Consider the following 138643-nt stretch of genomic DNA (forward strand, 5'->3'; position numbering starts at 1 on the left):
TAAAATTAGCTGGGGATTTTTCAAGATTCACTCATCATGACCCAATTTTAAAGATATTTTAAATGTAACATTGAAAAAGAATTATTAGCAAGTCTGCACTCATATTTTTTGGGGCTAAAGTATTTCAAAGTTATATAAAACACTAATTGCTAGCCAAAGGTATGCCTTTTTCACTGTGTGAAAATATATTGTCAACTCAATTGTCTGTATGGGGAACAGCAGAGGTTGAGTAATCAAAAGGTAATTCTTGTTTGCCTTTGTCTTTGGGATACTTTTGCCCTTGGATTTAAATATAGGGGAGTCCAATGTCTAGAGATATCATGTCAAAATAATGAAGTTATGGTATAGAGATCTCAAATCAGAAAACTGATGAATTCAATATTCTCTAATTTTTGTAAAATTGCTCTTCCAGGTTAACTGAAGCAAGTTAAGCTGAGCCCCCCCTTTTTTTTTCTTTGATAGATGAGAGTATTGAAACATGAATGTTAATCATTGGCCTGGGAAGATTTCAGTCGCAGATTAGGAAACTGTTAAAATAAGGGTTTTTAGATGGCTTAGTAGGTTATATGATTAGGTTTCATATTTTAAAAAGAAGAAATTAAGGGAAAAAAGAGTCTGTCATAGAAGAAATAACATTTAGAAAGATGTCAAAGGAATTATGAAAAGAGCAGGGGTAAGGAAATTGGCCAAGTACATGCTAGCTAAGAATACACTTCTCTGTATTCTGAATATTACAACCTCAGTATGTTGCATGTTCTGAGTAGAGGCAAAATGGAAAATAAAAAACTTAAAAGTAAATGCAATAAAATCTAGTGTTTGTTTGCAAACCAGGGCATCTCTTGTGTCCTTGTACATAAAAATGCTTATATGATATAATATTTTAAAACATACTTTTTTCATCATTTTAATAATATTTTATCATGTGCATCTTGTAGCTATTAAATCAACAGTAAAACAACAGATACCTGGAATTTGGAAAGAAATAGAATTTGACAACATCAGTAATGTTTCATACACTGATAAGTACCTAACACTCTATTAGGCTAATAATCTACTTTAATTTTCCATAAATTTTCTGAAAATATAGGATTCTAGAGTGCTGTGCTCATCTCTTCCAACTAGACCTTACACACTTGAAAGGAATTCCCTGTCATAGCTTTTTAGAAGAAGTGCTGATGGCAGTGGGTGGTTAAACACAAGGTCAGCAGTTAGAAACCACAGATGTGGTCAATTTGATTCCTGCGTAGTCCATCTGGTGAAGTCCATGTGTAAAGTTGCTGTTTATGTTATTGAGAGAAGACGTGCACAATGAAGAAGTCCTCGGTCTTGCAAAATTCCATCATGGGATCTCCAGCTTCATTTCTAACACCAAAGCCATAATCCCCAACGGGCCTGAGAACAGCAAGGTTAGCATTTCGAAAGCACCTGCTACACCTTGGGAGAAAAATGGGGCTTTTCACTTCTGCAAAAAATCGTAGCCTCAGAAAACCACAGGTTGCAAGTTCTACTTTGCACCATGGGTCACTTTGAGTCGGAATTGCCTTCATGGCAGTGAGCGATAGCTCTTTCTACTGTCACAAGCTCTGCATATACACTTTGCACATAGTAGTTACATTATTCTTAGTAGTGACATATTATTTTGATGAACGAAGAAACAAATGCTAAATGAGTAGATATCTCTGGTTGGGTCTTAATGCCTCCAATAAGAAGAGCACGTCCACCTGAAATTTACGGCCATTTTGATGATTCACTCTTCTCATATTTTGTCTCAACTTTTATTCTCTACTGTGACTTCTGATGAGTCTACATCTGTTCTCCAATTTTGGATTCCCCATTCTTTACACAGCTCCTCTCCACATACCAACCATCTGGCCAACTGTTTCCAATCTCCCTCACTGGAAAACTCCAGGCAGTCTAAGGGTATAAATATTGTCATACCCTGGTAAGAAAAATACTTCAGCGATGTCGTCTGTATTTTGACTAATGGGAATGAAGTCAGCCAACATCTATTAAATGCATCCTGTATTCTATCTACCAAAACTCCACTGCCAAAGAGTTGATTTTGACTCAGAGTGGCCCTGCAGAGGCCTTCAGAATCTGAATATCCTCTAAGGGGCAGAGAGCCTCTTCTGTCTCCAGTCGAGCAGTTGGTGGGTTTGAATTGCAGAATTAGACCATGGTCTAATCCAGAGCATATACACAGCCTAATCTACAGCAGCTATATTTTTAAGTTACTTTATTGTGGTATAATTCATGTACCACAAAATTTACACTTTTAAAATATACAACCATTATTAGGTTTGAGCCCATTGTTGCATGCGCTAGACAGGATTGATCAGAGAAACAAATCCAGGGACACTTATATATGTATAAAAAAGAGCTTTATACTGAGAGGAATTACTGAGAACAGAATGAAGGTCAAACATGCTAGCAGGACAGGAGAAAAGTAAAAGGAAATAAGAGGGAAAACTAGAAAGAAAAAATACATGTATAGAAGTATAAACATAGGCAAGTACATATGAAATATATTAATATATAACATAGGGAAATAGGTCTATGCACATATATTTATATGTTAAATATCATGGTAGCAGACAGGCAGTGGGTCTCTACTCAAGTCCTCCCTCAACACAAGAACACTTTGATCTAATAACCTGGCATTCTGTGATGCTTAACTTCCCAACACAATCACTGAACACAAAAGGAGTGCATAAGCAAATGTGGTGAAGAAAGCTGATGGCGCCAGCTATGAAAAGATATAGTATCTGGGGTCTTAAAGGTTTGAAGTTAAATAGGGAAGCAGCAAAGCCCACATGGAAGAAGCACACCAGCCTGTGTGATCACAGGTGTTGACAGAATCAGGTATCGGGCATCAGAAGACCCAAAACAAACAATCACATCGATGAGGTTGGTCAGAGTGAAGACCCAATGCCCATCTGTAGACAATTGAATATTTCCTCACAGAAGGGTCACATGGAAGAGATGAATCAACCAGGGTGCAATAAAGCACCAACAAAACCCACAACATTCCTCTAGTTCTTTAATGCTTCCTCTCCCGCTACTATCATGACCCCAGTTCTACGTTACAAATCTGGCTAGACCAGAGGAGGTACATTAGTACAGATAAGAGCTCTTGACACACAGAATCCAGCACAGATAAATCCCTTAGGAACAGTAATGGGAGTAGTGATACCATGAGGGTAGGGGGAAAGTGGGGGAATAAGGTGGAGAAACGGGGAACTGATCGCAATGATGGACATAAGACCTCCTTCCCTCAGGGGTATGAACAACAGAGACGTGGGTAAAGGGAGACAGCGAATGGTATAAGATATGAAAATAATAATAATTTATCAAAGGTTCACAAGGGTGGAAGAATGGGAGAGGGAGGGAAAAAAAAGAGAAGCTGATACCAATGGCTCAAGTAGAAAGAAAATGTTTTGAAAATGATGATGGCAATATATATACAAATGCGCTTGATACAAGTGATGTACAGAATGTTATGAGTTGTAAGAGCCCCCAATAAAATGATTAATATTTTTAAAAAAGAAAAAAGCTTTAGATCAAAGAGTGATTGTATATTAAGAAAACATCCCAGCCCAGTCCAGATAAAGTCCATAAGTCTGATATTAGCCCATATGTCTGATATTAGTCTATAAATTCCTCTTCAGACTTACACAATACATGCAATGAAGCCGAATGCAGGAGGATCACAGGCTGGTGGGTGAAAAGTCTTATGGATCCAGTGGCAGTGGAAGTATCTCCAGGGCTCTGGCTGCTATCAGCGTGGCTCCATTTTGCTTATCCACTGGAATGTGAAGCAGAGAGAAAGACCTGCTTCTTCTGATGGCAGAATCAAGAGAGAGGAAGTGCCCAGAATCCTCATGAGAAGGCCATGCCCACAAGGGGGGATCAACAAGCTGTCACCTGATTGACAGGCTAGACTTCACCCTTTCATTCTTTTATCGAGTTGACATGAAATTATGTACTATCACATGCAATTACTATGTTACTCTTTATGGTTTTTCTCTTTTTCCCTGACCTTCCACTGACCTTCCCACCAAGTATGATGCCATTTTCCAGGCACTGATCTCTCCTGATGTCATCTCCGAAGTATGTGCGATGAAGCCTTGCCATCTTCACTCCCAACGAGCATTCTAGCTATGCTTCTTCCAAGACAGATAGGTTTGCTCTTTCGATGGTCCGTGGGACTTGCAATGTTCGTCATCATAACCATAGTTCAAATGCATCCATTCTTTTTCTGTCTTCTTTATTCGTTGACCTATTTTCACATACATGCAAAGCTACTAAAAATACCATGGCTTGGGTCAGGAGCACTTTAGTTCTCAAAGTGAGATCCCTTCTCTTTAACAATGTACAGAGGTCTCATAGAGCAGATTTGCCTAATTTGATTTATTTGATTCCGTGACTGCTGCTCCCACGAACATTGCTTGGGGATCCAAACAAAAGGGAATCCTTGACAACTTCAGGCTTTTTTTGGTTTATCATGGTCATCGGTCCAGTTGTGAGGATCTGGGTTTTCTTTACATTGAGTTGTATCCGTACTGAAGACTGTAGCCCTTGATCTCGATCAGTAAATATTTCCAGACCGCCTCAATTTCAGCAAGCAATACTGTGTCACCTACAAATTGAAGGGTTGTTAGCAAGTTTCCACCAATCCTATTTCTGAGCTCTTCATTATATAGTCCAGCTTCTCAGAGTGCTTGTTCAACATACAGGTTGAATACGTATGGGAAAAGGATACAACGCTGATTGACACCTCTCCTGGTTTTAAACTACACAATATTCCTTCATTCTGTTTGAATGACTGCCTCTTGATTCCTGCAGAGGTTCCACATAAGTACAATGAAGTGTTCTTCTATTCTTCTCAATGGTATGCCTAGTTTGGTGTGATCCGCCTTTGCATAGTCAATAAAGCACAAGTAAATATCATTCTGGCATTCTCTGCTTTCAGCCAAGATGCACCTGACATCAGCAATGATATGCCTCATGCATATTCTTTTCTGCATCCAGCTTGAATTTCTGGTAACTCCCTGTGGATGTACTGCTGTAATCCTTCTTGGATGATCTTCAGCAAAATTTTACTTGTATGGAATATTAGTGCTAGTGTTCAAAAGTTGCACATCCTGTTGGGTCATATTTTTTAAGAATGTGCACAAATACAGATCTCTTTCAATTAGTTGACCAGGTACTTGTCTTCCAAATTTCTTGGCATAAACAAGTGAGTCATTCCAGAGCTTCATCAGCTCATTGGGACATTTCCATTTGGTATTCTATCAGTTCCTGGAGCCTTGTTCTTCAATATCTTCAGTGCAGCTTGAACTTCTTCCTTCAGTATCATTGGTTCTTTACCATATGCTACCTCTTGAAATGGTGGGATGTCAACCATTTCTTTTTGGCATAGTTATGCTGTGTATTCCTTCCACCACCGTTTGACATTTCCTGTATCATTCAATATTTTGCCCATAGAATCCTTCAATATTTCAACTCAACTTGAATTTTTCTTTGGTTCTTTCAACATGAAATATACTGAGTGTATTCTTCCTTTTAGGCTTTCTAACTTCAGGTTTTTGCATATTTCATTATACTACTTTGATTTACATACCTAAATAATATTCTATTGCATAAATATGGTACATTGTATTTATCCTTTCTTCAGCTGATGGGCAAGGAGTCCCAAAGACACAGTGAGTTAAGCACTGGGCTTCTAACCACAGGTCGGTGGTTCAAACCACTAGCCACTCTTGTGGAAAAACATGAAGCAGTCCACTTCCATAAAAAAAAATTACTGTCTTAGTAACCCTTAGAAAACTGTACTACAGGGTCACGAAGTCAGAATTAGACTCATGTGTTAGGCAGGGTTCTCTAGAGAAGCAAAACCAGGACACTTATGATTACATATGTGTGTGTCTATATAAACTCATAGACGTGGATAAGTTTATATAGTAAAAAGGAATACATCACAGCAAATTAGTCCACACAGCAATACAGAGACCTCAGTCCAACTCACTTTCGTGGGACAGTTAATATATTGACGGTCCTTCCAACTCATGGGTCAAGGAAGCAGACAGTAGGAAGATGGAGTGGTGAGGCGTAGGAAGCAGGTCGTGGTGGAGCCTCATGGTATAGAGATGGGAAGCGGTCGACAGGAAGCGGTCGACAGCAGCTTTTGTGGTGTTACCATTGTAAATACTGTCTGTCTTTTTCCCCTCATGCTAATCATCAGTCATAAACCTGAAATTTCCCTAAGGAAAGTTTGGTAAATCTTGGTTTATTGTTAGGCAATGTTTTCCAATAGCTTACCTAAAAAATGCATTTTCACCAAAGGAATCTGTTACTCAAAGTTGTTTGGTATTAGACAGAAAGCAGGATATTTGATAAAGGTACAGTCTCCCCCAAACTTCATTATTGCCTATCCCCGTGGGATTGTGCTTTCTGAAATCTGAATTTGTCCTATTTTTCAATCTTTACTAATCTCCTTTCTGGTATCTTAGCAAGCCTGCTGATCCTTCAATACCTGACATCACCTCCATCCAAGGTTCTGCATTTATCTCCAGTGCGACCAGACAGCTATTTGCCCTTCTAGACTCCCTTGGGGTCTTGAGCACTAAGTGCTATCTAATATTTGGAGCCATGGTGGTGACACCATTCTGAGATGCTTGTGGTACCTTTTTGCTCAAGACAAAGCCCTTCCAGGCCTCAGCCATCCGGAATGCATGTCCTCAGCAGTGACACTTTGTTATGCTCACAGCAGAGAGTTTCTCTCCTCTGGCTTTCATATTTGGGAACTGATCCTCCAACAGCATCCTATTGAATGATCATTGCTCCCTCCCCTCCTCACCCAACACAGGGTCTCCTCTCTGAGCTTTGAACCAGCTTCCTATTGAATTGTGCCTGTGCTCTTCCTCTTTCGGGGTGCAGCCACTCCTGTGTTGTTTTCATTTTCCCTAGAGGGCCTCTTGCTGATTGTAACTGCTTATGTGAGACAGGCAGGCATCTTCTCTTGGCAGGACCAGCCAATTAATTTCTTCCTAGTTCTGTTTTCACCTCAATGTGTAGAATTTTTTTAAATGAATATAGGGGTTTGCTTTTTTTGAACTCTTTATTGTGAAGTGGGTGAAGGTTAACAGATCACCTTTCTATTCAACACTTCATATACATTTTGTTTCATCTCATTGATTGAAACCATTTGAAACCAAAAGAGCAGCATTTACCAAAGGACAAAGAGCTAGGAAAGGAGGTATGGAAATAGGAAACACAGGGAAGAAATGTGACAAATGATGCTAATTGAAGGGGATGCACTAAATGAGATCTGCACATGTTTTCTTCAGGATATACCTAAGAGTGGGACTAATGAGTCATGTTTAACATTGTGAGGAAATGACTATATCACTTTACAACCAGACCAGCAGTGTATGAAGGTTTCGATTTCTCCATCTCATTGTAACTACTTATTATTGACCATCTTTTTAAATTTCACTATAGTCTTCCTGGGTTTGAAACAGCATGTGAAGATTTTCATTTGCATTTTCCTGACAGCTGTTATTGTTGAGCATCATTGTATGTGCTCACTGGGCACTTGTTGGTCTTCGTTGGAAACATGCTATTCAAATCTTTAGCCCATTTGCAAACCGAACTATTTGACTTTTTATTGGTCAGTTGTAAGCAATCTTTCTATTTTCTGGATAGCAGATGTATGACTTGCAATAATTTTCTCCCATTTTTGTGCAATGTCTTTTTCTTGCTTGATGATGTCCGTTGATCCCCCAATTTTTAATTTTGATGATATCCAGTCTATCTAATTTTTTCTTTTTGCATTTTTGGTTTTGGTGTCATATCCAAGATCACAAAATATGAGGTAAGGAGGTAACTTAATTCTTTTTCATGTGGATTTCAAGTTTTGCCAGCATCATTTGGTGAAACAATTACCCCTTTTATATTCAATGGTCTGGGTACCTGGTTCAAAATCACTCAACTATATAAGGGATTATTTTTGTATTTTCAACTTTATTCCATTAATTTACTTGTCTAGGTTATGTCAGTACCATGCTCTCTTGATTGCTATAGGTGTGTATTAAGTTTTGACATTGACAAATGTGGTAATTTCCTGTTTTATATATGTATATATTTATCACACACATTCACACAAAGCCAAACAAATACAGCAGAAATTTGAAAGTACGAGCTCTGTAACTTTGTTCTTTTTCAAAACTGTTTGGTTATTTTAGGTTTCTTGCATTCCCATAAGAATCAGCTTATCAATTTCTGTAAAAATACTAGCAGAGATTTTGATAGGAATTACATTGTAATGGAAATCAACTTGAGGAACTGAGGTGGGACCAGGGAAAGAAGGTACAGAAGCTTTAACACAGGGATTGGTCGGTGCTGACATTCCGCTGGTATAAGACAACCATCTCTGAAAAAAAGGAGAAGAGATCTCTTGATCACCAAGAACGAAGAGCCACAAACTAAGCATGCATAAGGTCTCTCTCTGCCTGACTGGGCTACGCCCACCTCCCCGATAGGATTGCTGAAGACAAACTGGGTGCATAAGCGAATGTGGTGAAGAAAGCAGATGGTGCCAGCTATGAAAACCTATAGTGTCTGGGGTCATAAATGCTGGAAGTCAAACAAGCAGCCATCTAGCAGGGAATCAACAAAGAACACATGGAAGAAGCACACCAACCTGTGTGGTCATGAGGTGTCGACAGGAACAGGCATCAGAAGTTCAAAAATAAACAATCTCAATGAGGTGAACGAGATGGGCGAAAGTAGAGACCCAGAGCCCACCCAGCTATAATTGGACATTCCTGAGCAGAGGGGATGCATGAAAGAGAAGATACATCTGGGGGACAGTTTAGCACCAACGAAAGTCACAACACTCCTCTAGTTCTTTAATTCTTCCTTCCTCCACTATTATGATCTCAGTCCTACCTCACAAATTTTGTTAGGCTGCTGTACATACACCAGTACAGACAAGAGCTTTCAATAAACGGATTTCAGGATAGACAAACCCCCTTTAGAAATAGTAATTGGAGTAACAATTCCAAAAGGGAAGGGGGGCATGGGAACAGATAACAATGATGGCACAATAGCCCCCCCGTAGGAAGAAAAGTACCAGGATAGTAGGTGAAGGGAGAGAATGGGCAGTGTAAGATATGTATAAATAATAATAACAATACATAATATATAAAAGGTTCGCGGGGGAGGGATGGAATAAAGAGGAGCTGTTATCAAAGGGCTCAAGATAAAAGATAATGCTTTGAAATGGTTGATGCCAACACTTGTATATGTCCACTTGATATAACGGATGAACAGATTATTATATATAAGATCCTCCAATAAAATGATTTATTAAAAAAAAATCTCTGCCTGAAGTAGTGGAGGCAGAAGAGATGCTGTTCCACTGAGACCAGGATGGAGTGAGAGAGTAGCAGGTTGGCTTCCTAGCTCAATGAGGCAGAGGCCAAGGAACCCAGTACTGAGAGGCTAAGAACCAGGGAGAGACTTGGCTTCTGGCTCCAAAGATGCACTCCTGTAAATCAATGACTATATCCTTAGTGTCTTATAATTCCAGCTTGTAGTAACCTATGCACGTCTCTAAAAAAAACCCTCGTAATCATGAATATTGGCTGAGAGTTATGTATCCACTGCAATAGAGAACAACAGAGAAGCAGAGTACTGCTTTGAGAGGAATGGTTGGTATCAGAATAGTGTGAAAGAAAGATGGAGAGTGGAGGCATGTCTGATCTCTGCCTTGTGGTAATCAGCATTGGGATGGTGTGGGCCTGGTTCTCTTAATGGAAGCTGGAGGTGGCCAAACATGCATTTTTTTTCCTCATGAGCTTTCTATAACAATATTAAACCTTCCAATCTATGAATATAGTATTTCTCTTCATTTTTTCAGGTCTTCTTTAAGTCCTTTCAATGATTATTGTAGTTTTCCATGTAAAAGTCTTACACTTTGTTAGTGAACTTATTCCTAAGGACTAAGGTGCACCTGACCCAAAAACCATGGTATTTTCAATTGCCTCATTAGCGAGTGAACGTTGGACGCTGAATATGGAAGATCAAAGAAGAATCAATACATTTGAATTGTGATACTGGAGAAGAACATTGAAAGTACCAAAGACCGCTAAAAGGACAAACTAATCTGTCTTGGAAGAAGTCCGCCAGAGTGCTCCTTAAAGGTAAGGACGGGGAGACTTCTTCTTATGTTGTCAGGAGACAGACATCATGCTCAATAAAGTAACGGAGCAGCCCTCAAGGAGATGGATTGACACAATGGATTGAGCCATTGACCAATGGGCTCAGGCATGGGAAAATTGTGAGGATGGTGCAGACCAGGTAGCGTTTCTTTCTGTTGTGCACAGGGTCAGTGGGAGTCTGAACTGACTCACGAACACTGAACAACAACAAGTGTTTAATTCTTACTGATGGAAATGTTTTATTTCGTTTTAGGGTTGTTCTTTGCTGATGTACAGAAAGACAATGGTTTTATTCTTTTAATCTTGCAATCCTGATGAACTCTATTAGTAGTTCTAGTCGTGGGGTTTTGTTTATTTCTTTTTCTTTAATTATGGTAACAAAACACTTGCCATTTCAACAATCTTCACATATAGAGTTCAGCAACATTAAATATCGTCATCATGTTGTTCAGCCATGACTAGTGGTTTTTATGGGAAACATGATGTCATCTGTAATAGATGGTTTTATTTCTTTCTTCCCACTTTTCAATCTGGATGACTTTTATTTTTTTCCTAATTTCCTGGACTAGAGCTAGTAGATGCAATGTTTAAGTGAAAGTGAAATGGCAAGAACAGATATTACCATCTGATTTCCTGTGTTTAAGGGGAAAACACTCGGACTTTCACCATTAGGTATAATATTAAATGTGGATATTTCAAAGATGGTCTTCATCAAATTCAGGAAAGGCTTTTATACTTTTGATATGGTATATGTTTTTGTCATGAAAAGATGTTGGATTTTGTCAACTACTTTCTTTTGGATCTACTGAGATGATCATGATGTTTTTGTTTTATATTATAATGATACAGTGTAGTATATTAATTGGTTTGTAGATGTTAAGCCAATTCTGAATTCCTGGGGAAAATCTGTTGATCAGGTGTGGATTTTTTCATTTGATTTGCTAACATTTTGTTGAGGATTGAAATGTCCATATTCATAAGAGAAATTGAATTTGTACATTCTTTCCTTGTGTTTTTTTTTGGTCTGAGTTGGTATAAAGGAAATTCTGGCCTCAAGAATGGGTTATACATTGGAGATATGTGCTACAGTAAGGAGTGGTGAAGAAACTAAATGGTGCCCAGCTATCAGAGAGAATAGCATCTGGGATCTTTCTTAAAGGTTTGTTTTCAAATAAGCAGCCATCTAAGTGAGACATCAGCAAAGCCCACATGGAAGAAGTATACCAACATGCGTGATCCAATGATTGTACATTATCTAATCTAAATCCAAAGGAGGGAATAGTAGCAGGGCTTAAATTGTGAGATTCTGGCATGCAGAAGGTATGGATGGCAGTGGAAACCCAAAATACATTTGCAGGATCTACACAGGAAATAAGCGTCTGATGATTTCCCTCTAACCATAATTGCGGGATGGGAATAGCCTGGATATCAGACAGAGAGTATTGTAGAGATGATTAAAATAGACTGAAATGAAACATTTGACTCAAATGGTTAAAACCTTATCATTTGATCTCCTTTTGACATACTTTGAGCCTGCTCTGGGTTTTTATATTTTCTGGGTTTCTTTTCAAACTCGGTTGTATTTTGTTATTGTTGGTAGGCTTCTTTAACTCTGTTATGGTTTTTTTCCTATATATTTTTGGTGTATGAAACCCAGGATGGGTGCACCTGTAAACACAATAACTAGATTAAGGGTTCCTGAAGTTTACGGCAGGGGAGGTGACGGAGGAGAGTAATGGGGTGTTAATATCAAGAAGTATAACAAGAAGAAAATGCTTTGAAATGTATGTGGTAACGATTATACAGCACTTCTTGATGATGCTCAAACTATTGAATAGTATTATATGTGGATTATGTCCTAATAAAATGATTGGGGATGGGGAGGGCAGATTATCAAGTATTCTTCCCCACCTTACACCTCACTTCTATTTTTTTTGAAAATTTATGATGAATTGGTATTAGATCTTATTGATTTCTTTAACTAAAGCTTTAACAGTTGGACAGCATTCACAGTGAAGCCATCTGGGCCTGGGCTCTTGTTTGTGAGAAGTTTTTGATGACTAGTTCAGTATTTTTTATTGACAAGGGTTTCTCCCCAACCCCAAGATTTTCTACTTCTTCTTGAGTCAATTTTGGTAATTTATTTTTATAGAATTGAATTTTTTCATAAATTTATTGGCCTTAGTTGTTCAATCCCTTATACTTAAAAAAATTTCTTTCCTCCCTTCCCTCAATTTTAGCTAGGGGGAGTTCTCTGGAGTATAGAAGATCAAAGGGATACATCTGACCTGAACAGTGAAACTTTTGTCAGTAAATTCCCACTATGATGCGGGCTGGACCTGCTCTGGTCTCCAATTTTTTTCTGCATTTTTTGTTTGTATTGGTTTCTCTGGGTTGTGTTTGTTCATATTGGAGTGTATTCCAAGTGTATGTCAATGGAAGTGACCCTCTTGAAGTTGTGTACTATGTTTTCTGTTTTTCAGTATATGAAACCTAGGATTGATGAACCTAGAGAGACAGCAAGTCGAATAGGAGTTTGAGGGGTAGAGGGTGGAGGTGGGTAAAAGGGAGACAATGTCAAGGAGTCCATGTGGGAAATGAATGATTGTAAACCGATTATTGTAGCACTTGAACATTCTACTTGACATGATTGAAATTTGGAATGCTATGATATATGATTAAATCCCAACTAATAATAAAAAAAGGGGGGGGGAATCTTTACATTCAATATAATGTCCTAAATTTATTCCTGATTTTAGTAATGTGAGATTTAAAAAAAAACCAAGTCTATTTAAATTTAGTACTGCTTTTGATGTTTTAAAAGAAACAATTTATGATTTGTTGATATTTCCTATTGTTTTTTCTGGATTTCATTTCTATCTACTCTAATCTTCATTATTTGTTCCTTTAGGATTAGTTTACTCTTATTCAATTCTTTTCAAGTGAAAGGGTAAGCTATTGATTTGAGGCCTATTTTCTCTTTTAATATGTGTTAACAGTCTTACAAGCATTCATTTCTCTCTGAACATGGCTTCGGTTGCATGCCATAAATTTTGGTATGTTATCCTATACTTTTATATTTTTATTAATCTAAAATTTTTATTTAAAATGTGCTAATTTCCCTATATGTGATTTCTCCCCAAGTTTTCTGTTACTGAGCTCTAATTTCTTTCCATTGTTGTCAGAGAGTACATTGTGTGAATCCAATACTTTTAACTTTATTAAGATTTTTTAATGTCAACATATAATCTATCCTAGAGAATATTTCACGTACACTTGACAAAAATGTTCTTTTAGGGACAGTGTCTTAGAGATGTCTGTTGGGTTCAAGTTTTCAGTATTTCTGTTGATCAAATCATCAATTGATGGTGAACTTTGATGTTTCTATTATTGAACCACCAATTTCTCACTTCAGTTCTTCCCACTTTTGCTTCATGGATTGTAGGGCTCTATTTTTAGATGCATATACACATTTAATTGTGTCTTTCAATTAGCTTGACATTTTCATCATATTATAAAATGATTTCTTTTGTCTTTAGTAACTACTTTTTAAAGCTTATTTTGTTTAATGCCAGTTTAGCATTAAACATTAGCATTTTTGTATACTGTTTACACACTATAGTATCGTTATACATTTTTTATGTTCAATGTATTTGTGTTTGAATCTAAAATGTGTACTTTATTGTAGAATAAGATTGAATTATATTTCCCCACATTTTGCCGATTTCTGTCTTTGTTTAAAATCATTTTATTGGGAGCTCATATAACCCTTCTCATAATCCATCCATTCATCCATTGTGTCAAGCACATTTGTTGCCTTCATCATTCTCAAAATATTTGCTTTCTACTTGAGCCCTTGGTATCAGCTCTTTGTTTTTTCCCCTCCCTCCCCACTCCTTGATAATTTATAAATGATTATTATTTTGTCATGTATTACACTGTCCCATGTCTCCCTCCACCCACTTTTCTGTTGTCCATCCCCCAGGGAGGGGGTTATATGTAGATCATTGTAATCGGTTCCCTCATTCTACTCCACCTTCCCTCCACCTCCTGGTTCACCACTGGTCCTGAGAGGTTCATCTTTCCTGGATTCCCTGTGTTTCCAGTTCCTATCTGTACCAGTATACATCCTCTGGTCTAGCCATATTTGTAAGGTAGAATTGGGATCATGATAGTGGAGGGGAGGAAACATTTAAGAACTAGAGGAAACTTGAATGTTTCATTATTGATACACTGTACCCTGACTAACGTCTCCTCCATGTAACCCTTCTGTAAGGGGATGTCCAGTTGTCTACAGATGGACTTTGAGTCCCCATTCCACACTCCCCCCCCCATTCACAATGATATGATTTTTTTGTTCTTTGATGCCTGATACCTAATCCCATCAACACCTCATGATCACACAGGCTACTGTGTTTCTTCGATGTGGGCTTTGTTGCTTCTTAGCTAGATGGCTGCTTGTTTACCTTCAAGACTTTAAGAAGCCAGATGCTACATCTTTTGATAGCCAGGTACCATCAGCTTTCTTCATCATATTTGTTTATGCACCTCCTTTGTCCTCAGTGATAGTATCAGGAAGGTGAGCATCATGGAATGCCAGTTTAATAGAACAAAGTGTTTTTGAATTGAGGGAGTACTTGAGTGGAAGCCTGATGCCCATCTGCTACCGTAATACTAAACCTATAAATATATGCACATATCTCTATTTCCCCATCATCAAATATAAATATATTTACATATGTACATGCCTGTATTTAGACCTCCATAAATATCCTTTGCCTCCTAATTTATCCTCTATTTCCTTTTACTTTCCTCTTGTCCAACTATCATGCTCAGCCTTCATTTGGGTTTCAGTAATTCCTCTCTGTTACACTGCCCTTGATGAAGCCCTACCAAGCCTCTTACACCCTCCATGCCATTGATTTTGTATCACTTGTTGTTTCCTTGTCCCTGGGTTTGTTAACACCACTTCCTTTCCCCTACCTGTCCCTCTTCCATGTCCCCCCAGAACCATCGGTCCCATTCTTTCCTCCTCCAGATTGTTTATCCAGCCTATCTTTTCTAGATAGACCCGAAGAGACAATAATATGCACAAAAACAGGACAGAGCAAAAAAACCAATGACCAAAACCAGAAAGCCTGTAAATAGTTCAAGGTCTATTTGTTGACCTTTAGGAGTGTTTTCCAGTTGAGTCTGATGGGTGCCACAAACTGGCACCAAATTCTAATTTTGGTACTCCCTCGGGACTTCCTTGCTCTGCTCCCCTTGCTGTTCTGTTGCATACCCTTAAAAAAAAACTCTGTCTTTTTATTGAAGTAATCAGTGTAAAAATTAGATTAAGTAACATTTATGTCTTCCATTTGCTATTTGTTTTCTATATATTTTTTGTTTCTGTATTCCTTTATTATTTCCTTTTGTGTTAATAAGAAAATAGAGGAAAAATTTTTACTTTATTTGAAATTACACTAAATATGAACATATAAACATTAAAAAAAAGACAGCCTCATCTTTCACCTACAGAGTCAAGGATGGGCTTGAAGTACTGGCATTTTTTTTATCAGCCCAACACCTAACCAACAGCACCACCAAATGACAGCAAAGAAGAATAGGTCTGATAACATTAATTTATGCTAAAACAGACTTTAAGTAAAAACAAGGAAGGCTGTAACGAATAAAGGGTCAATCCACCATATACATAACAATAATGTAGATCTACTCCCTTAGTGAAAAAGGTCCCAAACATATATACAAAGCTTAACAGAATTGAAAAGAAATAGGCAACTGTATTATAAGTCAGACACTTTAATACACCACTTTAGATAAAATAAAGACAAATTAGAAATTCAACAGATATAAAAGATCTAAACAGCATTATAAACAAAATTTTCCTCATATACTTATATAGAACACTGTTCTCAATGACAGTACAATATATATTCTTTTCCAGTGCACATGGAACAATCTCCAGAACAGATCATATACTAAGGTACAAATCAAGCTTCAGTAATTTTTAAAACAGGAAACATACTTCGAAGTCAAGACTACCTGATATTGGTAATTAGAAAAATACATAGACCAATGGAACAGAACTGAGAATTTAGAAGTAAACAAACCATTTATGGGCAGCAGATTTTTGACAAAGGATTGAAACCCATTAAGGGGAAGGAAATAGCCTTTTTAACAAATTGTTCTGGCAAAACTGGATACCCATTTGTAAAATGAATTGAGATCTATATTTCTCAATATATACAAAACCTAACTCAAGATGGATGAAAGTTACAAATGTAAAGCCTAAAACTATAAAGATCCTAAAAAATAAGGTCAAATGTAGGGATCATAATGCATAGCATAAATATACTATCAAATATAATTTAGAATGTGAAGAAGCTAAAGGCAAACTAGACTCCTGGGGAAACTTTTTGGGCAACATATCAGAAAAGGAACTAATCCTAAAAATTTATAGAAAGTGAATATCTAAACAACAAAAGCCTAAACTGTCCAATAGAACATGGGCAAGGGGTACTTGACCAAAGATGACGTAAAGAAGGCCAACAAACATGAAGAGCTATTTGCAATCATTAGCCCTTGGAAAAATGCAAAACAACAATAAAATATCATCTTAACCTAGCTGTAAGAGCAGTTCTAAATCATAGGAAATGACAAATGCTGGTTAAGGTGTGGAGAGACTGGAAACCTCCTAAATTCCATTAGGGCAGTAAAAGGGTACAACCACTGTGAACAATGGTATGTTCTCTAAAAGTTAGAAATAGAAATATCACACGACCCAGAAATCCTACTATCAACTGTACACCTTAGAGAAATAAGAGACCTAACAAAAACAGTTATAAGCACACTCATGTTCATTGCAGCATTACTCACAATAATAAAAAGACCCCATCAGTGAAAATGAACAAACCAACTATGATAGGTACACATAGTAGACTACTACATGAGATTAAAGAATAATAATCTGTTAAATATCGCATAACCTGGATAAACATAGAAGACATTATGTTGAGCAGAATTAGTCAATTGCAGAAGGACAAATATCATATGAGGTCACTACAGTAAAAAATCAAGAAAAGGTTTATATCAGAAAGAACCATTCTTTGAAGGTCACCAGAGGTGAGAAGGCAGTAAATCACTAATTAGATGGTAGACAAATATTAACTTGGATGAAGGGAAGGACAATACACAATAAGGGGAAGTTCAGCACAAAATGATCAAAGCAAAGGAAGACACTGGGAGGATCACATGTGCTAAAGGCAACAAAGATAAATACTATTACATACACAATTCGGTGGTAACTGTAAGAAAAATCATCTATGGGCGGATACAGAGACAGTCAAGTTAAACACAAATGGGACTGTCAATGGAACTACACTCAAGAATAGATGTAGTTTATCAGGCTATTCTATATTTTTATGTGCTTCAGATATATACATGAATGTAGTAGAGCATATAGGTGACAAATTTATGAAAAAATTCTAGCAATAAAGAATATCTTAAAGGAGTAAGTCACTGGGCTCAGTGGTTCATAACCACACTCTCAGGGCACACTAGGTCAGTTGGCATAACATAGTTCACAATGTTCCATGTCAAAATTGTGAAGCAATAAATACGTTCTTGAAACCTTGTGAATGACCATTTATGGTACAACCATTTTCTCTCCCTACCCAGAAAAAAAGAAGAGTGAAAGAAGAAACACTTAGACCAAAAGACATTAATAGATTTTGTGAACCTCATCCTCCATGGATTTGTGATCAGAAAAATTAGAAAGAGTCCAGCTACCTCCGGTGACCACTCAGATTAAAATCGCAATAAGAGCTCCTGGATAGAGTGGGAGAAAAATATGAAACAAAACTCAAAACCATAAACAAGACCAGGCTTACTAGTCTGGTAGAACCCTCTGACTCTTAGAGGCCCTTCAAGCCTGGAACTGAACTCTCCCCCATGGTTTATATTCAGCCACAGGATCGACAGGACTGTAAAGTGGCAAATAGCACCAGGGAGGTATGCAGTCTTTAGCCAACTCAAGATCATGCAGGCAGCATTTAGGCATACACAGGGAGGAAGTGGAAGAACGAAGTGGCAGTATAGAGACTGCGAAACACAATGTGTATGAATTGTTGAATTGAAAACTCAGTTTGCTCTGTAAACTTTCATCCAACTCACACACACACACACACACACACACACACACACACTCCATTTACTGCTCTGGTAGACACTGGCAGAACCCCTGGGACTGGGACCTACCCCTGGAGATCACCCTGCAGTTAAACAATAGCCTTACTTGCCTATAATGTGAATGTTAAAAATGACAAGCATATTTCTGAGAACAATTAACGATAGGAATAAAAAAGGGTAGCAATTGGTCCAAAACAAAGTTTAAAAGAGAGGAAAGGATAGGAAAAGAGGACACATGGATACAGACAGGGAGCTGTCTGTGGGGACAGTTCTGTTACATTGAAGGAATTGCAATTAATGTTACCAAAAATATATGTAAAAAATGTTGACTGGAAAAAGAATTTGGTTGGTACATTTCACCCAAACTCCAAAAAATTAAATCCCACCAGCTGTTACTGAGAAACAAAAGAAAGATTTCACAAATTAAATACATAGATTACATCATCATGCTATATTATACTCTTGAGCCCAGACATCTGAAAGTTGAAGTCATATTACAGAATCAGTTTCTTCATGATGACCACAACAACCTTTGTTTAAAGTACTTTCTGATCATTTTAAAGGCTCACCTAAAGGTACTATCCAGTAAGACTGTATACCAAAGTAGTCAAGATATGAAAAATATTAATATTTTTAACAATACACAAGCAGAGGGCTCTTAGCAGTTGGACTAACAAAGCGTACACTGACTTGTGTGCATGGCAATCACAGGACTGACCACATTACTATTTGTACAATTAAAATCTCCTTTCAAGTACCTAACAGTTGCTTATGTTTTTCCTTGGTTTTAAATAAAATTCCTACTGAAATATTCTTGCCAAGGCCCTGAGTCCCACACAAGCTCAGGAAAATGATAATATCAATTAGGAGAGTCCAGTGCAAATATGCATAAAGATGTGGTGTTTTTCCATAAATTTTCTGTTTTGATCAGCGTGGGTTTTGTAGGGCTGTTCTAAATGCAGAAGAAGAGCCGACACTCCTCCAAAGCTCTAAGTCCTTCTCCATTATAAGAATTCAGATCCCAAGCCACATATTTAAGTACTTAGAGACTCACTGTGTTGCCGAAGAACAGAAAGCTGTTGTACTCCATCCAGCCAAAGTCAGTGGAAAAAAATAACTTGACTTCTGTCCTAATTCATGAAGCTACGAGTCATAGATGCGAAGGAAGAACAAAGGAATTATATTTGGGTCTGGATGTTGTATGGCATGAAACATACCCCCCAAATCCCTTGTATGAAATCTTATTTTTGGAGTGAAAAATATTGGATTTTGAACTTTTAGCTGCATTACCGAAGATGTTACAAAGAATTATCAAGTAAATGAGGTAATCTTTACTCAGTCAGCCCCACAGTTACAATAAAACCAGTCCGCATGTGATTAAACAGCAACATTTATGAATGGCTCTCACTGAGCGAAGGAGCCCAGATGGTACAATGGTTAAGCACAAAACTGCTAACTGAAAGGGGGGAGGGTGGAACACACCATCAGCTCTACACAAAGAAAAGATCTGGCCATTTAACCCCATAAACGTTGTTACAGCGGCAGTTTGTCCTGTAGGGTTGCTAGAGTCAGAATTTACTCACCTACAACAGCAGCATTGCTGAGCTGGTGGTATAGTTGGTATTGAAAACATTAAAACCCACCCTTATCTCCTCCATCCCCACCCCACCCCCCTGAAACAAAAAAGGAACCTCTGCTATCAAGTAAGTTTATAGCAACCCTATATAGGGATTATTGAGGGTATAAGTCATTATGGGAGTAGGCAGCCTCATCTGTCTTCCTGGGACTGGCTGATGACGCTGAACAGTGAATTTGTGGGTAGCAGTCAAATACATACCTGACAACTTATCTCCAGGGCTCCAAAAGCAATATAGCTCTGCCCAATAAAAACCAAACCAAACTCACTGCCATCGAGTTGACGACTACTCACAGTGAGCCTAAAGGACAGGGTAGACAGCTCCTGTGGGTTTCTGAGGGTTTTAGCTTTTTCTGGGAGTGGAAAGCCCCATCTATCCTCTACTGAGCGAGTGGTTTTTCAACTGTTAACCTTGCAGTTAGCAGCCCAGTGCTTAACCACCATGCCATCAGGACTCCTCTGCTTTTCTCAATAGAGATGCCCATTTTCACTTCAGATTTCAAACAGGAAATGATTCTTCCTACTCAGGAAAATCTTTACTATAATATATCATACACAACTAGGAAGAAATGAAGTAAAAGAGCTGAACAGAACATTTCAAAGGGCGGTTTGAAAAGACCTAGTGGAATATTATAATGAAATGTGTATGAATTGGAATTAGAAAGCAAAAGAAAAAAACACTCAGCATGTAGCAAGATGAAAGAGTTGGGCAAAATATGGAATGGATTCTCAATGGTACAGGAAGCATCAGAAGAAGTTGAAATGAATGCAGTCACACGGCCAAGAAGTGGTCAAACTCCTCCCCCGTTCCTTATCTCCCCTCCCTTTTCTGTCTGTGTTAGACCTGCAGTTGCTAAAATCAGCTTTGTCTTTAATTAAACCATATTCTCGCCAACGAAAAGAAAACAAAAAAAACTGGTCAATGTTCAGTCAATTCAAGATATAGCATATGATCAAGAGCCAAGGGTACTGAAGGAAGAAGTCCAAGCTATACTGAAGATATTATTGAAGGTGGGGGAGAAAGAGGGAACCGATTACAAGGATCTACATATAACCTCCTCCCTGGGGGACGGACAACAGGAAAGTGGGTGAAGGGAAACATCAGGCAGTGTAAGATATGACAAAATAATAGTAATTTATAAATTATCAAGGGTACATGAGGGAGGGGGGAACAAAGAGGGAGGGGGAAAAATGAGGAGCTGATATCAAGGGCTCAAGTAGAAAGCAAATGTTTTGAGAACGATGATGGCAACAAATGTACAGATGTGCTTGACACAATGGATGTATATATGGATTGTGATAAGAGTTGTACGAGCCCCCAATAAAATAATTTATAAATAAATAAACATTTTTTAAAAGAGAAAAACAAGATTCTGGAATTGATGGAATACCAATTGAAATGTTTCAACAAGCTGATGAAGCACTAGAAGGACTCACTTGTCTTTGCTAGAACATCTGGAATACAGCTACCTGACTAACCAATTGGAAGTGATATATACTTGCACATTCCAAAGATAGGCAACCCAATATATTATGCAAATGATCAAATAATAGCATTAATACCACATTCAAATCAATTTTTACTGAAGATAATTCAAAGTCTGTTGTAGCACTACATTAACAGGTGGTGCAGTGGTTACGCATTGGACTGCAATCCTCCTGGTCAACAGTTTGAAACCACCAGCAGCTCCCTGGGAGAAAGATGGCTTTCTACTCCTGTAAACAGCTTTGGTCTCAGAAACCCTCAGCGGGTCACTCTGAGTCCACATGCACTCGGTGGCAGCGAGTTTGGTTTGGGGGTCAGAAACTCAAGCCAAGTTTAGAAGAAAATCTAGTATGAAATACATCGTTGTTGATATTTACTTGTGCTTTATTGACTATGCAAGGGTATTCAATTGGGTGGATCACAACAAACTATGTATAGCATTGAGAAAAAATGGGAATTCCAGAACACTTAATTGTGCTTCAGTGAAGCCTCCACATGTACAATGATTTAAAATCAGGAAAGTTATCAGTCAGAGTTGTATCATTTTACTATATTTATTCAATCTGCTTGCTGACCAAATAACTCAAGAAGTCAGGCTATATGAGGAAGAATTCTGCATCAACATTGGATTTGAAAAACTTACTGATAGAAAGTCAAAACCTGCTGTCTTCTGTTATGGATTGCAACTCAATTAAAGAAAATCTAATTCCTTATAGCTGGACTAGTAGATATCACAACAAACAGAGAGAAGATTGAAGTGTTCGTGGGAGTTACAATAAAAAAATCAAGTGGCATATTGCACTGGGCAAATCTGCTGCATAAGACCTCTGTAAAGTGTTAAAGAGCAAGAATGTCACTTCGAGAACTAAAGGCGTGCCTAACCCAAGCCATGATGTTTTCAATAATCCCATATACACGTGAAAGTTGGACAATGATTAAGGAAGGCAGACAATGAATTGATACATTTGAATTATGGTGTTCATGAAAAAAAAAATCAAAAGTACCCTAGACTGCCAGAACAACAAAGAAGTCGAGCCAGATGCTCTTTAGATGTGAAAATGGCAAGAATTCATTTCATGTGCCTTGGACATGTTATCAGGAGAGACCAGTCCCTGGAAAAGGACATCATGCTTGGTACAGCAGAGGGTCAGTGAAAACAGGAAGACCATCAAGGAGACAGACGGACACAGTGGCTGTAACAAGGGGCTCAAACATAACAATTGTGAAGATGGTACAGGATTGGGCAGTGTTTCATTCCATTGCACATAGGGTCACGGTGAGTCGGAGCTGACTTGGCAGCACCAAACAACAATAGGGAGGGCACCCTGGCAGCATATTGGTTAAGCTTTCATCAAGCCTCTTGTGGTAGAAAGATGCGGCAGTCTGCTTCCATAAAGTTTCACAAAGTTGGAAACCCTTGACCACGGTTCTTTTCTACAAAAGACTTAGTCATGACAAGCCTTGAACTATTCATGTTGCACTCATATGTGTAACCGTGCATAATGACCCCGCCTACTAATGCAAGGCGGAAGAACGATGGGGCTTTCTACTCCCATAATGAGTCACAGTCTAGGAAACTCATGAGGGTAGTTCTGACCTGTCCTACAGGGTCCCTGTGAGTTGGCATCTACTCGACGACAGTGAATTGAGTTTGACTAATGCAATTAAATGGTCCAAGCTTGCTCGTGGATCCCAATAAATCTTTCCCAGGAGGATGGATAAAAGGTAAGAGAAGGAAGGCTACCTTGAGAGACCTCTTCCCCAGCTGCTTGAAGTGCTGTTGGTGTTTTACTTTTTGCCTTAATGTCCCGAATGTACATAGGAATAAGCACAGAAATACAAAACCATAAAATCACAGAGCTAAAAGGAACCTTCGATTACATCTAATGAAATCCAATGCTTTTATTCATGTCTTAAAATAAAGAAGTTAAATGATTTTTGGAAGGACATACAACTTCTTAATGGCAGGACCAAGCCTGAGGTCTATGGCAACAGATGCAAAATTGACCCCATCTCAGTTTCATTACAAGTAAAATCATATGTCAGCCACACCCTATTTCACGTGGCACACAGATGCAGTACCCAGAGAACATAAACTACACCAGAGACAAACAAAAACAACCCATCCTCAATGGCATTATGACCAGTCTATTATGCATGACACATCTCTCTTTCTTATCTCAAATGGTATTTTACGAACATGGTGGTCATACTGTAAAATTGTCTCTATGATATCCTAGGAAGTATAAAATTACCAAAGACTTCTGTAATGGGTAGTATGTTTAGACAGAAATAGCCTTTTTAACCATGCTATTTAATTGTTTTATTCCCATTCTGAGTATGGGAACTCTGAATTGTAAACTCAGGTACATCCCATCTACCCCAATTATGGCTTATTCAAACCAGGATTTGTTAAGAATGACTGAACCCACACACTGGAGTGAAAACTAGCTATCTTTTCATTTACATTTAAATATCCAAAGAAATGGAAAATAATATAAAACAATGGTACCTCCATTTTTGTTTCAGTTATAATTTCAGGAGTAATATGTTCAATTTCATTGAATTAATTCTGACTCACCGAAACCCCATACAACAAAATGGAACTGCCCCTCTGGATTTCAAGACTTTAAATCTTTATAAGATGAACTAGCCTCATCTTCCCTCTCTTGGAAGGCTTGTGGAGTTGAACTGGGGGCTTTGCAGTTAGCAACCCAACTCTTCACCTACTGTGCCACCAGACCTCCATTAGGAAGAGTATCAAAAAGCCAACCTCACTGCCGTTGAGTGGGTTCTGACTCTTAGCAGGCCGACAGGATGGAGACATGACTGTGGGTTTCTGAGCAAGCAGGGCAATTCAGGAGGGCCTGGTGGCTTCCGAGTTGTTAATGTTTCAATTAACAGCCCAAAGTGCGACCCACTGTGCCACTGGAAGACACTAAAGTTTATTCCTGGAGCCCAACAAAAGAACTACTGCCATATAACTGGTTTTTAGAACATCTTTTGTTACTTAGTCATTTTGACCGAGGGGATTGCCTGTTCCTTGCTTGGTCACGTTTCTTTCTTGGGAGGTCATCTTCTTATTTCAAGGTGATTTTTTTTGTCCTTTGTTTTTCTTTTTGTGAAAACTCAAATTCTACTAAAATTAGTAATGATATATGTTTTGGGTGTCATGGCCTCATTAGAATCCAGCTTGAAAACTTCTGGCAGCTACCCAAGGATGAATTGCTACAACTGTTTTAAAATCATACTTAGAAAAATTTTACTTACATGTGATGTTAACGATTTTATTCAAAGAACTCTGAATTCTTTTGAATCACCTTTCTTTGGAATGAGCACAGATATGGACCTCTTGCCATCATTTAGCCAGGAAGCCGTCTTTTGTATTTCTAGGCACAAACAAGTGAGTCCTTCTAGAGCTGAATTCATTTGTTAAAACATCTCAATTGGTACTTCACCAATTCCTGAAGCTGTGTTTTTCACCAATGCCTTCAGAGTAGTAGTGCCTTCTTCTTTCAAGACCATTGGCTCTTGATCATATGGTGCTTCCTGAAATGGTTGAACAATGATCAATTCTTTTTGGTACCATAACTGTGTATTTCTTTTGAAGTCTGATGCTCTTTTTGTATTTTGCCCATAGAATTCTTCAATATTGAAACTCGAGGCTTGAATTTTTTTTTCAGTTCTTTCAGGTTAAGAAATGTCTGACACTTCTTGATTACGAGACTTTACATTTTCATCTCATGCTGCCCTTTGACATTGTCTGTTCTGTTCTTTTGCTTTCATATTCTTGTCGCTACTCTAGGTGCAAGATCAAGTTTCAGAGTCTCTTTCGCCATCCATTTCAGTCTTCTCTGTATTTCCTGACTTTTTAATGAATTTTTACTATCTTCCTGTATGATGTCCTTAATGTCACCTGGTCTTCATTAATTTGTGTTTCATGCAGCAATCTATTCTTGAGGTGGCCTCAAAATGTAGGTGGGATATACTCAGGGTCACACTTTGTCTCTTGTGGATTTTTAAAACTTCTTCAGCATCAGTTTGAACTGCATAGGAGTAATTGGTGGTCTGTTTCAAAGTCAGCCCTGGCCGTGTTCTGATTTGATTCCTGCATTCTGTCTGGTAAGGTCTATGTTCATAGTCAGCAGTTATGTTCTTGAAAAAGATATTTAGACTAAACAAATTTTTCGTTTTGAAGAATTCCATCATGTAACCTCCAGTCTCATTTCTATCACCAAGGCCATATTTTACAACATCTTCCTTGTTTTCAACTTTCATGTTCCATCACTATTACCACCACATCTTGGTTGTATGTTTGATCAATTTCAAATTGCAGAATTTGTTTAAAATCAAAATAAATAAATAAAATCTTCAATTGTTTCATTTTTGGCATTAGTGGTTGGTGCATAAATTTGAATAAAACTTAAGTTAACTGATCTTTCCTGTAAGCATCTAAATATCATGGTAACACAGATACAAGAATAGCACTGTAGTTCAGGCTAGAACCTGAATTATTATTATTTTTTTGTCAGCGAAGAAAATTCCATTTCTCTTCATTTTGTCATGTCCAGCATAGTAAACCATATGATTGTCCAATTCAAAATGGCCAATACCAGTCCATTTTAGCTCACTAAAACCTAAGACAGCCATCTTCATGAGGCTCATTTCATTTTTTGGACAAATTTCAATTTTCTGAGATTCATACTTCATGTTCCAGTTGTTATTATACGAGGGGGTACTACCGCCCCCCCCCCCAAAAAAAAGGAAATGTGCTGGGCGAAACGGAGCAGAGCTTTCCTAGTATGAATTTGTCCCGCTAGTCGAGCATCCAGCAATTCACTTGAGATACTGCACCCAGTGGCATCACCTGGGAAGGTTCTCTCGGGTCACAGTGAATTTTTTCATAGAAGCAATTTCACTCAAACCTCGCTGGTTTAAGAGAACAACGTGCATGTGTGAAATTTTGTTTCCTGCTCAGGAAGAATTTTGCAGAAACTGTTGTGATGTTGACACAGCTTACAAGGACAGCATAAGGAAAAACTCACGTCTATGAGTGGTTTTCTCATTTCAAAAAAGGTGAAATGTCGATTGATGACAAACCTCGTTTGGAACAGACAAAAATGTTGACTCATAGTACATTTGGAGTTCATTCTACCAGGTCAGACTGTTAATCAAACTTTCTGTTCTGAAAAGATTGCTTAACACTGTGAGACCAAAAGGCCTGCTTTGTGGAAGGCAGGGGACTGGTTTTGGCACCACCACAATGCACCTGCTCACGCAGCCATCTCAGTGCGCCAGTTTGGGGCAAAAAACAGTATGTCTCTCTTACCCCACGAACCTCACTCAGCTGACTTTGCTCTGTGCAACTTCTTTGTGTTTCTGGGAATTCAGAGGGACATGAAAGGGCGGCAATTTGACTATGTAGAAGAGCTGAAGAAAAAACGAGGAAGGTGCTGTCAGTCATCCAGATGAGTATGAAAAATGTTTCCAAGTATGGAATCGCAGATTTCACAAATGGATTAAGTGTGATGGAGAATACTTTGAAAGGTGCTAAGGTTGTTTTGTAAAAAAAAAAAAAAAATCACATTTTGTGGGGAGGACCCCCTCGTATGTGTGTAGTTGTTTCTTCTCCTTTTGAGCTGTGCCACATCACCTGAAATTCCTGAAACTTTACTGCATCTACATCATTTTGGTCACCTTCGCTTTCAGGATGCAGCTGTTACCCAGTCATATTTTGAGTGACTTTCAACCTGAGGGGCATCCAATCAGGTAACGTTCTGCTATTTTTATAAGATTTTCAATACTTATATATATTTAATAGATCATCATGTCCTTCTTATTCTGTCCTATTCCGAAAGCTCCACTGAAACCTGTCCACTGTTGGTAACCCTGTTGGTGTCTGAAACACCAGTAGCATAATTTTCAACATCACAGCACCATACAAGGAACCATAGTAGGACAAGCTGATAGATAAGTGATGGGTTCTGGGTTTACTGTTCTTTCCAGTGACAGAATAATTATCTCTGCTTCCTTCTTCATCTGTCTAATTTTCTTGTTCATTAGGTAGCAGTATATAATTTTAGGTATCAGAAGTGAGAAGACATTGCCTGTGCACATTTCTTTACTCCTCCATTCATACTCAACGGTGCAAAAGGGAAACTATTTTCTACTGTAAATTTGGAGTTTTCTGCGCTTGATGTCTGCTTTTGATTCAGACACTTTGTATAATCCTGGAATTAATATGGCAACTTTCAAAATTTGGAGTACAGGCAATCGTTTTGTAATGATGATCATGTCATGTACATATTCCTCACTTCATCTAATGCTAAATACAAACTGAGTATATTGTCTATCAAAAGTGGGAATAAGTAGAAGCCTATAGAGTTTCTTATGGAAGCTCTCAAAAACTTGATAATCTCAGAGAGCACAGATTATTTCCACCAAGAAGAATAGGTCCAGAAAGGCTGCAGCTTCCAAAAATTGAGTAGTCAAAACTGTATAATGCTCTTAAGCAACAGTGCTATATCACTAGTAGAGACTGTGTGGATTCCAGAGTCCAGGAATTACCAAAAAACCTCACTTACATTGAGTCTATTATGATGTACAGTGACCCAGTATAGGATGTCTGATACTGAAAATCTTTACAGGGGCAGATAACTTCCTTTTTCCCCCCAAGGAGCACTGCTGGATTTGAATCACTGTCCTTTCTGTTTGCAGTCCAAGGCCTACCCGACTGTGCCGCCCACCAGGGCTCCTTCAAGGTTACAAACTAGGAAATCCTATGGGGCGGGTCTACTCTGTCAGCAGATTTAAAAGAAATCCCAGACAGGAGTGGGCTATAAGAAATCCCAGACAAGTGGGTTACTTGTAGCCCTTACGTAGAGACACACCCAGATGTTAATTGCTGCATTTCTATTTCAAGCTGTGACGTGTGTTTTCCATTAGTGTGAACTTATTTTAATAATGTGCTTTTCTGACAATACACTACTGATGGTACTTGTATTCTTGCTTATTATCTACATTGATTTCAGTTTTCATACCATATGATGCTTAATAGCAGATAATTGTAAAGCAGCAAGTACATTTATTTTTCCACAAAAGTTTAACTGCTCCTCTGAAACAAGACATTGAGTCAATTATTTTGAGTTCTGTTTCTCATAATTTCACACTATATAGTAGTACTTGCTAAAATAGCAGTATTTTTCTTTCTCCATCTTCTCTCCAACTCATCTCACTCTCAAAACCATTGAAAGGGTGAAGGTTTTCCTATTTCTGGGGGATTATCAAACACTAATGAACACTCTATGGAAAATCCTCTACTATAAGGCATAGTACTTGGAGGTCTGATCTAATCACAGCCTCTCTGGAAAGATACCAAAAAAACAGAACAAAGTCCAGAAAGAGACTTTGGACATGGTCTACAGAATGAATGAACCAACGGGTAGCCAATACTGTGGCTATCAGCCCATGAGTGAGCCCACCATGAAAGCGTTGGCCAAGGCCAATGCCCAGGGGCCCAATATTGGCCCAAAACATTAAGTCATCACTTAGAGAGTGAACACCTGCAATGAGATGGTTATTTTATTTGTATTGACAGGAAGAGTAGCAATAAATACAGAATCTGTGCACTAGATTTCGGAGCAATGAAAGTCTATTTTTTTGGTATGATGACGTAATGAGATCGCTAAAGCTATGTTGTTTCTCGAGGGAAAGACACTCCCGTTCTCCATGGCAACGGGGTGTATTGCAATTCACGGATTCTCTCTTTTTTTCTTCCAATAGCCTCTCCTCTGTTTATCCACAAGAGATCCTATCATTTAAATAGCCTAAGCATGTCCCTTGAATTTCTAAGTCACCCAAAGCAGAGCTTCTGAAATTTTAATGTGCTTACAAATTTCTTGAGGATTTGGTTAAAATGCACATTTTGAGTCAGTAGGTCTGGGGTGGAGACAGAAGAGTCTGCAATTTACAAACTCCTAAGTCACTGAATATTGTCAGTAGCAAGTTTTTAGTAACACATCTATAGGCTTCAAGCTGATTATTGATACATGCCTATTAAGAAAAAAGAAGGCATAGTGGATATGTGTTGGGCTGCTAACTGCAAGGTCAGCAGTTCAAAATCACTTTCCACTCTTATATAGAGTTACAGTCTCCCAAACTCACAGGGGCAGTTCTAGCCTGTCCTGTAGGGTTGTTATGAGTTGGCATCGACTCAACAGCAATGATTTTGATTTGTGACTTTATTAGAAAGAACATCTAGAAACATCATTTCAAAATCTTCATAACCATAGAATTTTAACATTCAAGAATCTATTTAATTCAATGTTTCAATTTATGCCAGCATCTTTTCTAAAATACTTGTGATTTATATTTTATTTAGCTTCTGCATGAATGTTTATTAGTGAAGAATTCATTACTTTTCAAGGTGGCCCAATCTACTGGTAAATAATGCACAGAAGTGGACCCAAATTATAGCGAAGCCTAGTTCAAATGTGCAAAAACTATGAATCATGATTTTTAAAATACTCATCTCTACTGCTTCTTCATTATCAGGACATACCTACAAGATGTGTCTCTGTATTTTACCAATGAAGAAATTGAACCTCAGGTTAGTAGTTATTTACCTAAGTTATTGACTACGCTCATGTTGGAACTCAGAATCAAGGCCAGATGTGAGTCCAAAGTGTGTGTCTTTGCACAATACCATACTATAGTTCAAGAATCCTTGGTGTTGCAGTGGTTAAGTGCTCAACAGCTGAGGTCAAGTCAATGGTTCAAATCCACCAACCACTCAATGGGAAAGAGAGATGTGGCAGTGGTTGGAAGCCCTACGGGCAGGCCTACTCTGACATGTAGGGTCACTGAGTCAATCAACTTAACAACCCTAACAACATACTGCATTACAAAATGAAATTTTATTTATTTCAAATACTTTGAATATCTAAATTACCGATACAGCTTCATAGATATTACCTCTGCATATATTTTCTATCCTATCCATCCATATGATTCAACTGTCGCTAGGTGAGTTTTCCTAGAAAAGAAATTGTAGTACAATTCCTGGTTCAAGAAGCTTCAATGCTTCCTGACTATTATTCATGCTTTATTAATAACTGCTCCCATCATAAACTTCCATTCTAAATATGCCAGGCTCCCCATTGCGGCTTCTTTTCTTTCCATGCTCGAATGACTATGCTGTTCCAGTGCTTGTCAACCATTCTTCTTTTCCCATGATATTTTTCCCTACCTTCAAGATTTCCTATCGCATCTCTTAAAGGCTTCGGCCTTCCTTATCTGTAAATTTTATTGTGCTGCCACGATATTGGCATTTACCAGTCTCATTTTACTAACATAATTTTAGACATTTTATTAGTTGATAACATAGTTTTATATGGAATGGATTTTTCACCCAGATCTGGATCTAAAATAGCAAATAGTTGATGTTTATACTTTTTATAATTGGCTGTACACATGTCACCGGATTTTTCTATAAATGTTATTTTTAGCAGTTCTGAGAGTTAAATTTTGATCCTGGAGCACTTTTAAGGAAACATAATAAGTGATCATAGTCCCTAATAAAATGTTAAAAAAAAGAAAGAAAGAAAATGGTACCCCATAGGAGTAGCCATATAATTATGCAATTGGCAATAAAAATACAATGGTCATTTTCTTAAAAAAAAAAAAGTGATCTTACTGCTTACAGAATGAAAAACCACCCCTTGTCTGTCAGTTTGCCATACTGTGGTGGCGTGCACGAAGACCAAGGACTACATCCTTCAGCATGGATTGCAACTCCATGTACTTAACACCCAAATCCTTATAACTCGACCGATAAATAACATCACGATAGGGCCGTCAAGTCGTCTCTGACTCATGGTGATCCGATGATCAACAGAACGAAACGCTGCCCCGTCCTGTGCCATCCTCACAATTGGTCTTGTGTTTGAGCCCATTGTAGCCACGATGTCAACCCATCTTGTTGGGGGCCTTCCTCCTCCTCGCTGTCCCTCTGCTGTAACAAGCATCATGTTCTACTCTAGGCATTGGCGTCTTCTGACAAGATTTCTTCATAGTATCCTGTTATTACCTTTTCTGTTGCAGCGCATTCTTTTGTGGCATGCCCCAGCTCATTTCTTATTTGAGTTATTTACATCTTCTCTTTCTCTTCCTTTGTTAAATTTACCAGTGTTTGTCAGTATTATCCATTCCTTCCAATGCTAAGCTTGTTCTTGGTATTGTTTTTCTGTTTTATGTTCTATTCTGTATTTTTTTTCCCTCTCCTCTGGTGGCTGCAGCTCCCCCAACCTCCTTTTATTGTTATTTTTCCAGTTGTTAGAAATGTTGGGTTTTAAGTGTTGACTTGGGTTTTCTTTTTTGATATGTGAATTTATGATATAAATTGTCCTGTCCACTGCTTTTGCTGTGTACCAAAGATTTGGGTATGTTGTATTTCATTCGCATTCCAATTTTTTTTCCTATTAAGCAGAGTGTTATTCAGTTCCATGTATTTGATTATTTTTCTTTGATCTTCCTGTTGTTCATTTATTCTACCTTAATTATCTTATCGGATACTTTACAGTATTGTAGTGTTTTTAATATATTGAAGCTTGTTTTGTGGTCTAATATTCTGGAGAATTTCCCGTAAGCCCTGGAAAATAATGGAAAGTATGTTGTTGTTAGGTGGTGGGCTCTTTATAGGTCTCTGAGGTATAGATATTTGTTGAGTTTAAGAGCCCTGGTGGTGTAGTGAATTATAAGATGGGCAGCTGACACAAGGTCAGCACCTCAAACACACCAGTCTCTCCTGCTCCCAGTCTTAGGAAACTATTGTATAGGGTCAGTATGAGTTGGAAATGACTCAATGGCAGTTGGTTTGGTTGAGTTTCTCTTAAGGTGTTCTCTCCTTCATTGAAAGTGGCTTAGTAAAGTCTTCTGCTACAATTGTAAAGTTGACTATTTCTCTTTCTAGTCCTTTAAAAAATGTTATTTATGCATTTTGGAACTCTCTCATTAATGCATATAGAGTATAGTTAGGGCTTCTCATTGGATCAAACTCTTCATCTATTTATAATATCCTTTCTCATCTCTTTTGCTTCTTTTTCTTAAATTTTATTAGAATCAAATATTGTTCATATTGCCGCTCATCTCTTTTAGGGGGTTGCTATTTGCCTGACATATTTTTTTATCATTAGATTTTTTTGCTTATTTTATTCTTTGTGACTAAGATATATTTCTCCTTTAAACAACATATTGATGAGTGTTTTCTTATCCATTTTTTCTATTCCCTGTCTCTAGTAATCTATTTATCTTCAGTATAATATTGACATGTGTAAATTTTCTGCTGTCATTTTTCTGTTTCTTGTGTGTGTGTGTTTTACAAATTTCTTTGTTCAATATATTTTCTGTGCTGAGGTATTATTTTAAATGAATTTGATTAGAATTTACTTTGTTGTGTAAGTGCTTACTGGGACTTTATGACTTTCTTGTTTTTTTTTATGAGATTTATTCATTTTCCTTGAAGTTACCCTGAAATTCACTATTATTGTCCAAATTTAAAAGTCCTCCTATCTTGATATCATATCGATTTCCACACCTTTTGACAGTTTTGTAACTCCATCACTTAGTTTCTCTTTTTGCGTGGTGGTTATTTTCATTTACAAGTTGACGTCTCAAATTCCTCATTTTCAGTCTCAGGTTTATTTTTGATACATTTACATCTGGTTGTCAAATGGCTTGATTCAAATGCTATTTTCTGTCATGGTTGGTTTCCTGACTAAAGGACAGACTCCCTTTAGCACATTTTATAAAGTTGATCTGGCGCATTATTTATTTATTTATTTAGTTATCTGTTTATTTATTTATTGGTTTGCTGTTTTATTCATCACCTTACTGGCGGGGGCTCTTAAAAATCTTTTAATAATCCATCATTCAATTGTATTAAGCAGACTTGTACATATGTTATCATCAACAATTCCAAAACATTTTCTTTCTACTTGAGCCCTTGGTATCAACTCCTTTTCCCACTCCCCCCCTGTGGACCCTTGATCAATTATATATTATTGTTGTTATTTTGTGTCTTACACTGTCCATTGTCTCCCTTCACCCATATTTGTTATTTGTCCCCCTGGTGGGGGGTGGGCTATATATCTAATCTTGTGATGGATTCCCCTTTTCTCCCCTCCACCTCCATCATCCCCCTTCCCTCATGACATCGCTACTCCCACTACTGTTCCTGAGGGCTTTATCTGTCCTGAATTCCATGTGTTGAGAGCTCTATCTGTACCAATGTGTGTACTCCCAACTAGCCAGATTTGTAAGGTGGAACTAGGTCATGGTGGGGGGTGGGGCTCAGGAACTAGAGAAATGATGTTTCGTTGGTGCTATACTGCACCCTAGTTGAATTGTTCCTTCCTTGTAACCCTTCTGTGGGGGGATGTCCAATTTTCTACAGATGGGCTTTGGGTCTCCTCTCCAACCCCCCTCTTTCACATCGATATAATTGTTTGTTTTGGATCTTTTGATACCTGATCCTGTCAACATTTCATGACCACACAGGCTGGTGTGCTTCTCCCATATGGGCTTATTTGCTTCCTTGCTAGATGGCTACTAGTTTAACTTCAAGCCCTTAAGACCCCAGATTTTGTTTTGTTTTTAAAGAGATGTATTTGACATTTCATTTAGTGCAATACACCTAAAATGTAATTCACAAAATAATGAAAGATTTAAATCAAGGCCTTAGAATTTCATATAAACACCAAGACCAAAATCCTAAAGTATTGGTATTGCGTCTCATTTTCCCCTTTAACTTAAAAAACAAAACAAAAAAAAACCCTTAAACTTACGTGACTTATGGGTTATTAAATGAACCTAAGAATTAACAAACATGTCAAATGCTTCACTTTTCAATTGTAGACACAGCTCCTATGCTTGAGGGTTTTTACAAAAAAGGCATGTCTTTCAACATGCATTCAATGTTCAGTAACATGTGGTCTAAGAGCAACATTTAACATAATTGAACTGCTTTCACCTAAATACGTTACTGCTTAAGTACATCCTACAACTAACTTGAGAAAAGCGGGAACTTGTTTAACAGTTATAGTTTACTCAAATGTTGCTATGCTAGATGAATGTTTAGTGTTTAAAAACAATCCCGATTTCCACTTAGAGTAAGCATGAGTCACAAGCTTATATTGCTAAAATGTTAAACTTTTCTTTAAAAAAAAAAAACAGGAGTCAGTGATCAGGGTTACAATCCCCATCCACCACTCATACTGGACATGCTAGCCATCCCTCCCGTTCCATTCACTCCCAAAGACGCACGGCTTCCGCCACTGTAATAGCTGCTGTTTACTGCTCCTGGGCTGCCTATGCAATGTTTGAAAATCACTGGAGTTTTCCTGTAAAACTTGGTCATATCCACTCAGCTCTTGCCTGGCTGGACCACCATAACTGGACTGGTTTGACAAGCCCATGCCTCCCATCATTTGGCTCCCATAAGCACCACAGATACTCCTGCTGTAGAATTCAAGAAGAGCTTTACATATCTGTGTTGCATATTTGTGTTGTCTTTGGACATTGCTGCCACCCCATCTTCATGAGTAGCAAACTCAACATCTGCTTCACCAGTTACTCTGTCATCAGGATCAATTTCAATGTGTACGCTCACTGGGTTGAGCGGTGAAAAAAATTATAAATGTCATTCTCAGTAGCTCTGTAAGGTAATCCCTGCATGTGGACGCAGTGTCCTGTTGTGCTCTGGAAAGTAGAACCACCATCTCCGTATCTGTGATCAGACATTCCTGAAAAACAGTAATTGAGGTCTCTTCCAAATCTATCTGACCCAAATCCATAGCCATTATAATAGCCTCCATAGCCTCCCCCATAATCACCACGCCTCATCCTTTCAAAGCCAGCTCCTCTGCCAATACTGTTATACCCTCTGCCAGCCCCAGGCTTGTCATAGGGACCTGGCCGCTGCATGGTCATGAGTTTTCGAGGTGGATCATAATGAGTTCGAACTTCAGCTCGACTGTTCTTAAAGATTTTGATATACCTGTGCCCTATTCTTTCCTTGTGTTTCTTTAGACTTTTCAGCTATTTCCTGTGAAGCAAACTGCATGAAGGTCTCCCCCGTACTCCTCCCCTGGAAGTCCACTGGCAATGTTATCCCATTTGGCACGATTTCCAACCCTGAGAAGAACTGAACAATTTCTTCCTTGCTGCATCCAAAGGGGAGTCCTCTAAGATGCATAAAGCCATCATTGGCCGTGTCGGGATTATTTGGACCAGTATGCTTCAACACTCAATCTATTTCAACGTTGTTTGACTTGAATACTTCAGCATATCTGTGTCCCATAGTTTCTCTGTTTTTTTTTTTTAGGGCCAATTTGACTTCATCTTCTGATTCAACAAAAGCCTCGCCACTTGGTCTGCCTTCTCTGGTGTAGATGGAACGAATACCTTGAGCCCCATTTTGAATTTTGCAGTCAGAAAAAAACCGCTGCACTTCATTAGCCGAGCAAGACCAGGGCAAGCCCCGGACCTTCACCACGAACCCCTCTACCTTCAGTGCCCAGCATCATCGCCTCTTCCGGTACTGGCATCAAACTAAGACTACACACTGGTGCGGCTCAAACCCCAGACACTATATTTTTTTATAGCTGGGTACCATCTGCATTCTTCATCACATTTGCTTATGCATCCATTTTGTCTTCATCAATCGTGTCAGGAAGGTGAATGTCAAAGAGTGCAAGGTTATTAGAACAAAGTGTTATTGTGTTTAGTGAGGTCTTGAGTAGAGGCCCAAAGTTCACCTGCTATCTTAATACTTAACATATAAATATATGTACATTGGTCTCTATCTCATTCATTATAAATTAATATAATTATACATATATATATGCCTATATCTATACCTCTATAAATTGGTCTGGTATTTTAAAACACTTAATTTCTGTTTATTTGGGAAGGTCTGGCATTTGCAATCTTAATGATCATATATACTGGCGTATTAGCCAAGTTTTCCAGCACATTTTTAATGCAGTTTTTGTAGTAAAATTAGGTGCCTTGGCTGGTATTTGGGTCAGCTTATATTTGAGTATATAAGGTAACAATTTATTCTGGGAATATAAATCTTAGCTAGTAATTTTTTTCTTTTGGAATATTTTATGTGGAATCCCATTGTCTTCCTGCCTATATGGTTCTATGCAAAAAAATATTCTTATTGGTTTTCCTATGTAGGTGCATTTTTGTTTCTCCTAAGCTGCTATCAGGATTCCTTCATCTTTGGTTTTGGAAAGCTTCCTTATGATATATTTTGGTAATTTTATTTTGGAAATCTATCTTATCTGGGAGCTCACAGAACCTTCTGAGTGTATGTCTTCTCATCTTTTATGGTATTAGAGAAGTTTTCTTCCACTAAATCTTCAACAATTTTCTCAGTGCTTTTTTTTTTTGTCTTTGGAATTCAAATCAGATGTAAGCCATTCCTCCTGACAATGTTGCATAATTCTTAGGCTTTCTTGTTTTTGTCGTTGGTCTCTTTTATTTTCTTTTTGTCTGATTAGTATTGACATTTATCTTCAAGGTCACTAATTATGTCTTCCATTGATTCTCTTATATTTCACTATCTTTCTGTGTGTTATCTAGGAACTCTGGTAGTGTAAGTGTTACTCATTGGGCTATTAACCACAAGCTCAGCAGTTTGAAACCACCAGCTGCTTCATGGGAGAAAGATATGGCTTTCTACTTCTGTGAAGAGTTACAGTTTTGAAAGCCCACAGGAACAGTTCTACCTTGTCCTCTAGGGTTGCTATAAATCAGAATCGACTCAATGGAGTTTAGTTTGCTTTGGGTTTATGTATTATCTACTACTGAAAGTACAGTGTTAATCTTCTGTATTTATATTTGTTATTTTTGTATGGTTTATAATTTTCCATTTATTTTATTTATTCTTGGAATTAAAAAAATTCTTCTTGGGTTTTATCTGTATTTTCCTTTATTTTGCCCATAGTTTCCTTGAATTTCCTCCCAGTCTGCTGGCGGTACCTAAGTATAATTATTTTACATTCCTTATTAAGTGGTTCCAATAGTATTTCCTCCTCTGAAATGTTTTCTGGTCTTTTTAAAAAAATTATTTATTTATTTTTATTTTTTTTTATTTTAATAATTTATTGGGGCTCATACAATTCTTTTCACAGTTCATACATATACATACATCAATTGTATAAAGCACATCTGTACAGTCTTTGCCCTAATCATTTTTTTCTCTTTTCTTCTTTTACATTTTATTAGGGACTCATACAACTCTTACCACAATCCATACATATACATACATCAATTGTATAAAGCACATCCATACATGTTTTCTGGTCTTGTAGTGTAATTATTTGTTTGAGGCATCTTGGTGTGTGTGTGTGTGTGTGTGTGTGTGTTTTGCATATGATTTGAAATTGTTGTCTCTGAGGCATTATTGTGCTATTGTATTAATTTGGTGATTGTATGTTGCTTTCCTTCCCTGATCTTTTGTTTTGTTGTAATTAGTTTGTACAACAGGGTAGGTGTGGGGGGAACGGGTGGTAGGTTATCAGCAGCTGTCTCTGGGTAGATTTTGTAGCTATGGGAGTGTGAGCATAAGTCTCTGATTAGGCTGAGTAGTTGAGGGCAGGTGGGTAAATGCTAGTCACTGCCTGTCATTGGCCAGTAGTGTTGGACTAGGTCGTGGCACTCACTCATTGGGTGAGCCAACAGGTGTGGTGCATATGACTGGGTGTTGTCACTGACTCTTGATTGCGGGGGAAAGGGAGAAATAGGGGGTAAGGAAGAAGGAGAAAAATGTATCAAAAGAGAGAAAAGAAAGAAGGAAAAAGCCCCCCAATGTGGCACAGTGCCCACAAGCACACTGGCTGCCAAGCGCCATTGTGGTGGCAATGTGGTGCTTATTCCACAGAAGCACAGACCACTGAATGTGGAAGGTCAGAGGCAGCTCTACTGACCTTGTATGTGGTGTGGTCAGAGCACCTGCTCAGGCAGATCCAAAAACCGGAGAGGGGTGAAAGAAAATAAAAAGTGGGAGGAAGAAGAGCCAAGAAAAAAGGTTAAAAAATGCCACAAGTGTTAGCTCCCATATTGCTTCTTGGCCTTTTGGCTAAGATTAAGTGAAGTGTTAGCTGCCACACAACTACAACTGAAACAGAGTTCATTCCAGGGGAGCACACACTGCCATTCATAGGGGAATGGGGACAGTTGCTGCTGACCACAGAGAGGAGGCAGTACCTTGCCCCAAGAAGTGAAAACAAAAGTAGAGAGTGGGGTAATAAAAGAATAAAAACATAAGTAGGGGTAGATAGAAGGAAAATAGAAAAAAAATTAAAGAAAACAAGTAATACAGTCTTGGTGAAGGTGCTAGCCACTACACATGGCTGTGCTGTATCACAGCACTTTGTGGGAGGGTGCACTCTACCAGGGGAGGGGTGGGATGGGAACTCCTGTTTGTGTGGCTTGGCAGGGTGGGGGTCAGTAGCTTCTCCACAGGATCCAAAAGAAAAAGTAAATGGGCAAGGGAAGAAGAAGAAAAACATGGAAAGGAAAAAAGAAAAAGGGGTGGAGATGGATGATTTAAGAAGAAAGTTTTAAAAAAGAAGCACAACTCTTGCAATGGGATGGGGAGGGTGGGTGGAGATGGGAAGATGTATGGTCACCAGGTTATGCCAAAGTAAGCAGGGGAAATCTCACCTCTCACGTTGCCAATAATTTTTTGTTGTGGTTGTTTTTTTTTCATTATCTGTTCAATTAATAAAAACTTAATCAAGTTCAGAGATGTTTTAATCAACAAGAGTTAAGGAAGACATTTATAAGAAACATGATTTTAAAAATTATTTACATTTTTTGTTGTTACCAATAACTTATGTGGTTATTGGTGGTGGCCTGGGCCAGCAGAATCAGTTGTCTGGTTATTGCTGTGATCAGAATGCTATTTGCAATCATTCAAAATAGTCACACTGTGCTGGTTGGCAGTTTACTGCACCTTGTCTTGTTCACTGATTTTGTTCAGTGTCTCTTTCCCATCAGTATATCTTTTATCCTTTCTCTTGAATCTCTGGATTCCCAGATTGCCATCCAAATCCTTTTCATTTGGCTTCTCAAGTGTTTGTTAAGAGGGTCTGGATAATGTATCTGCCTAGTTGCCATCTTGGTTCCCCATGAAAGTTTTTGTTAAGTATACCAAGTGAACTTACATTGGATTTTTATATTATTTCTATTATAATTGAAGGACAGCAATTCAAACCTACCACTCTACAGAAGAAAGAGGTAGCAGTCTGCTTTCATAAAGATTTATAACCTTAGAAACTCTATGGTATCATTCTACTCTGTCCCACAGGGTCACTAGGAATCAGAATAGAGGTGACAGCAATGGCTTTGCTGTAACTGAGACCCCAAATAACAAAAAGGTTTACGTTGTTTTCATGTAACAGTCTGGATTTAAGCACTTTAGAATATGGAGTAGTGGTTACAGGTTGGGCTGCTAACCATAAGGTCAGAAGTTCGAAACCACCAGCTGCTCCTCTGGAGAAAAGGTTTTCTAATCCTGTAAAGAGCTGACGTCTTGCGAAAATCACAGAGGCAGTTCTACCGTGTCACATAGGGCCCCATTGGCATCGACTTGATGGCAGTGAGTTTGGTAGTTTGGGCTTTGTTGTTGTTGTTGTTGTATAAATGATGGCTCTACGTTTCCAAGAACTCATGTCTCTCTTGTCCTTTTTTTGCAGTGAGAAGCAGAAAAGAAGACAGAGAGTAAGGAGGGCAAGACCTTTAAGGTCCTACCTTTAAAAGTAGAGCCTAGACAGCTTACAGATTTCAGTATATGTGCGTAGTCTAGACACTCAGCCATTCTAGAGACCCACTGGAATCACATGAAGTCATAAAAATGAATGGTTATATGCATTAACATATCTGAATCTCAAAAAGATCAATAAATAAATGAAGTCACCAAAGAACACATAATGTATGATTATCTGTGACTGTTGAAATGATAGAGATAAGGAAATGAGAGACACAAAATTCAAGGTAGTTTTAACCTTGGGCATTGGAGGAAGGGTTTAGAGATCTGGCCGGTGCCCACGGGGCATCTAAAGTATGTAGCAAATTCTTTTTCTAAAGCTGAGCAAGAGAGTGAATGGATGACTATTCTTTATTTGATTGAATGCTTATTATTTATTTTACTGATATTAAAACCTGAGTATTTATGTGTCTGTTTAGATCATTGATGACAGAACTTACAGATTTGTAATTTTTAAAACTCTTAAACTTTCAGAGCTGCCATCTGTAACACAGATGGCATCTATTAAATTTGTCTTGTTTAGATGGAGACCCTCTCTCTTCTTTTAAATTCAGTAGCTTTTCAAGGAAATTGTGAAAAACCTGTTACGATACCCAACAATTATCCTTTAGAAATCAAAATTTCTCAATACGGTGCAACCAAAACAAGAAGATTAAAACGGTTGCTGACAAAAAGACTTCCAGTTATCCCCAGATTCTGATTTCAAATATTTGTTCTTCAAAGTACCTGCAATATCCTTCCTGATGCTGTTGTATCTCAGAATTACTGGTTCCGTAGCGTGTTCCCCAGGCACTGGTCTAAATCATTTAATTTCCATCATACTTCTGTGAGTTGGGCAATCATGTTCCCATCATGAAGTAAGCTAGATACTGACAGTGACCTGCCAAAGGCAGAACCAGGATGTACACTCAGGTAGGCTGACCTGAGAACTTGGCCTCTCTTTTGTTGTAGACAAAAGTTAGACATCAGAACTTTAGATTTCCATTGAAGACTTAAATTTTATTAGAAGATTGGAAAACCCTAACAGAGCAGAGGTTTGACTGAACTGTTTTCTATTGAGTAGTATAAACAAACTTGCCTTCTTTCAGTTGAAAAGCTTCCAAGTTGTCATTCGTACCAGGTTAGAGCTAACGGCGCCTCCATGGTTCCCGGGTTCTTGGGGGCGATGCACCAGAGGGGTACTCGTGCTCAGCAGCCCCATGCAGCATACAGTGCCCCGCTTCGAGGCCCCGCCCCGCTTCGAGGCCCCGCCCGCTTCGAGGCCCCGCCCCGCTTCGAGGCCCCGCCCCGCTTCGAGGCCCCGCCCCGCTTCGAGGCCCCGCTCCGCCCCTCGCGCTCTTTCCAGGGACGGGAGGCGAGAGGACGGGAGTTGGCGCCCGGGATGTGGCAAATCTCGCGAGAAGATGTGGTTGCCGTGGTAACCAGGTCGCTTGTGGCGCAGGATGGCTGGACGAGGTGTTCGGGTCCGTGGGATAGTTCCATCCTAAACTTTTGTAGAGCCGCCAAGCCCCAGGCGTGCCCCCGGGACGCCAAATCCCTCTTAATTTCGAATCTGAACGTCTCGGTCTCTTTTCCAGAGACGGAGCATTCCAGGGACTCCGCGCCCGCCACGCGGCCAGCCGCCCACTGCACCTGGACGGGACCTCCTCGCCCAAGAGCAAGAGTATAAGTAAGAAATGCGCCCGTCGAGCTTTTCGTGCTTCCTTTCGCCCGAAAGAGCCCACGTGCGGACACGTACTTCGTCCGAGCGTGACTGGATCATTGAAGCCACACGCAGCCAGCATTCGCGCCCCGCCAGCTCGCTCCTCTGCCCTGCATTTCTTTTTCTTCTGTCCCATGAATGGGTTTCCCATTTCTTAGCAGATGCTTGCTTGCTTGAAAGCTGGTAATCGATGAACAGATTTTCTTTTATTTTGAACAAAATTTATTTTAAAAGTTATTTCCTTTGATGAGTTGTCAGTAGTTTTTTAAAAAAATCATTTTATTAGGGGCTCATACTACTCTTATCACCATCGAGTTGTCAGTTTTGCAGTTTATGGGACCGAATTAATACAACACAAAAGTGACGGATGGAGTTCAAAAATAACTGACTTTATTCTTTCTGGTGCAGCTGACTGTGAAGTATGCAGCTGAGACGTGAGTCATATTGAGTCTGCTCACGAAACCCCAAATTTACCTCCTCAATTTCAACACCAGACCCCGCATCAGCGCAGGTTTATCCCCAGCCTTTGTCCTCAGTTAGGGGAAGATCTATTTTTGGAGAAGCAAGGTTAGAATTTGAACTCTGCAGGTATACTCATTCCAAAAGGAAGAATGGAACTGAATCCAACCCACTCAGTTAATTCTCCCCAAACGCCATACATTAGCCACTCCCCCTAATGGTTAAAGGGCAGAAGACCACCGGGAGTTACACTGAGTCTCTTATCTCAGGGAAGGCAGAATTCATGGGAGTAAAGAATAAGCGTCATGTTACTTTTAGAGTAAAAACATAATGTGTATGCTTTAACATTTGCTGATTTGATCATTTGTTTGTTAAACTGTTGCTACAACTTAATTTAAACTATTGGTAGAATCTTCAGTATATCCCAGCCATTAAATTATTTTATGCTTTTAGACGTTTGAATGCAGAATTGGAGGCAAAAACAGCTGACTTGGTTCGACAAGCTGAGGAAGTAATAGTAAGTAAATGTACAATTAGTTTCATGTAAATGCTTGTTTTTTAAAAACAAAAAGTGGCCCTAGTGGCACAGTGGGTAAGCAGTCCCCTCCTAACCAAAAGAGCACCCTTTTGAACTCACTGTGGGAGAAAGATATGGCAGTGTGCTCCGGTAAAGATTGTGGTGCTAGTGTGTACCATGTAGTTGATTTCAATACGTAGTGGCCTTTAGGACATAGTAGAGCTGCTCCATTAAGTTCCCTAGGCCGAAATCTTTCTGATATGTGTGTTCATATGTAGTCACCTTTCAATTATGGTATCAATATTAAATATTGAATATTCCCTGGGCTTCCAAAAGACCGGCCAAATCTATCTTGGAAGAAGTGCAGCCAGGATGCTCCTTAGAATCACGGAGGGTGAGATTTTTGTCTTGTGTAATTTGGTCATGGTGGCAGGAGCGACCAGTCCCTGAAAAAGGACGTCATGCTTGGGAAATTAGCGGAAGACCTTCACCAAGAGTGACTGATGGAGTGGCTACCACATGGGCTCAAACTAGCAATGATGGTGAGGGTGGGGCAGGACTGGGCAGTGCTTCACTTTCTGCATAGGGTTGTTCTGAGTTAGAAACAACAATAGTCTTTTCCAGGCTTTTTGTTTGTGCCAGGAGTGGACTTGAACCACTGACTTTACAGCTAGCAATACTCTTAACCATTGCATAACCAAGACACTTTTACATAGAGCTTAAAGCCTTGAAAATCCTATGGGGAAGTTCTATTCTGTCTTATAATAAGGTTGATGTGAGTCAGAATAGACTTGGTGGCAACAAGTTGGTTTTTGGTTTATACGTAACAAAAAAAATGTCCAAAATAATAAATATTAAGCTCAATGAATGATCACAAACAGCATGCATGTATGTGTATGTTTATGTTTTAGTATGCATATATTTTCTAAATAAGTTTTCTGTCTACACGCTCTGCTCCATTCATTGACTTAATACCAACATTAATATTTAACAAAGGAACCCTCGTGGTTGGAATCAATTTGATTGCGCCAAACAACAATCATATTTAATAATTCTTCCAATTACTGAAAGATTAATATTTGAAAGTGACTCTAGAATTAACAATAGTAACAGTAGGGGTAGAAATAAAGTGGTCTGCCGAAGAAAGTTAAATAAAGGATAGCAATCATCACTAGTACACAGATATGTATTGATGTTTAAGAACTAACACACAGTTTCTTAAGGTCTTAAAATGAATATAGCCCAGACTCTTAGGGTTGATTAGAATCATGTTTAAAATCAGGAAAATGGAACAAGACTGTATTACCCGAAGATGTATCAAAGCATGCTCTGTCGCAATCTGGGAACCAAATTGGGCAATCTTACTGTCATCATCGCCATTCATTAATCGCCATTCATTAATGGACTATCTTAGCACTAAGGAGCTCTGGTGACCTAGTGGGCTGTGCATTGAACTGCTGACCACAGAGAGAGGGTTCCAACTTACCGGCTGCTCCACTGGGGAGAGTCGGCTCCCGTCAGGTGTCAGAAGCCCAAAGGAGCAGTTCTCTGTCCTCCCAGGTCATTGGGAATTGGAAGCAACTTGATGGCAATGAGTTTACTGTTTTTCATAGTAGTCCTCCTTAGAGGAATAACATGGCCGTCTTAAAATTTTCCCCCTTCTTTAACTTAATTTAGTTAGAATTCCTGCCCTCAACACTAACAATTAAATAAAATAGAGTTGGTAGAACAGGGAAGAAAATCTAGGTAATATTTTATTTTAATGCCTTTTGGGTGTGTGATATTTGTTGGTTTAAGAATCAAACATTTTCAGATGTAGCATTTCAAATAATATCTTTGGATAAACAAATACAGGTTGACTAGTTGAACTTCTATTGAAATACTTTATGACAAATAAAATACATTTATCCAATCTTTAATTTTTGGCAGCATCCAAAGAGCAGGAAAATACTTGAAGAAATCCAACATTATAGTAGAATAAAGGTTTCATTATGTATTATGCTTGAACGGACCCTAAAAAGTACCTTGTTTCAAAATCAAACAAAACAGAAAACTTGGAAAAGCTGAGAAAGGGAAAGGAGAGAGGGGGTATTTCTGTTCCTGCAGAAGCTAACTCAATATAACGTTTGCCATATTAACATTTGTTTACTCACCATTCATTTCCTGATGTCTCTGTCAAAAGCCCTTACTATTGGCGTGTCATTGTCCGAATCTTCCTGGTCATCTCGGTGTTAAGCTTGCCTGTTTGAAGATGCTTTGCTGCTGCTGCTGCTGCTGCTGCTGGGTTCTTTTTTTTTCTTGAGAGTCATTTTAATTTTCTTTGCATGTTACTTACCAGGGAAGAACTTAATGTAGTGGTGAAGCAGGGATCATAGAAATGCGTTGACATTCTTTTTTTTTTTTACATGTCTTCTTTTTTGTTTTTCTTTTTTCTTTTAAAATCATTTTATTAGGGGCTCATACAACTCATCACAATCCATACATAGATCAATTGTGTAAAGCACATTTGTACATTCGTTGCCCTCATCATTATCAAAACATTTGCTCTCCACCCAAGCCCTTGGTATTAGCTCATTTTCCCCTCCCTCATGAAACCTTGATAATTTATAAATGACTGTTTTGTCATATCTAACACTGTCCGATGTCTCCCTTCACCTACTCTTCTCGCGTTGACATTCTTACATTTTTCCTATAAAAGCCACGTTCTTAGCCCATAGCCAATGGAAGGTAAAAGGATCATCGTAGGCCATAGCATTTAGAATTCTGTAGCTTTATGTCGTAGAGACCAAAGGCCATGCAAAAATGGATTAATATCAGGAAGGCATGTGAACATATCCTAGTTATATGGCTTTTTCCGTATTATAAATCTCTTATCTCTCTGTATTTAACTAGAGAGATCAGCAAGAGGTGCGAACTCGGCCTGCTTCACAAATTAAATCTTACGCAGAGAAGAATGATGACAATTTAAGGTAAGTAACTTAAATTCTCAAACACTGTATTTTCTTTTTCAAACATTGTTTTGAGATATTCCACAAATGAATACAGCATTGGATGTGGCCATTTAGCTAAGCCAAGGGATTTGGAAGTTAGCTGACTGGAAGAGATCCATATTTGTCTCTGCTCCCCCAAAAAAGGTGACCCTACAGAATGTGGGAATTATTGAGCAGTATCCTTAGTGTCATACACAAGTAACATTTTGCTGAAGATAATTAAACAACAGTTGCAATAGTCCATCAACAAGGAACTACCAAAAATTCAGACGAGATTCAGAAAAAGGCATGGAGCTAAAGATGTCATTGCTCATGTCAGATGGATCTTGGCTGAAAGCAAGTTTGTGCAGACATTCAACTGTGTGGATCATAACAAGTTATGGATAACCTGGCAAAGAACAGCATTCCAAAATCCTTCATTGTGCTCCTATAGAACCTGTACACAGAGCAGAGGTGGTGCCTTCGATAGACCAGGGGTGGGGAACTTTTTCTGCTAAGGATCATTTGGATATTTAGAACATCGTTTGCACGCCATAAAAATTATGAACTTAAAAATTAGATTTGGGCCCCTTTTACAATGAGTTGTAATTCATACTGAAGTTTGAAGCTGTCAAGCATTTTGTCTTGCTTGGATCCACAGTCAATGCTCGTGGTAGCAGCAGTCAAGAGATCAAAAGATGTATTGCAGTAGGTAAATCTGCTGTACAAGACTTTAGCAGTGGTTCTCAACCTGGGGGTCGTGACCCCTTTGGGGGTCAAATGACCCTTTCACAGGGCTATCCTGAGACCATATTTCTGATAGTCTTAGGAACCGAGACACTGCTTCTCTGTCTGTCTCCAGGTGGGTCACCCACATGAAGATAGGCCCACACCCACTTACGGGGTCACCATAACATGAGGAACTGTATTAAAGGGCTGTGACATTAGGAAGTTGAGAACCACTGCTTTAGAGTATTCAAGAGCAAGGACATTACTTTGAGGACTAAAAGGCACCTGATCCAAGCCATGGTGTTCTCTGTTTCCTCATAAGAAGAATCCATGCATCTGAATTGTGCTGGAGAAGATCGAAAGTACTGTGGACCGTCAAAAGAACAAACAAATCTATCTTGGAAGAAGTAGATCCGTTCCTTAGAGGCATGAGTGGCAAGACTTCATTTCATGTACTTTGGACATGTCCTCAAGAGAGACCAGTGCCTGGAGAAGGACATCATGTTTGGTAAAGCGGAAGGGCAACGACAAAGAGGAAGGCCCTCGATGAGATGGAGTGACACGGTGGCTTCATCAGTGGACTCAGGCACAGGAACAGTTGTAAGGATGACACAGGACCATGCACTGTTTCGTTCTATTGTGTATATGGTCGCTGTGGGTCAAAGCTGACTACCAGGCATCTAGTAACAACATCAATAACATATTTGTTAACATTTAGTTAACTCAGCCCTAATGTGATGGCTAGAATTGCCTGTCTTTGGCGAGGCGAGTAATGTGACCTGGTATTAATGATTTCACAGGCCTTATATGGACACTCCCCACCCTGGAATAGAGCGAGGGGATACTGCAAGAGTTATATAGAGCAAGAGTTGTATCCTTTCAAAATACTTACTCAGTCTTTATACCAAGCAAATAATCTGAGAAGCTACACTATATAAAGAACCCACAATGTACAGATGACAACTTTGCTTGCTAAAAATGAAGAGTCCGTGAAGCAGTTACTGATGAAGACCAAAGACTTTAAGCTTCAATGTGGACTATACCTCAAAACAAAGAACTCAAAACCCTCATAACGTGATCAATAAGCACCTTCATTTCTTGAGAAAAGATTGAACCTGCCAAGGATTTCCTTTTACTTGGGTCATGGAAGCAGTCGTCCAGTCAAATGAGATACTGAATTGGCAAGTCTGTTGCAAATAAAAGCCCGGAACAACCACAACCTCTCTAAAATGGGAAAGACCAAAGATGTGGTGAGGACTAAGGTAGGCCTTGCTTTTTCAGTTGTTTCATTTGCAAGTGAAAGCTGGACGGTGAATAAAGAAGACTGAAAAAGAATTGATGCCTTCGAAATAATTGGCAAAGAATATTAAATATACCCTGGGCTTCCAGAGAGAAAACAAATCTGTCCTATAATTACCTTATACCCCAGGAGGTGACTAACAATGTTCTCTAACATAGAATGAGGACAATGTCTCCAAAACGAACTAGAGACACCTATAAGCCATAGATATATGAATGTGAATTACACTTAATTCTCACCCCAACTAATTAGTACTTAGGACATGACTGTTTGATTCTTGCCCTCATGAAGAGATCTCTGAAGATATAGGTGCTATACCAAAGTGTGGCGAAGAAGCCAGGTGGTGCCCCACTCTCAGAAAGAATAGTGTCTGGGGTCTTATAGACTAGCCTGCAAACAAGCAGCCATCCAAGTGAGGTGTCTACTAAGTCCACATGGAAAAACAGCACCAGCTTTTATGGTCCAAGGATTATCAATCACGAAACTCTAATTGGAAGGAGGAAGGAGTATCAGAGCTTGAATGGTGAACACCCAGTTTGCAGAGGGCGATGATTGACAGTGGAAGCCCAAAATCTGTGACAAGGTCCCCATGGATGAAGTCTCCACTGAATACGCTCTGACCAAAGCTGAAGGATGTGAATGGCCTGGCTTTCAAAGTCAATTATGGCAGAAGCAGTTGGGATGAAATGTAATGCCCTATCATTTGATCTCCCTTTTGTTCCATTTTAGACTTGTTTTGGTTTTCAATATTTTTGCTTTTTCTTTGAACGAGGCTTTTTTTTTTTTAAATGTTTGTGTCATCGTTGTTGGTGTGTTATGTGTTTGTATGATTCTGTATGATTGGGTTTTATTTTCTGTATAAGAGACCCAGGATAGGTGGAGCTATAGAGACAGTAACTGCATAGGGGCAGGGCAGGGGGGATACGGGGAAATGGGGAGCTAACAACAAGGAGTATAAGCAAATGTTCTGGAATTTATTGTGGTGATTGCACAAATGTTCTTAATATGATTAAACGATTACATTGTATGATATGTGAGGTATATGCAAATAAAGCCATCTTTAAAATCTGACCATCAGGATAGCCCACCTGAATTTTCAGAATAATCCATATTTCAAGAATAATTTGACTCATCGAACACTAATGACAGAAGACCTGATGAGCTGTGGATGACATCTGGAGTACCACACAGAGAGAATTGATCTGATGGCACTTTTTAACAACAGCCTCCTCAACCTAGAAATAGATTTCTGTTCTGTTAAATGAGCACTAGATAACTAGAACACTTTCGCCGTCACAACTGCTTACTCTGTGGTGGTCGTCGTGAGACAGCTGTAGACAGTGAATGAATGAGGGTGGGGAGAGTCAGCCCATATGCCAGAGTTTGCACATCTCCATGAACACTCTTTATTTTAAACTGCAAACATATTTTGAAAACTTTGCATATAAATAATGGCATTTTTAGATATATTTATTCATTCATTCAGCAAATATTTATTTAGCACCAATTTTAAAGATTATGTGCTCGGTACTGTGCCAAGTACTAAGCATACAGCAGTGCCAAGGAAGATACAGTTTTTATCCACAAAGAGTTCACAGTGTGAAAGAAAAACAGACATTGACCAAGTAATTAAATTCATTAGAAGAATGATAACAGTGGGTGTATGCACAATTAAAAGCCCTGTTGGTGAGTCATTTTGTGAAATACATAATCCTTGCATGATTTCTAGTCATTAAATTAGCGCTTTATTTTCCTACAAAAATATTGGCACTGTAGTTTTATCTTCTCAAAGGTGAATTATTTAACTAAATCACTCTTCTTGTTTGAGATACTCATTCAGAATATATTGACATGGTTTTCTAGAATTCTAGCAAAGTCAACTAGAATATAATTTCTGTAACATTGATCTAAGAATATTGATCATTATTATCATTGATCATTATTATATTGTGTTTATTTTTGGTCTGTAGAGATCTGCTGTCATCTGAAGAGACAATTCTTTTTTCAGAAACTAAGGTATGAAGTCAATCCTATCAATACAACTATATTATGTAGAAAGTTATGTTTTATGCTTCTCTTTCACAAAACAGAGAAGAGATGAATTGCTGCAATAAAATATAAACCTTGATACTCATAAGGACTGCCATAATGAATTGTTGCTCATAAAATAAATGGAATCTTTTTTGTCTCTATTTACTGAGCAATTTGGAGACTCGTTTCCATCCATTAGGGGCCAAATATCTAAGTGCAGTGTGAGTTTGCAGCCTGAGACTTTTAGTTTTCTTTTAAAAACCAAAATCTTATGGTAGGTAGAAGACCTGAAAAAGAAAGCTCTTATTTTAAGAAGGTGGTTTGAAAGATTCATTCATTTAAAGGTTTACAGTGTGGAGGTCATATTCGAGGTACTGGGCACGCTGGGATTTACAAATTCCCTACCGAAGGAACAGTAAGTGAATACCAGAGACGGCCTGTTGGGTGAATTATCATTCAACGAGTTGAGAGAATTCAATTCTCTGAGCAAGAACATTAGCATTTAATGCTCCACTAGCTGGCTGAGTATTCTTGAATATTTTATATTTATTTTTCTTATCCCAGAATAGATTGGTTCTGACCATCTCTAGATCCTATCTAAATGTTTTTCTGGGGTTTCTGCAAAATATAATTTAGCTAATTTAATAAAAACAATTCTATGTAGAATTCTATGCAATACAAAACTGTTTTCCTTGGCAAACAATTAGAATCTATTTAATCAGTAATTTGCATTCTTTTCATGTAGCCAAAGACCAAACATGCTGCTCCAGTGAACAAGGTTCAGAACAAACTGCACTCCACAAATCATGGAAAGAAAAAAAATCCAAGGTATAATACTGTTTTTAAGGTATTTTTTTAATGTTTATTTTTTTAGTTCAAGGATTATTTGTTGGCCTTTAGGAGTGTTTTTCAGTGCAGTCTGTTGGGGCACCACGCCCTGGCCCCAAAGCCCGCCTTCCGCATTCCCTGGAGTCCTCACTGCTCCATTCCCTTGCAGTTCCGCTGCACTCCCCCAGTGCCTAGGTGTGGTGGGATAAGGTCCACGCAATTCCCACACTGTGTCTCCGGTGCTGTCCCTCGCAGGGCTATGGGTCAGTGAGGGGCGTCATGTCTCATAGCTGGCTGGCCATGTGGTCCTCTCTGTGGACTGGCTGCTCTAATTGGGGTCATCCTCCTCAAGGCCTGGTGGGCCAGGATGTGCTCCACTCTCTCCTCCTCCCCCTTCATCTGCTCCTGTGTGCTCCGATCAGATATGTCCCTCTCCAGGAGCTGCAGATTCAATGCCGTCCTTTGAAATAAATTCTTCTGGGGGGAGGAGCAGGTGTCCATTTAGTATTTGGTACTGGGGCCAGCCCCCAGACCGCTCCACTGGTTGTCTACTCCCCGCCGGAATGTTACATTCACACCTTGGGACACTGGGTTCAAGTCTGGTCCCTCTTTCCCTGTGGAGATATAAACAATACCCTCCCCTTGGGTGGGTTAGCACCCCGCGCCCCCGCTACCCATTTCTTCCTTATTTTCATCCTTTTTTTCCCTTTCCCCACCTGCTCCCCAGTTGTCTACCATGTGCATCCCTGGACTTGACCTGGTCCCTGCCATACTACACAGTCCTCACCCCAAGAATGTTTGTATACAGTAGCTTTTTCCCTATGGCCCTTTTGCATTTTTTTTAATGCTCACCTCAGTGGGCTCATGGTATACTGGTCCTTTTGTGCCTGACTTACTCCTCTTAGCATGATTTCCTCAAGTTCTTCCCATGCAGCGATGTGCTTCATACGTTCATCACGGCTTTTTAGTGATGCGTAGTACTCCATTGTATGTATATTACCACAATTTTTTAATCCAATCGTCAGTTGATGGAAATTTGGGTTGCTTCCAACTCCTTGCAATTGTGAACAGTGCCGCAATGAACATTAGAGCACAGATGTCTGGCCTTGGTTTGTTTCTTGCCTCTTCTGGGTACATACCCAGTAGGGGGATTGCTGGGTCATATGGTAACTCGATTTCTATCTGTTTTAGATATCGTCAGATTGATTTCCATAGTGGCTGTACATACAGGCCCACCAGCAGTGGATGAGAGTGCCTGTCTCCCCACAGCCCTTCCAACACTTGTTGCTTTCTGATTTTTTGAATTGGGCTACCTTTGAGGGTGTCAGGTAGTACCTCATTGTTGTTTTAATTTGCGTTTCTCTTATGGCTAAAGATGGGGAACATTGTCTCATATGTTTATTGGCCATTCGGATTTCTGCCCCTGTGAAACTTCTGTTCAAGTCCTTTTCCCACCTCTCAAGTAGGCAATTAGTTTTTTTCTTTTTGGAGGCTAGCAGAGTATCGTAGATTTTAGTAATCAGGCCTTTGTCTGATGTGTCATTGCTAAAGATGTTTTCCCAGTCTGTGGACTCTCTTATTACTCTCTTGGTGAATTCTCTCGATGTACACAGTGTTTTATCTTCAGTGTATCCCATTTGTCAATTTGTGCCTCCTCTGTGTTTGTGTCCTTCCCTATTTCTGATAGCCTGTGTATTCCCTGTGCCAAAGTTCTCAAGTTGGTCCCAATTCCCTCATTGATGGCCCTAATAGTTTGGGGTTTAACTTCAAGGTCTGTGATCCACCTTGAGTTTATTCTTGTGCATCGAGTGAGATAGGGTCTTGCTTAATTTTTTTGAAAGTAAATATCCATTTTTTCCAGCATCACTTGTTAAAGAGGAAAAACAATTTTTTAGCATTGCTTTCATAATTTTAGATGTTTAATTTCTAGTATAATCATTCTTAATTACTAAGTACTGTTTCCCAGATCTTTTTATATCATATATCATACCCACATTTACTAAGTTAAAACCTTTTCCACTTAGCATATCTCATGGCAGTTAATGAATATTTTGTAATGTCTCTTTAAATGAAATTGCCATATTTCAAAATTTTCTAATATTTTTATGAGATACTTTCTTAGAACTGAGAGTAGAACCTAGGATTCTTATCTCTGGCTTTTTTTTCTCTAGACTAAGTAGTCTTCTACCTCTAGGTAGCAAACAGAATACCATACATTTCTGGTGTAAACTGAAAGACAGAGGGCTGTGTAAGTGAAGCAAGGCTCTACCCGCTGCCATAGAGTGGACTCCACCTCATAGCGATGCCATGTGCGTCAGAACTGCTCTGCCGGGCTTTCAGTGCCTGATATTGTAGAAGTAGGTTAGCAAGCCTTTCTTCTAGAATAAGACCATAATATGATCATAATGTGTGCTTTTCTTTTTGGTGAGAGAGAATTCAGACTCTTTCTGGGACTATAGACAATAAAAAAAGGTCCTAGCAGACTTCCTTAGATAGGAGACCTTTAACAAAAGGGGGGCCATGACATTTCCTCTCAGCTAATTATCAATAGTATACATCTATAATTATCCAAACTGATCACTACAGTATAATTCTTCAAAATATTTAATTCTTATACCCATTTCTCTGCTAAATTTTTAAATTTGTTTTAGAATTTAAAAAAGTGAAGCTAGGAAGAAAATGGGAGAGTTATATAAAATAGACTGATCAAGAAAAAACATGCCACATAGTAGTTCCATCATTGTAACATTTTCTTACTTTCAGAGTTTAAGTTGACTTTCTAAAGAAAGTTTTGTTTATTCCAGTGGAATTTGGAATGCTGCTTATTTGTTAAATTTAGCCTTTGGAACCATAGATTGTTGAGGGATTAAGCTAGACCCATTCTTCATTGCTTTTAGAAATGAAAATTTTATCTTATATTTTATCCCTACCTCTTAAACAATAAATTCCATCTTTTTTCATCAATTTTGATCATGTTATGCATGAAGTTTGGATGTCTGCAAAGTGTTTTGTAATATAATCTTTGAATGTATCTATTGTAGATTTCATCATACCTTAATCACTTATAGTAATTTTTATTTGCTTTGTTATTTGGGTAAAATATATGTCTCCTTTCTATATTACATATGTATTTTTAGCATAAAATTGAAATACTCTGATGGACAAAATGCCAATGATGTTGCCATTCCAGAAGATTGCTCAGATTTTTCTCTTGCAAAAACAATTAGCAAAATTGAAGGGCAACTGGATGAAAATGGCTTATCTGAATATGTAGATGATGATATTTTTTCTGGTGTTAGTAAAGACATTGGAACGGGTAAGTTTCCTTTCATTTGTTATTTTTGTCTTTATAGCACAGTTACTTAGAAAAAGACATCTTTGCCTAAAATAATAATAATAGTGTTTTTTTGTATTTAAAAATATATTGTAATGTCTTGGATTTATTTCAAAGTAATCTAGTAGAAAAAGATAATGAGAGGAATGAACAGAATTATAGATGAAATAAAATTGCCTATGAGCCAATTGTTGAAACTGGGTGATGGGTAAGTGAGGATTAATATTTGTATTTGATGTTTTTTATTATAAAAACACCATAGTTCTTTCACTGAATACTTTTCATCTAAAGTTAAAATTTCTCATAGCTTCTTGTTAAGACATTAAAGTAATATTAAAAGCATGTGTGTCTCTAAATGTTTCTGTAACAATCAGCCATTCTGCAGGAGAAGGGGGCAGTCTGCTTCCCTGAAGATGACAGCCTGCAAAGCCCAACGTTGGGGTTCTTTGTCCTACCGTGTCGCTCTCACTTGGAATTAGCTCAACATCTAGGGGGTTCAGGGCAATAGTTTACTTACTGCGTGCTCAATGGCACGCTCAGCATGATGTATGAATTACTGATCTAGAAACAAGTTTAAATAGTGAATACCATTTATTTATTTTTAAAATCATTTTATTGGGGGGTCTTGCGGCTCTTATGACATTCCATACATCAATTGTATCAAGCGCTGGCTTATTTTCTTTGTAACCATGTATCCTGCCTATTGCAAAGTAATACTATCAAGTTTGCTATTAGTTGTCATGGAGTTGTTTCCGACTTATGGTCACCTAAAGATATTATGTTAATTACCAATAATTCCTCTAAAATCATTGAAGTTATATAAATAGAAAGCCATGAAATGTACAAATATATATGAATACAGATTAATCCATACAATTAATTATAATTGTAGGTAAATCATGGGTCCAAGAGGCACTATGAAGCCCTAGTGGCATTGTCAACTAAGCATTGGACCGCTAACTGCAAGTCCTGCGTTCAAGCTCACCAGCCGCTCTGTCGGAAAAAGATGAGGCTATCTGTTCCCATAGGGATTTATAGTCTCAGAAATCCTGTTATTGGGTCACTGTGAGCCGGAATTGATTTAATGGCAGTAGACAGGCGAACCACTTAGTCTATCTAATAGCAATTTCTTCATTTGAAAATCCAGCAGTTTTCATTAGATGGTCATAAAAATTTTCTTTGTAATTCTGATTCAATGAAAAATGCTAACTATATGCATAATAGTTACCGGGCTGCTTCTTGGTTTAGCATGTGGTTTAGTCTATCCTGACTCAACAGCACCCTGTAGGAGTAGAACTGCCCCCATTGTACTCTATGTGGGGGAATTGCCAGATCTTTCCTCCTGTGGAGTGGCGGATGAATTTGAACAGACGATTTTGTAGTTCTCATCCAAGTGTTTTAACCCGTGTGCCCCCAAGACCCCAAATGAGTTGCATACTATTTACGCAGAACTGGAGAGTAGCTCACTTATTCATGTATTACATTTATGCTCCCAGCCAGGCTTGTTAGGGTTTGTTGTGAGGGTAGGTTGGTGGAACTGGCAGTTGCTTTTAGAGCTCTCTCAGGATGCCTCTGTGGACCCAATGAGACCGGTTGTTTTCAGTAGAGAGTAAGCTGTGGACTTACTCCAAATATTCCTGCTCCCAAGTACAGGGAGCCAGGAGAAGCCAACTTCACTTTAAATTGCTACAATTTGCTTATTACTGAATGCTGCCTTGCTCATCTGGAATTACACGTGACTGGAATGAGAATTGAGGCCAGTGAAATCCAGGTAGGGTGAGATCAAATCATCATGAGTCAGCTCCACGGTAGCACTGGGAGCACTAATACCAGAAGCTTTGGGACAGGCAGTAAGGAAGGAGGTGCTTCGTGTTCTGCCTGTCACCTTTGTATGACTTTGCGGTCATACACTCATGTATGATTTCTCAGAGGAAACTTAGTGTTTCCTCAGAGCACGCTTCAGGAGAGTGACATTTGTCTTAGAATATTGTTAGTATGCCTAAAACCTAGGAGGGACTCAATGTATATTTAGCAAATGACGAATAGGTGTGCTCTGTGTTTAATCTTCACTTTATTTACTTTTATGGGGCTATAAACCTCAACGATTTACTGCTAATATCCATGAACAAAGAAATGCCCTTAGCAGGGAGCACCAAAGATAAAGCTTAATGAGGACGGGTGAAAGACTCAGCAGGAAGGTGTTCTTTGGTTCCTCGACACAGACACTACATTTTAGCTTCTCGGAAATTGGGATGCATGTTACAAAATCGGTGGCAGAATTGAATTTGTGTTTGTTTCTGCTGACCGGAGATCACTTTAAATTTCCCTCTAGTAAGTATGAGTTCAGTCTTCAAACTTAGATGAGCCCTGGCTTGTGGTTCCTATTCTCAGGAGAGGATTTTAGGGTGTTGTGAACCCCCACCGTCCCGCTCTCGTTACTCACTTGCAGTATTGAGAGGTGAGTGTGTCCTTATTATTCCTCTCTGTTGGGTGGACTTGTGCTCAGGTGGTTTTGCGTTCAAGCTGCGGCTCTTTAGTGTCCCAGCATCCCTTATACAGGATCTCTTGTCAGACTCGCCTTCTTGAACACTTGTTTTCATCAAACAATGGTTTGTCCTACAATTACCTGAATTGTAGATGCCGTGAAAGACAGTAAACGTAATTATTTAAATTCACAGAGGCTCAGATCAGATTTCTAAAGGCCAAACTCCGTGTTATGCAGGAGGAACTGGATAATGTTGTATGTGAATGCAATAAAAAGGTAAGTGTCTAAAACCTTTCCAAAGAAACGGCCTCATATTCAAAGATGTTTTAGGAATGCCACAGTTGTTTAAAACAGTTTTGTTGAGCTACAGAAGTTAAATTAAGTTTTAAAATAAAAAAAATTCTAAAAAGTTTTATAAGTATTGAACCTAACATGAGACATTGAATTTCACAGAGCTAAAGAATTTTAAGGGCATGCTAGCAATTAGAATTCTATAGTTGACTTTTGTAAAGGAAAACGAAGTGTAATTTTTTTCTTCATGGAATAGATGTAAATGTCTCATCAGAGGTCACAGGAAGAGTCTTTTCTCCACCTATGTTTTGATATCAATCCTTGTACATTTTTCACATAAACTAATCTGTACCTTCATATAACTACAGGAGGATGAAATTCAGGATTTAAAGTTCCAGGTAAAGAATTTTGAAGACGATTGTGTGAGACAACAGCGTATGATTAATATGCAACAGTCTCAAATAGAAAAATATAAAGCTCTTTCAGAAGAAGCAAACAAAAAATGTGATGGATTACAGCAACAGTTGTCTTCTGTAGAAAGGGTAATGATTTTCTTTTTTTGTCCACTAACTTAATGTGAAAAATAACCTAAAACTTAAAATCACACTTTCAGTTATTTTAGTAATATTTGTGTAAAATCCCTATTCTGAGTTGCTTTTTTTGTTTTCCAAGGTGTTTTTTTAATGAATTTCAATGTTACTTTTGTGGCTTATAATTTTTCATCTTACCAAGAAATATTTGTCCGTTCCAAGGTCAGGATTTTCCCTTTTTTTTTAATGAACTGTTATATTTTTAGCCTTTCTGTTTAAATCTGTGGTATATTTCAAATTAATGAATTGTTTGAGAAAAGGGTCAAAATTGTTTTTTCCATACAGATAATCCAATTCCACTAGTTGAAAATACTGTTATTTCTCCCATGTAGTTCCCATGGCACTTCTGTAGAAAACCAGTTTATTATATTTGTATAGGTTTGTTTCCAGACTTGGTTTTTTAACATTGATCTATGTGTTCAAATAGGGACATTAATCTATTTGTCCAATATATTTTGCTGTAAAGTAAAATCATGTGGCACTGGGATTTTCCTTTGGAATTTGAATTACCAAATCAATTTACTTAATAGACATGTCTAGTCTCATCTTCTTCTACCTTTTAAGTCAGTTTTGGTAATCTGGTTTTAAAAAATATTTGCCCATGTCATCTGCATTTTCAAATGTATGGGCATAAACTTGCTCATAATATTTCTTTATCAGGAAGTGGGGTGTCAAATAACCCAGGGACGAGGGAACAACAAGTAATAAAATCGATGGTGAGAAGGGTATAGGATGACTGATGGGCTTGATCAAGGGCAATGTAGCCAAGAGGAATTACTGAACATGATAGTGGGATGAGAGGGAATTAAAAGGAAATAGAGGAATGAATATGAGGCAAAGGACATTTATAGAGGTCTAAATATAGGCACGTACACATGTAAGTATATTTATATATAATGATGGGAAATAGATCTATTTACATATATGTATATGTTAAGTAGTAAGGTAGCAGACGGACATTGGGCCTCTACTCAAGTACTTCCTTAACTCTAGAACACTTTGTTCTAATAACCTGGCATTCTGTGGTGCTCACCTTCCCTGACAAGATCACTAAAGACAAAATGGGTACATAAGGAAATGTGAAGAAAGCTGACGGTGCCCGGCTATCAAAAAATATAGCATCTGGGGTCTTAAAGACTTGAAGATAAACAAGCAGCCATGTATCTGAGAAGCAAAAAGTCCTCATGGAAGAAGCACACTAGCCTGTGTGCTCATCAGGTGTCAGTGGGATCAGGTATCAGGCATCAAAGACCCAGAACAAAAAATCCTATCAATGCGAATGCGGGGGAGTGTATAGTAGAGACCCAAAGCCCATGTGTAGACAATTGGACATCCCCTTACAGAAGGGTCACAAGGAAGAGATGAGCCAGTCAAGGTGCAGAATTGCACCTATAAAACATACAACTTTATTCTAGTTCTTTAATGCTTCCTCCCCACCCCACCCCCTACCACTATTATGACTCCAATTCTACCTTACAAATCCAGCTGGACCAAAGCATGTACACAGGTACAGATAAGAGCTAGAAACACGGAATCCAGGACAGATAAATCCCTCAGGACCAATAATGAGAGTAGTGATTCCAGGAAGAGAAGGGGAAGGTGGGGGGAGATATGGGGAACCAATCACAATGATTGACATATAACCCCTCCCAGGGGGACGGACAACAGAAAAGTGGGTGAAGGGAGACATCGGTCAGTGTAAGACATAAAAAAATAGTAATAATTTATAAATTATCAAGAATTCATGGGGGGTGGGGTGGAAGAGGGACGGGAAAAATGAGGAACCCATACAAGGGCTCATGTGGGTACTCAGTTGTGTCAGCACCTTTTATTGAAGACTATTTGTTCCCCCATTGAATGAATTTGACATCCTTGGCAAAGCTAAGCTGGTGAGTCCATATATTTCTGGACTCCCACACAGTGTTCTGTTCTCTTGATTTGTTTGTCTATCCTTGTGTCAATAGCACATGATACTGATGGTTGCAATTTTGTGATGTTTTTCATCTAGAATGTGTGAATCCTCCCAACTTCTTCCTTTTTAGGTCACATTGGCTATGTGGGGCTCCTTATCCTTCAGCAGGGGATTTAGGATTTGCTCTTCTGTCTCTGCACAAAAAGCTGCTGATCTTTGTATTCGGAGTGCATTGCTGACTGTTTTCATCTTACTAAGTTTCAGTCTCTAAAGCAGAATGCAAGATGCCTTTCCATTTACTTGAGTTTTCTTCAATTTCTTTCAACAGTACTTTACAGTTTTCATTGTTCTAGACTCTCCCCACCTTATGCATGATGTTATTTTTTATACTATTTTAAGAGGAATTTATTTGGTGGTGGGGGGGTGTTCATTGCTGTTGCTGGTATATTGACCTACAACTCAATTTGGAGCAATGCTATTTTATCCTGAAACTTGGCTCAATTTATATATTAGCCTTTATAGGGCTTGTATTTTTTAAATCTCTAGGCTTTTTTATATAAGGATCGTGCCATTTGTGAATAGAGATTATTTTCTTTCTTCCTTTCCAACATAGATGCCTTTTATATCTTTTGCTTGTGTAATTGCTTTGGCTGGACCTGCCAGTCCGATCTGGAATAGAAGTAGCGAAGGCGGGAATCCCTGCCTTGTCCCTGCTCTTGAGAGGAAAGCTTTCTGTGTGTCGTCATTTTGAATAAAATATTAGCTGTGGGTGTTTCAGGGGACCCTTTGTCAGGTGCTGCCATGTTTCTCATGTCTCTCAGAATAAAATCAAATTCCTTGCCAAGGTTTACAAGTTCCACCTAAACTTCGCTGCTCTCCCCTCTCAAGCCCTACTACCTCTGTGTCTCTGTCACTCAGCTGAGGCCATACTAAACTGCTTGGTGAGCTGTTTAATATGCTGAGTGGAATCCTGCCTCGGGGTCTTCGTCTTCCTTGGTGTTCTGGTTTGGAATGTTTCCTCCTCATCTCTCTGTATGAACTGTTCCCTCACTTTACTCGGAAGCCTTCTCTCCACTCTACCAACACCCATCCACCCCCCACACAGACACACACACAGACACACACACACACACACACACATTGCCTTATCTTTATCTCTTGCCCTTTTTTCTTCATGGCCTTTGCCAGTCTGGGGTGTGTATGAGCACATAGGCTCCTGGGTGGTACAAACAATTTGGGCAGCTTTGCTAACCTAAGGCTTGGCATTTCAAACCTACCCAGTGGCCCAGGAAAGAGAGATGTGGAAGGTGACTGCGTGTGAATACATGGTGTTTCCATTCACTGGAGGGGAGGGACTCAGTACCAACAGTGTGTGAGCGCGAGTATGTGTGTGCGCGGGAAGGCTTTAAAACTTCCCCTCATTTATTTATCATTTATTTATTTTATCATCTGTAATGTCCTCTGGAATACAGGCTTCATGTATGCCCATCATGTAAAATAGCTCCTGGCACCTAAGGACTCCGTCAAGGAGTAAGCAAATGTATAAAACCGATTGTTACTAGTTGCTGTCCAGTTGATTCGGATTCATGGTGACCCGTGTGTGCAGAGTAGAATTGATCCATGAGGATTTCAGAAGTGTGACCTTTTAGAAGGTCTTCTGAGGTGCCTGCACACTGAGGGCGTGTGAACCATCACTATTTCGACTAGTATTTGGGTGCCTAACTATTTAAGCCACTCAGGGACTCTTGTGAAACCTATTAGGTACAGATATTATTGTTTCCAACTTCAGAAGTAAAAAACTGCATCTACCACAGCCAGTAGATTGTCTGACTCCAACTCTTACTGCTTTCTCTACCATAGCACTTGTTTCTGAAACTTTATATGATCATTTATTTATCCTCATCTGATATATTCCTCATCTGACCTACTAGGGCAGTGCTTATAACATGAGCTACAGTGTGTGTGTGTGTGTGTGTGTGTGTGTGTGTGTGTGTGTGTGTGTGTGTGGGCTACTGACGTATGTGCCTCTTTTCTGATGGATTGAGTCTTATTACAAATACCTTATTAATTAGGAAAAATAGTAAATTGCCTCACAGAATTTGAGTGCTAAAGTTAAATTTAGTTTTAATTCAGCTATTTAATTTTTATTTTCAGAAGTAACTTCGGGGCATGATGTTTTTCATAAAAATTTTATCTAGCAGCATGTAAACTGCTTAATTTGGGGGTGGTGGGTGAATAATAGATTTACTTTATTTTCAGAATGCTAACTCTTTTTTGGTCATTATTTTATTTTATTTATTTATTTTAATTTTTAAACATTCTATTAGGGACTCATACAACTCTTATCACAATCCATACATATACATACATCAATTGTATAAAGCACATCTGTACATTCTTTGCTGTAATCATTTTCAAAGCATTTGCTCTCCACTTAAGCCCTTTACATCAGGTCCTCTTTTTTCCCCTCCCTCCCCGCTCCCCCCTCCCTCATTAGCCCTTGATTTATAGATTATTATTTTGTCATATCTTGCCCTATCCGGCGCATCCCTTCACCCCCTTTTCTGTTGTCCGTCCCCCAGGGAGGAGGTTATATGTAGAACTCTTATAACAATCTTGGTATCTTATCTGTACTTCTTAAAAGATGTTTGAAGCAGTGTGCTTGAAAACAAAAGATTTCTGATATGAATTTCTCTTTCATTAGTGGACTTACTCATACAGAAAACCTTTCCTATGTTTCTGTTCTCCTGTCTTTTCGTTTCATATGGATTCTCCTAAGGGGGGAGTATCGATCATTGGGTAAGGAGAGTTTGCGTTCTTCTGTGAAGCAGGTTACATAGTCAGCAGTAGGAAGGACAAGAACAAAGAAGTTCATTCCCATGGTGCTGTGAGTGGTGGCAGCAGGACTGTGGACTTCTGTAGCTAACTAGACTCTGCCTTTGTGCCGGGAGCAGTGAGATAAATCAGGCTTGCTCTGATGGAGCTACCACCCACAAAGCTTGGAAGAAGGCTGGTGACAGCAGATGGTATCCATACACAGTTTGATTTGTTTAGAAACCTACAGAAAGAGCAGCATGTGTTTTGTTTTGTTTGGCTTTGTTTTCCCCCTTAATTACTCAGAGCCTGGGAGATCAGTTTTCAAATAAAATGGAGGGATAATGCTAGGAGGAAGAAAAGTTGTATGTATACACATAAAAAATTATATAGAGATTACATAATATATAAGATGCAACTGCATCCTTAATTGCAGGATTTCAGGCACATACTATTTAGTGAATATCCATTTTGTATAATTCCCTGTACTAAACATTGTAGAAAATGCAAAGAACTGGTTAGTTTTAATATGATACAGAAAGTGCTATGATATGTGTATTAAGATAATCTAGAAGCTCCGAAGAAAGAGTAGGACAGGACGTGTTAGGGGGGGAAGGCTTCCTCGGGAGACAGGAGCCCTCGTGTGCCGCCCTAGCTCAGTAGAAAAGGACAAGAAGGTGCTGCTGCTGTCCTGCCAGAGTTGGCTCCAGGTGAACTGAGCAGTGTCGAGGGATGAGTTTCAAAGGAACAAGAACCAAGTCTCGGGAGCAAGAATGCCAGGCTTTTGGAAGAGATTCAAGAATTGCTGATCCTGCCAAAGATGAACATTTGTGGCTAGAGATGAGCCTGGTTGACAGGTGACAGATCGTGATGGAATTTTGGAGTTTATCCTCCAGGTTTGTGTTTTCTCCATGTGTGGCCTACAGACTCTGCAATACTCTCTCCCAGGGTATTTGTCAAAATGCAGGTTGAAACCCCTTCCAGTGCGTGAAAATTATACCAAAGAGCTAATATTTCTATTCAAAATTGGGGTTTTCTATAAGGCTAAGATAGAATGCTCTGTAATTACTAAAATTTTCTAAATAATATCCACTAGAAGGTGTACTCTAAACAGCCTTCCTGAGAAAGCTTATTTGGTCTTACGTTGCTGTTTTGGGAGGTTCCCAAAGGGAGAACTATCATAAAAGCTTGCTCATAAAATAAATGTAAAGGACATGTGTACTAGATGTTGGATCTATAAACAGAGGCAGAACATTCCAGAGAAAACATAATTTGGAATTCTTGTTCATGACTACCTCTTTTAAGACACACCCTCCTAATTCCATTTTGGAGCAAGAACTTGAGCTCTCTAGCCTGTTAGTGCTGCCTGTGACCATTACATACAGATGCTATCTGTCTAGTTTCTGAAATAAGATATTTGGGAGAAATATGAAATTAATATGGATGGAAAATGTTGCAAAATAATAAAAAAAAGGAATTTAGGGTAGATTTACAAGTATCCTGCATCTTATTTTTACTACACAGGAATTAGAAAATAAAAGAAGATTGCAGAAGCAAGCTGCCGCTACTCAAAGTGCTACAGAAGTTCGATTGAACAGAGCCCTTGAGGAAGCAGGACAGTACAAGGTGGAGTTAAGTAAATTAAAGCAGAATAACAAGGTATTGTAAAATTTAATAGTTTTAAAGTGATCACCTTTGATAACTACCTCATTAAGCAAGAGTCAAAAATAGCTTTAAAATTATAATTCTTGATGTCACAGCAAATAATTCTGTTTTCAGAAGCATATTAATTTGCATTATATATATTTTTAGACAAGCTAAAATTATGTTCGTTGGCCAATTGCCTTAACTTGGTATTAGCACAGCCAATTTATTTATTTCTTCAGCAAATATATATATATACATTTTAATCATTTTCTTGGGGGCTCGTACCATTCTTATCACAATCCATCCATCCATCCATGTGTCAGGCACATTTGTACATTTGTTGCTATCATCATTCTCAAAACATTTGCCTTCTACTTGAACCCTTGATATCAGCTTCTCATATTTCCCCCTCTCTTCCCACTCCCCCATCCTCATGAACCCTTCATAATTCATAAATCATTATTATTATTTTGTCATATCTTACACTCTTCGACATCTCCCTTCACCCACTTTCTGTTGTCATTCCCAAGGAAGGAGGTTATATGTTGATCCTTGTAATTGGTTCCCCCTTTCCACCGCACCCTCCCTCTCCCCTCCCGGTATCACTACTCTCAGCACTGGTGCTGAAGGGATCATCTGTCCTGGATTCCCTGTGTTTCCAGTTCCTGTCTGTACCAGTGTACATGCTCTGGTCTAGCCAGATTTGTAAGGTAGAATTGGGATCATGATAGTGAGGGTGGGGGAGGAAGCATTTAGGAACTAGAGGAAGTTGTATGTTTCATCGGTGCTAGACTGCACCCTGACTGGCTCGTCTCCTCCACGCTACCTCATTCAACAAATCTTTATTGGGTATCTATAGTGTCAAAGTTGCCATGCTTTGGGCTGCCAAATACAAGGTTAGAAATTTGAACAACCAGCTGCTCTACAGGAGAAAGATGAGGCTGTCTCCTTTTGTAAAGATTATAGTCTCAAAACCCCAAAGGGATCCAGCAACACCACTATTAGGTATGTACCCTAAAAAAATAAAAGACACAACATGAATGGAGTTGTACTCTCCCATGTTGATAGCAGCACAGTTCACAATAGTGAGAAACTGGAAGCAGCCCAGATGCCCAACAGGGGAAGAATGGATAAAGAAACTATGGTACATGCAAACATTGGAATACCGTGCATCCCTAAAAAACAATGACGAAAGCATGAAACACCTCATAATGTAAAAGGACTTGGAAACCATTGTGCCAACTGAGGTAAGTCAAGCACAAAAGGGACAAGTATTGTATGAATGCACTACTATAAGAAGAAACACCAACTTACAGGAACCAAATCTTGAACAGAAGGATAGAAGGCTACCTATCGGCCATGAACCACACATCATCAACCATACACAAGAGCCAACGTGTATCCCCACAGTGTCTGGGGTCACACCGTCAATAAGGGGGAATTGGGTTATGACTATCCACTTGAGGCTATACAATATAGAAACAAGATTGGAGCAAATCACTACCACCCCACCACCATCCCCCACACAGAGGAATGGAAGGAGAAGCTGTCTGTAAATTCAAGCCAGAACCACTGTGGGACCACCTATAATGGGGTGGAGATGCTGGTAGTTCTGTTGGTGAGTATGGTGGGTGACTGGGGAGAACTAACCACACAGCGTAAATGGATGCTAACCATTGAGTATAAGGAACCCAGGGGGGTGTGTTAGTCTGGGTTGACTAGAGAAATAAATCCAGAGACATTCATATGTGCATAAGAGAGAGCCTACTATCAAAGAGTAATTGTATATCAAGAAAACATCCCAGTCCCGATCAAGTCCAAAAGTTCGATAGTAGCCCATAAGTCTGATATTAACCCATGAATTCCTCTTCAGACTCATGCAACACATGCAATGATGCCAAATGCAGGAAGATCACAGGGGAAAAGTTTTGTGGATCTGGTGGCAGTGGAAGCATCTCCACGTGGCTCGTCCAGCTCTCTAAGTGTCTCAACAGCAGGAAAGGGAAGGCAGAGAGAGTAGGTCTGGCTTCCAGTAAGCCATTTATCTCCCTTGTGCCTCCAAATGAGGACATCAAGCTGTGACCCCAGTGACAGGCTAAACCCACCCCTGCACTCTATGCCCTCACGATGACAGGAGATTATGTAACTACCACAGGAGACAATCGGCCAGATTTTAGGTACCTGGGTAGACACTACGAATTCGTTTCTACCCAACCTTTGGTGAGCTACACCGTGGACTAGGCATCAGGATGATCACGGACGCTGAACTGGCAGGGCACAATGCAAGAGCTATCCCAGAAAGACTTAACATAGAGGCCCCGCTGAATGAACACTACCGCGACACTGCCTGCACCCTTGGACTGAGGGCTGGGGTACTGGGATGGGAGAGGAAGCAGAGAGTAGCTGCCCCAGGATTGTGCAAGTCGCAGTAGTTGGTCCTCAGGGGGAATCCCCGGCTCGGTGGGAATCCAGTGGAAGGGGACCCAGGATCACCATAAATGTAGTGCCTCAGTGTCCACTCTGCCGTGACTCTAACAGGGATCTACATTTGGGGGAGTTGGCCCATTACGACATCCCACTGGCATCAACCCCCATATTGGCATCAACAGATCCCAAACGAATGAAAGATCGAACTGTAGGATAAAAACGTGTGGGCTGCGGCTCTAGGTGAAAGTGTACTCACATGGACTCCTCATACTGATAGTGCTTGGGGTGCTGGGTCTGGGAACACTGGTGATGACAATAGTGCGATTGATATATATCCCAGGGGGATGATGGACAATGCTGTACTTCTTGGTTTATATGGGTGTTTTGCATTCCTGCTTTTAGCTTGCTTTTTTGGTGATTTTGTTTGTTTGTTTTGTTTTTTTGCTTTTTCCGTGTGTGTGTTCCCGTTGTTGGGTTGCTGATTGGCTTATGACTTCTGTTGGTGCAGTTGATATTATAGGGTATGATTCTTTCATATTAAGACTGCCAAAGTAAGCCTAAAATATGCAAGCCCCATGGACAAGAAGATGGAGTCTGCTCCTACTTAACTCTAGCCCCGATTCAAGAACACTTAATTCTGATAACATGGTCCTGCTCCATTCTCACCTTCATGAAAGGATCACTGAAGATAAGGGCGCCACAGCAAAGTGTGGTGAAGAAAGCAGATGGTGCCTGGCTATCAATCGGATAATATCTGGGGTCTTAAAAGCTTATATTCACACAAGCAGCCATCTAGGTGAGGAGTCAACTAAGTCAACACTGAAGAAGCACACCAGCTTGTGTGGTCCAAAGAAGACAATTACAATTTTTTAATATGGTGAAGGGAAAAGTATCAGAGCTAAAATCTGAATACCCAAATTATAGAAGACTATGGAGAGCAATGGGAACCCAAATCCCATCTGCAGAGTATCTGGTCAACCGAGCCGCTGGCAGATCCGCTGTAGCCACAGGCCAGAGTTTTGAACAACAACCTTGCTGTCAGGCAGAGACCATTCTGAATATGCTGAATTGAACTCGATACCTGGCCAAGTGACCGCCCTATAGACCCGACCTGTGTTGGTTCTGTGTGCAAGTATCTCTTACTTGTTCCATGAGATAAATTTCTTTCCTGGCTTTTGGAAAGTTGATGAGGGTCTTTTCTTTCTTTCTTTTTTTTTTTTTAATTTTATTTATTTTTATTTTATTTTATTTTTTAATTTTTTTATTTTCACAATTTATTGGGGCTGATACAATTGGTCTTTTCTTTCTTACTGTTTGTATTTTGGTCCTTATATTATCATTATTTTATCCTCTTTCCCCTTTATAATTTGTATATTTTAAATTAATTAATTTCCAAAAACCACTTTACTGGGAGCTGGTACAGATACCATATCATTCCATAGTTCAGTCACACCAAGCAGTATTGTACAATTGCTACCACAATCAGTTTCAAAACATTCTCTTCCTCCTTGAACTCCTTGACATCAGCTCCCTTTTACTCCCGATAATACTCTGCCTCCCCTCCCCACTGCCGCCCCACCGCCTCAACTGTTCCCCCTAGAAACCCTTATTCTATTTGCTGACGACTCTATAGGTCCATCAGTCCTGGGTTTCATAGACTAGAGGGGATGGTGTATGGTTCACTGGCACCAGAAAGGCTCTCTACCAGGCTCTCTGTCCACCCTGGTCAGCAGACTGGATGCCCTGCAAGCCTGAGCTTGTGCCTGTCCATCCTGTTGCTTATTCCTACAGCAGTGGACTCATACAGTATTGGCCCATTTGTGACTGACTAACTTCACGCAGCATAGCGTCTTCCAGATCCCTTCATGTCTTGAGGTGTTTCATAGTTTCATCGCTATTGTTTAGGGATATGTAGCATTCCACTGTGTGTATGTACCAGAGTTTTTTTATCCAATCTTCTGATACGAATTCAGGCTATTTCCAACTTGTTGCTCTTGTGAACTGTGCTGCAGTGAGCATGGGGAGCAAACGTCTGTGTGTGATCTGTTTCTTATTTCTTTGGGGGATATGCCCAGTCATGGTATTGCTGAGTCATTTGGTATTTCTGTTGCTGTTTGTTTTAGGAATCGTTTTCCATAGAGGCTGAACGTACTTACAAGTTATTAGCAGTGGATTAGAGTTCCAATCTCCCCTCGGGCTCCAGTTGTGTTATGGTGTCTCATGTTATGGTATCCAGTGTTATGGTATCTCATGGTTGTTGGGTTTTTTAATCATTTTATGGGGGCTCGTACAACTCTTATCACAATCCATATATACACATCTATGGTGTCAAGCACATTTGTACATATGTTGCCATCATCATTTTCAAAACATTTTTATTCTACTTGAGTCTTTAGTATCAGCTTATTTTTCTCCCCCTCCCCAACCCTCCCTTCCTCATGAACCTTTGATAATTTATAAATTATTATTAATTTTTCATGTTTACATTGACTGCTGCTGTCTTCCTTCACCTACTTTTCTGTTGTCCGTCTCCCTGGGAATGGGGTTATATGACTATCATTGTGATCGGTTCCCCCTTACCTCCCCCCACCTTCCCCTTATCCACCTGGTATCAATACTCTCATTATTGGTCCTGAGGGATTTATCTGTCCAGGATTCCCTGTGTTGCCAGCTCTTATTTGCACCAGTGTACATGGTTTGGTCTAGCCAGATTTGTAAGATAGAATTGGGGTCATGATAGTGGTGGTGCGGGAGCATTAAAGAACTAGAGGTAAGTTGTATGTTTCATCATTGCTGTACTGCACCCTGACTGTCTCATCACTTCCTTGTGACCCTTCTGTAAGGGGATGTTCAATTATCTACATATGGGCTTTGGGTCTCCACTCTGCGCTCCCCCTCATTCACATTGATAAGATTTTTTTGTTCTGGGTCTTTGTTGCTTGATACCTGATTCCTTTGACAGCTTGTGTGGTCACACAGGCTGGTATGCTTCTTCCATGTGGGCTTTGTTATTTCTCAGCTAGATGGCTGCTTGTTTATCTTAAAGCCTTTAAGACCCCAGATGCTATAACTTTTGATAGCCGGGCACCATCAGCTTTCTTCACCACATTTGCTTATGTACCCATTTTATCTTCAGCCATCTTGTCAGGGAAGGTGAGCATTACAGAATGCTGGTTATTAGAATAAAGTGTTCTTGAATTGAGGGAGTACTCAAGTAGAGGCCCAGTGTCCATCTGCTACCTTACTACTTAACATATAAATGTATTTCCATAGATCTACTTCTCTGTTATATAAAAATATATTTACATATGCACTTGTATTTAGACCTCTATAAATGTGTTTTGCCTCCTAGTTCTTGCCTCTATTTCCTTTTACTTCCTTCTTGTTCCACTATAATGTTCAGCCTTCATTCGGGTTTCAGTAATTCCTCTTGGCTACATTGCCCTTGATCAAGCCACACCAGGCATCTTAATCCCTTTTCACTATTGATTTTAGATCCCTTGTTTCCTTGTCCCTGGGTATATTGACACCTCTCTTCTTTTCCCCCTGTCTTCCCCTCTCCCGTGGCCCCCCAGAACCATTGGTCCCATTGTTTTCTCCTTCAGATTGTTTATCCCGCCTATCTTATCTAGATAGACATGCTCTATCTATCTATCTATCTATCTATTTATTATCATTTTATTGGGGGCTCTTACAGCTCTTATAATGATCCATACATGAGTAGTTTCGATCACATTTGTGCATCTTTTGCCATCATTTTCTTTCTACTTGAGCCCTTGGTATCAGTTCCTTTTTTCTTTCCCCCATCCTTCCACCTTCATGAACCCTTGATAAATTATAAATTATTGTTATTTCCATATCTTATACCACGCGTCCTCAAACTTTTTAACAGGCGGCCCATTCACTGTCCCTCAGACTGTTGGAGGGCTGGACTATAGTTTTAAAAAATACTATGAACAAATTTCTATGGGCCTGGATGAGTCAGCTGCTAAGCAGGACAGGCAGCGGTAGCAAAACACCCAGCGGGCCAGATAAATGTCCTTGGCGGGCCGCATGTGGCCCACAGGCTGTAGTTTGAGGACCCCTGTCTTATACCATGTGCTGTTTTCCTTCACCCACCTTTTTGTTGTTCGTCCCCCTGGCATGGTGGGGGGAGTGGGAAGTTATATATTGATCATTAGGATCTGTTCACCCTTTCTCCCTCATTATTTTATCATTACCTTATTTAAAAAATGGTTTTTATTGTTTCTGTTGGGTTTCCCAGTTTGTGACCCACAGGAGGAGTGGATGCATAGTGATTAATAACTGATACAAGGGTTGATAGAGAATGCAGGGATGGGAGAGGGTGATAGGGAGGGAAGGGGGATATCAGCAGGGAAAAGGAAGATGAACTGACTCTGATTGTACAACTCATTTTAAAGGTGATTTAACCATGGTGGGGGATATTTTAAAATTGTTGTGATGATTATGCAATTCTCCTTGATATGATTTAATTATTGATGTGCACGCTATGTAAATTATTTGTCAATAAAACTGTTAAAAGAAATAAAACCCAAGGGACAATTCTCCTCTGCTGTATTGGGTAGCTGTGAGTCAGAATCAAGTCTCTGGTTCTGGTTTAGGGGGGAGCGTTTGACTGTCCTGTTGCACGAGCATGAGTTAGCGTGCCCTCCCCGGCAGCAGGACTGGTTGGGGACAGACTGTCCGCCAGAGGACTCCCGGAGGCACAGTAGTTAAACACTTAACAGCTTGGCCCGTTGGTGGTCAGATCTCACCAGCTGCTCTGAGGAAGAAAAGTCTGCTTCTGGGATGGCCGTGGGAACCCTAGGAGACAGTGCCACTCCGTTCTATAGGCTCGAAATGAGTTGGAATAATCTAGAAGGCAACAGACTTTTGTTTTTGTTGTATGTCAGCAGATCCTGGGTGGCACAAATTACTAAGCACTCAGCTCAGCTACTAATGGAAAAAGGCTTAACAATGCAAATACAGGCTGAGTAACCCGATGGACCACAGTTCTGACACACACGGAGTCGCCATGAGCCAGAGTAAACTTGACAGGAACTGACCATATGCCGGACACTTTTCTAAGTTCTAGGGCTCAGGGGTATAAAACTACAAGCATGTCCCTCAAGCATGTTTCCTCTTTGTCCGAGGCTTCATTTTCTAATATATAAAGTTTGGGGCGATTTTATAAGAAACTGGTTCTGAACTTGACCAAGCATCAGAAAAGGTCGCAGGGTCTTATTCACCTCCAGAGTGCCTGATTCAGTTCTGCGGGGAAGCCTGAGAATTGGCAATTTTAGTAAGTTCTCTGGTGATACTGCTGCTGCTGGTTCTGAGACTACACTTTAATAACCACTGCTAAAACGTGATAGTAAGATCACTCTGGGATCCCCAGTATCTAGGCAATGCTTCGCATAGAACTGGCACTCAGTAGATGGTATTCAGTTTCACAAATGTCTGTTAAATAAATGCAGGTCGACTACGGATGTGTGGAAGCTATTTGTGCACTTTATACATGTTGGTTATTATTTCTTTTTCATTCTGCGTCCATGTGAAAAGATACTTAATGAAACTCCACTGTAAGTTCTCCCTAGTGCTCATATTTAATAATTGGATAATGATGAATGAAATAAGCTATCCTCATTACATGCATGAGTGAGACATTTGAGATTAAATTAATAATATTTATAGTAATGAAAGTAAACTGATGTTGCTAAAACCAAAACTAAATTCACTGTCATCAAGTTGATCACGACTGTCGGTGAACCTACAGAGCAAGTAGAACAGCCCCTGTGGGTTTCCGAAATTGTAACTCTTTACAGGAGTTCTCATCTTTCTCCTGCAAGTGGCTGCTGGTTTTGAACTGCTGACCTTGAAGTTCGCAGCCTAAGGAGTAGCCATTAAGCCACCAGGACTCCTCTGACCTTATTTAACAGAGGCATATAGATATATAATGTTAAGAGGTCCTTCATTGGGCACATCACCTGTAGATATTTCATGTTGTATGAACAAGCTGTTTCATGTTCAAATGTCCTCAATAATAACATTATGACTAAAATTTACTACTAGAAGTTACTGTGTTGGACAGGGTTCTCTAGAGAGACAAACCACATTGCTAGCAATTATATATAAATATATTTATAAAGATAGATATATAATACAAGAAATGAACCATTAAATTATATACAGATAGATAATACAAGAAATTAACAGTTAAATTATATAGCAGTGAGACACTAGCAGTCCTTTAAGGCTTGAGAGCCGCCAGTTGCCAGTCCCCTTCTGTAGAGAGAGCTGGGCTATATATCTCCAGGCAGCAAACTGCAAGGCAGGTCCCCAACTGTCATCAACTGTCGGTCCCCAGCTCCAGAGATGAACATTCCAATCGTGTGGGCTTAAAGGGACCTCAACTTACAGCGACACAGTCCGCAGGCTAGGCATCCCACAGGTAGTGTACCCCTTTAAACTGAGGCACAGAACAAGCAAGGTGAGGCTCACCGAGCCATTTATCCCTCTGCCCTTCAGTTAATCCTACTTGTGTTTATCGGCCAGGCTGGCACAATAAACTATCACAGTTACCAAACGAACAAAGTAGAAAGTAAAACCATCTTTACACATTTGCCAGTAATTTACATTTTTAGAACGCTATTTACAGTTTGGTATATTTAAAGGGATTTGTAAAATAAAATTAAGTGTAACTGTGCAATTACTTATTTTATCACAATAAATGGAGAAAAGGTTGAAGTTGTAAAGCAAGCATTTATCTTATTTGGGTCAGCTACACCTATAGGAACAGCAGTCAGTAAGTCAAACATATTACATTGGGCAAAAGATCTCTTTAAGTGTTAAAAAAAACAACCAAGGATGATATTTTGAGGGTTAAGAAGATGTGTCTGACCCAAGCCTTAATATTTTCAATGACCTACTATGCGTAGAAAAGCCAGACAATGAATAAGGGTGACCGTAGAAGAATGCATGTCTTTGCATCGTGACGTTGGCAATATCCGACACACGATAGACTTCCAGAAGAGCAAACGAATCTGTGTTGGAAGGAAGAGCCAGAATGCTTCTTAGAAGGAAGGATGGAAACCTTATCAGAAGGGACCAGTTCCCAAAGTAGAGTGTCAGAGAGAAAGAGAAAGACCTTCCTTCAGTGAGCTAGACCGTGGTTCCAGCAGACTCAAACACAGCGTGATTGTGAGCAGGGCGCAGGGCCAGGCAGAGCTTCGTTCTGTCGCAGCCATGCATTGCTGCGAGTCAGTACTGCCTCGATGGCGTCTAACAACAATTCTGAGTTGTAGATCTGATTCTCTATTAACACACACATAGGAAAGTAGAAAGAAAAACTGATTTCCCACACAACAGATGACCCTCCTAACCCTCGTGAGCTGCCTTATAAATTCAGATGTAGGGATTTCACAGAAAGCCACCAACACCATGAAAACCACAGGAGTACCCAAGACCCTGGTCTGTAGTGTGCATGCTTAACTTCCAAACAAATGGGATAATGATTGTGCATGTGCGTTGCCCATTATTTACTAACAAGCAGACATTTCGAGATCAGCATTCTTATGATTTAGATTTCTGATCAAATGTGTAGATCTGTCATAAGATTTAAAATTTTCCAGTTCTTTGGCCTATTTCTTTCATTTTTGAGGAAAGTTTCTGTGAGATACAGATTTTTTTTCCTTTGAGTTCGTAAGTTTTCTTTTGTAATCAGGTATATATTTTAATTCTTTGTACCTTTCTTCTCATCTTGACATATAATTATGTCAAATTAGACATATAATTTTAGTTAAGTAGGCAATTAAAATTATTTAGGTCTGTATTTTTAAGAAAAATATGACAAGGAAATAGTACGGCTTCCACGAAATACTACAAATTACCTTATAATTATCAGAAAGTTGAAGATTTATTTTAAAATAATGATAAATTTATTCTCCACAGGAGTTATCAAACAAGAAATTTGGCGTTAGAGTAACTTTTAAAATTAATAGTCCATCGATTTAAACTAGATGTTACATGAGGACAGAGAGCTTGACATTGCCTTCCTGTTGGGCCCTTCGTGCCTCTGAAAGACATGGAAGAAAGGAATCAGGAAGCAGGACTCTCATTGTGATGTCAATGCTATTTGAAAACAGGACACTTGATGAGATAGTTGCCCGAGATCTTTTAAAATAGGATATTGACATCCATGTACTTCATTAAGGAACAGCTAATTTTCCATTCATTCATTCATCTAGAATATTTCTGAGGGTCTTTTAGTCGCGCTATGCAGAAGAGAAAGACCTGGCAGTCAGCTTCGGTAAAGCTTAAAGCCTGGGAAACCCTCTTGTGAGCAGGTCTGTGTCTGGAAGGTCACTGTGAGTCAGAGACCACCCAGGCAATTGGTTGGTAAGTCCTGCCCGACCTTTTCTAGAAGCCAGAGATACAGGAGATGATTTTTAAAATGGACATAGTCCTTGGCCTCATGCTACTGATGGGGGAGTGGAGAGGTTGGATATTATTTACATGAACCCTCCAACCAACCAGTGTATGAAGGAGGGTACATGGGGCTTTGATGAAAAGATGATAAGAATCTATAACCATGTCTGTCAGCCTTTAAAAACACACACAATTCTAAGGCAATATCTGAATAGGTGTGGGAGTTAAGTGCTATAGCAGGGGTTATTGGCAGAGATAATTCTATGTTAAATCCATCTCTATGACAGGAAAGAAGGAAACGGTGTAAAGGGAGTGGTATAAACTGAGGTTTCAAACTTAGGTAGAGGCCAAACTATGTAGAATCTAGATTCTAGATCCTTAGGCAATGGAAAGCCTTTGTAGGATTTTTGTTTCCTTGTTTTGTTTTTCGGGAAAGGTGGAGTAGAGGGAAGAATGTGCCAGGATCACACGTGCATTTGGAAAGTATTTCCCTTTGTAATGTGAAGAATCGCTTGAAAGGGGGTTAGAATGGATTGTTTTACCAAAAGTAGCAGTGTGAGAGATGGTGATACAGCTTGGACTAAAGCGATGGTGATAGAAATATAGAGAAACAGTATCAAAAATATATTCAGGAAGTAAAATTACTAAGACTGGTGATGGACTGTATGTGAGATTATGGGAAGAGGAAAATGATGGCAGGATGACTTCTAGTTTTTAGAACTAAATAGATGTTTGAAACCACTAGCCGCTGCACTGGGGAAGATAGAGTTTTCTATTCCTATAAAGAGTGACAGTCTCCAAAACTCGCAGGGCCAGTTCTACTCTGTCCTGTAGGGTTACCATGAGCTGGCATCAACTCAGTGGCAGTGAGTTTGGGTTTGGTTTTAGAGTAGGTTTGGGGAAGAAGAGTTATTTAAGAGCGTGTTAAGTTTGAAGTTATTTTTTTGAAATTTTTAGATTATTATTCACTTTATTTACTTGTTTAAAGTATAGTAAAAGTATTCTTTCTAAAGTAAATTTAGTTAAGTTGCATCTTTTTTATTTTTAAAAATCATTTTATTGGGAGCTCTTACAGCCCTTATAACAATCCGTACATCAATTGTATCAAACACATTATAAATATGTTGCCTTTATCATTTTCAAAGCATTTTCTTTCTACATGAACCCTTGATATCAGCTCCTCTTTTTTCCCTCCCTTCCCCACCCTCCCGCCCTCGTGAACCCTTGGTAAATTATAAATTATTATTTTCATATCTTACACTATCTACTGTCTCCCTTCACCCATATTTATGTTGTTCAACCCCTAAGTTTGAAGTTATTTCAAGGATCTGAGAAAACCAGAGGAGCTGTCAAGATTTAGAGGCGTGTGCAGTGATGTTGGCACAAAAGTCGAACCAAGCCTTGAAGAATTTTGGTATTTGGAAAGGACTAGTCAAAAGCATACTGAACGCTGCTCAGAGGTTGAGTTCTACGAGAACAGAAAAACATTTGCTGGAACTAACAGGTGTGCTCTAAGTGAGAAATATTCTGGGAGAGTCATACAGAGGAAGCCAAGTTAAAGGAGGAGGTGAGTGAGTGCAGGTGGCAATGGTGGCAGCGACAGCGTAGCTCAGGGCAGGGTTGGAGAGCACAAGGCGAGTTTGATAACAAAGCAGTTCATTCACAGACTGAGATGCACATAGAGTGCCGCTCACTGAGTTCTAGCTCTTGGACAGGATTGCATAAACGCGACTAATCCAGATCGAGAAGGCTCTCAGCGCCCCTCGTTCCATCAGGTACCTTTCCAGTCAATACATACCTGCCCCAGAATACCACTTCCAACTTCCCTGTTCTAGAATTTCACAGAAATTGAATTATGTCGGTTGTAACTTATTATGACATCCATGTTTTGTGAGTTTTCTCCCTCTTGATCATCTTAACAATTTATTCATCTTTTTAAAGAACCATTTTTTGTTTTCTCTATCTCTTTATGGCATTGAATTCTTACATTCTTTTGCCAACTGTGGGTTTGCTTTTTTTTTTTTTAATGGCTCTGAAAGTGAAAGCTTAAGTCTTTATTCATTTGTAAAACAAACATTTAAAGCTGAAATTTTCCTCACAGGTTATTCTATAACTAATTTTTAAAAATTAGTTAATCTTTATTCATTTAAATTTTTGATTGAGCCCTTAATATCTGCTGCTCATTTCCCCCTCCCTCCCCACTCCCTTCTACCTCATGAACCCTTCATCATTCATAAATTATTATTTTTTTTGTCATATATTACACTGTCCAACGTCTCCCCCCGCCTTCTTCTCTGTTGTCCCTCCCCCAGGGAGGAGGCTGTACGTGGATTCTTGTAATCAGTTCCCCCTTTCTACCCCACATTCTCTCCACCCTCCAGGCATCGCCACTCTCACCACTGGTCCTGAAGGGGTCATCTGTCCTGGATTCCCTGTGTTTCCAGTTCCATCCTCTGGTCTAGCCAGGCCAGATTTGTAAGGTAGAATTGGGATCATGAAATTTTAGATAATTTAACATTTATTGATATGTAAATGACCTACAATAAGCTACACATATTCAAAGTGACACAACCACCAAAATAATGAAAGTGCACATACCCCCTCCCCAAAGTTTCTGCATGCCATGGGTTATAATCCACGACTTTCTCCCATTCCCATTGCAAGGAAGCTTTCATTTGGTGCAGTGTTATATTTATAGAATCATACCCCCATTTTCTATGTGACTTCCTTCACTCCGTATAACTATTTTGACCTTGAGTATATCCCATCTGAATTTCAAGAACTTCTCAAGAAGAGATTTGACATATTGAACAGTGACAAAAGACCTGGTGAACTGTGGGAGGACATCAAGAACACCATTCACAAATAAAGCAAAAGATCATTAAAAAGACAGGAAAGACAGAAAAGATCAAAGTGGTTGTTAGAACAGAAACCTGCTTGTAATGGTAGCGTAGCTAAGGCAAATGGAAGAAATGACGGAATCAAAAGAGCTGAACAGAACATTTCAAAGGGCAGCTCAAGGAGATGGTCAAATATTATACTGAAATGTGCAGACTTAGAAAATCAAAAGGGAAGAACATGCTTAGCATAGCTGACACTGAAAGAAAGAGAAATGGAAGCACGAGTTACAAAATTGAAAGATTCTATGGACAAAATATTGAGTATGCAGCAAGCACCCAAAGACAATGGAAAGGATACATTGAGTCACTATCAAAAAGAAAGTCAACATTCCATTGCAGGAGGTAGCATATGATTAAGAATCAATTGTGCTGAAGGAAGAAATTCAAGTTGCATTGAAAGCATTAGCCAAACAGAAGGCTTCAGGCCTTGATCGAAGACCAACTGAAACATTTCAACAAGCCGAGGAAGCACTGCAAGCACTCACTGTCTCTGCCAAGAAATTTGGAGCACAGCTACTTGACCAACTGACTGGAAGAGATCCATATTTGTGCCCATGCCAAAGAAAGGCGATCCAACAGAATGCCCAAAACTATAGAACAGTATCACTGCTATCACACGTAGTAAAATTTTGCTGAAGATCATCCAGCAGTGGTTGCAGAAGTACATGGACAGGGAGCCGCCTTCTGACTCAGTTCAGAAGAGGATGTGGAACAAGGGATTTCATTGTTGATGTCTGATGTGTCTTGGCTGAAAGCAGATACCAGAAGGATGTTTACTTGTATTTTACTGACTAGCCACAGGTATTTGACAGTGTGTGTGAATAACCCTGAGAAGAATGGGAATTCCAGAACACTTCCTTATGCTCATGAGGAACTTGTACATGGCCCAAGAGGCAGTGTGTAAACAGAAAAAGGGAATACGGCATGACTTAAAATCAGGAAAGATGTGTGGCAGGGTTGTGTCCTCTCACCAGACTTAAACAATCTGTATACTGAGAAAATCACCAGTGAAGCTAGCTTATATAAAGAAAAATTTGTCGTCAGGAATGGAGGAAGGCTTATTAACAACATGCAATATGCAGGTGACACAATTTTACTGGCTGAAAGCGAGGAGGACTTGAAGCACTTGCTGATGAAGATCAAGGATTGAAGCCTGTATGAGTTACAATTCAGTGTAGAGAAGACCAAAATCCTCACAACTGGGCCAATAGGTAACATCATGATAAATTGAGAAAAGGATGAAGTTATCAAGAATTTTGTTTTGCTTGCAACGTGCATGGAAGCAGCAGCCAGGAGACCAGAAGATATATTGCACTAGGGAAATCTGCTGCACAAGCTCTCTTTAAAATATTGAAAAGCATGATTACTACTTTGAGGACTGAGGTGTGCCTGACCCAAGCCAGGGTATTTTCTTTTGCCCATCCACGCCCCCACCCTGCCCCTTCCCCAAGCCATGGCAGTTTCACTTGGCTTCATATGCCTGTGCAAGTTGGAACATTGAATAAGGGAGACTGAAGAATTAGTGCATTGTGAACTGTGGTGCTGGAGCTGAATATTGAAAGTGCCACAGACTGTAAAAGGACAACCTGACCTCTCTTGGGAGAAGTATGGCCGGAGTGCTCCTTAAAGGCAAAGGGGGTGAGACGTAGTCTTACATACTTTGGACATGTTGCCAGGAGGGACCAATCCTGGCAAAGGACATATGTTTTGTAAAGTAGAGGGGTGGTGAAAAAGAGAAAGGCCCTCAAGTAGATGGATGGACATAGCTGCAACAATGGGCTGAGGCATAGGAACAGTGGGGTGGGCAGAAGACCGGGCAGTGTTTTGTTCTGTTGTGCAAAAGGGCACTGTGGGCCAGAGCCAACTCGATGGTACCTAAAAATAACAACCACCCTCATCTTCTGTGACTTCTTTCCCTCAACTATTTTGAGAGTTATTCAATGTGTTGTGTGCTAAAAATAGTTCATTTCCTTCCATGTTACCCATCAACCAGAGCCCGGGTGCACAGTGGTTAAAGTCCTCAGCTGCTAACCAGAAAGTTGTCCATTTAAGCCTGCCAGCCACTTTGGTAACAATTTAAAGCATTAGATATTCAGTGGGGCAGTTCTGTTCTGTCCTAGAGGGTCGCTATGAGTTGGAATCAACAGGAGTGGATATCAATGTGCCAAAATTTGTTCCTCACATTCACCTATGGTGGACATCAGGGTTGTTTCCAGTTTGGGGGTATGACAAAGCTGCCATGAGCATTTATGCATACATCTTTGTGTGGGCATCTGGTTTCATTTATCTTGGTTAAAATACTTAGCAGTCGTGTCTACTTTTATGATGGATGCATGTTCAATTTATGTTCCCGTCGGCTTTGTTTCAGAGTTTTAGTTCTACATCCCCATGAACACTTGATATAGGCAATCATTTGCACTTTAACTGTTCTGGTGGGTACATAAGGACATTTTATGTAGTTTCAAAATTTCATTTCCCTAAGAAGTTCTGGTGGTCCGATGGTAACCGAAAGATTTACAGTTCCAACCCACCCACCCCACAGTTCCAATACCATAAAAATTACAACCTAACAACTTTTATGGGACAATTCTACCATTTCATATAGGGTTCGCTGTGAGTTGGAATTGATGCTGCTCATGGTGAATGATGTTGAGCATCTTTTCACGTGTTTTTGTGACTTGCCATCTGGATATATGCTTGATGATGTGTCTTTAAAGATCTTTGTTCATTAAGAATGTTTTTAGTGAACTTTATGTTTTAGTAAAATTTTAGATTTGTAGCTTTTAGTACATTCAGTTCTCATAAACTACCTCGTTTCCCCTATAATTACCAGTGATATCTACAGTAGTATATTTAGTATTATTGATGAATTATTTTATACTAAATAAAGACTATACTTTATCCAGGGTTCTCTGGTTTCTACCTCATTTTGTTCATTGTAGAAATTAGGTTGCCTTATTAGAAATTAGATGCAATATATCCTAGCTAGATGTCCTTTGTTGGGCAAAATTTGCATTCCACTTCGTTGGCTTGACTTTTATATTTGTAACACTCTTTAGAAGTGCAAAATTTAGAAATTTTATGAAGTCCAACGTATTGATTTTTTCTAAAAAATAATTTGTCTTTTTGGTGCCCTATTTTAAAATTCCTTGCCACACCTGTTATCACTAAGCATTCTGGCGGCACAGTAGCTAAAGAGCCTGGCTGCTAAACCAATGTCAGAGGCTCGAGCCCCTGAGCCATTTGCTGGGGCAAAAGAGGCAGTCTGCTTCCACACAGATTTATAACCTTGGGAATTCTATAGGTCGTTCTGCTCGCTCAATAAGCTATGATCAACTCAGTGAAAGTGGGCTTGGTGATTTTCTTAATGTCACCAAGATGTGTTCTTATAGAAGTTGCATAGCTTAGCTTTTAATACTCAGGTGAGTTTTTGTGTTTCATCAGTGGTTCATGTTTGCATGTCTCAGTATTTGCTTAAAAGATTTCGCATTTGAATTACTGACCTCTGATATGGATGACCATGTCTGTGCATAAAATGACTTCTTCCTTTTATTTCTGAGTATTTAAGATGTTTGTTTGTTTGTTTTCATTGTACTGGCTGGAACTTTCAGAACATTGACGAATGCATGAGCTGAAAAGAGTGGAAATCTTTGCCTCCTTCCCAAAGACAGGGCCAGGAATTAAATCATTTTGTCATGAAATATCTTGGCTGTAGGGGTTCCTACCTCGCCTTCATACCTTTGCAGAAGTCCCTTTTTGTCTTAGTTTAGTGATGTTGTCAGGAATAGATGTTTTCTGTCGAATGCTTTTTCTGTATTGAAATTACTTTGTTTTCTCTTTCTGGAGAACATGGTGGTAGCTATGAGTCAGAATTTGTTCAATGGCAGTGAATTTAAATTTTAACATTAATTGATTTTCAAATGTTAAGCCCCACGGGTGTATCACTGGAGAAAAAGATGAGACTTTCTACTCCCACATAATCCCAGAAACTCACAAGGGCAGTCTGTTCTGCCCTCTAGGGTCACTAGGAGTCGGGATTGATTTGATGGCAGTGAGTTTTTGTTTGGGGGCTGTATCATTATTCTTTTTGTTTATTATTGGATTTGATTTCCTAACATGATTTTTTGTATCTATGTTCATATGGAGGTCTAGTCTGTAGTTTTCTTAGAAAATCCTTTTCTAAAGCAGCATGACGCTCCTTTCTTAAATAAGCTGAACACCCTCATCACAATTTTTCTGGAAAAGATTCCGCCCCCCCTATCATTTTATTGGGGGCTCTTATAACATTCCATACATCAATTGTATCAAGCATATTTGTACATGTTGCCATCATCATTTCCAAGACATGTGCCAGTTGAGCCTTTGATATAAGCCCCTTTTCTCCACCCTCCTGTATCTTTGATCAATTATACATTGTTACTATTATTTCTTATCTTACACTGTCCTTTGTTTCCCTTCACCCACATTCCCATTATTCATCTACTTCGCAGGGGGGTGAGAGGGGTTCTGTATATCCAATCTTGTGATGGGTTCCTTTTCTCACCCTTCCCCCTCCCTGACCACCCTACTACTTACCCTCATGATATCACTACTGCCATTACTGTTCCTGAAGGGTGTGTATCTCATGAATTCCCTGTGTTGAGAGGTCTTACTTGTACCAATGTGTGTTCTACAGTCTAGCCAGATCTGTAAGGTAGAACTGCGTCATAGTAGTGGGGGAGAGGAACTACTCAGGAACTAGAGGGATGATGTGTGATTCATCGGTGCTATACCATACCTTGGTTGAACATTCCTTATACCACTACTGTGGGAGGGGTTGGGTGGATATCCAGTTTATCTACAGGTGGGTTTTGGATCTCTATTCCAACCCCCCTCTTTTCCATTGATATAGTTTTTTTGGATCTTTTGATACCTGTTGCTTGATCCCAATCGACACCTCATGATCACACAGGCTGGTGTGCTTCTTCCATGTGGGATTATTTCTGGAAAAGATTTTGATATTAATTCTTCCTTAAATGTTTAGTAGTGGAAAGTAAAAGGAAATGGAGGAAGGAACTGGGTGACAAAGGGTGTTTATAGAGGTCTAAATATTGGCATGCACATATGTAAATATATTTATATAGGAGGGTGGGGAAATAGATCTACGTGCATGTAGGTTTAGTATTAAGGCAGCAGATGGACATTGGGCCTCCACCCAAGTACTTACTCAATACAAGAACACATTGTTCTATTAAATTGGCATTCCATGATACATACCTTCCTGACACAATTGCTGAAGAAAAATGTGTGCATAAGCAAATGTGAAGAAAGCTAATGGTGCCCGGCTATCAAAAGATATAGCATCTGGGGTCTTAAAGGCTTGAAGATAAACAAGAGGCCATCTAGCTGAGAAGCATCAAAGCCCACATGGAAGAAGAACACCAGCCTGTCTGACCACAAGGTGAGGTGTAGAAGGGACCAGTTACCAGACATCAAAGAACTAAAAATCATATCAGTGGGTGCACACCTCCCTGATACAATCAATGAAGACAAACGTGTACATAAGCAAAGGTGGTGAAGAAAGCTGATGGTGCCCGGCTATCAAAAGAGATAGTGTCTGGGGTCTTAAAGGCTTGAAGATAAACAAGCGGCCATCTAGCTCAGAAGCAACAAAGCCCACAAGGAAGAAGCACACCAGCCTGTGTGACCACACAAGCTGTCGAAGGAATCAGGTATCAGGCACCAAAGACCCAGAACAAAAAATCTTATCAATTTGAATGATAGGTAACGCAGAGTAGAGACCCAAAGTCCATATGTAGATAATTGGACATCCCCTTACAGAAGGGTCACAAGGAAGTGATGAGCCAATCAGGGTGCAGCATAGCAATGGTGAAACATACAACTTTCCTCTAGTTCTTTAATGCTTCCTCCCTATTACTATCATGATCCCAATTCTACCTTACAAACCTGGCTAGACCAGAGGATGTATATTGGTACAGATAGCAACTGGAAACACAGGGAATCCAGGACAGATGACCCCCTTCAGGACCAGTGGTGAGAGTGACGATGCCTGGAAGGTGGATAGAATATGGGGTGGAAAGGGGGAACCGATTACAAGAATCTACGTATGGCCTTCTCCCCGGGGGATGGACAGCAGAGAAGAGGGTGGGGGGAGACGTTGGACAGTGTAATATATGAAAAAATAATAATTTATGAATTATGAAGGGTTCATGAGGGAGGGGGACTGGAGAGGGAGGGGGGAAAATGAGGAGCCAATATTAAGGGCTCAAGTAGAAGGCAAATAATATTTTGAGAATGACGATGGCAAAAATGTACATATGTGGTTGATACAATGGATGTATGTATGGATTGTGATAAGAATTGTTCGAGCCCCAATAAAATGATTTTTTAAATCTGTAAAACAAAAAAAAGTTTAGTAGAATTCACAAGTGAAGCCATCAGAGCCTCACATTTTCGTGTGGAAGGATTTTCAACTTCCATTTTGTTCACAGATAAAGAAGTATTCATATATCAATTATTTTAAATAGGTTTTCTATAAAATAACATATATATATCTGTAAAGATATATTTTCTATTCTTTAATATATGTGTATGCAGACTACCTGAAAGCTTCCTATATCCTTTCTTAAAGTAATAGATCTTCCTGTACTTAATTTCTATTGACCAGTCTTAAAGTTCACCATTTCTTTTTCTGTAATGTCCAAAATTACTGCAGAGTTCATCCAGTTAAAGCTAACCAACTTTACAGTCTTCATGCCTAGAAATTGCTACTGAGAGCTTCATACTACAGCTTCTTGGCTTGCATGGTGTGTTAGGCCGGGCTGACTAGAGAAAACAAATCCAATGACAGTCCTATACATGTAAGAAAGAACTTTATGTCAAGTAATTGTACATCGAATAAACATCCCAACCCCATCTAACTCAATTCAGTAAGGCTGATCCTAGTCCTTAAGTCCCTATTCAAACTCACACAGCCACAAGCATGATGCAGGAAGATCGCAGGTCGGTGGGTGCAGAGTCTTGAGGCTCTAACCCAGAACCCTCCTTATGAGAAGGCCACGCCCACAAGGAGGCACTATCAAGCTGTGTTCTGAATGACAGGCTAGGACTCCACCCCTATACTTTTATATATCAAGTTGACATGAAATTATGTAACTACCACACACGGTGTCTTGGGAGTCTCTCCCTGAATATGCAATGTAAGTGTGTGAGAGTTGAGAGAAATAGGAATGGAGACATGAGGGCTCCTTGTTCTGAGGCTCCCTTCTTTAAGCACTCTGAAAGCTGCCCTCAGGCTCCTCAGTTCAGTAAAACCTAACTTGCTTGGTATCTATCCCTTATGTGCCCATGAACTGGAAAGTGCTTTCGGGGAGAAACAAGCTGAATGTGATCTTAACTAGTGTGTCTCTTCTTTCAAGAGTCATATCCCCTCTAGTTTCTGCTTACTGTGCATTATTTATGCCTTCAGATACATTTTCCATCTTTTGTCCAGAGTTTCTGTTTGTTTTGTTAGGAGAGATGGTTCAGTGCAAGCTACTCTGCCACTACTGGGGCTAGGACTGAATTAACTTATTTTTAAAATGGGATTGAACTGAGAATGATTAGAAGTTATCAGAGTTCTAATAATTCATAAATGCAACTAAACTTTTATCTGCAATTAAAATGATTCCATTTTCAAAGTAACGATGATAGTTTTTATAATTCTTCCCTTAAAGACTGTACGCTAGAAAAAAGCAAATATGGTGGATTTTTTTTCTTTTGTAGGATATAACAAATGAAGAACAGAAAATAATTGAAAGTTTAAAATCAGAAAACAAAAAACTAGAAAAACAAAAAGGAGAGTTAATGATAGGGTTCAAGAAACAATTAAAATTAATTGATGTTTTAAAAAGGCAGAAGGTGAGTATATCCTTTAAAAAAAGTTTGGATCATAAGCATGTAGATTGTTTTACAAAAATATTTAGCATTTTTCACTTGAGATGTCTAATTTTTATTTTTTCTTTTATTTTTTATCTTTAAGCACATGATTTCCAACATAAAATACATTATATGTGCACAAGGAGACATTTAAGATGTATATATAAGATCATATATATATTTTTTCATGCAAATAAAACTTTAACATGGAAAATGGGCTGAAAATGCAGTAGGAATCCTCCTCAATTAAAGGAGTACCATATTCAAGAATGACGATTCCCCTAGGGGACTGTGGGCCTCCTGAAACCCTGTAGACATTCCGAGCCACCGTTGCTCATTTCTCTATATGGGGGTCGGGGGGGCACTTCCCCTGTTTTGTAAAGGCTAGGTGTTATTACTGAATTTTATTTAAAGGCAAGAGTCAGTGCCACTATTGGATACACAGGCTTTTCATAGGCTGATCCAGAGTATCATTAGCATGTCCATGTAAACCTGTTTACTGGCCCTGGGGATCACATTTCTACAACAGACCTTGTTGAAAATTTGAATCGCTCTACACACAGTTGTTTTGTGGTCTAAATACTAAATGAGACAATTTTTTAACAGATGCATATTGAAGCTGCCAAGATGCTGTCTTTCACTGAAGAGGAATTTATGAAGGCATTAGAATGGGGAAATTCATAAACCATCTACTAAAATTAGTGTTTTGGAAGATAACTGATAGTATGTGATGGTTATCTGTTTCATTTAATTTGAACAAATTAATTTTCACTCTTTATAACTAATGACAGTATTTAATAATTAAAAATAATTTCTGAGATTTCCTTATTTGGATTTGAGACAAACAAAACTAATTTATAATTACTTAAGAGAGGAAGGATTTTGTAAAATACAGCAATAAAAATCAAAATTTTTGATTCTTTCTTTGAACTATCCTTTAAAAAAAACATTTTCATATCTTCCCTTTTATAAAATATTTTGTTATAGTCAAGTCTAGTTTATAAATGATAATTTATGTGAGAAAATTTTTGTTTTATGTTGTTATTGACAAGTGTTTTTTTAAATAAGTGTGTTAAATAATAAAGAGCTTTGAAATGTTTTACACTATTTCCTATTCTTTTCCCTTAATAGTACACACAAAAAGGTCTTTAAAGTCAAGTCAGGGAAATAAAGTTCTCAAGAAAAAGAGCAATACAGAGAAAGGACAGTGTACTTTGGGGCTGGGGCTCTTTTATATTAGTCAAGGTGAATGTACCGTCTCAAGGAGTGGAGATGCAGACAAAACGCTGAACAGTGGGAGTTGATATGGCAATGTTACTGTCCTGAGTCTGGCTTACAGTCTGTTTTCACATGCACACACACACACACACACGCATAGTATATGGGACACTGATAGTGGTTAAATGCTTGGCTGCTGAAGAAAAGATAAATGGTTCGAACCCACCAGCTGCTCCATGGGAGAGAGATGTGGCAGTCTGCTTTTGTGACCCTGGGAACCCTGAGGTCATTCTCCTACAGGGCCACTCTGAGTTGGAAGAGCTGGAATTGACTCAGTGGCAATAGGTCTATGTGACATCCTGTAATATGCCAATTTAGGTCTTCATATGTCAGAATAAAAGTAACACAGTTTGACTAAAAGCAATGATTTTTGTTGCTACAAAATTTATTCAGCATTGTTTTATTACATTTTTTCCTTACAGCTAACAATTTAAAAATTATGGTGATATTTTAGACAATACAGATTCCTAGAGTCACCAAACTAAAAAACAAAAGTTATGCTGACATCTAGTGGTAACATTCAAAAGTATCTTGGCTTGACCAAATCTTGATGATCTCATTTCTCTTCATCAGCTTCACTCCTTTTCTGATAGGCTTTCCTAAACTCTTCACCAAGCATATCAATATCATCCTCGTTTTTGAATACTCCCTACAAGAAAAATACTTTGTAGGTTACTTTTGAATGCCAAAATAGTTCACTAAATGCGTTCAAAACTAACAAATTCATAGATACAAGTTATCCCCAAACTAAGACAATCTATTCACTGAATATATGGAATTTTTAAATAAAAAAGAATCAACATTTTCTAAAATTTATGACTTTAATATACTGAATGTTCTTAGGCTGATGTGGTTTCTTGATTTCTCCACTCCAGTTGGAGGAACAATAATAGGAATCTAGGTTCTGCTACTTTTCTATCACAATTACTACTGGTTGGATTGGCTGGGCGGGAATTGAACCTTTGTATTGCCCATCTTTGTCTTGAAACTGCCCAACCGTGTGATGAGATAGAGGGGGCAGGGCCTAGGGCTGAGGGCCTGAGCTGGGGAGGAATTATGCATGAGACAGGCTCCACAGGCCTCAGTTCTGTGGCTATTCAGAAAACAAGTCAAAGCTGCTTGGAAGAATCGAGGTTTGAAATTAAACCATTTAAACAAATCTCTGAAGTTCTTCACTCTCTTGTCCCTTGTATGGCAAAGTGCTCTTTAAGATAAATCTAAATATATTTATTTTGCCTTCTAAAGCATTAAAACAGGTTAGGTCATTTCGAACCCTTGAGACCTAAGGATACTGCCGTCATGAAGAGATCACTGAAGACATGGGTGCTATATCAAAGTGTGGTGAAGAAATCAGACGGTGCTTGGCTACCAAAAAGATAGTGCTTGCCTTCACACAAGCAGCCATCTAAGTTAGGTGTCAGCTAAGGCCACATGGACGCAGCACACCGGCCTGTGATATCCAAGGATTGTAAACAATGAAATCCAAGACCGTAGGAGGGAACTGTTTTAGAGTTTAAATTCTGAGTGTCCCGTTTTCAGAAGGCTATGGGTGGTGGTGCAGTTTCAAAAGCATTTGCAGGGTCCCCATCAGTCAAGCTTCTCATGAATCCCTCTGACCACTGGCCAGCGATGTGACTGGGCTTCCTATCACTAGAAAGTGGATTCATACAGCAGCAGTCGGTTAAAATCTAACACCTTTTCATTTGTTCTCCCTTTTGACTCATTTTAAATGTCCCGGTTTTGCTTTCTTTTATATTGAGGTATTTCTATGTTATGTTGGTATTGTTGTTGGGTGTCTTTTTGTTTTTCCTTTTGTACATTTTTCTTTACATAAATTCCAGGATAAGTAAATCTACAGAGACAGTAATTGTTTCTTGGCGGGGGAAGTTGGGAGCTAATAATAATGAGCCCCAAAATGAAGAAAATATTCTAAAATTGGTGATGGTTGTATACAACTCTTTTTTCCTTTCTCTACAATTATTCCTCAAAAATATCGAAATCCCCAGACTCTCCCAGAATTTTATTATTCTAGTTTATTACACATGGCCTTTACCATCAATATACCATTTCATACTCAGCGATCATCTAACAAATTAGACTATCAGGTCCTTGTGGAGAGGCAATAATTACGCATGTATTTCTAAATGTGTGGGCTTGTCTCTGGCCAAAACACAAAATATGATTCTCTGGTTGAATGAAATATCAAATCGCATGACTTTCCTATCTGCAGAATAATGATTTTGTTTGTGGCCTTGAAAAAAAATCATTTTAGAGATACAAGTATGCATGAACATGTGTTATTTTCTGTAAAAAACACACTGAGTAATAACATAACCTCTTACTGTAGAACAAATCTTGGACTCAATTCAAATGAGTGTCTTTTATAGGTGCTATCAATTACAGCAGTCTCATATTAATCATCTTTGGTATACAAAAGATCAAAATGGCTCTAGGATAGTTTGTTTTCTATCTAAAGGCTTCTTATGCAGAAAGGGAAGGGGAAGAAAACCTCTAAATTTGAAATTCAGTAAACCTAGCTTCAATGTTTACTGTGTGCCAAACCAATGCTCTCACTTTGGAGATATTTAAATGGGTCCTGAGTGGGTCAAAACTGAGGTTAAGAGCCCTCTGACCTTTAGTTACAGAACAAGAAGTGAGCAACCCAGGACCTCTGACATCCTACACCTCTGAAGGTTTTCGGTATGGAAGGTCGGGAGGGTCACACCTGAAGTCAGACTTACTTTAGGAAGATATCCTAGTAGCTGTGTAGCATGTGCTTTGAGAAGCTTTAGTCGTTCCTCTTCAATGATTGTATTAATACACCCTTGTCGCCTTTGCTGCAGCCGCCATTCCTCCAGTTCACGTTCCTGGAAATGCACATCAAACTTCCTCAATTTTCACAAAAGATATTCATCTTTCAAGAAATTGTCAAGTGAGATTATTTGCACAATGAAGTAAATGACAAAATCAATTAACCGAATGGTAATACTTTCAAAAGTGACTGCCAGCTATTAGCGAATCAATCCCTACTCCTGGTGTCTCCATGGCTGGTAGAGTAGGCCCATGCTCCACAAGGCCTTCACCGGACTGTCAGGCTTTTCTTTCATCCCTGGTGCCTGTGGGTGGATCCAGCCATCAGCCTTCTGAAAGAAGCCAGTTGTACTACCCGGGAAGCCTTCAAAAGATACTAGACAGATAACAAATTTTTTCCTTTAACTTCACTATTCCTTTAAAGTTACAAGAACATTATGTGACTTATATTTTAGGTAGGCAATTATGTAATCTCAGGAACAAAACTTATTACCATACAATAAATGTTGAAAAGCATTTTTCTAATCCAACAAATATTTATTGAATGTTTATCATATGCCAAATGCTTAAGACAGCTTACAATGTAAAATAAGTGTTTCTGGATAAAACAGGACATAAAAGAACAGAACTGAAAAATCATGACAGAAACAGATCTAGAGGATAAATATTTTTCTCATATGTATTACATATAAAGACTGGACATTAGCACATGAATAGAATCACAGTCTCTAGCAGGAGAGCCAGCATTTCTCAAGAAAGAGTTCTGAGTATTCTGCGGATAACCACACCAAAACCCTCATGTCATCAGTGACATTAAAAAAAAAAAAGTCCACTGCCATCAAGCTGATTCTAACTCATAGTAACCCTATAGCCAGTTTCCAAAGCTGTGAAATAACATTTTTACAGAAAATTGGAACTTAACAGTATGTTCAAATGAGTCACCCCTAAACCCAAACCAAACCTGCTGCTGTCACATGGGTCCTAAAAATGGCATCGTGCGTTACAGAATGGAACAGCCTCATCAGGTGTTCTTGACTAACTATTATGGAAGCAGATGGACAGGCCTCGTTATGGCACCACCAACATTTAATCTATACATAATCAAGCACAAAATGTTTGAGCCCCGCCCCCTGCAGAGACCATCTGCATTAAAGTTCAACTCGATGGCACGCAGTACATTAAAAAGGCTTGTGCAACTGACTAGTTCTACAGCAGTCATTCCATCTTCAGAGACAACGGCATGAACAGAAGAAGGTAATACTTTATGGTTCCAAATCAGGACAGGTGTGCATCAGGGTTTCATCCTATTCGGCTTACAATCTGTGTGCTGAACGAATCAGCAGAGAAGCTGGATTCTATGAAGACGAATGTGGTGTCAGGATTCGAGGAAGGCTTATTAACATCTGCGATGAGCAGATGAAAAAACCTTGCTGCTGAAAGTGAGGAGGACTTGGAAGTACTTGCTGATGAAGATCAAGGATTTCAGCCTTCAGTTTGGATTACAACTCAATATAAAGAAGACCAAAATCCTCACAAGTGGCCCCATAAGTAATAACATGAAGAAAGGACACAAGAATCGAGAACTACTGACTAATATCCCTAATGAACATTGATACAAAAATTCTTAAAGGAAATAGAGGAAAGAACCAAGAGGCACGGGATATTTACAGAGGTCTAAATACAGGCATGTACGTGTGTGTGTGTGTGTGTGTGTGTGTGTAAAGTGAGGGGACTAGAACTATGTACTCATATCTATATGTTAAGAATTAATATTGCAGATTGACATTGGCCTCGACTCAAGCACACCCTTAATATAAGAACACTTTGTTCTAACAATCCGGCATTCTGTGATGCTCACCTTCCCGACACAATCGCTGAAGACAAAGCGGTGCATAAACAAATGTGGTGAAGAAAGCTGATGGTGCCCAGCTATAAAAAGATATAGCATCTGGGGTCTTAAAGGCTTGAAGATAAACAAGCAGTCATCTGGCTCAGAAGCAACAAAGCCCACATGGAAGAACACACCAGCCTGTGTGATAATGTGTCAATGGGAACAGGTATCAGGCATCAAAGATCCAGAACAAAAAATCAATGATGTGAATGAGGGAGAAGCAAGCCAGAGTGGAGACCCAAAGCCCATCTGTAGACAATTGGACACCCCCTCACAGAAGGGTCACAGGGAAAAGATGAACCACTAGAGAACCGACAAAACAAACAACTTTCTTCTAGTTCTTTAATGCCCCCCCACTATCATGACCCCAATTCTACCTTACAAACCCAGCTAGACCAGAGCATGTACACTGGTACAGAGATGAACAAGAAACACAGGGAATCCAGGACAGATGAACCCCTCAGGCCCAATAATGAGAGTAGTGATACCAGGAGGGGTAGGGGGAAGGTAGGGAGAGAAATGGGGAACCAATTATAATGATCGACATAAAACTCCCCCCCCCCCAGGGGCACAAACAACAGAAAAGTGGGTAAAGGGAGACCATGGTTGGTGTTAAGATTAAAAAAAGATACATTATTAAGGGTTCATGAGGGAGGGAGGGAGGGTCTGCGTGAGAGGGAAAAAATGAGCTGATACTAAGTGCTCAAGTAGAAAGAAAATGTTTGGGAAATGATGAAGACAACAAATGTACAAATGCACTTGACACAGTGGATTGATGTATGGATTGTGATATGAGCTATAAGAGCCCCCAATAAAATGATTAAAAAAAACCAAAAGATTAAAGTTTTCAAGGATTTTGTCTAGCTTGAATCTGAAATTAATGCTCACGAAAGCGCAGTCGAGATCAAATGATGCACTGCATTGGGTAAATCTGTTTCACGAGACCTCTTTAGAGTATTGAAAAGCAAGGACGTTACTTTAACTACTAAGGAGCATTTGACCCCCCCCTCAAAAACAAACACCTCAAGGGGGACAAAGAACTGTGGGTGAAAGACTACATTGGACAATATAGATATGAAAAATATACATATACCATTTATTAAGGGTCCACCAGGGTGATAAGGTGGGAGGGGAGGGGAAAAAGAGCTGATATCAAAGGGGTCAAGTAGAAAGCAAATGTTTTGAAAATGATGATGGCAGCATTTGTACAAGTTCACCAGATGTAACTGATTTATGGATTGTTATCATATCTGTAAGAGCCCCCAATAAAATGTTCAATAAAAAACAAATCTAACTCACTGGCATCAAGTTGATGCCAACTCATAGTGCCTCTGGTACGATTGGCTCTAACTGCCCTTGTGAGTTTCTAAAACAGTAATTCTTTATGGGAGTAAAAACCCCGTGTTTCTCCGGCAGAGCAGCTGGTCACTTCAGACTGCTGGCCTTGCAGTTGGCAAGCCATCGTGTCTTCAATTGTCTAGGATGCATGTGAAAGGTGGACAATAAGAAAGACCAAAAAGGAATCAATGCATTTGAACTGTGGGGTCAGTGACGAATATTGAAAGTTCCGTAGACTGCCAAAAGAACAAACAAACCTGTCTTAGAAGAAAGGAAGTACAGCCAGATTTTGTCTGACATACTTTAGACGAGTTGTCAGGAGAGACCAGTGGCTGGAGAAAGACTCCAGGCTCGGTGAAGTAGAGGGGCAGAGCAAAGGAGAAGGGTCTTCCAGAAGCTGGATTGGCACAGTGTCTGCCTCGACGGGCTCCAGCATTGAACAACTGAGAGGATGGCGTGTTGTCAGAGAATCTGCAGCAGCACTGACTGCTAGGGCATTGGGAGTAGAATTACGCTTCAGTCATTGCTGCCTCTCTACTAAATCACAAGATTGACTTTCTTTTATCTCTAAGATGAAATGGGGTCACATAATCGCCCATGGAATCATTAGACATGAATTGGGGCTTTTATTTTTTTGAGACTGAATCAGAAGACGAGGTCAGGAATGTCAGGGAAGAGTGCTGACCGTCTGGAGTAAGGTCAGAAGATCAGCTGGACTTCAGAGTGAGGATGGAAGTGGAATGCACAGGACTTTTGGCTGACTGAAGCAGGAGAATATCCAGGAACGAGTCTAAGATGTTGGGCAGGAAGACTGGCTCCAGAGGTTGGTGTCTTTTATGTTACAGTCAGAAAGGTTTATCTAGTATGTTCACCCTTGGAAACATGAATTCTCAGACACGTCAAAAGATTTCCAACTATGTCCATAATATAGAAATATGGCAACAGAACTGTGGTTTTAGTTCAGTAGGAATAAAACCCAAAACTGAACCCAAGTACATTAATACTTTATAAAGCAAGCAACAGACAGAGCTGTCTACCTTGGCTTTCTGTGACTATCTGGTTTCTCTATCATTATGATTATTTCTTGGTCCTGTGGGTTCGTCTCCTTCCACCTGCTAAATGAGAAAGTTCTCCAACACTCAATTATTAGTCCTCTTTTTGTTCCTCATTGAAATACATTTTTGGCCCACCCCCAGCCAGTACTGGGGCTTTGGGGCTTGGCTCTGGGACATGGGGGTACAGTGAATGGTGTGACCCTTTGCTGGGTACTCCTACACAGTAGGGGATGCTGGGTCCCCTAGGGTTTCCCTTATGGGCTCCAATAAATTTCTTTTGCGTAAAAAAAATTTAAAAAGAAAGAAATATATTTGTGGCTTGAACCTCTCTGTGATACTTATTTTCAGACCTGTGTTTTGTAAGACAAGCTTGACCTAACTGATACTCTCTCTTCAACTGTCTTCAGGATTTTTTTCACTCACATCTCAATTTCAAATTCTACATGCCTAAAAGTATGTCATCTAATTTTTAACACCAACTGAAAGCATAATAGTACTTATAATTTAGCTTCTCTCCCTGTCCCTCTCAATGCTGTTAGTAGTCCATTTCCACGCCCCAGAGGCTCATCCACTCACATCTCAATTATGACTTACATCTCCGCCTTTGCCTATCATTCATGTTTCTCAATGGGGTATAAACCTACTTGCCGATTTAAAACAGCCTCCTCCTGAATTATTTTATTAACCTCTCATGTGTTTCCAGGAGCCCTGGCGGCACAGTGATCCTCGCTGGGCTGCTAATGACAAGATCAGCAGTTCGAAACCACCAGCCACTGGGCAAGAGCAAGACAAGGCACTCTTCTATAGCGCTCCAGTCTGAGACACTCACACGGGCAGTGCTGCCCTGACCCACGGTGTGCTGTGGGTCAGAATCCAGACCATGGGAGTGAGTTTGCTTTGTGAGTTCTTGAATGTGTTCTAAGTAAACACGTCCAGCTCTGCCCTGAGCACTGAGCATTAGAAGGCTGTCGATGCTATAAAGTGTACACAGCACACTTAAGAAACGTGCTGCTTTTACCTCACGGGATTCTGGAGATAACCAGTCTTAGGCACTAACCATCCAGAGAAAGACAGTCACTTATTTTAGAAGCTACCAGAAGGAGCTTTTATTTGCCCCTTACCAACACTCAGCAGAGTATCTAGCAAGTCCACATCTATTTTCATCAGACTAGCCAACAACTTTTTGTTTGTTCTGTTCATGGAACAAAAGATTAGCATTATGCCAAAGAAAAAAAGATTAGCGTTATGCCAAAATTAATTGACCCTAGGTTTGTTTCATATTTGCCGTGAAATTTTATACAAAATAAGCAATCTCTCTATGCCTCAGTTTTCACATCTTTATAATGGGAATAGGAACATCACCTAATTCAAAGGGTTGGAAGTTAAAAGTTACTACTTTGTTATTACTTATAATTAGCTAACAATAGTGAATGACATGTAGTAAACACTCAATAAATGTTGGCTATTGCTATTATCATGTAGAATACTACTTAATAATATGTATTATATCTAATCTGTGCTCTTCATTTTTTTTAAACATTTTATCAGGGGCTCATACAACTCATCACACTCCATACATATACATACATCAATTGTATAAAGCACATCTGTACATTCATTGCCCTAATCATTCTCAAAGCATTTGCTCTCCACCTAAGCCCTTTGTGCTCTTCATTTTTATAGTGTTCTTTATCTTTTCGGAATAAGCACACTTATTATTTAAGGACATTATCCACTCACTCACTGAAGACGAAAATTATATTTTAATATTAAAAACGAGTATTATTTTATTAGTAGTAGCAGTCATTTACCATTCCAGATCTGACTGGTGGCCAAGCCCCATGAATTCTATCTCCTTAGCATCTCTCAAATGGCTCCATTCTCTATTTGCATGTGCTTTGTGAAATCTTATGACTGGAATCACTGTATTAACTTCTGAACTGGTCTCCCAGGCTCTCTACTTACCGCATATACTCAAGTATGAGCCGACCCGGATATCAGCCGAGGCACCCAAGTTTACCACAAAAACTGCGCTGAAAAACTCAGCTTGTACACGAGTACATACGGTATTCCCCTCACAGCTGCCCTCAGTAGTGCTACTTGAGCCACTTTCCCAAATGCACATCTTACCATGCAGCTTTCCTAACTCTTCCACAACTCCTGCCATCTCTAAGTTACGGTCCATCTTTTAAAAACAGCATCCAGAGCATGACCAGACTCTCCCCTCCCCCATACATGTGTCATTCTGTTGGTCAAACACGCACTTGACATGTTTAGTTTTTATAGACTTTTCTCATTCTTAGATAAAGTAATGGATTTAGCCATATTTATCTTTTTGTTCTCAACATCAGTTCAGTGTCTGGCATCAATAAAACGTTTTCAAATGCATTAGTAAATGGTCAAAAAGATGCTATAGCGTACAATTATTAAAAAGACACAACACTGTCTGACACATATAAAGTTTCTCGTAAGGTTTAGTGGATGAATAAGTGAACCCATTACGGCCCCAAATAATGACCAAAGAAATCCCACAGCAACACTCTTTTTTCTCACTTTATCTGCAAGGAACTGGTTGCGACGGTCCTCAATAAGTTTTTCCACAGCCTTCCTGTGCTCCAGTTGCTTCATTCTCTGTTTCTGGGCATTCATTAACTCAATCCGGTCATCCTCGGCGAGTTTAGCGAGCATGGCTTCTCTGAAGAGCTCCTCTTCCTCTTTGGCGGCCTGCAGGACTAGCTCCTTCAGTGCCATTTGATCGTCAAAGTTTTGCTTCATTTCCCTTCGCTTTCTCAACTTGGTTTCTTCTTCTTCCTATAACAATACAGCAAAGAGTCAATTCAATAACAATTTCTTTACATCTGATTTACAAAGAAAAGGTGTCAGAGTTTTGTCATGCTTAGAGTTAGTTTTGCAATGAACTGAATAAAGTTCTAAACTTAAGAGTTCAAGATGAACTGTATGGTTACCATACAAACTGAAAATATAAAGGCTTTACCGGATAACATTTTGCCCGGTTCTTTTAAAACTAGTTGGATAGAAGGCATCCTACTCTTGGACTGGTGCACTGCACTGACAAATCTGTTACGACAGCCCTCCCTCTAGAAAGCAAAGATGCCCCTTTGCTAATTGACCCAGGCAGTGGTATTTCCAACTGCTTCATATGTATGCGAAAATTGGGCACTGCAAAAGATAAAAAAACAACATATTCAGATAATGGTGTTAGCAAAAAATACTGACTATACCATGGACTGCAGAAGGACAAACCAATCAGTCTTGGAGGAAATACAGCCAGAATGCTCCTTCGAAGGAAGGTTGGGAGACTTCATCTCTGTTACTTGGCTTATGTCATGAGGAGCTACTAATCGTCATGCTTCATAAAGTCTGAAAGGGTTTCAAAAAGTGTGTGGAAAATGAAATGAAAAGGTATTGGAATTTTCCCCAAACTTTTAAAAGATTAGTGAAACAGAGGGATTCCCTCAATGAGATGGACTGACAGTGGCTGCAGCAGTCGACTCCAACAGAGGAATAATTGCGGGACTGGCGCAGGACCAGGCAATGTTTTGTCCCATTATACATAAGGTTGCTCTGAGCTCAAACAGAGCCCATGGCATCTAAGAATGAGAACTGGTGTCAATTTCAGAGCTAGAGATGGGCTCAAATTGGCAATGGCTACTCAAAAGATTCGACAGGAACTTTAGGGGTGGCATAAGCTGATGCAATGGGGGAGCGACAATTCAGGAGAGAAGGGTGAAAATGGCCGCCCAACCTGACGCAGAATCAATGTAGCTGAATTATGCATGTCGATTTAATCGGGGGGTGCTTTTCTGTGCATGTTCTCAACATCAGCAAAATTAAAACAATTGAAAGCTGATGCATATTTTAAACCCTTCTCTAACAAACCTTGCCCAGTTCTATCTAACGGAAGCTTCAGGCAGCACAATATGCTGGTATTATTCAGTTACTGCCATCGCACCTCCATTGGTTCTATAGGTAACAACACTTATTTTTAAGCAAAAAGGCAGTGCTAAATAGATGTGGGGGTCTAAAGGGAAATGGGGCAGTTAACTGCTAGAGACAACAACCTAGGTCCTGTGACGAATCTTAATTACAGGACACCTGAGAAATGTAGTTTTAGTTTTTGAGTCTTTTTACCAAAATCAAATCCACTGCTATCCAGTCTGTGCTGACTCAAGAGAAGCTGCATGGGGCTCCCGAGAATGTGAATCTTTATAGAAGTGGCGAGTCTTGTGGGTAGCAGTCAGCCACCATGCCATCAGACCTCCGTCGTCTTTCGAATGCTGTGAGCAGGCTGAGCAGGGCTGAGTGGGTGTTAGAGGAGCCAATCTGTGGTATCAGCTCCAGTGGATTTGTTCTCTGTATTTTCCTACTGAGTGTTCAACCTATCCTTTTCAATCTTACCTTCTTCACCTGTCCATGTCTAATTCCCCTTTTAAGTCTCATTTTCTCCAAAGTCTTCTCAAATCATTCCAGTCTAGGTAGTATTTAATTTTCTCATCACCTAATTTTATTTCACCTGTGCCTTACATCCTCACTGAAAAGTAAATTCCTCGAGAGCGTAACTTTGAAATGCAAGCCACAGAGTGCTTTCCATCCGGTGTCGTGTTTGTCATGTGGTATAAAGAAGCGAACAGGACCAGATAGGATGGAGATCCTGTCTCATTTAGCGTTGACTTCTTCCAGAACTTCAAGAGTATTTCACATACAGAAATGTAATTTATATCGAATTAAATGACCTGTATATGTTTCCTGGACTCCATGCCTCCTTGTGAATTTTAGTTTAATCTAATCTACCAAAATAAAAGGGAAGTGTTAAGGGCTCAAGTGGAAGGCAAATGTTTTGAGAATGATGGTGGCAACAAATGTACATATGCGCTTGACACAATGGATGTACGTATGGATTGTGATAAGAATTGTATGAGCCCCCAAAAAAAGATTTAAAAAAGGGGGGGAGGAGTGTTTGGGAGAAAAAAGTCCTTTATTATATTTTCAACTGGAAGTGGGTTTGTGTACTTTTGACAGGCCTGTATCAGTATCATGGTAACTGTATAATATGAACCACATAATTTTTCATCCCTTTCTGTATTCTAAAACCTGTGTAGTTTGACAATTAGCTGTTCATTGAAATGTTAAAATCATTTACTGTAAGGCCACCCTGAGCCTGGAAATATTTAGAAGGCATCTATCGTGGTCTGAGTTCAGCCTGGAGGGAAGAATCTTAAATAAGGGCCTGCATGTAGGGTCACTGTATAGTCTCTAGGAGCCCTGGCGGTACACTGGGCTGCTAACTACAGATCAGCAATTCGAAACCACCAGCTGCTCCTCAAGAGAAAGATGAGGCTTTCTACTAAAAAAATAAATTAAACAAAAAAAAGAGTCTCAGAAACCTAAAGGGGCAGGTTCTACCATGTCTTATAGGGTCACTATGAACCAAAATTGACTTAGAGACGGACTGATTTTGGTTTAGATGGTCACAAAGGAGTCTTAGTGGTGCAATGGTTAAAGCACTTGGCTGCTCAATGAAAAAGTTGGCAATTTGAACCTCCAAGCAGCTCCATGGGAGAAAGATGTGACAGTCTACTGTAGAGATTTATCACCTAGAAAGTCCTATGGGACAGTTTTGTCCTACAGGGTTGCTATGAATCAGAATCAACGCAGCAGCAGTAGGGAGCGAGCAATACAGGCCTCACTCTAAGCTGGAATAACAGTCATCCCAGGGGAGCAGCCGTGAGAAACAAACTGAAAAGCCGACACAGGGCCCGAGACTGAGTGAGCCGATTACCATCATGGGCACACGGAGCTCACGCCTGCTAACATCTTGTGAGGAATGTGAGGAGTGCTCTCCAGGACTGTGGGGCGGGTTGACAGGAAGCCGTCTTTACGTATTAGCTTCCTCCCACTCTGGGTCAGGGGTGGTCTCTGCCCTTGCCACTATAATTAGGGAAGCAGTAAGAACTAAATCTGACCTTCCCAACTGTTCTTCACAGCTATCTTTGAAATTAGGGGATGTGAGGCATGGCACAAAATGTTGGCTAAAAATATAGCTTTAGTCTAATGTTGTCAGATGTTCCTACTTCTCTGGATTAACTGGGAAAATTATGCCAGGAGAGTCACAGTAGATAATCAAGTAACCTCGCTTTGTTTTTCTAAGCTTCTCTACATTTCCTCTTTATTCTTTCTGATTGGATTTGTTCCCCAGTTCCTTCTATTATTCCTGGGATTAATGCTGCAGTGCTTTCCTGATTGTTTGGTGACTTACTTTCACATCTAGTCTTTCGTTAGGAAAGAATACAAATTCTTTTCATAGTTACTGAATCGATAGGCAGTATTCGCTACAATTTCTGGTTTAATAATTGCCTCCAAGGTCAATATTACAGGAATTACGACATACAGTATTCTCAGTCTCTCAAGAACCTGTAAATTTCTTCTTCAACCTAATAATTAACTGGGGAAAGCATTTTAGATTTTCAGTTAGGTTAAAATAAGTGATATTAATTTTGAGAGTTGCTGCTAAAATATTGCTTGCCATTTAAGAAAAAAAATACAAGCCTGAAAACATAAAGCACTTAATTTTCCTTGAAATCATTCTAAATCCTAGGAAGGATTTATCTTGAAAAAATATTTGATATAGTTTCAATTAGTATAACAATAGGTATATCCATGAAATAAAACAACATGTATATGCTGACAGAATGTTAGTAAGGGATAAAACATAAAAATACATCAAATTTTACATAAACATTAACTAGCACATTTTAAAAAGCCTTAAGAAATAATAACTTTCCTAATAAAATCTGATGTGTGCATTTTTGCCAACCTTCTGAATTCTATATGAGCAAGCACCTGACATTGACCCAATGGCTACATTTTTAAAAGAGTGTTATCTCTGTAAGAAAATGTGTTCTTCCTGATAGTTGCCCGACTATGAGAGGAAAAAGTTGGTTATCCTGTTATTTTCAGGCAAAACAACTGTTTATTTAGGTTATAAATTTTACTTTCCACTTAGAAAGTCCAAAGTAGGAAAACTATTTAAATGGAATAAAATATAAAATAATCCAATAGTTTCAGATTTATAAATGTCCTGTTCCTCTAGATATTCACACCACAACACGGGTACGTTCTCAGGCTATGCTCCTGACTACTGTCTGCTGGCTTTGATTGACTCGTGGAATGAAATGAAATTACGCAAACACATAATTAAATGAATGTAGACAATGGCAATCTACAGAATGCTGAGTACGGAAACAGAGACTCGTGGACCTATAAGACAACATTCTGATTCTGATGTAAAAGCCTAAGCCAGGACTTGAACTCTGAGGTTTCATTATTACTTTTTTTCCTAGCCATGAAAAGAGTAGTTCTCTTAAAAAACACGTGCTTCTGGTAATAGAGCCCCTAAACGGGGGTGCTGGCTTGGATGTGGGGCAGAAGCCCTGCACTGCCCGACTCCAGGGAGCACCGTTCACATAGGCCCAGGTGGCCATCCCAATCTAGGAAATTCTCACATCCCAAAACCAAACCAACCCCACTGCTATTGAGTAGAGTCTTAAATCACAGTGCTCTACAGGATCGAGTGGAACTGCCCCACAAGGTTTCTAGGGATTTACTTTTTAGTGAAACCCCAAAAACTCAATGCCAGTGAGTCCATTCCAATGCACCGCTACCCGACAGGACAGGGTAGGTAGGACTGCCCTGTGGGCTTCCATGACTGTATCTCTTTATAGGACTAGAAAGCCTCATGGAAAAACTTAAACTTTTGGCACTCGAGTGAAAGGAAATGACTGGAGAGGCACCCTAACAGTATAACCTCAGCCATTTAAAAGGTGTTCTACTAGTAAAATTTTACAATTGTTCCTATGCTACATGACTGCTTACATGATGCAGAATGTTGGGTATGCACAGGATGGATTAAAAATGCAACTTCATTGCCTATCTCAAGGTGATTTTTGCCTCCATGTTAATGATCTTAACAATTCCAAGACTCACTTTCAATTTCCTCCTGTCTATTTCGGCTTGTTCTTCCTGGTACAGTTCTTGTCGCACTTGCTCCAAGTCTTCCTGTTGCCTCAGCATTTCTTCTAACTTCTGAGCCAGCTATGAAATTAAGAAACACACACATATGAACAGGAATCAAATTCTCCAATCAATATTTCGGAAACCCTCATTAAGGAAGTGAGTATTTTAATACCGCATTCCGAAATTGTGCTCGTTTTTCCTCAGACTCTTGCACTTTCGCTTTGCGATCGTCTTCTCTCTGCTTCTGTATATTGGCAAACTCCAGAAGTTTTCTGTTTTCTTCCTCCATCTCCTCAAGTTTCTTTTGTTTCCAGAGAGCCTGTTGCCTCTGAAACTCTTCTATATACCTTCGGGTCGCATTCATCTTTTCTAACTTCTGTTGTTTTTCCCTAGAAAACAAAAAGGCGTAGTTTTATAAAACAGAACTATTAACAGTTCAGTGAAAAGAGCTATCTCCTTCCATTGAAACTCATGTGGCAACAAGGATCTTCATCTCCGCCATCCGTTCCTTCGTTCACCTAACATACACTTCACCCAAAGTGTTTGCTATGTGCCACTAAATATAAAACGTGTCAATTCTCGCTGGGTGAGATGCCAATGAAGCTTTCTGCTGCCTGTTACATCACCCTACACTTAAGCTATCTGCCAAGGAAATTTTATCAGAAAGCATGTCTTCTGGGACATAATATGGGTATATTAAAAAAAAGATTCAGCAATTCAGAGAACATGCAGGCTATGATAGCAAGAGTTGGTCTCACGTCATGTAATGAGAGCCAACATTCATTGAGCACTTCCTGTGTCTTAGGCACTGTCCTGGGTGTTCTAGATCTTTCACCACAAGACTGTGGTGGACTTCAACAATTTAGCCATGTGAGAAAGTCAGGACACACTTACAATTGGTCCTCTTCATAGATTTTCCTAACGATTTCATCAATCATGAGTTTCTCTTTCAGCAACTGCTTGTAAGCTTCCTGCTTTCTTGTCTCTTGTTCTTCAAGTTGCTTCTCCAAGTCTTCCTGGTACTGGGCTTTCTCTCTGTGTCGTTTGTCCTCTGCGGCATTCTCTTCCTTTACTGCTCTCTCGTGCTCTTCCATCATGGTTCTGGCTATTTCAGCTTCCCGTCTCTATTAAAACAAAATGTAGCTTTCTAATTTCAAGTGGGAATCCAATGCTATAAAACCCGTACCGTAAAATATTTTCTGTAAAATGCGGCGCTAAGTCACTGGCATTTGGAGGGTTGGGTGATGAGGCACACCCTAAGGAGGCTTTTGTAGTCCTTCAAGTAGCTCCTTGGGGGCAATGCGACAATGAGAACAGCTTCATGTTTGAACGGCAATGGCTAAAAGTATAAGCACTTCATTAACAGCCGTTTCAATGACTCCGGCATTGTTGCTGCCATTACCTACTGTCCAAAAGGTTCTGGCTCATGCCACTCACTTTCCCACTGCCATCAAGTTGACTCGAACTCATAGCAGCACTAGTTTGGGTTTCTGAGACTGCAAATCAGTATGGGAGTAAACAGCCTTAACTTTCCTCAGAGCTGCTGGTGGGCTTGAACTGCCAACCTTGCACTTAGCAGCGCAATGCCTCAATCCACAGTCACCAGGGCTCCTTTCTCAGTTACCCTGTATGTACAACAGAACAAAACACTGCCAGGTCTGCACCATCCTCTGCTACTATGCCTCCTCTTGCCCTCTGTATAAGTGGCTCTAGGCAGTTGTCTTCATTTTTAGCTTCATTGTGTATCCGGTTCTACTGAAAACTGGTTGGTAACTCTTTCCTACAGGTCTGCTAATGAATGGCTACAATTCTGAAGGTTCTCCTAGCCTACACTTCGTTCATGTTACTGCCATTTATGTTTTGCTTAGCCCTTGAATCTCCCTTTGTTAGTTATTAAAGGCCCTTCGTAACCACTTTGACTAAACGTGCCTGTCACTCTGTTTTCTGCAGTTTTGAATTAACTCAAGACTGTACCCCTGAGTTAGAGACAACCCTGCTTGTTGGACAGGTTAAACCTCTCAATTCCTTCTGAGCACTTTCAAATCATTTAGACAAGCAAGCTTGACATTAAATGTAGAAATAGTCTCAGGAGTCAAGCTAAAATGTCTACAACTACTAGACTAACCTCAAATCCCTGTAAATCGTAGGTCAAATAGGACATCTTTTGTGTTCTACTTTTTTTTTCTACTTTATCTTTTAAAACTCTATGGTGTAGAAAATAGTCCCCCACCATCTCCTGCCATCTACCACAACATGCTATTTAACACTCTCTACTTTCTCTATGCAAATACAAATACTTGCGCACATTTCACACAAATGCATGTATCATTTATAACCAGCAATGATTCTGATTTGGTACCCACATGTACTGTACAGCCTAAGAATTTTTATATAACTCCTCTAATCATATGTGGCTACTGGAAATATGTGTACCTATATGTCTATACATGTATACATGTATATGTATATATAGTATTGATGTACACAAATATGTATGTGTGCTAATATATATGCTTTTAAAATCATATATATGAATTATTCTCCAACTTGATATTTCTCCAGTGTGTTTTTGTTTTATTTTTTCCCTTTCTTTAGCTTGTAATGAATTCTGGCCAACTTTAAAAGCCAGAACATTTACCACTGCTTCTTTCTCTGACAGCTGTACAGCATCTGAGAAAGGGACCGGGAGAGAGGGACTCACCACCATCATGCTGTACATGCTAACAGGAAACAGGGACTGAGCTGTCCATGTTTGGCCTTTCTGTGTGATAATGACAGTTCAGTTCAAGTGGGCACGTGCATCCTGCTATTTCTCTGTTTTTCCTCAATACACTCAAAAGCACATTTATACTGTGCAACATTACTGATGAGTGCGTCTGAGAGCTCTTTGACCACAAGTATAACTCTTGCTTTATACGTGGAAGCATTTCAGGAGTTAAAAAACCAGGGGTGATTAAACTATGGAATGGTAATAGAATGGTTGGGGGCGGGGTGAGGTGGAAGCTGGTCATGGCCAATGGTTTCCCATGCCCGGGTTGAAGCAAGAGGACGACATTACCCAGGAAAGAGGCTGAGGAAAGGAGAAATGGACACAGGCAATACTGAAAGAAAGTGAAATGAGGGGCTTGAAATGGATGAGCTGAAACAAAATGTGTTTATAAATTGTTAAGTGCAAAACTCATGATCTGTTCTGTAAGCTTTCACATAAATTATAATAATAAAAATGAACAATCCCCCCCCCCCACAAACCCCAAGGGGCTAAAAACAGAAATAGAAGAAAAGATGACCATAAAAAAGGGTTCTAATGTAAAATGTTTACTTTTCAAAACATTGAAAATGAGTAACATTCCAAAATAAGTGCTCATACCAACAGCTTGTAGTCTACTAACCCGTCAAGAAGTAACTTATGATAGACCACGTGGAAGGTTCGGCAACCGCATCTTCCACATCCCACCTCAAAGCTAACAAGGAAACCAAGTCAGATGAAATCTTAATTTTCTGCACTCTCAGAAACTAAAATGTATAAGTGGTTTTAAAAATATAGCACTATAAATTCTTTATGAGGTAATAATTTTCAAAATGTTTTTTCCAAGAAAAGGCTAAGAACATAGAAACTAGAAACATAGTTACCATTTGCTCGTATTTAATAGCATCCCTCTCAGCAATCTGAGCTGCCCTTTCTTTATTCATGTAAGCTGCTTTTAGTTTCTTCTCTAATTCTCTGAGCTCAATACTGTTTAAAACAAACAAAGAAAGAAGTTTACATTTGAGGTCCATATTTTTCTTACTACTATGAAGCATAATCTATTTCTGCATTTAAAAGTTTTTTCTAAATGTGCTAAGTATATTTAAATATTTTGGAAAATATCCTTTTCTTTCTTCAGCCAAAGAAAAATCAGAACATTTGTGGAATAGTACGATTTTCTGCACAATAATTATTTCCAATAATCATCACTTAACTTTTTGTGTGCCAGTGTCTCCCTCCTACCTCAAATCCCACCCCCCTACCCCCACCAAAACACCCTCAAACTCAATACTATTGAGTTCATTCCAATTTCTAGTGACCTTACAGGACAGGGCAGAATTTCCCCATGGGTTTCCAAGACTGTAACTCTTTACAGTAGCAGAAAGCCTCAGCTTTCTCCTAAAGAGAGAACTGGTGGCTTCGAACGACTGACCTCACAGTTAGCAGCCCAACACGTAACCACTATGTCACCAGGGCACCTCCAAAAAAATAATGTTGAAATTTTAACCTTTAGGGTTTCATGCTGTGTAAATATGATCAGATCAGTCGGGCATGTCGCAAACCCGATCACTTCCTTGACTTTAATGATCTTTGACTCCTATATAGCTGCTCCCACCCCACCCCCCAATAAAAACACTTAGAGAAACCAAGGTACCTGTTTTCTCTTACTTGTTGCCTCATCTTTTCATCCTTTAGACATTCGTGTTTCAGTTTGGCCAGCTCTGAAGCCAGTTTTTCTTCTTGTGCAAGCTGGCATTCCCTCAATCTTTTGTTTTCTTCTGCCTGAATGAGAAAGCAATGTCAGACAGTTCTCCTCCAGAATAATTTTCCTCTTAGGATGAATTTTTTTAATTATATAAAATCACAAGTGTCGTAGGAACTAGGGTTGATTATCTTGTCTTTCACAGCTGATCGCAGATCAAGAGATGTTGCTTAGTACTCTACAGTTCTTCACTGTACATCCCTTAAAACTGGCTCTGTCATTCTTCACGTTAAACTATGAATGTGAATTTTAAATTCATAGTATTATTTCAAGAAATACTTTTCAAGCTTTTTAACAAGAAAATTACAAATTTCAACCAATATACCCTTAAGCAGCCATCAATCATCTTCAATAATATTTTGTCAATCTCTATTAATCTACTCTCCCACTTAGTCTTGTTTCCTTAGACTTTTCTTTTGCTAGACTATTTTAAAACAAACCAGGCATCATGTTATATACTTACCATGTATATAATTCATGGTAATTTTTACATCCAATTTGATCCAATAATGAAATCTGTACTTGATGAGAATTTTGTTGTATATCACAATGACATTAACACACTAACAATAATCCCTGTCCATATTCAAGTTTCCTCGGTTGTCTAATAGATGCTTCTTTTTCTGGTAGGTTTCATGTAGTCATAATCCAAACAAGGTCCTCGTGTTACATTTTATTATAATGCCCCTACTCTATGCCATCGAGCCAATGCCGGCTCATAGCAACCCTGTAGGACAGGAACCCTGAAGGGCCTGTGAGGTTCCAAAACTGTACATTTTTATGGGAGTAGAAAGCCTTGTTTTTCTCCCTAATTCCCCTTGTCATTTTCCCCCCAAGTCATTGACTTGTTTCAGACATCAGGTCTCCTATAGAAAGCTCTACAGTCTGAATTTAACTGGTTTATTCCCCCTGCTATCACTGACTTCTCATTTATATTCCTTTTAATATGGTAGAAATCTCTAGAAGCATGATTACATTCTGTATGTAGGGAAAAATACCTTACAGCCTTTTTGGTATATTTCTTTTTTTTTTATGGTATATTTCTTAAGCATCACATTTTGAGGCACATAGTAAGTGGATGTTAGAAGCCACTAAATTGGGGTGATTTGCTATACAGCAACTGAAAACTGATATAGGTGACTTTCCAAAGTATCAAGGTCATGAAAGACAAGGAAAGACTGAGAGATGCCCAGAGTGGAAGGACTGGAGGAAAGGAAGAAGACAGGGCAACTGAATGGAATTCGTATTTCAGGAACAGAAAAAATGCATTAGCAGAAAAACTGGTGAGATTTGAGTAGCCCTATACATACTTAACAATCCTGTCAAAGAAACCTACTGCCATCAAGTCGATTCTGATTCACGGGGACCCAAACAGTACTCTACCATGGCTAATTTCTTCACGTGGGTAACAGTTTCATAATTATGCGAGTTATAAACATAAAGGGAAGTGGGGTGAAGGAGACAATAATTCACTGATTCACTGTACTATTTTTGCAATTCTTTTGTAACTCTAAAATCATCTCAAAATGTAAGATGAAAACATGTAAACAAACCCTAGTTTGCCCACTTGAAGACCTAGAAGCAGGACAAATCAATAGCAATCAGCACATCCCGCATCCAAGATTGTGGTCTCTAGATATGTCCACTCAAGGGTGACAAGGCTTCTTGGCACAACGGCTGACTCTAGAACATAGATGAGAAGAACCTTACACATTTTGTTTTGAAAAAAAGCAAGAAAATTATCGGCGATTAAATGAAACTTGTCAAAAGGACACCAAACCAAACTCACTGCCACTGAGCTCATTCTGACTCGCAACGACCGCACAAGACAGAGTAGAACTGCCCGAGACCGTAAACCTTTATGGGAGCACACGCTCCTCCTATCTCCCCTGGGGAATGGCTGGTGGACTGGAGCCTCTCGCCATGGAACCCACTGCCATCCAGTCAATTCTGACTCATAGTGACCCTGGAGGACAGGCCCCAGTGAGTTTCAAAAACTGTTAAATCTCTGTGGGAGTAGAAAGCCTCATCTTTCTCCTGCAGAGCAGCTGCTGGATTTGAAATGCTAACCTTGAGGTTAACAGCCCAATACTTAACCCCTACACCATCAAGGCTCCTTAATTCGGAGCCTTAAATGTAATTCACTACGATATAAGGACTCCTTTCAGAAGGACACACAGACGGCATCAAAAAATAAAATCCATTAGACAACGATAGGGCAATAACTGGTTCAACCCCGGGCTAAGAATTTCTCTCTCCACTGCAGGTTTACAAAATAAAAATCTAGATTTTAACAAGATCTCCACGTAAAGATCTATAGGAATTATAATGTAGATTTTGACTTGGTGTATCAGGGGTGGAAAGGCAAATTCTCACCAGAGTCAAACTGTAATGAAACGGTTTGACGTACTGATGAAAAATGAAAGAAAAGAAGTTTCCCAAATGACGGAGGCAGACACCAATGAAAGTAACTAGGGCACCAATTTGTTTTGCTTTGAAACCTAACCATTTATCTCCCTCTACAAGTAGAATTGTATTTCAGGGTACAAAATATCCTGGTTGACAAAGGAAAGTTCTTTTCTATGGAATTCCAGCTGATTACATGAGAAAAGGGGAATTTTTTCCAACTTATTACGTGTGTAAAGAATTATAAAAGCACTGTTTGCAACCACTCAGGAAATAAGATTCATTGGTGAAACAATTAGATGAGTTTGGCTGGGACCTTTCAAATGGATCCATGAGGCTCTCTTATTAAACCTAATCATTAACGTTAGCATCTAAAAGTGAAAATGCCAGATACCGTATCCTGTGTAACTGTAGTGCAGTTAACGACTTAATAAGGCCCTTCTAGCCATAGTCCTTAATTTTGAGAAATACTGTAAATCCTATCCCCTATGGCAAGCTACGGTTATAGTCAAATTCTGCAGTTGTCTGCTATGTTAAGGAGGCAGGATTAGGGTGAGACACATCTTGAGTTGCTGCCTTACGAAAATATGTGATTCAAGTCAACAGCTTAGTGTCTGTGGAGTGTGGTCTGGTACAGTTGCTCCCTCGCTCTGGACCCTACAACTCACCTGTCTTCATCTGACTTCTGGCTCTTGGAATTTGAGCCCAGGGCCTATTGTCTGACCCGATTCGTTGGCTTCCGCCGTCTTGTGAGCAATCAGCCTGTTGTCGACACCTGCAGCCATGTGAATCGGGACAGGCCTCCAGACTGATGCTTGACCCACATGTGTAGGACCTTAAGATCCTTCACAACCACACAAGCCCTTGCTCCGAGAGTCTGGCAACAAGTAGTCTACTTCCATGGAACAAAAAGCCAGTGGCCTGCTCTCAGACTTGCCCAATTTTGGCTTCCTCAGCCCTTGCAACAAGGACCTCTGGTGGCACAGCCAAGAAAGAATTAGATGGCTGACCTCAAGCTAGGCAGTTCAAACCCACTAGCTGCTCCACAGGAGAAAGGTGAGACTGTCTGCTCCCTCAAAAAACACAGATAGGGTCACTTTCAGCTGGAAGAGACTTCATGGCAGTGAGAATGGTTTAATGGGTGTTTTGCCCCCAGCTTCTACAACAGCAACCTGTCACCTGACCTGATTTACTAAGTGTCAAAGTCCAGTCAGTCAGCAGCCTATCACCTGACCTGCAGATTTGGGTTTGTCAGCCCCCCAACCACACGAGTCAGGAGGAGACTCTTCTAGACTGATGCCTGACTTACAGACTTGGGACCTGCCCGCCTCCACAATCACTGCTTTGGTTTGTGAGTTTTGTGAGAAGGTGCACTGAATTAGGGAGAGTCCTGAGAAGAAGAGTGGATTGATGATGGAGCAGTACAGTACTTTGGGAATGTCACACATGGGGACTGGAGGTTTCAACTACAGCCTCAGAAGGCCCAGCCTTGTGAGGAAGCTCCTCAAAGAAATTACTCATGCAATGACACTGGATATGACACAGTATGAAGGAAAGCATCACATATGGAGTGTCCTCTCACAAAAAAATCCTTGTGCCTAAATCTAATCATGCATTTAGAGCAGTGATTCTCAATCTTCCTAATGCCAAGACCCTTTAATACAGTTCATGTGGTGGTGACCCCCAACAATAACATTTTCTTTTTTTAAATCATTTTATTAGGGGCTCCTACAACTCTTATCACAATCCATACATTCATCCAGAGTGTCAAGCATATATGAACATTTCCTGCCATCATCATTCTCAAAACATTTGCTTGCTAATTGAGCCCTTTGTATCAGCTCCTCATTCCCCCCCCCTTCCTGGCTCCCTACCTCATGAACAATTCATATTTTAAAAAATGATTTTATTTGGGGATCATACAATTCTTATCACAATCCATCCATCCATCCATAGTGTCAAGCACATTTGTACATTTGCTGCCATCATCATTCTCAAAACATTTGCTTTCTACTTGAGCCCTTAATATCAGCTCATTTTCCTCCTCCCTCCATACTCCCCCCTTTCCTGAACTATTGACAATTTATAAATTATTACTATTTTTGTCATATCTTACTATCCAGTGTCTCCCTTCACCCACTTTTCTGTTGTCCGTCCCCCAGGGAGGAGGTTATATATAGATTCTTGTAATCGGTTCCCTCTTTCTACCCAACCTTCCCTCACCCTCCCTCCGTGTATCGCCATTCTCACCACTGGTCCTGAAGGGATCATCTGTCTTGGATTCCCTGTATTTCCGGTTCCTATATGGACCAATTGTACATTCTCTGTTCTAGCCAGATTTGTAAGGTAGAATTGGGATGATAGTGGGGTGGCAGGAAACATTTAACAACTAGAGGAAAGTTGTATGTTTCATCGTTGCTACAGTGCACCGTCTCGTCTCCTCCCTGCGACCCTTCTGTAAGGGGATGTCCAGTTGCCTACATATGGACTTTGGGTCCCCACTCTGCACTCCCCCCTCATTCCCAATGACATGGTTTTTGGTTCTTTGATGCCTTCCTCATTTTGTTCATCATCCCTTCAACACCTCGTAATCACACGGGCTGGTGTGCTTCTTCCATGTGGGCTTTGTTGCTTCTGAGCTAGATGGCTGCTTGTTTACCTTCAAGCCCTTAAGACTCCAGACACTCTATCTTTTGATAGCCGGGCACCATCATTTTCTTCACCACATTTGTTTATGCACACATTTGTCCTCAGCGATAGTGGTGGGAAGGTGAGCATCGTGGAATGCCAGTTAAATAGAACAAAGTTTTCTTGCATTGAGGGAGTACTTGAGTGGAGGCCCAGTGCCCATCTGCTACCTTAATACTAAACCTAAAATATATGCACATTGATCTATTTCCCCATCATCATAAATATATTTACATATGTACATACCTGGATTTAGACGTCTATAAATGTCCTTTGCCTCCTAATTTTTCCTCTATTTCCTTTTACTTTCCTTTTGTCCCACTATCATGCTCAGCCTTCATCTGGGTTTCAGTAATTCCTCTCGGTTTCATTGCCCTTGATAAATCCCTACCAGGCCTCTTACACCCTCCGCACCACCAGTTTTGGATCACTTGTTGTTCCCTTGTCCCTGGGTAGGTCAACACCACTTCCTTTCCCCCACCTCCTCCTCTCCCATGTACCCCTGGAACCACTGGCCCCGTTGTTTTCTCATCCAGACTGTTTATCCAGCCTATCTTATCTAGATAGACCTGCAGAGATAATATGCACACAAAGAGGAGAGAAAAACAAAGCGACAAAAGAAAATGACAACAAAAAAACAATAAAAAAAGAGAAAAGCCTATAAATAGTTCAAGGTCTGTTTTTGTTGACCTTTAAGTGTTTTCTAGTTGAGTCTGATGGGGTGCCACACCCTGGCCCCAAAGTCTATTTTTGGTACTCCTTTGCTCTGCTCCCCTTGCTGTTCTGTTGTACGCCCTTAGTGTTTTGCCTCAGTGTGGTGGGATGCGGTAGGGCATTGTACCGACACTGTATCTCCAGCTGTCCCTGTAGGGCTATGGGTCAGTGAGGGGTGTCATGTCTCATAGTGGGGCCGGCCATATGGTTCTCTCTGTGCCTTGGCTGCTCTGAGTGGGGATATCATCCTCAAGACTTGGTGGGCCGGGATGTGCTCCACTCTCTCTTCCTCCCCTTCATTTGCTCCTGTGTGCTCTGATCAGACATGTCCCTCTCCCTGAGATGTAGCTTCAGTGCTGTCCTCTGAAGGGAATTTTTCTGGGGGAAGGGGTGGCTGTGAACGTAGTTAGAATTGGAGCAGGGCCCTCAGACCTTTCTACTGGTTTGGTCCCATGCTTCATGCCTGTATGTTGCATTCCTATGTTGGAGCACCAGGTTGAAGTCTGGTCCCTCTTTTCCGCAGCGGACTCATGTTGTACTTGTCCTTTTGTGCTTGGCTTACTTCACTTAGTTTCCTCCAGTTCTTCCCATGCAGTGATATGCTTCATGCGTTCATTACTGTTTTTTAGGGATGCGTAGTACTCGTATGTATGTACCAGTTTTTTAATCCATTCGTCTGTTGATGGAAATTTGGGTTGTTTCCAACTCCTTGCAATTGTGAACTGTGCCGCAATGAACACTGGAGCACAGATGTCTGGTCGTGGTTTGTTTCTTGCCTCTTCTGTGTATATGCCCAGTAGGGGGATTGCTAGGTCTTATGGTAGCTCAATTTCCATATTTTAGATGTCACCAAATCGCTTTCCCATAAAATTATTTTCGCTGCTACTTCATAACTGTAATTTTAGTACTGTTATGAATTGGGTGACCCCTGTAAAAGGGTTATTTGACCCACAAAGCGGTCAAGACCCACAGGTTGAGAACCACTGATTGAGAGCCAATGTCCAAACAAATTAAAGGACCCACGAAGAAGTGAAATTAAATCTAGAATATGGAAAAGCTATAGAACACCTATTATACAAGGGCGTTTCCCCCACAAGCACACAGTGGAATTGCCCTGGGTGGAGCATTTGTAGTATGCATTTTCCCCACTAACTGAGTTAGTGCTCCCAGTGGTGTCACCTCGGAAAGTTCTCTCTGGTCACAGCAAATTTTTTCATAAAAGCAATTTTGCTCAAATCTCATTTTTTTATGATGGCCTCTTTAGGAGAAGAGTGCATGGCTGTGAAATTTTGTTTCCTGCTTGGGGAAACTGTTGTGATGTTGACTATAGCTCACAAGGACAGCACTATAGGAAAAATTCTAGTGTGCATGTGGTTTTCTCGTTTCAAAAAAGATAAAATGTTGAGTGACGACAAACCTCGTTCTGGACAACTGCCAACTTAATGCATTTGGAGTTAGTTCCACCAGGTCAGACTGTTAATCAAGCTTTCTATTTAGAGGTTCTGAAAAGATTGTGTAACAGTGTGCAACAAAAAAAGCCTGATTTGTGGCAGACGGGGACTGGTTTTGCTACCACAACAATGCACCTGCTCACACAGCCATCTCAGTGTGCCAGTTTGGGGCAAAAAACACATGCCTCTCTTGCCTCATTGCACCTGACTCACCTGACCTCACTCTGTGCAACTTCTTTTTGTTTCAGAGAATGAAGAAGGACATGAAAGGGCAGCCTTTGACAACTTAGAAGAGGTGAAGGAAAAAACAAGGGAAGTATCCAAAAAGATGAGTGTGAAAACTGCTTCAAAGAACGGAATCGCAGATTTGGTAACTGTATTAAGTGTAATGGAGAGTACTTTGAAGGTGGTAAAGTTGTTTTGTTAAAAAAATTAATAGTTTTGAAAAAAATTGTTTTGGTTTTTTTTGGGGGGTATACCCTAGTAGTTTAAGAAATTAAACATTTAAATTAAAAAGATAAAATAAAAAGGAGAAAGGATTATTTTAGATTAAGAAAGTTTTAACAGACATAACCAAATATGATCTACGAACCTCATTTGGATCCCACCTAAAACTACCAAATACAAAAATCAATTTTTAAGACAATGACAAAAAGTTGATTCTTAAGTGGTATTACAAAATATATGTAACTTTCTGATAAATCTATTATAATGGTATTGCAGGGTTTCCATATTCTGAAAATGCATCTTAATTATCCAAGAAAGAGTTGATGACACCTGAAATGTTCTTTAAAATTAAACAAAAAAGAGGATGAAAAAGAATAGGGAAAAAAAATCTATTTCCAATGGTATGCTTACTTGAATAGTAGATCTGGTGTCATAATGGGCTACAGGGGCTGCTAACCACAAGGTCGGCAGTTTGAAATCACCAGCTGGAGAAAGATGAGGCAGTCTCAGAAACCCACTGGGCCAGTTTTAGTCTGTCCTGTAAGGCTGCTAGGGGTCAGAGCCAACTCAAGTGGCAGTGAGCTTTGAATTTGAAGCTTGACACTCTTACACAACCTTCTGATACAGCCAACTTCTCAGGCACCAACCAACAAAGCTGGAAACAATCAGCTGAGATTGCTTAAAATGGTATCTGGCCCGGTGGCCATGTGCAAAAGCTGGCTTTGGGGCCCTAAATGAACTCTGATATATTCCCCACTGCTCCCTAAAACTCCTCTTCCAACCATGATAAAGATGCTATTTTTAAAACTCCGACCTAGAAACTACCATGCACTAGAGTCGCTAAAGTTATATGAATATGTGTAACTTCTTCTTTCTAAATAACCTAAAATTTTAATTCCACAGGAAGAGGAGTCAGATCAGAGTTTACATCATGACTCCTAGCATACCTGGTCTGAAAATCCACAATTTTCTCTCCTTTCATACCCAGTGTCCTGTTATTTTGGCTTTCAACTGTGAACTGGGGACCCCATTTGGTCTGATTATATAGTCAGGGTTTAAAACAATCATATCCAGGAGGGAAAAAAGAGGAGCTGATACCAAGAGCTCAATAGAAAAGTAAATGTCTAGAAAAGAACGATGGCAACATATGTACAAATATGCCCGATACTGTTGATGTATGGGGCTGTGACAAGAGTTGTAAGAGCCCCCAATAAAATGATTTTGAGTAAAAAGAAAATAAAACCATATCCGTGCATTTGGAATGTAGAACAAAAGGGGAAGATACCACTTTTCATTTTGACTTTTGCATTCCCCACAGTGTCCTAACAGGTACTCCAAAAATACTGACATCGCAGAATAACCTTTTCCACATCTCTGTCAACTCATTTCGCTCACATGTCTTATTTGCTTTAACCATATCTCTTTTCCTGTTGTTGTTGTTAATGCCATCAGGACAAACGCTGTCCGGTCCTGCACCACTTTTCCTATTACTTTGATTCTTCAGAACATTTGGAAAAGACCCTTGGGGAAAAATTGCATATTTCAAAAGTTTTGTGTATATAAAGCACTTGACTTCTTCACGAAACATTTTTAAAAATCAGAAAAGTACTTAATGTAAGTATTCACTTTGTGCGGCCCCTTCAGCAGCACAGAGACTAAAGGCTGGAAGAAGGCGATTAGGATGGCCCAGCACTGGGATGGCATGGGAATTCATGAGGCACTCCATGCGTTTATCTTGCAGTAACAGTTATAATAATACCCGACCAGTACATACAGAAATAGACATGCAGGAGACAGAGCCAGTCAGGGTGCAGGGTAGCCAACAATGAAGCATACAACTTTCCTCTAGTTCTTAAATGCTTCCCCTCCCCCATCATGATCCCAATTCTACCTTCTAAATCTGGCTAGATCAGAGGATGTACACTGGTACAGACAGGAACTGGAAACACAGGGAATCCAGGACGGTTGATCCCTTCAGGACCAGTGGTGAGAGTGGCTATACCGGGAGAGTGGAGGGCAGGTGGGATAGAAAGGGGGAACCGATTACAAGGATCTACATATAACCTCCTCCCTGGGGGACAAACAACAGAAAAGTGGGTGAAGGGAGATGTCAGTGTATGATATGACAAACTAATAATAATTTATAAATTATCAAGGGTTCATGAGGGAGTGGGGAGCAAGGAGGGAGGGAGAAAAATGAGCTGATATCAGGGGCTCAAGTAGAAAGCAAATGTTTTGAGAATGATGATGGCAACAATTGTACAAATGTGCTTGACACAATGGATGGATGGATGGTGTACGAGAGCCCCCAATAAAATAATTTTAAAAAGAGAAATAGACATACAAGCTGAACCTTGTTGGGGCAAAGAATGAGAAGAAACTTGGCAGTATCTGTTCAGTTGCCTCTTAAACAACATGGGTTGAATTGGATGCGTGAGCAGTTCATCTGAGACGAGTAGCATCATTGGCATTTTAGGGACATATTCTCAGTACTTGAGTTCACCACAATGGCTAGCCACAGGAAAAAACAAAAGCCCCCCCCCCCAAAAAAAACCCAACACAAAAACCTAACAACCGTGAGTGAGCTCAAGCAGTTCAAATCTTGTTGTTCAAGAGTCAACCAGAAATTACACACAAAGATTTTCAAATTAACAGGAGATGGGCCCCCTCAAATCTCTGCATTATTCAAGGTCCAGAGGATATTTCTACATATGTATTTACCAAAACACACTGCTACTGAGTTGATTTCAACTCGTAGGGACCCCACCTAGGGTGGTTTCTGGAACTATAAATCTTTCTGGGAGCTGATGACACACTCAGCTTTCTCCAGAGGAGCAACTTGCTGGTAGGTTTTTTTAAACCAACACTTAACTCACAGGGCCCCAAAGATTCCTAAGGTGCTACAAATATATCCTTGAATACAGGGGAGCACACAGGGAGGGAGAAAGGTAATGAACGTTCTCAGATGTCACCAAACACCTGCAGGGAACGAAGCACTGGGCCTGATGACTCAGCCCATGGTCCTAAGGGACACATCAAAGTCAACCTGCAAAAAACACTCACAATGTCCTATACAGCACTGCTGCCCTGTCAGTGACACTGCCCCCTTTGGGGCACTAGAAAGATCCAGGGGAGGTGCAGAGGCAGGTACCGTATACTTTCCCCTGGACTATGGGCCATAGTACAAAAGTTTCTAATTCCGAAAGGAGGCACTGAGTTTGTTTGTTTGTTTGTTTTTCCTGAAAAGGGTACAGTGAGCCAAATAAGTTTGGGAACCTATGTCTGTCCACCCTACTTTGGTGGGTAGAAACTGGGTCTTAAAAGTCCATCAACAGCCAACTAAAACACAACTATTTGTCTCTACTGGGTCGAGAGGAAAGAGGAGTTAAGAAAATAAAAGATGCATGGAAACCCTTAGTTCAAACTGCGAATGGCTCCCATGAACCTCAGCATATGCCACCTTGAGACGTAAAGAACTAGACTGTCCTTGGTCACCACTACCGACCACACTGATTACAGTCACCACAGAAGGTCCTAGATAGAGTGGGGAAAATGTAGAACAAAACTCAGAATCATAAAAGAAGACCAAGCTTATTGGTCTCAAAGAGACTGGGGAACTAGACTAAGACTGTGATCCTTAGATACCCTTTAAAACCTGGAACTAAACTCATCCCCCTGGTTCAACTTTCAGCCAAATAACAGACAAGCCTATAAGGTGACCAGTAACATCAGGAAGGTACTCAGTCCTTAGAATAATCAACCATACAAGACCTAAAGGGCAGCACGTGCCCAGAGACAAAGTTCAGAAGGCAGGACGGGACAGGAAAGAAGGATGAATGGAAACAGAAAACATAGGGAGGACGTGGGAAGATTGCTAGGGATTCTAAGAGATGTCCTGAAATAAAACATGCATGAATTATTGAAGGGAAAACCCATGTTGCTGGGTAAACTTTCACAAAAATCATAATAAAAAGGGTTTTAATGACCTAGAATTCCAAAAAAATGTTCACTTTCTGCCACTAAAGGCATTTTAATCTCAGTGAATTGAAATGATAAAATCTCATTGATCAGATTTTGATTTTAGAATTTTGTGCAAAGTAACCTGATTGGATTTATGTACTATGGCAATTAACACCTATACGTTTCATACTTCAGCAAAGATATTATTTGACTACCCTTTGACTCCAATTTTTTCCCCAAAACAGTTCTACTGGGACTTAATATACAACTGAATAGTTCAATTATATCAAGAAGAGTTGTACAATCATTCCTTCAATCAATTTTAGATCATTTTCTTCGTTCTTGTATTCCTTATTAGCTCTACATTACTCCCAACCGAACTCCCAAGAAACCATCGATCCAGTCTCTATAGATTCACTCATCCTCAAATGACTGGGCACTATTTACACAAACACAATGGGGGGTGATGATAATATTGACATTGTCAGAACCAGGCTTACCAGGTTAATATGTATCTTAATACAACGAGGAAGGTATTAAAATAGTAAGTATATGATAGTCCTTAGCCAACAATCATAGGGTATCCACATGGCAAGAAATCCAAGTCAAGGTCTAACAACCACGGAGTTCTAGACCCTAGGTGTGGTAGTCACCTAATCTGGTGTCAATTTAAGGATTCAGAGTGTAGGGGTGGAGTCCAGGCTGTCAATCTGGAGGTAGCCAATGAGACTTCTGTGTGGGCGTGGCCTTCTCCTGAGAATTCTGGGAAATCTGGTACTTTCTCCTTGGAGGTGGAAGACACTTTTCTCTCTCTGCTACTCCCTGGGAGACATTGCAGAAGACAAGCCACATGGACGCAACCAGACCTCGGAAGCTGGAAAAGCCACAGAGAGACCCCTGCCAGCACTGAGATGCTTACAACGCCACTGGACCCAAAGACTTTCTACCCACTGGCTTGTGATTGTCCTGCATTTAGCTTCATTGCATGTGTTTCGTGAGTCTGAAGAGGGCTTTATAGATTGGTATCGAACATAAGGGCTACATCAGACTTATGGTCTTGAACTGGACTGGGTTGGGATGTTTTCTCAATGTTCAATTCCTCTTTTATATAAATCTTTCTTATACACGTGTGTCCATGATTTCTCTAGTCTACCCAGACTAACACACTACGAATAGCAGTTATCTGCTTCTTCCCACCCTATAAAGTTTCAGCCTTAAGTCTAAGGGTTACAGGTGAGTTTGAGGCATATCCCACTTCATTTAGTGCGGTTTCTACATTGAGTTCTTTTGGTGTGGTCTCTGGAGGATTGGCACCTCAAAAGAAAGTCTAACATCCCAGTAGTCTATAGTACCTGGCCTGGGGCTTTTGACCCATTTAAAATTTGTTCTAGTTTTTAACATTTTCTGTATTATTATTATTTTTAATCAAGGGTTTTGGTGGTTTCTTTTCTGTTTTACTTTGTTATTGTTGTTGGTTTTTCGGTTGTTTCTTTTTCATATGTCCACTGTCCAGTCCTGCGCCATCCTCACAATTGTTGTTCTGTTTGAGGCCATCCTTGCAGCCACCGGGTCAATCCATCTCATCAAGGGTCTTCTTTTTTCTCGCTGTCCGTCCACTTTACCAAGCATGTGTTTTTTTCTAGGAACTGGTCTCCTGATAATATATCCAAAATCAGCATCTCAAGTATAGCATGTTAGGCTATACTTCTTCCAAGACAGAGCTGTTGGTTCTTTTGGCAGTCCATGGTACTTTCAGTGTTCTTCCCCAACGCCGTAATGTAAATGCATCGATTCTTCTTTGGTCTTCCTTATTCAATGTCCAACTTTCTCATGCATATGAGGCGAGTGGATACCCTGGCTTGGGTCAGACATACTTTAGTTCTCAAAGTAACATATACTAACTAACATCATTATTAACAATCTTGTGAAATAGGTACTATTGTTCCTATTTTATAGATTTGGGGTAAAAATTAAAAGCAATTTACTCACAGTTATACAAGTAATAAATAGCAGCACTAATATTCAAAAACATGCAGTCTAGAGTCTGGGGCCCCACTGTTTACCAGTACACTGAACTGACTCATCGTGGTACATCTCTTACCTGATACTGTTGTCCATCTCCATTCAATTTCAGTATCAATTATTGACTTTCATCATTTCCAAAGACAGAATATAAGGTGAAACTAATCTAATAATGAGTAGTAAAATATACCTTTTGAATGGCCTCTTCCATATCCAACTCAAATTGTTCATCCTGTAATAATCTGAGGAATCTACGACGCTCAACACGGTCATCGATCTCATTCTTCACCTTTAGGTCCCTAACTTGGTTCTCTATCTGTTTTAGCCCTTTCATTTTCAATTCTTTGTTGTAATTTTCATCTACTAATTTCTGATGCCTTTCAACACAGCTCAATGTTCTCCTTTCGGAAGCCTAAAATGCAAAAAAGTTATAGGTAGATACAAGAAAAATTATGTATACTTTGATGTTCCTGTAATTTTTAAGTGATGCAAGATAAGTAACTAATATAGGAAAGGTCATTGACTTCCTTCCTAAAGTCAGAGAATTTTCCATGATAAAAGTAAACACGGCAGACAATGATAAATCAATAAATATAAGAACTCAGTAAAGCAGGTACTATTATTATAAACCATTTTTTAAAGATGAGGCATAAAAAATAAAGGCAATTTACCAGCTTATGCCGCTAACAAACAGCAGTACTAGGATTAAAAGGCCTCCAATCTAAGGCTCCTATTTCCTTAGCATTACACAGGGAATCCCTCTCTCCCATCCCGCCTTTATCCCCGGCAGGTGGTGTAAGAAAGCCGGTCAAGTTTGCTTCCCACGGACCCACTGGTATCCACCCACATTGACTCAGGACTTTCATTTCCGCTAAGGTGTCCCCGATTTTCAATCACAGGAGAAGCAAGCTTTTATCGGGCAAATTTCGAGGTACATTAAAGAATGCCTCGGCGCTCCCGCGAACGCCCTTCCTCGGGTACAAGAGCCATGCATTTCGCGCTCAGGAACTTCAAAGCTCTGGTGCAAGCGGGCCGGCTCCGAACTCCATCAAGTAAACAAGTCGTGTGGAGTCCCCCGATCAGCTCACCATCTTGGCGGACGAAACCCCCCCGCTCGGCTCCCCACCGCTTCTCCCGGCGAAGCCAGACACCCGGCGGCCCGCGAGCTCCCAGCCGGCGGCCCGGCGCTCACACGGTGTCCCAGCAACCGCCGCCGCGACCCGGCGCAGTTCCCGGCCTCCTATTGGGCGAGGCGAGACCCAATCAGCGCAGAGCTTCTTGGGAGCCGGCAGCGTGGCTACGCTCATAGGCCAAAGCGAGACGGGCGGGACATTTAGACGAGGCCCTTGGCAATTTGATAGGGAGCCCAGCCTTTGCCCCCAACACGTCGAACGCCTAATTTGAGTGGGTTTTTGTAACCTCGGTGAAAATCTGTAGCAACTGTGTCCAGAGAAAAGCAAACGCTGCTGTCTAACACAAGGCGGTGCTAGAAGTTTCCACGCACAGCGCATCCGGCCTTTGGTTTGTCTTGGCCTCCATAGCTGGAGCAAAAGCCACTGGCGGTGCTTGTTCCAGGCGCTGGTAGGGCATTGATGTCAACTGGTAACAGCCCTATTTACAGCAGAATGAAACGCTGCCAGGGCCTGTGCTGCCCTCCCGATTGTTACCGTATTCGATGCCATTGTTGAAGCCACCGTGTCAATCCATCTCACCAAGAGTCTTCCTCTCTTTTCCTGACCCGCGCTCGACTAAGCACCACATCTCTCCTGGAAACAGTCACCTCAAGGTATGTGAAACGAAACCTCACCATCTTTATTTCCAAATAGCCTTCTGGCGGTATAAATGCTTCTTTCCAGACAACTTTGTTCATTCTTGGCTGCTGCTTCCACAGGTATTGCTTGGGACTTCCTTGACAATGTGAATCTCTTCTCCATTTACCAGTGTTGTGTTGGGTCCACTTCTGAAGGTTTTTGTTTTCTTTACATTCAAGTGTGATCTATACAGACTTTTGCAGCCTTTGGGCTTTAATCAGTAAATGAGTCAAATCCTCCTGCGGTTCAGCATACAGATTGAAAAAGTATAAAGAAAGGCTACAACCCTGATAGAAACCTTTCTATATTTTAAACCCCTTGTTCTGTAGAAATGGCTGTCAACTACAGGTTTTGCAAGAGCACAATTAAGTGTTCCAGAATGCCCGATTTTCACAACGTTGTGATTCATATCAATTGTCTTTCTACAATCAATAACATACAGGTGAACTTCTTTCTGATATCCTCTACTTTCATCCATCGTCTGTTTGTGTCCACAATGATATCCCTGTGTCCTCTTCGGAATTTGACTTTAATTTCGGACAGCTCTCTGTAGATGGACTGCGGCAATCACTTTAAAATTACTGTTCTCCAAATGTTATTTATGTGTTAAAATTAAAGATAACATTAAATAATATCCCCTTTCTCCTGGATCACTGTCCTTTGGAATGGGCATAAACATGGGTCTCTTCCATGGGGTTGGTCACATCTTCCATCATTGCATTCATCCGTTGAAGCATCTTAGCATAGACGCGTGAGTGCTTCCATGGATGCCTTCATTTGTTATCTTCAATGCAGCCTGAACTTTTTCCTTCAATAACATCTGTTCTTCACTGTATGTTACCTTCTCAAATGGTTGCATGTTAACCAGTTCTTTTTGGTTTACTGACAGCGTATTTCTTCCGTTAATTTTGTTGTTGTTTTGTATGTATGAATTGGGTGAAAAAAGGTCATCAATATTGCATTTGATTTTGTTTCATCTCATTGGCTTCTGCCCTCCATGTAACATCACCTATCTCCCTTCCTGTGTTTCCTGTTACTATTCTTCTTTCTTTCCTAACCCTTCTGGACTTTGTCCGGGGGTAAATACTGTCCTTTAGATTTTAAATGGTTTATTATTCTAAAGTGTGCGTACCTCACTAATTTCATTGCTTCCTTTAGAGACCTGGTTTGTTTGTTTTTTTTTGCTGAAAATTGAGCCACAGGGGTGAGTTCAGCTCTAGGCATGAAGAGTGACTATGGGTCATAGTCTCAGGAATTGCACCACGCTCTATTTGATCCGTCAGACTGGTCTTTTTGTGATTTTGAGTTTTTCCACATTTTTCCCCTTGCCTGTCTATATAGGACCCTCTATTATGACCTCTTTCAGAGCAGTTGGTAGTGGTGGACATCGTCTAGTTCTTCTGGTCTCAGGGCCGTGGAGACTGATGTCCACGTGGTCCATTAGTCCAGGGAGCTAATATCTCATTGTGTCTTTGATATTCTTCTCTTCTTTCGTCTGGACAGGAAGACACCAATCATTGAGTGTTGCATGGCCACTCATGAGCCTTCTAAATCTTACTAGCTACTCAATGAAGCAGGATATAGAACGTTGTCTTTGTAGACTATATTATGCCAATTGACATTGGTGCTCTCTAATCCTATGGTCCTGAGCCCCAAGAACTAGAAATTCATTCCCTCAAAGTGTTTGGTAAGGTCTAAGATATTTTCATAATGTTGCCTCCTGTATGCCCCATCACATTCATGGATATATTTGTAGCAAAGCAAAATAACCACGTAAAAAACCCTGTATCAAGCATATATATATATATATATATATATTTATTTATATATATATATTTGTGGATATACCCCCACTCTTCCTCCCATAACTATTCAGCCTGGATGTATCTCCGCATACACACAACTCACTGCTGTGGATTCAATTCTGATTCATAGTGAACCTACAAGACAGCATAGAAATGCCTCTGTGTGTTTCTTAGACTACAAATGTTTATGGGAGGAGAGAACGTCATTTTTCTCCTGTGGAGCAGAAGATGGATTTGAACAGTTGACCTTGCTGGTAGCAGCTCAATATGTAGCCAGCTATGCCACCTGGACTCCGTTTCTACTCATAGATCACTTTTATTGCAGAATAGCTTATATAACAACATTTTCCCATGTAGCCTTTAAATCTTGGACTCCTCCCTGTAGCTTTCTCTGCTTCCACCATTTTTTGCCAACCGTCCTCTTGTATATTTCCTTCTCCATCTCTCTGTTAACATGTGTCTGTCCACTAGTCAGTGATTTCCCTCCTTTTCCCTCTCCCTCTATCAAAAAATGTTTCCCTTACTGTGAAAGCCTTTTCCTGGCTTTTTACAATGGTGATTTCATAAAATATTAGCCCTCATCTTCCTAATTTCACTCCTCTCAGTGTTCTCCAGGCTCATCCCCCTTATGAACTGCCTCATAGACTCATCATTACTCTTTAATGGTGCACTCCATTTGTGTGTCTGCACCATCGTTTATTTATCCATTCTTTTTCTTTTTGATTTCTTTTCTTTTTTAAGCGTTTATTGTGAATTAGGTGAAAGTTTACTGAGCAGATCATAGTTTTACATTCTCCAATTCACAAGCTTTTCTATTCTTTCATTGATTGGCCTTTAGATTGTTTCCATCTGTTTTCTGTAGTTTGCTTCAGTGAACATGGGTGTTCATATACCTATTCATGTCATAACTCTTATGAAATTAACTATTAGATTTTCCATCTCTTATTACTGTAGAATATATACCAAGTAGAGCAATTGCTGGATTGTGTGGTATTTCCAGTTGCAACTTTTTGTGGGTGCACCATGCTGTTTCCCACAGTGGTTACACAGTTTTATAATTCCACCATCAATTCATCACTGGAATTTGCTGGGTTTAGTTTTGTGTTTTGGAACCTTGCTATTAAGGCTGGCCTGGAGTGAAGTGACATCTCATGGTTGTTATGATTTGCATATCTAATGGCAAATGAGGGAGGGCATTTCTTTACGTTTCTGCACTCTAGAATGTTTTCTTTGGTGAAGTGTCTGTCCGTGTCCTCTGCCCATTTATTAATTGGGTTGTTTCTGTTCTAGTTGTCAAGATATTGAAGTCTCCTATAAATTTAAGCAATTAGCCCCCTGTCCAATTTGTCCCTGCCACAAATGTTTTCCCATGGGTTCTCTTTTGAATCTTTTAATGATACATTCTGATACGCATTCGGGTCCAATTTTCAGGAACTCGGTCATCTCGTTTGTCTGTTTCCAGTTAGATCTGGTAAAGACTATGTGTTAGGGCCTCTAGCTTTGTTCTTATTTTTTCATTGATGACCTTAATAGTTCTAGGATTCACATTTATTTCTGTGACCTCTTGAGTTATTATTTATATATGGTGTGAGACTCATTTTCCTATGCATGGATATTGTGTCCGTCTGGGAAATTTGGAGAAGCAAATCCACAGAAACTCACGTATAAGAGAGCGCTTTATATAAAGGTTAAGTGTGCATCAAGAAAACATCCCAACCCAGTGCCACCCAAGCCCACAAGTCCAACATTAACCCATAACCCATATGCCCAACACCAATCCACAAAGTCCTCCTCCATCTCACAAAACACATGCAATGACGCCGACTGTGGGAGGAAAGGCGAGTCAGTGAATGTGTAAGCATCTCAGCGCTGGCAGGGGTCCCCACACGGCTGCTCCAGCACCCAGGGCAGCATCAGGGTAGGTCCATGTGGCTTCTCCTTGGGGATGTCTTGCAGAAAGTCAGCCTTGCCAGCTGAAGCAGGGAAGTGGTAAGGCAGCTGCACCCTGGTCCTACCATCAGAAAACAAGAGACTCGAGAAAGGCAAGGCTTACTGAGTCATTTAACCCTCTGCCCTTCAATTAATCCCACATGTGTTTATCGGCCAGGTTGGCACAATAAGCTAACTAACTCAGCTATCCAGTTTTGCCAGCACCATTTGTCAAAGAAACTATCTTTGGTTCTTTGTTCTGCTCCATTGGTCATATGTCTGTCCTTATTTCAAGATCAAGCTGTTTTGACTAGTAGTAGTGGCCAAGTAGTAGTTTCTGAGACCCAGAAGTAAAAGGTTTTTTTACTTAGTTCTTCTTTAGTAGGGCTTTGCTTATCTGGGATCTCTTTTCCTTTCCATATAAAATTGGTTAGTAGATTCCCCAATTCTTTAAAGAATGATGTTAGAATCTGACATATCTGTAAATTGCTTTGGGTACTACTAACATTTTCATAATGTTAAGTTTTCCTAACCATGAAAATGGTATATTAAAATAAAGGGAAATTGAAGAACATTCTACTTTAAAAAAACTGGGCAGTAGGAGAAATAAAAAAATTCAATTAAAAAATTCAGAGGCAAATGAAAATGAAAACATAACATTTCAAACCATTTGAGACTGCAGAAGCAACACTAAAAGGGCAATTGATAGCAATAATCTCACACATTAAAGAAAGATAAAAAGAACCCAAGTCAGGGTCTTACCTCGGCATCTCCGACAATTAGAGGCAGAGCAGCACAATAATGCTACAGTCACCAGAAGGAGAGAAGTAATCAAGATTGCAGTAGACATAAGTACAACAGCAGAACAACGGAATCAACTAGACGAGAAACTATTTCCCCGAGAGGGTTAATAAAGTCAGCAATCATCTGGCCAATCTAACAAAAGACCAGAAGATGCAAACTAACAAATCGGAGACCTGGTGAGCGATGTGCCCGGAGAAGCAGCAGAATGAGAGGGATGGCCAGAGACAACTGTGAAGACCTGACCTCTGACAAACTCGAAAGCCCAGAAGCCGTGGATAAATTTATGAAAGCACACTGCCTTACTAAATCATCCTGGCCCAACGTAGAAAACCTGAACACTTATAACAAAAGAAGCTGAGCAGGTCAGTAAAAAACACCCAGCAACAACAAAAAGTCCAAACTCAAATGGTTTCACTGGTAAATCCTACCAAGCCTTCAGCGAAGATTGACCCCAAGTCTCCTCAGACCACTCCAGGGTATTTAACAGGACGGGAACTCCTGGATTTGTCTTATGCAGCGCACATAACCTGGGTGGAAAAACCAGGTACAGACGTCACTAAAGAAGAAAACCATCGATTAATAGCCCTCATGATCAAGGATACTAAGATTCCCAACAAAATCACATCACCCATTACATTTCTTCATGATTTGGTTTCTTCTGCTGGCTGTAACTTTATTTCACCTTCCACTTGAACTTGCAAAGGAGCAATCAGAGGTCCTTTCGACAGTGAGCCCTCGCCTTGTTTTGGCTAATGATACTGAGTTTCTCCATCATGTCTTTCCACAGATGCAATCATTTCAATTCCTATGTATCCCATCTGGCGAGGGCCACATGTACAGTCACCATGTATGTTGTTGAAAAGGGATATTTGCAATGAACAAGTCATTGGTATTGAAAATTCTCTCATGGATTACCTAGTGTCATTTCTATCACCAACATCCTATTTCTCAGTTGGTGTTGCTATTGTGTAAGTGTTGGACTGCTAATCACAAGATCAGCAGTTCAAACCCACCAGGAAAAAAGTGGAGGCTCTTTGCTCTCATAACATTGACAGCCTCAGACACCCTACATAGTGATTGATTGGCAGTGAGCTTTTTGGGATTGGATCCTTCTTTGTTTCTAACTTTTGCATTCCAGTCACCAGTAATTATCACTACATCTTGATTGCCTGTTTGGTTAGTTCTGAACTGCAGAAGTTGATAAAAATCTTAAAAATGTTCCATCTTTGGCATTAGTGGTTGGTATGTAAATTGGAATAATAGTCCCATTAGCTTGTCTTCCTTGTTGATTTTTGTTTGATTTTTATCACTGACAGCCTTGTACTTCAGCCAAGTTCTTGAGATGTTCTTCATGACAATGAGGGCACCCTGTTCTTCATGTTGTCATTCTGTCATGTAGACCATATGATTGCCTGACACAAAATGGTCAATCCCAGTCTTTTTCTGCTCACAAATGCCTAGAATATTGATCTTTCTGTGTCCTAGATCATACATCTTACATTTCATGATACAGATATTAATGGATGTTTGCATGCCCTAATTAGCAAATGAAGGCCCCCAAAGCTTCACACCATCTTTATCATTAAGGTCAACTCTACTTTTAAAAGGCAGCTCCGTTATGCTAAAAGCTATGTCACAGGTATTTAAAATACCGGTAGGATACAGTGTTGAAAGATGAGCCCTTCAGGTTAGAGGACACTCAACATACATCTGAGAAAGATACAATTTCCCGGCCACTCATAAGGTTTTCTTTCTTTCTTTTTTTTTTTTTCACTCATAAGGTTTTCACTGGGTACTATTTTCACCAGTAGATGACAGGTCTATCTTGGTCTAGAAGCTCCACAGAAAGCTGTCCAGCATCAATGGTCCTACTGGTATTTTAAATACCTGTGCCACAGCTTTAGCATCACAACAACACACAAATCTTTATAGTCCAACAGATTGATAGGTGAGTGGTGGCAGAAACTGTGATTGTGTCGAATTTTTAGAGACTGAATGTGAATGAAAGTAATAAACTCCCGAGGGTTGTGGTTTTAGGGATGGGGAGCCCTCGTGGGTTTGTAGATTACATGCTGTGCTGCTAACTGCAGGGTCAGCAGTTTGAATCTACCAGAGGCTCTGTGGAACAAAGAGGAGACTTTCCACCCCCATAAAGATGTACAGTCTCAGAAACCCACTGGGGCAATCCTACTCTATCATATATGGTCAGTATCAGTCTGAATGGACTGGATGGCAGTTGAGTTGGGTTTTGGTTTGGCTGTTTCCAAGAACCTCCCCAGCTTCTCACAGTGAAGAATCAAGAAAGAGCCCCTCATGATTCTGGCAGAAAAGGAGCAAGAATAATCTTGCAAAAATTCCATAGTCTTCTTCATAATAAAGGCCTAATTTTTCAGAGGAAACACTGCACCAGGGACATGACTTGAGCCTTCCGTCAAGGGGCAGGGAGGCTTCTTGAACTAACAGAATAAGGGAGCTAAAAGCCATTGGGGAGGTCATAGGCTAGCAGCAGGCATCTACCACAAGTCTGGGATTCACTGGTAAGATGGAAGAGTGCTTTTCTTTCTTCACACCTTAGCATTATAACAGTGGGAATCCAGGACAATAGCAGTGGGTGCAGCTGAAAAGGCTGTGAGACTACATTCTAACAAAGACCCCTTAGACACCCAAAGACAACAGAGGAGACCAAAAATAAGGACACTTGAGGAATTTGAAACACCTTTCACCTATAGCTATAACAAACGTTAAGCACCACCCAATTTCTATCCATATTAACATAAAACCTCACACAAAAGGCCTGTTTATCTCAGTTTCTATTACCCCATTACTCCATACACTATGTCTGCCTTTCAGCAAAAAACTGCAAGTCACACTGGAAGGCTAATGTACTTGCTATTAGCCGTCACATCAGCTTTCTCTTTAGCTTGCTGCTTGCATGGCGTATCTTTCTCCATACTTCCCTTTGAAATTTTCAATATCTTTACACTTAAGACGGGTTTCCTATCAATAGCACATAGTTTGGTGGTGTTTTCATATCTAATTGGAAAGCCCTTTTCTTTTAATTGTCATTTTAATTGTTTTTACATTTTATGTACTTTTGATCCCAAACTAAAACCAAACCCACTGCCATCAATTGGGTCTGTTCTGACACAACTGACCCCATTTGGAGTTTCCGAAGCTGTCAGTCTTTTAACAGGAGCAAGGAGCCTCCTCTTTCCCCGTAGGGTGGCTGGTGGGTTTGAACCACCCACTTTCCGTCAGCAGTCCAACGCTGACCCACACGGTTCCATTCTGCAATCCAGGGAGTGCCTCTGTGGTTCAGGCTTTAGAGAACGGCTAGTGAAATGGGGGTTCCCTAGTGTCTTAGTTCAGCTCCAGTGTTAGGAGGCCTACTGGAAATTGGAATACAAAGAAATAATAAATCCCCAAGGCATTCCATTGATGTGATTTTCACCCCATTTTCCTCGCTGCCTTCCTGGTCTCCCTGGAGCTACTAGCCAGTTCTCCTCCCTGAACCCCTGTGCTCTCTCTAGGATCTGAATCACAGCTTTTATGTCTAGGTTTTGTCTCCCAATATATCCATGCTACATAAATGTCTAGTAATTTGGTACCTCCCAGAGTCCTGTTTTACATATTCTCAAATACTTTCTGGATGAAAATGCAGAAGAGCATTGAGAGAACACAGAGCCCGGATGCACGCCATTTGAATAGCTGTTGATTGTAAAAGGTGCATTCTATCAGGTACACTTTAATTTAAAAAGCGGAATTAAATTACCAACACAATAGGCTCCTATGGCACACTACTTTTTAAATTTTTGCAGGAAAATATTTGTAACATAAAGACTAATTTATTCATCAGGTACACAAAGTAATTCGATCCCAATGCGCAGCAACCCCAAAGGGCAAAAGAACTGCTCCTTCAGCTCTCAGAGACTAGATCTTTACAGCAGCAGACAGCCCCCTCTTCCTCCTCGTGGCTTTGACTATGACTGCAGTTAGCAGCCCAGTGCTGAACACGCTGCACCACCAGCTCTCCTTCACGTGTACTGATAAGAACCCAACTCTGCCATCGAGTCATTTCTGATGCATGGAGACAGGATAAAACTCCCTTGTGAGTTTCTGAGACTGTAACTCTTTACAGGAGTAGAAAGCCCTGTCTTTCTTCTGGGGAGCACCTGGTGGTTTCGAACTGCTGACCTTGTGGTGAGCAGCCCGACAGGGAGCCCCTCTGCCACCAGGGCCCCTCCCCTGGACTAAACTAAGGCTATCTAACAGCCATATGCCCCTATCTGGGCTTACCTACAACTTCATCGAAAGGTACGGTTATGAAGGGAGCTTGTTTTTGATCAACGTTGTCTTTTGATTGCCTGGGAGGACCAGGGAGAAGGCAAAAGCTCGCCCTCTTGGTACCCTGTCACTTGGCCTGGGATGGCAAAGATAGCAGTCTGCCACAACTTTCGTGACATAATCATCCTCCTTCACTGCCCCTTCCTTCCCTCTACCCCACCCCCCACTCCCCCAGAGTCCAGCACCCGTGGGTAAACAAGTTCAGAAAAAAATTGGATGTACCTAATGGTTCAATAAAACAGAATTTAGATTTTTTTCCCACTTCTGATAACAAATGTCATAAAGCACTGCAAAATAGTTGAGTCAGCATGCCATCCTTTTTCACTATATGTAATTTTGGTCATTTCTCCCTTTTTTGCGATTGACTCCAGGGTATGTTAGGGCTCAAGCAGCTTGGTAGGTAGTTGCTCTTGCTAAGAAAGGGATGCTTAGTCTGACTGTTCATCTAAACCAAAGGCAAATCTCTTGTCACAAGATTTCATTTTACCTAAAAAGAAAAAAGAACAAGCTAGCCTAACAATTTTCACACATTCTAATAATTAGTATAGTTAAAGACTATTTTAGTGGTAAATTATTGCTATAATAAATGATGTATCATCGTTAAGAGAGGATTTATGTCTCCCTAGCATTAAGGGGAAATCTTCTGGCTCATTTCCCTTTGGAATAGAGCTTTTCACCGACAGGTCTAGACTAAAAGGTCTCGCATAATGAAGGAAAAGAGTTTTTCCTAATAATAAATGATGGATTGTACTGAGCAGTGTTTCTCACCGGTTAAAACATAGCAGGGCTGGACATACCAGACTTGCTGCTCTGAAACAAGACACATAAATAGGTCCACATGATAACTTGTCATTCTACAGTGGAAATTATTTACAAAATTGTATTGCTTTATCCAATGAAGCGATGAGAACAAAACAATTTTTCTCTGGTTCAGAGAAAATGCCCAAATCTAATCTAATTTGCTGCAGCTGGACACCACCTGCTGATGACTGTTTAAGTACTCTGAACATTACACACTTATCTTTTAAATATTGATAATGCCATTTTTCATTTCCTCGACGTGAAATCCCACAGGGAATAATTATGCTAATAAACCTTAATGATTCTTGCAAATAAATGATCAAACCAAATTGCTACTGTTGATTTATATTAATGGATGCCTTTAGGACGAGATTTGCCAGTGCCGGGCTGCCTCTTGAATCTCAATTCATCTTATTGAGCTGAAGAGTGTACGTAGTTTGTTAAATAGATGAAGTGTTTAAAATATAATGTGTTTGTGCAGCTTTCGCAGTTCATAATGTTCAAGCATTACCATCTTGCCTTGTGGCAAATCCGCCTTTAATGGTTTCATTGTATATAACTTTCGTTAGTACGTTTTCCTCTCTGTTATATATTGCAGTTAAAAACGACTGCTTTCTGGTGGATTCAGAATAGGCCGGTTTCCATATGTTGAGTGGGATTGTTTCATTAAGACCATAAAATCTGTCTCGGAGTGTTTTAGCCGCCATCATCTGGAAATCAGATGGACTATGTGAGGATGTGATCAAGGGCTCCACAGTGGTTTGGGAGGCAAAAAAGGGCACGATCAAGTGGCATTTCTTGCCCCAATAAAACCTAGATTAGTGAGCCTCTTCCTCTCCTAACCACTCAGTCGCATTCTTCTCTTACATCCTTACAGTGTGTACAGAAGATGGGAGAGTGCAGAATTGGTAGAGTCTAAACTTTAACCAGCAGCCCAGTGGTATAGTAGGTTAGGAGTTGGGTTGGGAACCACAGGTAAGCAGTTTGAACCCACTAGCTGCTCCGGGGAAGAGAAAGGAGTCTAGCTCCTCCCTTGAGAATTTACAGCCTCACAAAGAAAATAATTTTATGTAGTTATTTCCAAGGCTGAGTGATAGTACATAAACAGAATATATATTCCCCTACCTAATTTACAATTTGAAATTTGAAGAAAATAAAAAGAATATGTGCTCTCGGTACATAGGAATAACAATGTGTCTGGGTAACTTTGTAAAGAGCAACTTTATTTAAAATACCATATAAATGAAGGGGAAATATTTTATCTTCAAATACCCACTTTCTTCAAATATCCACCTCTGTGCGTGGAAAGTCACATTCTCAGTGTAAGCACGATATGAAGATACAAGTGTAGGTACAAAATTGAGTTAAAAACCATGTAAAACCAAGCCCACTGCTCTTGAGTCAAACTTAACTCATAGCAACCCTATAGAATAGAACTTTTCTTTGGGGCTTCTGAGACTGTCCATCTGTATGTGAACCGAGAGCTTCATCTTTCTCCTGTGAGGTAGCTGGTGAGTTAGAACCATGGACTTTTCGGTTAGCCCAGTGCTTAAACCACTGTACCTTCCAGGCTCCTAGAAGCTGTGGATTAGTGTTCAGTAGGTGGCTGCCAGCAACGTGCTATGTACACAAGCAGGGAGGTAACCTGGGGTGGCAGCTAACAGTTCCTCAGGGATTTGCTGTGTGGTACAGAGACATAGTAATTTGGTAGGTAATGAAGAAAAGATGACCACATTCATGACGAGTAAAAGAGAAAACTCCTTCAAACTGGTGCAAATGCATATCGGTTACATTAAAAAGTGTGTGAAGTTTTTACTTGTAAATTATGTATGTGCATATACATCTGTGTTAGTCTGAGTACATTAGAAAAACTCATATGTATAAGGGTTTTACATAAAGGGTAAGTGCACATCAAGAAAACATCCCAACCGAGTGCTGCCCAAGCCCACAAGTCCAACATTAACTCATGTCTGAGACCAATCCACAAAGCCCTCCTCCATCTCACAAAACACACGCAATGGTGCTGACTGCAGGAGGAAAGCCGTGTCAGTGAATGTGTAAGCATCTCAGCACTGGCAGGGGTCTCCATGCGGCTGCTCCAGCACTCAGGGCTGCATCAGGGTAGGTCCATGGAGCTTCTCCTTAGGGATGTCTTGCAGGAAGTGAGCCTTGCCAGCTGAAGCAGGGAACTGCTAAGACAGCTGCACCCTCGTTTAACCATCAGAAAGCAAGAGACGCGAGAACTAGAAAGGTGAGGCTCACTGAGTCATTTATTGCTCCGCCCTTCAATTAACCCCACATGTGTTTATCGGCCAGGTTGGCACAATAAACTTTAGCTATCCTAACATCCGAACCACCTTTAGAGAGGTTTTTGGTTTTTGCGCTTCTTACCATTCAAAAAAGAATCTCATTTGATCAAGTTCTGTGTATGTAGGGAAATTTGCCAGATGAAGTCCTTGTAGTTGTTAGGGGCCATTGAGTCGGTCCCAACTCAGAGCAACCCAGGGCACAGCAGAACCAAACCCTGCCAGTCCTGCTCCAGCCTCACAATTGTGCCTGTGCCTGAGCCCATTGTTGTAGCCACTGTGTCCACCCGTCTCCTTGAGGGCCCTCCTCTCTTCGACTGCTCCTCTACTTTACCAAGCATGACGCCCTTCTCCAGGGACTGTCTCCCCTGACAACATGTCCAAAGTATGTAAAACCAAGTGTCCCTCTGGGCATACGTCTTCGAAGAGAGAGCAGTTTGTCCTCTTGGCAGTTCATGGTACTTTCAATATTTTTTGCCAGCACCATAATTGAGATGCATCGATTCAGTGTCCAATTTTGACATGCATATGAGGCAATTGAAAATACCATGGCTTAGGTCAGGTGCACCTTAGTCCTCAAAGTAACATCCATGCGTTTTAATACTCTAAAGAGGTCTTGTGCAGAAGATTAACCAGGTCAAAAATTTAGACCGCTAAATATCTGGCTTTATTCATTGTAGAAATTTTGCGTAAATGAGAATTCTGAAAAGGACACAAAAGTAACAACTAAGCATTTTATATTATGTCATCTACGTACCTTAAAGAAATAGAGGTGTGACTGTGTGCCGGAGGACAAGTCCAGGAGAGATGACCGGTGGAGAGAGTGAGCAGACCTATCGGAAAGCAGAGTAACTGGACCCTCAGAAGCTGGGCACTGACCCTCACGGAGTGGGAGGGAACGAAGGACCCAGAATGCCTCCAGCAGAAGGAGCAGATGGAGACAGACACCTGAGAAAGAAGATTCAGCCCAAGCTTGCTTTGAGGCAGATTGTATTGGTGGCCAGGCTGTGTACACTGCCCTCAGACTTAGCCTCACTTGGACACTGATACACTTGAGAGAGCGAGAGATGGCAATAGAAGTTGAGTTGATGGTACCCAGATATTAACAGCCTCATAATCCTGGAACAACTTTACCTTCAAGTAAGAGATGGCAAAGTATATGAGAAAATGCAGTGGGAAATTTCTGGGTAACAGTACACCTATTATCCTGCTGCCTTACCATTTATAGAGCTCCTACTAAGTACCAGGCACTTCCTATGTGAATGTGTTTCGTCATCAGAACACCTACTTCATTTTCCATATGAAAACAAGATTCAAAGAGAGGAAGTAACTTGTCAAGTCCAAAATGGGTTTGTGGTGGGGGAAAGATTTGTACCAAGTTTGTCTTCCAAGTTCAGGCTTTATCAGTAGGTATTTTTCAGGAGCCCTGGTGGCATAGTGGTAATGTGCAAGGTTGCTAACCACAAGGTCAGCGGTTTGAAACCACCAGCTGTGGTGCTTTAAGTTATGCCAACAGCATTTCAAGTTCCAGCAGTAGTCTTCATGCTGGACAGATTTCAGTGGAGCTTCACCACTAAGACAGACTCAGAAGGTGGCCTTCGTAATTTACGTCTTTAAGCAAAGTCCAGTGGAAACCTTAAGAACAGTAGGGGAACATTATGTGATATAATGCTGGAAGATGAGCCCTTAAAGTTGAACCCAAACCAAGAACCAGACTCAATGTTAACAAGTCAATGATGACGCATACTGACCCTGAAGGACCGGGTAGAACTGTCCCTCTGGATTCCTGAGGCTGTCACTCTGAGTTTTTCAACCTGTGGGTCATCTACCCTTTGGGGGTAGACTGACCCTTTCACAGGGGTCACCGATTCATAACAACAGAAAAATTACAGTTATGAAGTAGCAACAAAAATAATTTTAGGGTTTGGGGGGGGGTCACCACAACATGAGGAACTGTATTAAAGGGTCCCAGCATGAGGAAGGTTGAGCACCACTGCGTAAACTCTTTATGGGAATAGAAAGCCTCATTTTTATCCCTTGGAGAACCCGGTGAATTTGAACTGCCAGCCTTGTGGTTAACACCCCAACACATAACCAATAAGCCACCATGTTTCCTCAGGGTTGAAAGACATTCAAAATATGACCTATTCCTCAAAGTAGAATTGGCCTGAATGATGTGGATGGAGGAAAGCTTTCTGGAAATTAGTTTTTGATATGATTTGATACAAAATGAGACCAACTGTAAACATCAATTAATAATCAGAATGTGGACTTGAAAATGGGAAAATAAAATTAAATTAATAAAGATCCATATTCTAGATATTAGTGAACTGAAATAGATTGATCTAGGCCATTTTGAATCTGATAATCATATGGTCTATAGGATAGGCTGGATTGTCTAGAGAAGCAAAACCATTGATACGCATATATGTATAAGAAAGAAAGAATCTTATCTCAAGAAGGCATCCCAGCCCAGTCTAGGTCCAATGTTATCCAGAGTCCTCTCCAGACTCATCTAGCTGCAGGCTAACGACACAGGAAGGTCAAGCAGACGCAGGTAGATCACAGGGTGGTGGGTGCAAAGCTGTGTGGATTCAAGGTCGGTGGGAACATGGCAGGGGACCGACAGGTTGGAGGCTGGCTCCCAGGGCCAGTGGCCAGGAGGTCACTTCTAGAAGCAGAACTCCCAACAAGGGAAGCGTGAAGAAGCCGAGAGATGATGATTTCGGTCTCCTTTATAGGAAAGGCTGCCCCCCCAAGCAGGCATCATCAAGCTGTGACCTGATTGGTAGATTGGACTCCACCCCTATAAGTTCACCAAACCACTGCCATCAAGTCAGTGCTGACTCTTAGTGACCCCAGCAGGTTTGCAAGACTGTCACTGTTTATGGAAGTAAAAAGCCTGGTCTTTTTCCCACGGAGCTGCTGGTGGTTTTGAATTGCCTGACATGAGGAAGATCACAGCTCAGTTCCTAACCACTACATCACCAGGGTTCCTTATAAATTCACACAGGGTCAAATTGACATAAAATCTAACTTGTATAGTCTACGATGTCAAGAATTTTAAAGCGATTGGCATCACATTCATAGTCAAAAGTAGTATTCCAAGATTTATCCTGAAGAACAACGTTGTCAGTGATAATACAATATTCCTAGGGCTACAAAGAAGATCAGTTAACGTGACTCTTAATCAAATTTATGCACCAACAATTAATACCGAAGAAGTTGAAGACTTTTACCAACTTCTGCAGTCTGAAATTGATCAAATATGCAGTTGAGAGGCATTGATAATTACTGGTGATTGGAATGCAAACATGAGAAAGGAAAAAGGACCCAGCAACCTATTGATTTGGGTCAATATGCTGCACAAGACCTCTTTAAAGTGTTAAAGAGCAAAGATGTCATTTGTGGATTAACATGCACCTGGAGCAAGTCTTGGCATCTCTGTTGCCTCATATGTATATGAATGAATCAAGAAGACCAAGGACAGGTGGGTACATTTGAGTTATGGTGCCATTGAAGCATATCGGATGGCCCGTGGACCGTCAGAGAATGAGCAAACACGGCGCATAAAGAAATACATCCAGAATGCTCCTGGGAAGCGAGGCTAGTGGAACTTGGCCTCTTGTACTTTAGACAGACGATCTGCAGAAAGCAGTCCTTGGCAAAGGTCATGATACTTGATAGACCAGAGGGAAAGCCCAAAAGTGGAAGACCATCAGCAGGATGGCTTGACAGTGGACTCAAACTCAGCAACAATCGTGAGGATTTCCAGGGGCCGGGCAAGGATCCTTTCTGTTGCACTGTGCGAACTGACTGTATGGCATCGAACAGCACCAATACAGCTACAAACACATGACTAAACACGCACGTGCATTTGCATAGTATTTATCAATTCATTCTTTTTTTATAAGGACAACCTATCACCCTGGTGGGGTAGTGGTTACGAGTTAGGCTGCTAACCACAGTCAGCGGTTAGAGAGCAACAGCCACTGTGGGACAGGTCTCTAAGGGCAACAATAACACTAGGGAAGCATGTACGCCTAACAAGAATTAACCATTTCAGACGAAAAGGACAGCATTTGCCTGCCCAAGGGCTAAGTTCAGGGTAGGGAGTTGGGGGATGGAGTCTGGGGAAGGGGAGGAAGAAAAGAAACAGAATATATTGTGAGGATTGCAATCACTGTCATGAAAAAATGTGTATGACTTGTTGAATGGAAAATTGGTCTGTTCTATAAACCTTCACCCAATTCACAATACAAGGTTAAAAAAGAAATCCAGATTAAGAAAGTCTCTTTCTTAAGAGGTCTTAAGCACTGTTATATGTATGTATGTATGTGTATGTATGTGCATGTATGTATGTATGTGTATATATATATATATATTATGTGCCCTAGGCATGAAACAGCTCTGGCCACAATCCAGGCATCAAGCTAGGATGAACAAAGGACTTCAAGTTGGCTCTGTCCCTGACTGATATAAGAGCACCATCACCAATCAGCTGTCTCTTTGCCCACAGCCAGAGTTAAGCAGTGATATTAAGGAATGTCTCACCCTGGAAAGAATGTCCCTACTCTAGTACCCT

The 138643-nt window shown here is 40.0% G+C and overlaps 2 protein-coding genes, 1 non-coding gene and 1 pseudogene across 3 annotated transcripts; 1 reads left to right on the plus strand and 3 right to left on the minus strand.

Annotated features, from left to right (window-relative positions):
* Positions 1–34784: 34784 nt before the first annotated feature.
* LOC142425561 (heterogeneous nuclear ribonucleoprotein H2-like) lies at positions 34785–36120 on the minus strand (annotated as a pseudogene).
* Positions 36121–41790: 5670 nt separating this feature from the next.
* TEX9 (testis expressed 9) lies at positions 41791–86670 on the plus strand. The gene is made up of 12 exons (XM_075530732.1): positions 41791–41839; positions 41954–42045; positions 42991–43054; positions 45947–46023; positions 50023–50068; positions 50829–50911; positions 54049–54227; positions 56924–57006; positions 57390–57563; positions 63862–63996; positions 85503–85637; positions 86262–86670. The coding sequence occupies exons 1-12, from the start codon at positions 41819–41821 to the stop codon at positions 86337–86339; spliced, it is 1167 nt and encodes a 388-aa protein (XP_075386847.1). The 5' UTR covers positions 41791–41818; the 3' UTR covers positions 86340–86670.
* A 646-nt stretch (positions 86671–87316) lies between these two features.
* On the minus strand, positions 87317–121478 carry MNS1 (meiosis specific nuclear structural 1). The gene is made up of 10 exons (XM_075531557.1): positions 121347–121478; positions 120449–120670; positions 106463–106590; positions 105693–105795; positions 102957–103186; positions 102235–102451; positions 102033–102140; positions 96582–96839; positions 89675–89800; positions 87317–87582 (listed from the first exon to the last, which is right to left on the minus strand). The coding sequence occupies exons 1-10, from the start codon at positions 121347–121349 to the stop codon at positions 87490–87492; spliced, it is 1488 nt and encodes a 495-aa protein (XP_075387672.1). The 5' UTR covers positions 121350–121478; the 3' UTR covers positions 87317–87489.
* Positions 121479–138442: 16964 nt separating this feature from the next.
* On the minus strand, positions 138443–138586 carry LOC142427167 (small nucleolar RNA SNORA48). Its single transcript, XR_012779981.1, has one exon. It is a non-coding gene; the product is annotated as a small nucleolar RNA SNORA48 (small nucleolar RNA).
* Positions 138587–138643: the final 57 nt, after the last annotated feature.

This window comes from Tenrec ecaudatus, chromosome 14 (genome assembly GCF_050624435.1).
Source record: "Tenrec ecaudatus isolate mTenEca1 chromosome 14, mTenEca1.hap1, whole genome shotgun sequence".
Classification (NCBI taxonomy): Eukaryota; Metazoa; Chordata; class Mammalia; order Afrosoricida; family Tenrecidae; genus Tenrec; species Tenrec ecaudatus.

Excerpts from the sequence above, each read along its gene's own strand:
- TEX9 (XM_075530732.1), top strand. The coding sequence starts at position 41,819 with ATGGCTGGACGAGGTGTTCGG. Across the intron at positions 41,840-41,953 it reads TGGCTGGACGAGGTGTTCGG|AGACGGAGCATTCCAGGGAC; the intron begins GTCCGTGGGATA and ends TCTCTTTTCCAG. Across the intron at positions 42,046-42,990 it reads GCCCAAGAGCAAGAGTATAA|ACGTTTGAATGCAGAATTGG; the intron begins GTAAGAAATGCG and ends TTATGCTTTTAG.
- MNS1 (XM_075531557.1), bottom strand. Across the intron at positions 102,141-102,234 it reads GAGCACAATTTCGGAATGCG|CTGGCTCAGAAGTTAGAAGA; the intron begins GTATTAAAATAC and ends TTAATTTCATAG. Across the intron at positions 87,583-89,674 it reads TACTAGGATATCTTCCTAAA|GGAGTATTCAAAAACGAGGA; the intron begins GTAAGTCTGACT and ends TTTTTCTTGTAG.